The 132,880-nt window shown below is 43.8% G+C and overlaps 1 protein-coding gene across 1 annotated transcript; it reads right to left on the bottom strand.

Annotated features, from left to right (window-relative positions):
• Positions 1-21,196: 21,196 nt before the first annotated feature.
• On the bottom strand, positions 21,197-75,979 carry RXFP2 (relaxin family peptide receptor 2). Its single transcript, XM_047756359.1, has 18 exons — positions 75,814-75,979; positions 58,435-58,581; positions 55,849-55,926; positions 55,368-55,473; positions 54,489-54,560; positions 46,174-46,245; positions 44,963-45,034; positions 43,213-43,284; positions 42,077-42,148; positions 38,844-38,915; positions 37,364-37,435; positions 34,681-34,752; positions 34,503-34,574; positions 32,264-32,335; positions 29,596-29,825; positions 28,562-28,972; positions 24,967-25,185; positions 21,197-22,390 (listed from the first exon to the last, which is right to left on the bottom strand). The coding sequence occupies exons 1-18, from the start codon at positions 75,854-75,856 to the stop codon at positions 22,131-22,133; spliced, it is 2,214 nt and encodes a 737-aa protein (XP_047612315.1). The 5' UTR covers positions 75,857-75,979; the 3' UTR covers positions 21,197-22,130.
• Between the last annotated feature and the right edge of the window lie 56,901 nt (positions 75,980-132,880).

The raw sequence follows: 132,880 nt of genomic DNA, 5'->3' as shown, positions 1-132,880 counted from the left end.
CATGTGGTTTCTCAGTGATGGAGTTGAGGCAGAACTCGTTTCCTGGCTCTGGATCCCATGTTCTTGACATTAGCAGCCTTTCGAGTTGGGAAACTTCCACAGAAGTGCAAAGAACTCTTCAGCTGAGAAAGCTTTTTAAGCAGCAGCGAATGGATCTTTTTAGGCTTGGAGCTGGTCTCCTTTTTGACTGGGAAGAAGGACACTTACAGGCCCGAAGGAATCAAAGAGCTACTGGCCACCTTAGCCCCTCAGTTGGGTCTGTGAAGGAAAAGCCTGGCTTCCAGGCTGCGTTAAAAACAAAACAAGGAGTTCCCGTCGTGGCGCAGTGGTTAACGAATCCGACTAGGAACCATGACGTTGCAGGTTTGGTCCCTGCCCTTGCTCAGTGGGTTAACCATCCGGGGTTGCCCTGAGCTGTGGTGTAGGTTGCAGACGCGGTTCGGATCCCGAGTTGCTGTGGCTCTGGCGTAGGCCGGTGGCTACAGCTCCGATTCAACCCCTAGCCTGGGAACCTCCATATGCCGCGGAAGCGGCCCAAGAAATAACAAATAGACAAAAAAAAAAAAAAATACAAAAAGGCTCCACAATTTGAAAACCCGGGGCTCCGTACCTGTATTGTCAGTTACAATTGTCAGCTGACCAATAGCATTTTCCTTTCCTTCACCTTTTTTTCCACTCCTCCTGGGCTCATGGTCACCTTTTGAAAGCAGGTACTGTGCTTTGTTCAGCTCATCTCCCCTCCCCCCACCTGCATCCCCATTCATCCCCACCCTGGCCCTCCCTCCCCCGCCCCCACCCCCTCCCTCCCCCACCCTCCCTCCCCATCCACACTCGCAGCACCTGAGACCCAAGAACGCTCCATGAATATTTGTTAAATGCTCAATGTCACTTTTGCTATCAAAAAAGAGTATCATGTTTGTTCTCATTGTTTACAGTGCTGACATGCATGATGAAATCTGGGGATTACCTGGCCCATAGAGCCTGGACACGCTAGAGTTTGGGGACATAGTTGCAAGAACATTGGAGAGTTATGTTCCACACTTTAATAAGCTGTGAGTTGAGCTCTAAATCTAAATGCCTGAAATTTAAAAGTTAGCCTCAACCTAGGAAAACACACTATTAATAGTTTAACAGCAAACGAGCTAAGTACTTGGACAGCAGCATGATTTTAATATTTATTACAGAATTTTTTCTCTTTGGGGAAATAATGTACTGGTGGCTTGAGAAGTCTTTGAAATCTTTTCTAAATCTCCCTTGCTTCTTTTCCTTTCCTTTTCTAGTGCCTCCTCTTAGGCTCATTTTTGTCCTTTTCAGGATTGGGATATCTAATTAACACGGCAGCAGTACAATTCCCTCTCCCACAAATTTCTATGCAAAAATCTAGGGACTCCAAAAGAACAGGGGAGTGCTGATCTCACTGGAGTCTAAGGCCTGGGGAACACCAGTGAGCAGGCTGGAGCTATTTCTCTTGCAGGAGCAGATGCTGTCCCTCCCCGAGGAGTTATTATGCACTGGAAGGAATGAGATAATGAAAATGAACAAGCTACTTTGTGAAGGTTATCAAATATCATCAGCCTCAGCCAGATAGATCCCTAAATAAGCATTCTTTACTGATAAAAGTAAAAGCAGATGAGCACGACAGTTTTCGAAATATATTCAGAAAAAAACCATTTGCGCAAAAGGACTGACTTAATTGGACCACATATAACAGCATGTGCGAAGCAGTCCTCGGGAAGGGGAAAGTGGTGTCACCGGGTGGGTCCAGCTGGCTGTCAGCTGCCCCCCTGCCAAGGCTCGTAGGCTTCCTCTTTCCAGGTCACTTGGCAGAGAGCTCTGGGGACAATGATCAGCTCCTGCCCCTTGGGATATTCCTGGGACCTGCTTCTATGGGTGAAAAGCCAAAGATGGAGAGGAGGAGCCAAAATGTTCCCCTGCTGAGCCATCTGCCAGATCCTGGTGTTTCCCATCAAGAGCCTGGGTTTCTCTGCTGTTTGAGGAAAATCAATGTACTTTAGGACAAAATTTCAGGAAAGGAAGGATACCAGTAGACAATGACTACAAACGTTGGTAACTTGATGCAAAGGAACAATTTTGTGAGTAGCCTAAATGTGAAACTTGTGCAGGTTTTTTTTTTTTTCTAAAAAATCAAAAATAATGCTACAGTAGCATACTCTAAAAAGTTAACAGTGGGGAACCGTTCCCTGGCCGAGAAAAGAGTGCATGATCCTGTGTGGATGATCAGAGGAAACGGCATCATGATGGAGATGGATGCTGAGCTGACGGCGAAAGGTGAGTGAGGCACAGCATCTGAGAACGAAGGGGAGGGAAGAGCATTCCTGTTGAGTAAACAGCACCTGCAAAGCCCCGGCTGTGAACATGTATATGGTTTCAGAAAAAGGCAAGCTGACTTGATGTGGATGAAAGGTGGAGGGAGATACATGTTTCTGTTCTAAACAGCTCACACATTTCTGCCTTTGCATATTACAGAGTCCCCACCTCCACTGCCAGGAAAGAAGCTATGGATTCAAGAGAGAAAAGAAGTAGGCTTGAAGTAACTTAGCGGTTACTATAGAGAGTAAGAAAATAAAAATTTTCATATTATGTGAAAGGAAAGTCAAGCATGATATGTAATTATTCAGAATAAACCACTAAAAAGGCTCTTCAGTAGAATACAGAAGATTGGTTATCCCAACGGAAGCTACTGTTTTGACATTTAACTGGGAAGACATCCAAAAATTTAGGATTATAGCCCTTGCCTTGCTTTTGGGAGACCTCACAGGGATTATTCAGAGAAACTGATGTTTGCAATTCTGGTTACCTTCAAATGATAGTAATATTTTTTTAAAAAAATGGATGTGTGTGTATAAAAGAGATGGACAGAAATAATTTCTTTTTACTGACTTGAAGCATCTTTGATAGAACTGAACTTTTCTCAAAAGTGAATTCAAATTATCCCTTTTTATTCCCTAATTCTCTCCTTTTGATTATTTTTTTTTAATTACAATTGCCAGGCTGTCTTTGGCCACTTAATATGATGATAATTTCTTTACTTCTTTCAAAGGATGCCATTCTGGTTATGAAATAAAACCGGAGAAGCTCTAGCACTGATGGCGGATGCAAGATGCAGTGCTGTCCCACACCTGGTTTGGAGTTGGGGTGAAGTTTTTTTCTGGCAGATCTGAATCATCTAAGCTAGTTTTGCAGGTTTGGTTCTCATTTCCAGCCTAGCCCTTTCTTGCTTTTATCAGGTTAAAAGGCTGTATATATTCTAAGTAGCAATGGCAGTGTCTTCAGCTTTCAGTTGGTTCCCGAGGCCTTGCATGGTGCTCTCACAGCCCTCAGCATGACTCAAAAATCAGATGGATGGATACTTGTTGACTAGGCAGCCTAGGGGGCTCATGGGGCTATGGGCCGGCAGCAAGGGCCTGGAGGTGAAAATCAGGGCAGTTCCAACGCTATGTGTGAGCAGAGTGTGAAGAGATCCCGTAGCATGTGTCTCCCTTCACAATGTATGACAGTGAAATCAAGTCAAACTAAACTCAACGGCCACCGTGAAGCCAGAAGGCTAAGTGCATCTTGAGGGATGCGAGGGACGAGGGGAGGGAGATGTGCCCCTGAGCGGGGATGGGAGGGCTGGAAGACAAAGCATGTGAATCCAGGTGTTTTTCAGCACCATCTGCAGAACTGTCCTCGGCTTCTCTTTTGCACACAGCCCACACCCTCTGCCACTCAGCCAGCCAGATGTGTTTCAGGGGCGCCATCGGGTTTGCCTGTAGATGACAAACCTTGTGAATCTCTTGTGAACTGTTTATGGATTTCATCAATCTTTCCTCTAAACTGTATGGTTTTGTTTGTTTTTTTTTTTTTTGGCTTTTTGGCTTTTTGCTATTTCTTGGGCCGCCCCTGCGGCATATGGAGGTTCCCAGGCTAGGGGTCCAATCAGAGCTGTAGCCACCGGCCTACGCCAGAGCCACAGCAACGTGGGATCCGAGCCGCGCCTGCAACCTACACCACAGCTCACGGCAACGCCGGATCGTCAACCCACTGAGCAAGGGCAGGGACCGAACCCGCAACCTCATGGTTCCTAGTCGGATTCATTAACCACTGCGCCACGACGGGAACTCCTAAACTGTATGTTTTTAAGAGATGTACTTCTGTCATTGTCTTTTCAAGCCAACACCTACCAAAGTCTGTAGTAACAACCTCTAAGCAGTGTATAGCTAAAGCTTCCAACTTGAGGTTACTATTCAATGCTAACTAAAAACCACAATAAATTGCAAATGTGTAATTTTCAGGCATGTGCTGAAAATTTACCCAAAATATACATTTTGAAGAGCCAAAGAATCAGCAAAATATGTAATTTGATACACTTGAACAATTAATTATTATAAATAAAAATGAAATTCTTTTTTTTTTTTTTTTTGCTTTTTAGGGCTGAAGCTGCAGCATATGGGAGTTCCCAGGCTAGGGGTCAAATCGGAGCTACAGGTACCAGCCTACACCAGAGCCACAGCATCATGGGATCCGAGTCACATCTGCGGCCTACACCACAGCTCACCACAATGCCCGATCCCTGACCCACTGAGCAAGGCCAGGGATCGAACCTGCATCCTCGTGGATACTCGTCGGATTCGTTTCCACTGCGCCACAACAGGAACTTCCTTTAATACATTTTTGTCCAAATATCAAACTTTAAATTCAGCTGTACAGTAATGAGTGTTGTATCAACTGTTGCCTGATTTGTTACAAACCAGCTCAACAGAGTATTAGTTTGATTACAGTCTATTCATGCATTGGAGCATGAATTTTAAAATCTTGACGTAATATACAATTATAAACTTTTTTCCCAAAAATATGTGTCTTAATTTCTCTAAGACTAATCGTGGAGAGAAAAATTGCAAACCTCATCTAAAGCAAAATATATTATCTGTCTGCTTTTCAATATTCAGAAATTCCTAAGGACTTTAACAAAAAATTATATTTGTTATAAATGTTGTTGCCTTATTATTTAGTGGTTGCTCTTCACTGATGTAATTCCTACAATATTATTATCTTGTTTCTCCAAATAGACCTTAGAAAAATGCATTAAGCTATATAATTAGTGGATAATAATATCGAACTTAAAAACACCTGCTCTTTTTCCTATATTTTAAAATAAATATTAGGATAAAAACCTTAGAGTTAACATTTACTTTACTCATTTCTTTGTCAATGATTGTGGTACTTACACATTACCAACACGCAGAGTTTTAGCCATAGAAAATCTATGTCTAAGCTGTTCAGTTTTAATAATCTTGCATCATTTAGTTCACTCTCTAAGTTGGTTAAATCTAACCACTGTCCCTGAACAATCAAATCATGCAGACAGTATTGAAAATGGGGTTTTATTTTGACAGAGTATGGCTCTAAGTTTTCCAGAAAATGAGATGTGCATGCCTATCAGAGGGATAATGCCCAAGCATGCATTTAAAATACTTTAGATATTGATTTTTAAATCATATTTCAGAAACCATTATAGTTGTGCTTACAAACACAATTACAGACGGCGCTGTAGCACTCAGTAATAGCTGTTGGGTCAGAGAAATAATGTGCTTCATTTTAAAAACAATCTAATATATATATTATGTTCATTATAAATCTGGATTTAAGGTAGTTGGTTAATAGATAAATGTATGCAAATATCTCTACTTCACATGCTAAGAAATTAAACTTCTGGGCCAGTTATTAGGAGAGAAAGCCCAAGTCAACAATCTAGTTTATTTTATACTATCCACTAGGTGCACCGACACAGTTGAATTTTTCTTGAAAATATTGTTTCTTTCTTTCTTTCCTTCTTCTTTAGTATTTCCTTATGCTTCTTCTTCCCTCTCTCTCTCTCTCTCTCTCTCTCTCTCTCTCCTCTCTCTCTTTCTTTCTTTCTTTCTTTCTTTTCTTTCTTTCTCTCTTTCTCTCTTTCTCTTTTTAGGTCCGCACCCATGACATATGTAGGGTCCCAGGCTAGGGGTCGAATTGGAGCTGTGGCTGCCTGCCTGCACCACAGCCACAGCAACATGGGATCCAAGCCGCATCTGTAACCTACACCACAGCTCATGGCAATGCCAGATCCTTAACCTACTGAGCAAGGCCAGATATGGAACCTGCGTCCTCATGGATGCTAGTCAGATTCATTTCCACTGAGCCACAGCAGGAACTCCAAAAATGTTGTTTCTTAATTGGAAAAAATTACTCAGATCCTAAGAAAAAAAGATTATTAAAAAGCACACAATTTGAAGGTATAAATTAATACACTAACTGTGCAACAAAATATTATGTAGCCAAAATAAACCAATATGTAATTGCCTTGAAACATAAACTGAATAAACTCTTCAACTCCAAAAAAATATGCAATTTGCTCTCCACTTTGTAAAAACTGAATCTTTAGTCAAGACTATGAAAAAACAAATTATTTCTCTCTTGCAGTTGATGACTTTTGACAATCTGCTCTTAAACAAAAGCACTGATCTTGAAAAACCTAAGTTATTGTTTTTATTTTTCCAAGTCTTGCATTTTAATGTTGTTTTCTTTATACAGTGACAACTCAATGAACAAATCCTTCAGGAATAAAGTTTCATTATAACAAAACTGACCATAGGTGACAGAACTGACCTACAGAAAAACCTACAATGTAAGCTGCTTGGCATTGGTCTTGACAAGAATTTTTTTTCGATTTGACACCTATAGCAAAAGCACCGAAAGCAAAAATAAACAAGTGGGTCTAGATTAAACTAAAAAGTGTCTTCCCAGCAAAGGAAACCATCAAGAAAATGAAAGAAAATACAACTCCAGAATAGGAGAAAATATTTACAAATCATATATCTGCTAAGGGGTTAATATCTAAAATATATAAAGAACTCATACAATTCAATAGCAAAAAAAAAATTTTTTTTAATGGGTGGAGGAACTGAATGGACATTTTTCCAGCCAAGACATATAAATGGTCCGTAGGTACTTGGAAAGGTGCTTACATCCCGAATCATCAGGGAAATGCAACTCAAAACTGCAATGAGATATCAAAATCAAATCAAACCCACAAAATCAGGAGTTTCCGTTGCGCCACAGCGTCTTGGGAGCACTGGGACTCCGGTTGGATCCCGGGCCCAGCACAGGTGGCTGGGGATCTGATGTTGCTGCAGCGGCAGCTTAGGTCATGATTGCAGCTCTCATCTGATCCCTGACCCAGGAACTCCGTACACCAGGGGGTGGCCAAAAAAGAAAACAAAAAAAAAAAAAACAAAAAAATTACAAAATCAAATGTACAAAATCTACAGAATCAAAACTACAGTGAAATATCACCTCACACCTGTGAGAATGGCCATCGTCAAGAAGACGAGGATGTTAGGTTCGGAAGGGATGGGCAAGGCTTCCCACTGTGCAGCACAGGGAACTGTGTGTGACTGGCTCACTCTGCTGTGCAACAGGAATTGAGAAACAGGGAGTTCCCGTCGTGGCGCAGTGGTTAACGAATCCGACTAGGAACCATGAGGTTGTGGCTTCGATCCCTGGCCTCGCTCAGTGGGTTAAGGGTCCGGCGTTGCCGTGAGCTGTGGTGTAGGTCGCAGACGCGGCTCGGATCCCGCGTTGCTGTGGCTCTGGCGTAGGCCGGTGGCTACAGCTCCGATTCAACCCCTAGCCTGGGAACCTCCATATGCCGCAGGAGCGGCCCAAGAAATAGCAACAACAACAACAAAAAGACAAAAAAATAAAAAAATAAAATAAAATCCTTGTCAGTTTCAACATCTGATTCAAAAAAAAAAAAAAGAAATTGAGAAACATTGTAAATCCACTATAATTTCTTAAGAAAGTAAGAAAGAATGTAAAAAAAGAGAAGGATGGGGAAAAGAGGGAACTTTTGTGCACTGATGGTGGGAATGAAAATTGGTTAGCCTCTAAGGAAAATAGTTTGGAGATTGCTCAGAAAGTTAAAAATAGGGATTTCCTGTTGTGGCTCAGTGGGTTTCAAACCCGACTAATGTCCGTGAGGATGTGGGCTCAATCCCCAGCCTCAATCGGTGGGTTAAGGATCGGCCTTGCTGTGAGCTGTGGTGTAGGTCACAGACACGGCTCAGACGCTGTGTTGCTGTGGCTGTGGTGCAGGCCCGCATCTGTAGCTCTGATTCAACCCCCAGTCTGGGAACTTCCATGTGCCATAGGTGTGGCCCTAAAAAGCAAAAGAAAAAAGAAAAAAAATCAAAAATAGAATTACGGTATGATCCAGAAATCCCACTTCCCCAGAAATCCCACTTCTGCATATATACACAGAGTAAATGAAAACAGAATATTGGAGAGATCTCTGCATGCCCATGTTCGGAGTGGCATTAATCCCAAGAGCTGAGATATGGAAACAATCTGTGTCCTTCAGCAGATGAATGGGTAAAGAAGCTGTGGTATATATACAATCTCCAACTTACGATAGTTTGACTTAGGATTTTTTTGACTTTATGATGGTGCAAAAGTGATATGCATTCTGTAGAAACTGTACTTTGAATTTTGATCTTTTCCCGGGCTAGGATATGCAGTACTCTCTCCTGTGATGCTGAGCAGCCGCAGCGAGCCCCAGCACACAGCCAAGAATCATGAGGGCAAACAACCGATACACCCACAGCCATCCTGTACCCATAACAACCACCCTGTTTTTCACTTTCAGTACGGAATTCAATACACGACATGAGATATGCAACACTTTATTATAAAATAAGCTTTGTGTTAGATAATTTTGCCCAACTATAGGCTAATGTAAGTATTCCAAGCACATATAAGGCAGGTTAGGCTAAGCAGTGTTGTTCTGTAGGTTAGAAGTGTTAGATGCATTTTCAGCTCATGACATTTTCAACCTACAATGGGTTTATCAGGGCATAACCCTATCATAGTCGAGGAAGATCTGTATATAGGATGGAATATTATTCAGCCACAACAAAGAAGAAAATCCTATCCTTTGTGACAATGTGGATGGACCCAGAGAACCTACTTTTCTTACTTTTAAAACATACGAAAGAATGAGGACATTATGCTAAGTGAAATAAGCAAGGCAGAGAAAGACAAATGCTGCATGGGCTCACTAATATGTGGAATCTGAAATGAATGAATGAATGAATGAATTTTAAAACGTCAAACTCATAGGAACTAAGAGTAGACAAGTGGTTGCCCTGAACCAGAAAGAGAGAGGGGGACAGTTGCTAAAAGGGTACACGCTTAAAAACTAGACAGGCGAAACTGAGCAGATTTAAATCCTATGCCTGTACATTAATCATGGGAAGCACAACTACCCAAATAGCCTGACAGGAGGAAAAAAAAAAAAAAAAAAGGAATCTCTCTTTCAACCACATGCACATGGTACCTCCAAGTGGAAGGCAGCTGTAAAGACCATTTTGGAATGTGTAGAAGCTGGTGAAATCTGCCTCCCCATCCTTTGCCTCATTTTCCAGTCCATTTATTTCACCGAATGAATAAGTGACTTGTTTTGCATCATGTTGGAAAGTCAGGACCTCGGGGGAACATGAGTGATATGGGCGTTATATTTGCAAATTCATAAGGACAAAGCACAGGTTTGCCACATTGGGTTTTATGCTTCAGGCACCCTGAGATCAGGAGCTGCGTGGGGTTGTTAGCGGTGGCACCTGCCCAGCTCCTCCTCTTCGGGCTTTACTGCTTACTGTCCTGGCGTCTCCATTGGTCCCGCTGTACTTCCCAGACTGTCTGTCATCTCTCTTGCAGGGTTTCTGCTCTTCCTCCCCTCATCTAGAGGGCAGCTGTGCTTCTCCCAGGAAACTGCTGCTTTTTGTCACCACTGATCAGAAAGAAAGAAAGAAAAATGAACCAAAGTGTACTTACAAAGCTCTCTAGTCAGGCCGGGCTGAAACATTAGCACTGTACCCCCTCCCCATAAGATCTCCGCTCCCTAACTTCCATACATTCCCACAACTTGGGGCCCACGTATCTCCTTTATATCCATTCCTAAATGTCTACTTTGAACTCCCTTGTGTGTTCATTTATACCCAAGACTACAGGTTTCCTGGGTCTGTAGTTATAAAATATTTAGAAATGTTTGTTATAAATGTGCAGAATACTTTGACATTCACCCAGAGTTCTTGATTTTTTTACATCTCTCTGTGAGCCTTAAAGAGTTCGTTCCAGTGACTTGTGAGAATAGCCCAGGGGAATATTTTTCTAGAGCCATCTGAAGGGTTTAACGCTGAAAAGGATGAACTTGGGCAATGGGCCAAGAAAAGAACAACTCCAGAACCCCTGAATAATAAGTTATATCAAATAATTGTCATAACTCCATAATAAGTTATCTATTGTCTTACATTCTGGAGAGTTTTTTCCTCAGGACACATATTAAGCCCTCATGACCATAACCCCGTGAGACAGATGGAGAGGAATGATTCCTGTCTTGCAAACCCTTGGGGTTCAAGACAGAAAGAGGCTTGTTCAAGATCACACTGCCTCTCTGTGGCTGATCCTGGACTTGACCTAGGTCTTCTGATGCCCGGTGTGAGCTTTATGTTCCATTTCTACCCAAGGGTCTTGCAACCCTCTCTGTCTTTCATGGCATTTCACAGGTCACTGTATTCAGAAAGCAGACTCTGAGACAGAGTTTACGGTTCAGGAGACTTATTATTAGGGTGTCCTCTCTGGATTGGCACCTGCAGGAGAGAGAGGGAGGAAGCACATTAGGCAGAGGGCTAGCTGAGCTGGGATGCAGGACCAATGCCATGGGGAGCTCTGGATCCAAGCCCCCTTCAGTGACCCCATCTTTCTTCCCCTGAATTTGTCTAGAGCAGGGACGGCTTATGTCTCTAATGTCTAGTACAGTGGCTGGCCTGTAAAAGGCACACCATGCCTTCTGAATGAATGAACACATTTGGGAAGAACCAAAAAGTTTCACAACAGGGAAGTGGTTAAATCAATTAGGATTAACACCTCAACGGAAAATCAAGCATCTCCATACAGAAAAATTAACTGTTACGAAAACTGGGTGACCTGAAAAAATGCTACAATCTTGCAAAAGAAAAATAGCATGATATAATTGTATGCATGCTGGGTTTGTAATGATGGAAAACATACATATTAACATCATAAGGGCCAGAAAATAAATAAATGAAAATCATGTTATGTTAACATGGTGAGAGCATGGGTGCTTTTCTTTCTTTCTTTTCTTCTTTTTTTTTTTTCGGTAAGTTTCTTTCAGTGTTGCCATAATTTAGTTTGTATAATACTAATTACATTGTTGAAAAGAAAACAAACCACCAGTTTGTGGCTTTCCCAGCACCACAGCTGCCCAGAGAGTGAGCCCCTTGGGCCCCAGCAGTGGGTTCAGGTTTGTAGAGCCGGGGAAGAGATCTGGCAAATGAAGCCGGCCAGCCCCTGTGGAAGTGGAGGAAAGCTATGTTTACTTCCATGGTCCACCCGCAGGAAAGACGTGACCTCCTTGGCTAGAGGCTATTCCAAAATCTTTAACTCCTAACATGAATCTTCAATACCTGCTGATTCGAAATTGCATTGAGGGAGTTCCCATTGTGCGGCAGCAGAGGCGAATCCAGCTAGGAACCATGAGGTTGCAGGTTCGATCCCTGGCTTTGCTCAGCAGGTTAAGGAACTGGCCTTGCCATGAGCTGTGGCGTAGGCCAGTAGCTGTAGCTCCGACTGGACCCCGAGCCTGGGAACCTCCATATGCTGTGGGTGTGGCCCTAAAAAGCAAAAAGCAAAAAAATAAAAAAATTAAAAAGCAAATAAATAAATAAATAAAACTGTATTGAGTCAATGGAATTTTGTTTCGTCTGATTCATGATCACTTAAGATGTTTGACTCCTTTAGAAAGTATTTTTATTGTAGCTGATGTACAGTGTTGTGTTTGCTTCCGCTTACAGCACAGCGATTTAGTTGGACATATCCACACAGCCAGTCCCTTATACTCACAGAATACTGACTAGAGTTCCCTGGGCTCTACAGCTGGTCCCCACGGATCTTCCATTCCACATACAGAAGTGCGCCTTCGACATTCCCAACCCTCTAATCCATCCCACCACCCTTATCCTTTGGTCAGCATAAGATTGTTTTCAAAGTCTGTGAGTCTGTTTCTGTTTTGTAAATAAGTTCGTGTGTATTATTTTTTAAATTCCACATATGAGTGACATTTTATGGTTTTTGTCTTTCTCTGACTTACTTCATTTAGGATGATAGTTCGAGGTCCATCCATGTTGCTGCAAATGGCACTATTTCATGCTTTCTTATGGCTGAGTAATATTACATTTTATATATGCACCACATCTTCTTTATCCGTTCCTCTATGGAGGGATATTTAGGTTGCTTCCATGTCTTGGTTATCGTAAATAGTGCTGCAGTGAGCACTGGAGGGCATATAACTTTTCAAATTATGGTTTTCTCCAGATACAAGCACAGGAGTGGGATTGCTGGATCATATGGTGGTTGTTAATTCAGCACAATCAGACAGGTTCAGTATTTGGCAGTGTTTTATAAGCCTCTCATGGATATAGACCAGGGACCCACTCAGGGATCACTGTGGTTTGATGCAGAGACCTCTTTTCTCTCTCGAAGGTGCTTTGCAGGTGACGTAATAACATTCTGTACTCTTGCTAAATAGACATTCCTTCCATTTTGGTTAATGTTCTAAATTCTCCAGTGTGCTTCAACCTGACTGTAGGATTTGTATCAGGGGTTTAAAACCTGATCCCCACTCTTTCTCGTTGAATCCCTTCTCTCTTCTCTTACTCTCTGAAGCAAATGCTGCTGAATAAAACTCTATTTGCTCAGCCACTGGGAAGGTCTCTCCCAAGGTCTATTCTCTGATGGGTCCTGTTATCTGAGCAAATACTCCCCCTCTTGCGAATCAAAGTCTAGAGTTTTACTTCACTTCCTGTCGCCGCTGTGTTCTGCATAGCCGCATTCATTTTCAGCACTGGGAAGAAGGATGTCACACGTGCCCTCTGCTTGAAGGACGTCTGGTTTCACTGAAGATTACACAAAAGGTACCCTCTTCTGTAGGTAATGAAGTTGTGAAAAAAATCTTATCTGAATCTCAGTGCCTTCCTTTAGGTAGGGTGTTTATATTCCTGAGTACGCTTTCTTGTATACTGACAATCTAAACTTTCTAATGTGGCTTTGGGTACAATGAGTAGGGAGGAAGAGAGTAATAAAAATGGGGAATCTGGAGACATATATTCACACAAACACATCTCCCGCCATCCTGGATGGTGCCATTTCAACCATTAAAACCCTTGGGCCATTCTGGATAACTAGATAGTGATTTCAGGCAGCCAAGGACGTACACATTTCATTCATTCATTCAACAGATCATTAAGCACCCACTGTGTATTAGCCATTGTTCTACATAACCATTTATCCACCAAAGCTTAAGCTTACAAATGAATTCTTCCTGCAATCTTTTATTTTCCTTTTCATTTTATCCTTTCTATAGTACCCTTATGCTAATCTAATCTTTTCTTGCTGACATAAGATCAGATACAGCTTGGTAGAGTGGAAAGGATGAGTCAAGAAGACTCTTTAATTTCAGTTCTGCTAAAAATTACTCATGTCTCCGTATGTGTATCTTCTATATAACAGTTCCTTGTAAATGATGCAACCGACAAGGGCTTAATCTCTAAAATATACAAACAACTTATACAACCCAACAGCAAAAAAGCCAACAACCCAATTGAAAAATGGGCAAAAGACCTGAATAGACATTTCTCCAAGGAAGATTTACAGATGGCCAACAAGCACATGAAAAAATGCTCAACATCACTGATTAATAGAGAAATGCAAATCAAAACTACCATGAGATACCATCTAACACCAGTCGCAATGGCCATCATTAATACGTCCACAAATAACAAATGCTGGAGGGGTTGTGGAGAAAAGGGAACCCTCCTGCACTGTTGGTGGGAATGTAAGCTGGTACAATCACCATGGAGAACATTATAGAGGTACCTTAGAAGTCTGTACATAGAACTACCATATGACCCAGCAATCCCACTCTTGGGCATCTATCCGGACAAAACTTGCCTTGAAAAAAAACACATGTACCCGCATGTTCATTGCAGCACTATTCACAATAGCCAAGACATGGAAACAACCCAAATGTCCATCAACAGATGATTGGATTAGGAAGATGTAGTATGTATACACAATGGAATACTATTCAGCAATAAAAAAGAACAAAACCATGCCATTTGCAGCAACATGGATGGAGCTAGAGACTCTCATACTGAGTGAAATAAGTCAGAAAGAAAAAGACAAATAGCATATGATACACTTATATTTGGAAACTCATATATGGTACAAATGAACCTTTCCACCAAAAAGAAAATCATGGACTTGGAGAATAGACTTGTGGTTGCCAAGGGGTGGGGGAGCGAGTGGGATGGATGGGGTGCTTGGGCTTAATAGATGCAGATAATTGCCTTTGGAATGGATTAGCAATGAGATCCCGCTGTGTAGCACTGGGAACTCTGTCTGGTCACTTATGATGGAGAATGATAATGTGAGAAAATAGAATGTGTACATGTATGTGTAACTGGGTTGCCATGCTGCACAGCAGCAAATTGACAGAACACTGTAAACCAGCTATAATGGAAAAAATTAAAATATATATATATATATATATATATATATATATAAAGTTCCTTGTAAATGGTAGAAGGCTATACACATGTAAGCAATTATCCTAATAGATAGTCATTCTAAAACTGAATCATAATACAGACATTTCTTCAGTATCAACTAAGAATATTCTCCCATATACTATGTGAACCTAGATTTCAGGGATTTCAGCACTTGTATATACGCACAGGGGACTTCGCTGGATAAACTGTGGGTGGGGGACTGGGAAAGGGCCACCACTCCTGGAAGATTTATTCTGGACAGATGCAAAGTGAATTTTCATACTGTTTTCCTTCTGTCTTCAGAAAGACTTGTTGGGGAAAGCTATGTTTCATAAAATTTGTTCATACTAAAAGAAAGCCTATAATTTCAAAGCTTTTCCTTTTGTTTTGTGCAGCCAAAGGGAGGAGACCCTAAATAGAAGGCCCTTTGTTGAACAGTGTGGATTCTGATTTTGGATAAGCGAAGGCAGGCTTGAAACTCAGTTTAGGGCAGGGTGAAAAACCGAAACGATTTTGAAGAAGGCATTAAGAGGATTTAGGGGATAGAAGGCTGGCAGTTGGGGTGCCAGAGAGGTGTGTACACGTGTAGAGAAAAGACCCAGAGGTAGAGAAGATTGGGCCTATGGGTAGAGATGGAAATGGCTGAATGAGCTTTGAGAACAGAGTTCAGCTGTTGTTGTTTTTTTTTTTTAAACTGAACTTAAGTCTGTCTTCATTACCTTCATCTATAAGCCTGTGCACAGCACCCCCGTGTTTTTCATGATGCTCGGAGTTGAGGGATAACATGACCCTCCCTGCAGCACCCCTCTGCTCTGCAAGTGTGTGGGTGGCAGCGTCCTATCGAGGAAGGACAGAGGCCTGTGGTCCAGAGAGTCGAGGCCAGAGGAGGCCCAGGGCTGGGATCAGGGGAGAAGGAAAGTCCTCACCAGACAGGAACTGACTTGGCCAACTGTGAATCTCCTGAAAAATCAAAGAAACTTTGCAGAGACTTCTGGACATTCTAACACTGCGATACACAGGATAAGGGCTTGAGCCATTTAAATTTTAATTGGAAAATATAGTGGAACCACAGAGAAGTTTACACACCAGTATAACTGAAAAAACAATGCACACACTGGCAAAATGAAACAAATCATCACATTAGTGATATTTGCTTTAGGTCTTTTTAAAAAAAAAATGTTAAGGACAGGGTAAATTTTTTCTCTTTCCCAGAGATAAATCCTTTTTCAAAATTGCAGACTATTGTTCTCATGTATTAGATCTATAAGGGATACAGTGTGTTTTAAAATTTTGTATCAATGATATATTGTACACTATCTTTTATAACTTTGTTTCCAGTAGTATTAGGTTCTTGACATTTCTCTATTTTTTCTTCTTTTTATACCCACACTTGTGGTCTGTGGAAGTTCGCGGACCAGGGGTGGAATCGGAGCTATAGCTGCAGGCCTATACCGCAGCCTCAGCAACGCCGGATCCAAGCTATAGCTGTGACCTACATCGCGGGTCTACATCTACATTAATAAACAATTAATTCATCTCATAAGCCATAGTTTATCCATCCTCATCCTGCAGGACATTTAGACCTCCTGCTTTTGCACTAATACAGACACTGAATACACACTGTAGCACTCAACACCTTTGTCCTCCTCTCTGTGCAGCAACACGCCCCGGTACAGCCACTTCTCAAGGGGGAACATCTGCAAGTTGAATTGCCGGCTTGTAGGAAGTCTTAGCCTGTATGTCGTAGAAAAATCAGAGACTGAAGCAAGGCTTAAGAGCTAATGCTTTACTAGCAAGCCAATCCTAGAGTGATGAGGCTGGATGGGAGGAATGGAAGGATGAGGAGCCGTGCAGGGAGTGTGTGAGTGCCATGGCTCTCTCTCCAAGGCAAGCAGAGAGACAGCTGGCTTCTGAGCAGGTGGACCCACTTAGGCACGTGGCTGTCTCTGGATAGGCTACTGGGGAAAGTATTCCTAGGAACCATCCACCGGAAGAGGACAAGTGGAAATTGACCTGCTGCCCGCCTTTCTCTTCTCTCCGATGGACAAAGTCCATTCAAAGGGGAGTAAATCACCCACACTTCCAGATGACATCATCTGGCCTCTTCGGTAGCTGCCGAAGAAGCCAGATTCCACGCCCCCTCCCCCATGCTTCCCTCTCCTGTGGCCTGATGACTCTTTCTGAGCAGGAAGTGATGGAAGAGCCAGAGACTCCGTACACCTGAAACACTGTAAATCCACTCTACTTCCATGAAAACACATTAAGCAATTCATTACGTCTTTATTTTCATCGCGGTATAATTGATGTACCATTTACATCAGTTTCTCATACACACCACCTAGGGATCCGATGGGCACAAGGGCAGCTCAGGGGCGTGGTGAGGGTGGACGTCAGTTGTCGAGACGTCATAGGAGGAAAGATGCTGACGACCAAGAGTTTATCATTCTTCCAAAATGTTTAGCTCTAAAGAGAAGGTGAGAATAAGACAGATGCTACAGGAGGGTATAGGACAGTAGTAGGGCTGTCTTAGCAGTGAGAATTCTGAGTATCTGAGTTCTGAGTTGAGGAGAAAGAGCCAGCAGAGAGTGGGAGAGGCTGGCAATAAGGGGAGGGAGGCTAACAGTGCCAAGTTAGAGATGGAGATCCATCCTGGATCAAGAACCACCTGCTCTCTGCTGGTTCCACGGGGACCTTAGACACAGCATTGTCCCATTATCCTCACAACACTTTTCCCAGGACCACACCCAGTCATAGGTGCTGGATATCTGTGTCTGTTTTAGAGGATGACGCAGGTGACAATACACCTATTTGTGCACTTGGATGATGTGAAGTTAAGATGCTTGCTTGTCAATGACCCTGATCTTTGCAGTCCTGGATTTTACTAGCAATAGGCCACCGAATGTTTTACTCACTTCTGTAGAGTTGTAAGCTCCTGCGTCTTCCAAATGCTTCACTGTCTGAGGATTTGCTTCAGAATTCTTTCCAGAATAGAAGCCTCCTGGAAGGAAACCCACTGGAAGGAGTGGATTTCTGAATCCTCGTGCTCTGATTCTTCCTGGGAAAAGAGAAATGGAGATTTGAATGATCCTTAAACTTTTGAATGTAAATTTTTGGATTTTTAATCCACCCTGACCTTTAGCAATTGTCTTAAGCCACACAATAGATCTTCCCAGAAATGGGACAAGATATCAGTGTATGTGATAAAATCTTAAAAAAAAAAGTCACTCACAGAGAATGAAAGAGATTTAAAGATACGTGTCTGAGGTCTTGCAAGTCGTTGATGGCTGAGTTAGAACTACAGCGCCAGCCCCCTCACTTTTGACATTCTATTTCCTTACCTTAAATGTGTGCTTTCTTTAGCAAGAAAGTATATGCCTTCCATTACAAAACCTACATTAAACGCCCTCACACCATGAATGCAGAGACTCGCTAAACCAGGGAAAGTTTTACCAGCACCCAGGCAGTCCAGAAATAATTTCTTCCGGCATATAAAGTAGTTGTGAGTTTGCCAGGTCCTAGGGGTGGGAGGTGTCCCTCTGGCTTGGGCCAGGCTGTTCACACAGCAGCAGATTCCTACTCCAGGATGGGCAATTTTGTCCCTTGGCTTCGTTTTTTTTTTGTTCTATGTCTTCATTTGCAGTTTCTTTCGTCTGCATGTGTCCTGTGGAGAACTATTCTGAGGAAGAGGATAGTAAAACACACTGAGTACTAGGTTTCAATTAGCTTACAGGGTTTTGGGAAACATCTCTCAAGGACTTTGAGATCTTACACTGAAAAGCCTTTTAAAAAGAGAATCGTCTAATTTCCTTTCATTTTCCTCATTTAGAAATAAACATCATTATTAAATATTCCTCTTCTATCTTTCATAAACAAGGTATCTGACAACTGACATATAAACAGATACATAGATAAACAGATACATATCAAGGCAGAGCTCTGTCACCACTCTCTCTTTCTTGTTCACCAGGATAAGGAAATAGAAAAACACAAATACTTACCCACAATGTTTTGTTTCTCCAGTAAAGTTGCCTAAGGCTGTTTATTAAACAGAACCATATGTCCATTTATGTCACACTGCAAAAACTAAAAAGAAATTATGTCTGACGTGTATTGCTTGTTAATTTTGGAAGATATGTTTCCTTCAGACTCCCTTGGAGTATCGATGAAACAATAGGATGCCTATGAATGATATGAAATCGTTACCATTTCTCACTTCTAACACGTGCATTCTCTGGATCTCTGCATTGCTTATGAACTTGACGATGGTAAAGCAGAGTGCAGAGTCACCTTGAGTGAGATAAAATCTCAAAAATGTGGCATGCGTGGGTATGTAGCAAATGACCAAATATTAACTTGATCTGCCAATGGAGTCATCTTTAAGAGACAAACAGTGGGGAGATAGGTCTGCTTCTGTGGCTCCTTGATTCTACAGAGACCAGATAAACTGCAGAATTAGGGTGCAAGACGGGGTTGGGGAAAGGTGATACTGCTACTTATACAAAAGCTCAGATAGCAGTTCCCATCGTGGCTCAGAGGAAATGAGTCTGACTAGGAACTATGAGGTTGTGGGTTCAATCCCTGGCCTCACTCAGTGGGTTAAGGATATGGTGTTGCCATGAGCTGTGGTGTAGGTCGCAGATGCAGCTTGGATCCTGAGTGTCTGTGGCTGTGCTGTAGGCCAGCAGATGTAGCTCTGATTCGACCCCTGGCCTGGGAACCTCCATATGCCATGGCTGCGGCCCTGAAAAACAGAAAAACAAAGCAAAACATTACAAAAGCTCAGATATGCCTAGTTTTACTTAAACCCTGACCAATAAGAAACTATTTCAGCAACTGTGATGGACATAAACTAGGTCCACTTTAATTAGAAATAAAATGTACTAATAAAACAAAGTGAGGTAGAAAAGCTTGGCTATAATCCAGTACAGATAAGCCACAGTCTTTATCCTCTTGTCTGAGGTGCCACATAGATTTTTTAGGGTATCTTTTCTTTTCAAGACGAGCTATCCCTCTTACAAAAAGGCACAGTAGGATGTGGGTGGGGCCATGTGCCCTCACCGTCTCCTACTCAGAGACGGCCCAGTCTCCGGCCTCTTGCATTCTGCAGGGATGTTGAATTGACGCTTGTATCGTCATGGAAAATGGCTCACAGAGGTGGTATTTTTATAACCACCCAGAAATACTGGATTTAGAAAGCAAGTCCTCTGACCCAACACAAAAGACTTCACCCAGTTCAGATAAAGGCTATTATTTGCTAAAATCAAACATATTTCTGATTGTTTTCTATTTATATAGCAGTACAGAATAAGACTGAAGCTCACTAAGCTATCAGAATTCAATTTTATATTATTTGTTGGCATGCTGCGGACCAAGACACAGCTTCCAGTTTTCTGTGAAATATGCTGCCAGGTTCCCTGCTGCATCTGACCTTGTGTGTCTCCTCACGTCCAAAGCTCAGCAGTAGGAATGCAGTGCTTCACAAACTCCTAGCGTCCGGATGCTTGGTTCTTGGCCACGCCTGATGCCTATTGAGAATGGGAAACTGGAAGACACTTGTGTGTCCTAAGACTGAACTACCCTAGGCTCAGGATCTGTTCCTTATATATGCTTCTGACGTTGGGAAGTGTATTAGCAAATAAATCATATGATGATCAAGGACCAGAAAAGGACATTTAATAAAATAGACAAGTTGGGAAGCAACTAATCACGGTGAGGGGACAAGATGGGGAGAGGTGGAAATTCCAAGGACAAAAGCAGCCTAGTCAATGAGAAAGAACATCATTTCTAGACTAAGAGTGGAAAGACTTCACTGACATAAGAAACATCTCCGAGTTCCCTTCATGGCTCAGCAGTGAACGGGCCCGACTAGGATCCATGAGGATGTGGGTTCGATCCCTGGTCTTGCTCAGTGGGTTGAGGATCTGGCGCTGCTGTGGGTTGTCGTGTGGGTCGAGGATGAGGCTCAGACCCCGAGTTGTTGTGGCTGTGGTGCAGGCCGGCAGCTGTAGCTCCGTTTTGACCCCTGGCCTGGGAACTTCCCTATGCCTTGGATACGGCCCTAAAAAAGCGCAAGAAAGAAAGAAAGAGAGAAATATCTCACTTGATCAGAATAAAGGAAGTCAAGTGACAGTTTTAGTCAATATTATGTGATAACAGATAAATGACCGGAACAGCAGTGATGCATAGGCCCGGGATGCTTTCTTTCCGGGATGCAACTGGATAAAAGGGCATCTCATTTATTAAGCAACAGGAGGTGATCTGGGGTTCCCAGTCAGCTGCTTATACTTCACCTCGTTAAAAGAACTCAGAACAGAGGGAAGCGTGAAGAAATGAAGTTACTGCTTCATGCTTTGGGACAGGGGAGAAGAGAAAGGAAAATGCGATCGGGGTCTTGTTAACGGAGGTGCTGGGTTTGTTTCTAGTTCTCTGCTCTACCGGGAGAAACACGGGAGACGGTCAACAAGGCCCATCCGGGGTCTTTGCTGAACTGAAAATAATGTACAGACAAATGCAAAATATAATTTTATTTACCCGATTCTTCTTTTTCACATATAAACTTTCAGTATAAAAACATGTCCAGGCCTTCACAAGTACTTGCCATGTTCAAAAAAACGAATCCGAACTTACTGGCCTTTTTTTAAATAAAAAAACAACAGGATTTATCTTGAGTCCAGTATTCTTAAATCCCCTTTAACACTTCTCATCCGTGTTCTGTGAAGGCAGAACTTGCCAGCAATAGCAAGACCGCGCTAAAGAAATCACACTTTAAAATGTGTTAGTTTTTGGCAGGTGGCGTAGTTTTCCTTTGCAGCACAGGCAGTCTTAAGGAAGGTATCTCGAGATCTCAGCTCATCTGACATCAAGTACAAGCCTAAAAGGCGAATGGTACTGGGTGCCCGGTCAGCGTGCCTCTCGGGTCGTGTGTGAGCCTTAAAACCTTGTTCTGCTTTCAAAGCTGCTACTCCACGGGCCTCCACATGGCAGGGCTCGAGGTGAGTGGACATCTCAGAAACCCTTCCCACCAGTTCAGCAGGATGCTGATAGTTCATGAGACATTGAAGAAGCAAGGAAAGCGAGGTTAGGCTTATGCCATCATGGCCACACTAGGATTAGATGCCGTGACTGTCTTTATTCCACGGACAGTGCGCAAGTCAATTTAAAAGCAGACCATGCAGCGCCAATGTGAGGCACCTGCTGGTAGGTTGGCCGTGTTGACGAGCTGGAGATCAGCTGCCTATCAGCCTACTGTGTGCATTTCAGGCACGTCAGGGTGAAAAGAACCCTGAGTGACAGCTCTCAGCACCGCTGGTACACAGGGCGGCGGCCGTGGGAGGCAGTGCCCGACGCCGTCCCACTGTGCTCCCGGTGCAGGAAGGTTCGCTGTTGCTAAAGAAGCCTGGCAGATGCCATCTTCCAAATGCTGTGCTTGGTTTAGGCAATCCATTGGAATCCAGGGCTCCAAAACCACTGCTAGGAAAGTGGTTTCACTATATTGTCCCCGAGGGGTATTTTGTTCAACACCCCGAGTTTAAGTGAAGAGGAGTCATCGGTCCACACGATGGACGTGGACAAACTTTTTTTTTTCGTTTTGAAAATCGATTTCCTCCGCTGGTTGTGCAGCAGCTGTTTCAACGTGTCCTTGAAAAAGCTGGTTGTGAGAGTGTAGAGGATTGGGTTCAAGGCACTGTTCACCGGAAGGAAAAAAATGACCACCCAGGAAGTGAGTGAGCCTGGAGAAGGAAATGAGGCACGAAAGAAAGAAGTTGAGGTTTTAACAGACACGAGACACACGTAACATTTTTTACAGTCAATGCTATGTTTGAGAGGGCTCCCTGGTTCGTTTCAGTTTTCTCTCACCTTATGGAAAATCTCTCACTTGGAAGAATGAAGGGGCTACGAATTCAAGGTCCTACCATTACCTTTCTGAGTTTCAGTAGTTACTTTGGAGGTTGCAGTGACACCAAAGGGGAGGAAATATGTAAAAATACTTCATAAACTATAAGTTGATATATAGTGCATTTTTTTTTTCTGTTTTCATTGCTTTTCCCTACAGAAAAATAAGAACACGAGGAAAGAATTCATAATCAAGAGGACAGTGTCCAGGAGCCTCAGATCTGACCTTGGTCTGAATCTGAGTCCTGAAGTCTTGCTGTGCTGCCCTCATGGTCCTGCCAGATGGAGTCAGATTTACGAGCAACAAAGAATCTATCTCGAAACTCAATGAGTTCCTTCTGTATGAAGCCTTACAAAGGCTGACAGAATATTAAGGGGAAAATATGCCACAAAAAGTGAGGATAGCAGTGGCCTTTCTGAATTCAGTCATCCCGTGGTACCCGTGGTGGGATGGGTTTCAGGACCTCCTCAGATACCAAAGCCACAGATGAAGAAGACGATTCCTAGCCTGGAGGAATGTTCCGAATAGGGTGGCAATAGGCTGAAACAGTGAATTGAAGAGGACCCCAAAGTCTGTTTCCCTGAGAGCGTGGATAAAGCCCTGGCTGGTCCCTAGGATGGCGATAATGTCTGGTCCCAGGCTCAGCTCAGATGAGGCTGCTAAGTGAGATGCAGATGGAATGTAATAGACATTTAAGCGACCGGTTGGACGGGAGTGAGCTGGGGAGCGGTCTGGAAGAGGGAACATTTGGGTTGAACCTTGAAGGATAAGGAGTGTGGTGACTTAGAAAGTGTTGGAGGCTGGAATCCAGGTGGAAGGGACAGCTTCAGCAAAGGCAAGACATCAAAAAAGTACAGGAGGAGTTCCTGTCCTGGCTCAGCGTGTTACAACGCCATCTAGGAACCATGAGGTAGCAGGTTCAATCCCTGGCCTCGCTCGCTCAGTGGGTTAAGGATCCGGTGTTGTCGTGAGCTGTGGTGTAGGTTGCAGACGTGGCTCGGAGCTGGCGTTGCTGTGGCTGTGGTGTAGGCTGGCAGCTGCAGCTCTGATTCGACCCCTACCCTGGGAACTTCCATATGCCGCAGGTGCAGCCCTAAAAAGCGCCCCCCCCTCCAAAAAAAAAAAAGGTGCAGGGAAATCCCCCAAGTTCTATTCTATTCATCCTGGAATGTAGACTATATGAGAGTAGGATGGGAGGCAAGACATGTCTTCATGTTCATCCCAGCATTTGGACTATATTCCATGAGCGATGGAGGCCAAAGGACATTTTAGTCCTGCCGCATTGAAATGCTAGGATGTAAATACTGAGACGCTGGGAAACTGCAGTCAACTGTTATCAAGTTCTCTGTGACCACTGATACTTAAGAACCCCGTTCTTTGTGTGTAACTGGCTTCCAGGGGTGATCTCACCCCTATTCTTAGGGCTCCTGCTCTCCCCACCCAGCAGAGGCCACCGAGCAGAGCCGTCAGCGCTGACCTCCTCCGTCTTCCCCCCACACGCGTCTGACATGGCTCAGGGGCATCTCTGCCTTGTTGTGAGACTGAGCTGAGAGTTAAGCAGAGGCTGCCCACATCGTGTGTCATTTTGCAGCGAATCACTTGACAAGGCAGATGATTCGCTGCCTGTACATTCATCACTCTTTTCTCAGGGCTTCTGTGTCAACCCCAGGTCTGTCCGTGGAGGACCACGAGGAAGAAGACAATTCCTGGCCTGGAGGAACACACCAAACAGCTTGGCAAGCGGCTGAAACAGTGAGTGCAAGATGAGCCTGTGTCCCTGAGGGTGGCTGGCCCCTAGGATGGTGATAATTTCTAGGTCACAGAAAGAGCTTCCAGAAAAATCCCAACTCATGAAAGGTGATTTCCTCAGGTTGAAGCAGAGGTGGGTGGGGGCCTGGCCTCCTGGATCAGGCGCTTGCACAGAACACCCAGCACCCACAGGCCCCAGGGTGGCAGCCACAAGGCTGGGGCCATGATGTGGACCGGGGGTTCTTAACCCAGAGTGTGCACCTCAGAATCCCAGGGGAAACTTTCCCCGAACACCCATGAGCAGGCCTTAGTCCCTAGGGACGAAATCCAGAGGCCGATGGGAACCTGGGCATAGATAGTTTGTTGTGTTTTATTCTCATATGTTCTTGGTTAAGAACCACCGTCTCGCTCAGGTAGAAGCAAGGCACGACGACTTAGTTTCCCTCTGTCTCCTGCGTTTTTATCGTTCTCATCTGGATTGCACCCTTACCCAGTTTCTCTCTAGAGAGCTGATCACAAACCACGGAGGGCATCGTAACGTGTTGCATTCCAGTTGGAGGTACTGATGGAGAAGTTACTGTACGTCCGACACTGTATTCTGACCTCGTCAAACAAAGAACACATGAAGACACCATGCACTTGGGAAGAAGAGAAGGGACTGACCTGGTATTTCCACCCGCAAGAGGGAGAGAATTTTAATGACAAATACGGGAATCCAGCAGATGGCATCAGAGAACACTATAAAAAAGAAACGGTTCGCCACAGCCACCTCTCTTCCAGTGGGACTCCTCACTTCTGAAGTCTGCAAGGCAGTTTTTTGAATGGAACAGAACATAATAGTATAGGCAAACACAATGATGAGAAAAGCCAGCAGATTCACACCTGTTGGGGAAAGCACACCTCTTAACATCTCAGGAGCACACAAGAGAAATTCCACATTACTGACAAGTGCAGCGTGGTGCCTCGTCCCCGGTACGTCCAAGCAGCATTCTTTGTATAAGCCCAGTCGTAATCAGCTAAAACCCTGAACCCAAGGCTATCCACTGGAATAAGCTAAAGGAATTGGGTTTGCCAGATCCAAAAGGTATTTCAAAGACATGAACCCCGAACCAAGAATTAGAGACTTTGAAATTCAGATCTAGGTATATCACAAGGTAAATGTTAGCTCTTTTAAAGCAGGAAAAAAGGTATTTCATTTTGGCCCTCTGCAGATTCAAATCTTAAAGGATTCCTGTAATCGTATGCACACGTCAAAAAAAATCCATATGCCCCCATTCCTTTATAAATATGAAAAGATAACCTTGGACTATCAAGAGGACAGCCTCAGAACCATTATTCCCCATGTATTTTTTTGGTCCTGAATAAAAATAACACAAGATAAAAATACATGCTTATTTTTCTTTAGATTTCCCATAGTAATCGAAACTAAAATTCAGAACCTTTTAGACTTGCTTTAGAAAAAAAAAGGGGGGGGGGAATAAGAAAAAAATAAAAGTTCAGCTGTATGAATTACCCTCTTGGGTCAAGTATGTTCAGAGAATTCTTACTTATCGTTGCCCTATACCGCTGACTTTGTTGTCAGTTTGGTATATTTTTGCTGTAGTAAAAACCCTAAGAGTGATCATCTTATTCCTTCCAGTGAACATAAAATTCGCGTATAATGTCAAGGTTGTTGTTTAAAAAAAAAACGTTCATGTGACTAGATTGTGAGACTGGAGAAGTCTAGTGAAAAACACTGTAAATTCACGGCGCTCCATTGTTTTCATGCCAAACATCCATATTCTGTGGAATCTCATTATAAAGCCGTACAATAGAATCTCACGAAATTGGTTTATATTAGGCCTACCGGTAGGAAGCTCAGCTAAGAATAGAATGAAATCCCTGTTAAAGATGCTTCTCTGGTGGGCGTTCCCGTTGTGGCACAGCAGAAATGAGTCTGACTAGCATCCAGGAGGATGTGGGTTCCATCCGTGGCCTCATTCAGCGGGTTGGGGATCTGGCATTGCTGTGAGCTGTGGTGTAGGTTGCAGACGAGGCCCAGGTCCCACGTCGGGGTGGCTGTAGGGTAGGCCGGCAGCGTAGCTCCGATTTGACCCCTCGCCTGGGAACTTCCACATGCTGACAGTACGGCTCTAAAAAGACGAAAATAAGAACAGAAAAAGATGCTAGTACAGACTCTGAAATCAGACTTATCGAAAAACGCATAAGGGGATGTTCTGAGAGCACCACAGGGGTGAGAGGTGTTAACATCCGGGGTCAGGGTCTATGGAAACGCTGCTGTCACTGCGACCCCTCTCTAATTCCGAATCTATTCTAAAATTAATGTAACAACTGTATATGCTCGTATTTTTTAAGCAAAAAGAAAAGGATGTGGGATCCCACCTCTGCCAGGTGAACTGTGCACTCGTAGATGATGACAAGGGCAGGATGCATGTGTCGGGGGGCGTATTGCCCTCTATCTATCTGGAACATACCACAGGTGCTAAACGCTTTCAGCCGACCCCCACACCTTAACTGTAAGATCCAGCCAAGCCAGACGTCGTCTGCCCTTCCTTTGGGCCTGTTCCTTGGCTGGGCCTCTAACTCCTAGAACGTGACCTCTGCCTGCAGTTGGCTAACACGTCCCTGTCATTTGGGCCTCAGTTTGGATTCATTTTCCACTGGGACGCCCTCAGCTCTGGGCTTTGAAACCATCCTGTCCTCCTCCTGCATGGCATCTGTCAGCCTGTGACATGAGGACGGGCTGCCTTGTCTTCATCCCCCTTTCTGGCTGCAGGTCTGTGAGGACCAGTCTGTCTTATCTGTTTTATCATCAGTACTCCGAACAGTGCCTGGCCTATTGAAGGTGCTTAATAAATCCTTTCTGACACAATGATTACAACGTACTGTGTGTGTGTGTGTGTGTGTATGTGTGTGTGTGTGTGTGTGTGTGGGAGAGAGAGAGAGAGAGAGAGGGTTTCCATGGAGTGCGCCTATGCCAGCAAAGGCTTCCAGTATTGCAGCGGTGACAGAGCCATTGAAACACGGCTGTCAAACAGGGTTGCATGTGAAGAGTACTATTACGAGGGTGCAAATAAAGTGTTTTATGTTTCAGAGGAAGAAGAGATCCAATAGACGGCGAAGAGCTGGGACTGGGAGTTAGGGCCACTTTGCGATGGGCTTTAAGTGACTACTTTAAACTTGACCTTGTAGTGGCAAGTTCCTGAAGGTCTCTGAGCAGAGGCTACCCGGTCCTTCTGGCACTCAGACAGGGAACAGATAAAAAGAAGAGAGGAGACCACGGGGCCCAAAAGGCCAGTAAGGGCTAATGGAAGAGTTCAGGGCGGAGACTGTAGGGTTTTACACAAAGGTGATAGCAGGAGGTAGGAACAATAAGAAAGGGCAGACAGACAGAGATGTATTTTGAGGGAGAAACATTTGACAGGGGAAAAAAAAAAAAAGGCCAGTGGGTAATAGAGAAGGTAGGGTTTTCTTTTCCTTAAAAAAAAAAAAAATAGGGAAAATTAAGAGAACTGGAAAGCAAAGAATTTTATTACCCACCCTTCCGCTGCTGACTTTAGAGCTGCATTTACAAAAGGCGATAAGCCTTCCTGGTATCTCCATGCAGATTCTCTCCTGCTAGTGAGTTTCCAGAATTTTATTATTTATTTAGCTCATATCTAGATTCTAAAAAAAATGAGTTCAAATAATATGATAGGGTCACAGGATGAGGCACTGGATCTAGTTCCTACAGCTCATAGTCACTGTCTATGAACATGACATCAAAGGGTCTTGCAGATAATAAAAGGATCTTCCAGGGGGGAGTTCCCCTTGTGGCTCAGTGCTAATGAACCCCACTAGTATCCATGAGGATGTGGGTTTGATCCCTGGCCCCGCTCAGTGGGTTAAGGATCCAGTGTAGGCTGTGTAGGCGCTGTGGTGTAGGTTGCAGTCACGGCTCCTAGCACTGCTATGGCAACTGCAGCTCCAATTCGACCCCTAGCCTGCGGACCTCCATATGCTGTGGATACAGCCCTGAAAAGAGAAAAAAAAAAGTCACACAGGGATCCTGACGGTATGTTTTTGTCTTGATATTAAATCTCTATAATAAAAAGTTTAATGAAACTATAAATACACGCCAGGAACTTTTCTTTTAAAAAAGGACACGGTCTTGACTATATTCGCTTACTTTCTGAAAATGGGCAAATACGATCTGACTGAAATTTACGGTATTTCTATCAAAATGACATCTGTCCAAGAAATGAAAAATATAATTTACCTAGGAAAATCCCAAGAGAATACCCTTTGCTTCCAATGGCTTCTGTTTGGTCATAATAAAGTGGGAAACATACTCCGTTCTTCCCGTAAAAGTTTCCAAAATAATCCTCCTTCCAAAAGGGAATCGCAGCTATCAAAAATCCCACAATCCAGATGCCAATGAGGACGCCCGAGGTCTGCCATTTGCCAGGACGAATGTTACTGAAGGGGAAGACAACAGCCAGGAACTTCTCCAAAGTCAAGTACGTGAGCAGCAGGACGGAGACTTCGGTGGAGAGCATGGCCAGGAAGCCCAGCAGACGGCACTGCAAGCTCTCCATCCACAGCAAGGCGTACTTCTGATACTGCCCGCGGTATTTGAGGTCAAAAAAGCCAATGGAGAACAAGTAAACGCCCATCAGGCAGTCCGCACCTGTTGAAGAATCACAGCGTGTATTTGGTAGTTTCGGCATCTCTGTCTTCGTTTCCGGATTAGGTCTGCTTCCTTCATCCGGACACAACGAACTAACGTAAACACCTCCAATAGCACCTAGGAGCCAATGGACTTGCAAAGGGGTGCTGGTTCTAAAGTACCACACTGCGTCTCTGTTTCATCATTTGAAAAAATGGTGGTGGGGTGGAGTAACCTGCCGGGGTCGGGGGTGGGGGTGGGGCTAGTTTTTAATCAGTAAACCAATATACTTATACAGTTAAATAAAGGGGATCATTTTCTGGGCTTGAGGGGCATGGACGTTACGCAATTGAAGGTTAAACAAAGCTTAGTTTTGTCCCCTACAATCCATCTCTTGACTCGCTGGCTCCCTGTTATCCCCATTTCTGAGACAGAACCCCCAGGAGTGGGTCTTAGGTCATGGAAAACTCCTCTAATTCAGAACAGAGCAGCCAAGGAAAACAACAGCACCTCTATACTTAGACAAAAAAACTGCCCAGCATCTATATAGCTCATATGAAGTGCCATTTGCTGAAGGCCCGTATAATAGAGAGCACAGCTCTGCAAAGATTTCCTAACGCTGTTTAGGTAGGAAATATACTTACAACAAAGGGTTTTGATGGACGTCGCGTGAGTCGTGTTTTCAGCTTTAATGAAAGATCTCATGCCAATGACAAAAAGATTTCCAAAGCAGATTATGAAAGCTATAACCCAGACAAATATTCTGAGGATATTGTTAGCCAAGAGGTCCTCAAATGAAGAAATGCCGTCAGTCAAGGGCATACATATTCGGACATGGGGAGCATAGGAGCAGTATCGAAAGTTTTTGAAATAACTAAAGTCAAAGGGAAAACAAGAGTCACTTTAGAGCAATGACACAGGAAGGACAGTTGCGGTCCTACCAGGGCCTCAGCTGTGTTAGGGATGCAGCTTCCCTAGGCTTGGTTATTTTTGTTTAGTGGTGATTATGGAAATACCGAGCGCTTCTGTTACAAGGTGAACAACCTGAAGGGTGTGGGAGTCTGTGTCTGGCCTGCGGTGAGTCGGGGGTGGGGGACCGGGGATACTGGGAAATCGCCAGGACACGTCCCCAGTCACACTGGGTGATTCTTAGGGTATGACAAAAAGTAGGCTGGCATGGTTAAACTGAGGGACTTGGGTTTGGGATGGAAGGGCCCTGAGGTAGCTCCCTAAAAAATATTGCTGTCTTGAACTTGGCTTTAAGTATGTTCCCTTCAACTAGCCTTCTTTTCCCTGCTACTGGCAGGAAGCGAGGCTCTTCAGTCTCATTGGGGCCGGGAGGAGAAGCAGCTACCTTAAACGCAGATTCCTTCACAGGGTCTGGGAAGGACTCAAACCATTTCTAGAGGAAAACACAGGCTCATGTGGGATCGATGGAAACTCAGATCTAAGTGTGTCAGATCCTGAAGTGTTTAAACTGGGGGGCGGGGGGGGGGGGTCAGTTTTCATGTGATTGACTGCCATTCTCCGAACCTTGTATATTTAGGATTTTCTCCCATAAAACTCATTCTGTTTTTGTATTTGTCTGCCACCTCTCTTCCATTTTTTCCATCTAGCTTTTCTTCTCAGCTGCCCATTCACTAGCAAATTCAGCAAAGCTTTACTCTGACCGACTTCGAGGCCTCCGGGGATTGGACCCCTGGCCCCCCTGATGCCCCTGGGGGTCGTGGTTGCCCTTCCTCGCTCACTCCACCCAGACAGGTCGGCTTTCTTTGAATCCTCAAGCCAGGCTCCCCCCTTCCCACTGCGGTGCTCCTGCTTTTCCCTCTGCCTGGAAGCATCTCTCCCCACCCCACCCCCCACCCACTGCCAGGGTGTGGCTCCCTCCACCCAGGGCTGCTTGACTGTCACAGCTCTGACGTCCAAGTGAACCCTCTACGTCCCACGTCCATCTGCTGCACTTTTCTTCCCAGCCTTTCTTAACTCTTTATTTTCTGCTACTTCACCTTCTGGTTCCTGAAGCTAAGTGGAAGCCCCGTGGGGCAGACACTTCTGCCTCCCATGCATCCCCGTGTTCTCTCTGCCACATCAGAAGGACCCGCAAGCAGAAGAGCAAGTGAACGATGCATGATTTCGTGCTGGGTGTGTCTGCAGAAACTGAAGGCTAAACCTCCCCCAAGTAGCCTACAGGGGTCCAACCTCTCCTCCCACGGTGACCAGGGTGCAGGCTGGCAGGCGGAAGGGGTGGGGCTTTGCGGTGGAGGTGTTTCCATAACACCTTCCAGAAGGAAGATGAAGGAAGAATCCCCAGGCCACTCAGCAGGGGAGTGACTACTTCATTGTTCTGTTAATTTTTTTTTTTGGGGGGGGGGGAGGGGGTCCTTCTCGGCCTCAACTGGAGGTTCGTATTTAAAGCAGCAGCTTCTCCATCGAGTTCTGAGTTCTATAAGGGTGGAACGTCTCTATTCTAAGGCGACCTCACATTCTGCTTGCAACAAGGAAAGGATAGGTTGCCTCATGAAATATTTACCTAGTGGTGCCACAGAAGGCAAAATTATGAAAACCACGTGGGTGTGCAGCGAATACTTGTCTTGGGGTGAAATCACACCTACTGCACAGACACAAACAAAACGTCCTCCCAAAGAAGGACCTCACACCAACCATTTCAGCCACTCGCTGCACCCAACTTGTAATCGTACAGCGAAGCCTCCCTAGTGTTGCGGATAACAATGGTTAATTTTCGAAATCATGAACACAGAGATTACACAGTCGATAAAGAAATGATCACGTCATAAACACATACATGCGCACAACTTACACAGTGCACTTTAGCCAAATAGATTAACGTGACTTATCAAAAACTACTAGAAAGATGAATTACCTCCATTTTGCAGTGCACTTAGTAACAAACAACACCTGGAATTTATATAGCACCTTTCTTCCTAAGGGCTCAAATCTTAGAGCAGCCGACTGCTCACTCATGTGAGGTGAATTAATGTGTCCAGGTCTCCTGAGTACCATTAGCCAGGGACTTCATCTTGTGTAATATGTGGCATTCTGGTACCCTGATCTCTTAGTGGGCCTCAATTGGATAAACAGCGTGTTTCCAGAGAGAAGTGTCATTCCTGTCGGCACATCATAATATTGAACTCTATTTGAACAGGGACCAAAGGTGACAAAATTAAAAAGTTCTCAATAACACGACTTTTCTTGCATATAAACACATTGCAGCGATACATGAGACAGTTTATACACTAAAACATCTGCAACATTTCACCGTACGTTTGTCTCCGTTCGTTCATACATACATACATGTGAGAGAGATTCTTCATGGGCTGAAACATCCGTGTGCTTATACTGGCAATCTCTATCCTTTCCAGGTCTCTGGAAAATATGCACGACAGGTTTCATGCTTTTAGGGTGGAACGTCTGCATCATTGCTGTCGTTGTCACATCCTAAAAACCATGCTTCAAAATCTTAGGTTTATCGATGTAAATTAGGATGAAAAGTGGACCATAAACTGTCTTAGACAACTGCCATTCCTTGCTACACCTCCTGTCACTCAGTGCTGGCTTTGTCACTTCACAGGCAGAACTACTGTCTAATAAACCACATTCCTTCATTTCTCTGACTCGAAAGTGGCAGGGGTGATCTGTGTGATTATGAACCTGGCTCTGGAGTTTGATTTTATAAACCACACAATGTGGGTGAGGGGGTTTCAGACAGGAGCTGGAAACATCACTGAAACGAGTTTCGTGAGACCCTGGATTCGAACACCGTCATTCCTTCCCAGCCGGCCGCGGTGTCTTCGGGGTAGAACACCGTGGAAGCAACAAGAGGAGCGCTGGCTCAGCACAGCCGTTTCCTAAAACAGCAGTGGGAGCACAGCTCCTTTACTTCAGCCAGCCCCATAAAATGTCCTCAGAAGGCTCCAGTGATAACCCCTAACACTCCTCATTTATCCAGAATCGTCTTCAAATATGGATTCTTTCAAGACTCTTAAGGATGCTTGAATTCAGGGAGTCTGGCACATTCCCAGGAAACATCAATGGGAAAAGGACAATCGAAAAAGACAGAAGCCTTTGGCTTTTTGTAAAGACTTATTTTGAAAGATGTTTGAGGCTCACTCAGTTCCTTTTGGGCAAATATAAATGAGAATCTCTTGACAAGGTTCTGAGTTTTCCTCCTTTCCGCTGAGTTCTTTATAGAGGAACTGCCTTGCTTTTGGGGGATCAGAAGTGAGATTTGGGGAGCAATTATACTCCTGAATCATCACGGGGGCCATCCTTGTCCCCTCTTCCGTCTTTCACTCTCTAGCTTCCTCCTGGATTTAACCACAGTTTTTGCATGATGTGGGTTATGTGATTATTTCATTTACAGCCTGTCATTTTCAAAAGAGCAGAGACTAGTGTACCTGAGTGCTCCAGACCTGGATATGATTAAGTTAGTGGGCCAATAATGTTTGTAAAATAAATCAATCTTTAGGAAAAAAAAAGAAGACAATAGAGACAGAAATGAAGAAAGACAAGTATGGAGTAATTGCTACTTTGACTTTTCAGAAAGGCATGATGTGTAACTTGCTACTTCGGCTTTTGGAATTCAATATGTGGTGAGTAAAGGGAAGATGGTTGGGTTTCCATCCCGAGATTTATCCCGACATGTAAGAACGATGTATTATTTATATATATTTTTTATATTCTAGCTTCTTGAGAGTAGGAACCAAGTCTTTTTCATTACTGAATGATCACGGATATCTACTGAGAGAGAATCTAAGTCTTGCATCAATTTCCAACATAGAACTATCTACCAAGAATAAAAAGTGCCATTAAAGGTTGGTCTTTGGAATTAAATGAAGAAAGGTTTTTGGCTGAAATCAGGTACGGTCGTAAGGTAAGGTATTCTACAGAAAAAAAAAAAAGAAAGAAAGAAAACAGAACAACAAACTTTGACCAATAATGGCTATGTATGGGAAAGGAACGGATGAGGTTCAAGGAGTAACAAAAAGAGTTCTTGGTACCATTCGAAATCTCGTATGTTCGAAATGTTAAAATACTAAACAACATCAATTGTCTGAATGTTTATACCTGCGGGATACTTTTTTCTTCACTGGTTGGAAAGTAAAAAGTGTGCTCTGCAGACTGACATCAGGCAGGCTGCGGTAGGAAGGGAGACGGAAAATGCAGGCAAGTCTCACATGATTTGTTTTTTAACCAACTGCTTAGAAACAAAACTACTGCAAATCTAATTCTTGGTGAAAATTCTAAGATGAGATTTTTCCACATGAATCCGATTTTCAGGAAGGAGCTATACCTAGCTTCCGACACAGAAATGGTCATCGCACCCACTGAACGGGAAACGGTAAAAGATGAGATTTGCTGGCATTCAGTACCGACTTGACCTAACGAGGATATGCTCCCCCTGTCTGAGGATGCCTGCTCACACGGGAAGCCCTCCTGGGGCTAAAATACCCATTTAAAAACAACTGTAGTTCTAAGTCAGGCACATCCATCCACTCAAATGATAATCAACATAGTGTTGCATTTCACTTACAGAGACTGAAGTTGTTTAAGACTTTCAAACTGGTTCTTGTGGAGATACAAGAGTGGATTGGACGACAGATTCCTTTTGCGCCATTAGAAGGGAGGAGGAAAGAAGCATCGCGATGTTATTATTTTGGAAGCTCAGATGTTGCCACTGAAATCCCATGAAGGCTGGAAGAAGAACTTACAGTTTTTGTAGAAGCTTCAGGTCTTTGAAAATGTGAGGTGGTAGCTCCATTATCAGATTGCTAGAGAGGTCCCTGTAGGCGACAGTGAAAACCCAAAGCAGTTACGGTGGGAGTCAATGACAGTCCTTCTTCCTCACAACTGTCGCCATCCCATTGACACAACAGAACATACGACCCACTTTGACCCAAGGGAACCAACGTGGTCACTTGTTACACAACAAACCCGTGTTGAGTCTGCCAAACGGATGTGTTTTCCAGCATGTTCAGACATGGGACATTTTGCTCGTCCAGTTCCCGTCTGGAATTTCCTCTCAACCCCTGTCCAACATGTTCCAAATCTGGCTTCAATGTCTACTGTGATTAACTGCCTCTGTTTTAGGTACTCCTTGTACCTTCAACCATTTGTTGCCTCTGTGATTCCTACTTGGTTGGTGTATATGAGTTCTTGTTTATCCAACTACATTGGAGGCTTTCTGAGGTCAAGACCTCTGTCTTCTCCTTACTTTGCATGCCAACTAAGACAGTACTGGCCACACAAATATCTGCCCAGATGATCCTGAATGGAGAAGTTCACATGTTTTTAGTCTATTTTTATAGGGTCCTATTTTTTAGAAGAAATTGAGAATTTAGGTCTAAACATAATAGTGGTCTCCAAATCCAGAAGGAATTATAGGAAAATGCTTCTCCAGATCGTGAAAAGGAGGTTTGTTAGGATAAGAAAGAATCAGAAATCTTTTAAGAGTTCAAAATATCCTTCTGAACCACAGAAGATGTGGAAAGTGAAACAGATGTGAAATTGCTAGGAGTCAATCAAAAGAGTTTATCTACCTTGGATGCTTTGGTGTTCCCCGCGGGTATGTGGGAGTCAGAAATCACCATGACTCGGTTCTTTCTCTAAAGAGGCTTACAACTGTCGTAAGCAACTAGACTATCCAATAAGGAAAGAATGAGACAAATGCCATTACAGACGTCCCTGCTAGCAGGCTGGGAGGTCTGCTCTGGTGCTCCAGATGCAAGGAGCGCAGTGGTTCATGGCGCAGACAGAAAGCTACGGTTGTGCACAGGTCAGAGAGAGGGTGACAGCAGAGCAAGAAGACAATGAGCTCGTGCATCTAGAGGACGTCCCACAAAGCGCTGCGCTGGAAAGTTAAGTACAGTCTTGTGTGGAAGGGGCCTGAGGGACCTCGCCTCGCTGCGCTTAGTCCTCTTCAGGAGGACTTTGTGGTCACGAAGGCACAGCGACATCTAACATTTTTGTAAACTCAAGAAACAGAAATGCCTTGTTCATGTTCATTCCACGGAGTTCTTAACTTCTTCCATCACACCGATCCTATCTGGATTGGATGGATCACTGGTGGTCTTTAAAAAAGCAAGCGTCTCGTAGCCGGGCTCTTTTTGGGGAGGAAGGGAGTGGCTTTGCTTAAGTGTAGGGTAAGGGGAGAAGCAGGGAACTTTTCAGAATGTGGACTCCAAGCCACTGTTTCCTTAAGTTTGTATAAAAATATACTCCTGTTTTTCCCAGGCAGCTGCTCCATTCCACCCCCTGCAACCCAAATCCATACCCATCCCCCAAGGACTGAGCAGGAGTATCCCTGTGAGGAAGAAGTGAGCTCTTCCCAGTGAGATGCCTTTAAATTTTTGCCATAAAACGATAATATTCTAGTTCTAATGCACTGCTTTGAACATTGTAGGTACTTAATAAATATATATTTTTTTCTTTTTGGCTGTGGCCAAAGCATGTAGAAGTTCCCAGGCCAGGGATCAAACCCACGTCATAGCAGCAGTCCACGCTGCTGCAAGGACAACCCCACATCCTTAACACTTTGCACCGCAAGAGAACTCCTATGATACTAATTGCTTTGATTAAATTATCTTAATTATTTCAAGTTGTTTTTCAAATTACTCTTATTGAGGTACTTTTCACAGCCCTTTCTGGATTTCAAAAGAAAATATAAAGAATGGGGGAGAAGATGATGAAGAAATTAACTTCCATGTTTAGACTTCAGATCAGGAAGAAGAGAGATCTACCCTAATGACCAGTATTTGTAATGGAACAGACAATTTTAGATTCTAATGATATACCATTATGTGGGCTGCAATGAATTAATAAGAGATAAATAATTTTCAAAAGGCTTAGATCTACAAAACATATATCTGAACTGAAAAATGTACATGAGCTCTCTGAATATTTTTCAATGAGCCGCATCCTCTTTCTAGACACTTGTCTTTGCTTCATTTGCTATAGAAGCCATCATTTCTTAAGGGATAATAAGCATCTTCATTCGTTTGTTCACTTAAAATTAGTTAATATTATTTCAGTCAGTTATTCATTCAGCAAGCATCTGAGAAGGAACTGTACTCCAGCCGTTAGACATAAAGATCCCTGAGTTTAAGCAGCGATGGAAAACTCATTTATTCCCAAACAACACACATATATGTGAACTCACCCAAAGAAAAGAGGCAGGGAAATTAGAGTAGGCTAGATCCCTATCAAGCCCACTGTCTGATTTTAATTTGCTCTTAGGATAATGTTGGTTTTCTTAATTGATTTTGAATATCCAATAGTCTACAGGATTTTGACTGCTACTAGTGGATCTCACTAGTCATTTTAGTCATTTAAATTCGTGTAAATTTGTAATCTCGAAGAAGCAATCATATTTTCCTAGTAGACAATGCTACTTACAGTTCTCCTAAATTTTTTAATGAAGAAAATGTCTTCTCTGGAACAATATCAATTTGATTTCTAGGCAGAAACCTGCAAGACATGGGGAGAGTCAGCACTGTTGGTCTGTGTCTGCTGAAAACCATCAGTCCTCACCGGGAGAAGCCATCGATCCGGGTGTAATTTAAGCAACCTGCTTAGAAGTCTCGGAGGGAGCTGAGCCCTGCGGTGGAACCCAGGCCGGAGTTTCTCACCGTGGACACACGCACGTGCGCCGCCAGGACACGCTGCTGGAACGGACGTGAGGTGCTGAGTGCGCTCTACAGAGCTGTTTGGATTTTGATTATTCTAGAAAGTGTTTCTTCCCCAGCACTCACACATGTGATGCAAATCTGGACCCTTACGTTAATACTTCTCAGAGAAGGCCTCGAGAGGACCTTTGTGTAAGGCACGTTCCAGAAGGAGCCAAGCTTGAACCAACCCCCTCTGGGCAACAAACAAGTTTGAATGTTGATGGAGGGACCATGGTTTTAGATCTCCTTTGTCTAGAGGTGGACTCCTCCGAGACAAACGGCAAAAAAGAGGGCTCGGCAGCTGACTGCCTCACAGGGGTGTGAACAAATGAGATAATGAGTGTGAAAGTGACTCAAAAGCTACAGAGGGCTGCAGAAGAGAAGGCAAGGAGGCCATTTGTTATCATTTTCCAGGGTTCCCTCTCATGACCCATGAGAAAAAGAAAGAACTCTTTGCATCTCCTCTGTGGGGTAGCCTTTCCTTTTTCTTTCTTTTTTTTTCATTCAGTGTATACTAGTTTCCAGTCTGACTGATAAATTTGCAACCTGGCAAATAGCCTTTTCTCTTACCAGTCTGTCAGGAAACAAGTGGTTAAACTACAATAAATGGATATATTGTGATTTTTCGTTTCCGACCACCTGTGGAATCAATGAACATTTCTAGGTACTTGGTAACTCCGATGAAAACAAAAGCTCATCCTTGGGGTTCGAAGCTTGCCTAGGGCAAATGCGCCCGTTGACCAATCCATGTGCCTTTCTGCCCCCATGAGACACATCGTCAGCAATCAGAATCTTTGGCCCATGCGACCACATGAGAGATTCTTCTCTTTAGCATAATTTTTTTTTTCTTTAAAGGGAGACATCAAGCGGTAAGCGTCACTGCAAGCACAACCAATCGTTGTACAGCCAGCCAGTTTCACATACATTATCTCATTTGCTTGCTGAGCGTGGGGTTAGGTACCAGTTCAGCTGAGAGAGGGCACAGAAATGACAACGGTCCTCAGAAAAGAAGGAGGCTTCAATGGTTGGCAGCTAAACCTAGGGCACAGCCTCAGCATCGAGATCCACAGGTCTATGGGTGCACTTTCTAGCACTGCAGTTTCAGACCAAGGCTGTATAGAGAACATACTTTAAAATTCCCTGTCCATGTTTTGATTTCCAAAGCTCTTGGCTTTCCCTTCATGTACTGAATCCCACTGTGTACTTACAGCACCGTGAGGGAACCGCACGACAGAAAGGTTGAATTCGTAAGGTGTTTTATACCATTGCCTTCCAAATCCCTACAAGGCATGGAGGAAAAACATTTTCAATGGTTTTGCACAAATCCTACGTCCAGAGGCACGTTTTGGTGATATCATAGTTCTGAACTTTTTTTTCGTTTCATTCCAATTTTAAGGCTTTTCTCCTAATTATTGCAGGGTCAGTATAATTGATATTCTGCTTCTTTTTCCCTCCCAGTCAGGGCTGGAGCTTTATAAAACTGAGGGAAAGGTCATCCCATCATCTAGGGAATGATTCCCTGTGCTGAATACCATAATTATCCTAATATTGCCACCGTAATCGTGGTTAACTCCCAATTAGTGGGATTTTACAGTGTCGGGTACTGTTTGCTCTGAGTGCGTAACACACGCTCTGGCACAGTTGGTATTACTACCCCCCATTAACATAAAAGGAATCCGAGGATCTTGGGAATTCACTTTTCTTCTGGTCACACAGCTACTGTGTGATAGAACTGACCTTCTAACCCACATTGGTCTGAACCTAGTGCCTCGACCCTTGGCCATGACGTCATAGATTGTTATATTCTCATTACCACCCCCAAGATGCCCGAGTCAGGATATGAATCCCAAGCTGAGTAATGGAAAGGGCCCGCTCTTTCTGCCTCCCTCAGTGATGCCCAGTGCAGTGTTGCTCTGAGGGTGCCCGGCACCAGGCCTCAGCATCGCCTGGATGCTGATTAAAATGCAGATTACAGAGTTCCCACTGCGGCTCAGCAGGTTAAGAACCTGAAGTCATGTCCATGAGGATGTCAGTTCAATCCCGGGCCTCGCTCAGTGGGTTAAGAAACTGGCATTGCCACAATCTGCAGAGTAGGTCGCAGATACGGCTCAGATTCAGCATCGCTGGGGCTGTGGCGTAGGCTGGCAGCTGCAGCTCTGATTTGACCCCTAGCCTGGAAACATCCACATGCTGCGAGCGCAGTCACAAAAAGAAAAAATAATAATAGTAAAATAAAATTCAGATCCCCAGGCTCCACTCCAGAGCTACTGAATCAGAAACTCTAGGGCTGAGGTCCAGCATCTGTCTTATGGCCTTGGGTGGTATGCACCCTGAGAATCGAGAAGCACAGGTGGAGAGCGTACGTTCTCCCAGGTGAACCTAAGACAGCAGCATCCCACACCCTCAGGGGACAACCTGGGAACACATGGCGGCTTCCAGCAGCGCCAAGGAACGAGAGGGCTGACTTCGCTGCCCAGTCTCCTAACTTCTTTCCCTGGTCAGCCTCCTACAGGCTTCCCTGTGCAAGACAAGCGCTCTTTTGCTGCCTCTGAACCTTTCTTATGCGCATGCTAAAATCGCCAATTCCTTTGTCATGGCCTTTAAAATCCTATTTTAAAGCCATCGTGGAGGACTTGTAAGAACTCTTTTTTTTTTCACTCTTAAAACACAGTGATTACAAATCATCAATACTGTACCCTCTTGGAAGTCCAAATATTGCTCAGCAGAGTGGCGAAAATGTTTTCACATCGCCTAAGTATAGCACTTTGGAATTACGAGCAACCGTCCTGCCCGACAGCAAGTGAGGCAGGAGAAGCATGACCAAGGCAGGCGCTTTCTGCCCTGGAAGTGGGGTGAGTTGGGTCTGACCTCTCAGCTCTCATCTGTGATCAGTCTTGCTAATGAGTACATCTCTGCCTTGGGTGCCTATGTTTTCCCTCGAGTTTGTGGGAGCCTAGAGTGAAAACGAGTCTCCCCAGAACCCAGCGCTTGGCTGCTGGCTCCTGGTCTCCTCCTGCTGCCGATGCCCATTTTGGGGACAGGGTGGGGGCAGGCGGGGGTCCTGATCTTCTCCTGTCAGCTTTACTCTTTCCTCTTGGTTTCCCACTGTGGGGTGAACTTGCTTAGTTTCTAAGTATTTTTCACCTTGATGAGTTTTCTTCTTGTGTTTTTCAGGTCATCATGCCCATTTTTAACACTTGGCACATTTACGTGAGACCTCAATTGCCTTAAAATGCCTTTTGATAACAGAAATTATCAAAAATTAACAGAAAATAATTTTTTTTTTCCTTTTTCAGCCACCCTCCCCCCCAGTGTATGGAAGTTCCCAAGCCAGGGATCAAATCTGAGCCGGGAGCTTCAACCTACGCCCCACAGCTGCAGCAATGCTGGATCCTTAGCCCACTGCATGGCTGGGGATGGAACCAGGGCCCCCAGAGACAAGCCAGATCTTTAACCCACTGCACCACAGTGGGAACTCTCACTTTTTCAAGTGGGTAAATAGACATAAGGTCACCTAATAGTGTTGTAACAAGTAATTCTGAGGCTGGTTCAGAAAGGACCAAAAGCCGAGGTACTAAAACGTTATCACATTGTGGGTACGGAGGCCCCTGATTTGACAACAAGGAGCGTTCCGGGCGAAGGTCGAATCCGCACTTTCTCCGGGCGGAAAGTCGCCGCCTGTGCCAACCCTGCCCGTCTCGGCGGTGGGAGGGCGGGGGTGGGGGTGAAGCCGGGCCGACACTTGAATGAACGGTTTGGCTGGGGCTGGTGAAGAGCTAACAAGCAGTGGAAATGGCCCAGCATGCTCACTTCACAGAGCTCCGCGGAGCAGGGTTACGCGACGATCCCTGGGCTAATCCTGGGCCTCAAATCACAGAATTTACCAAACGGCAGCGGACTGTCAGGGAAACCGCGGGGTCTGTGTTGACCGCGCCCTGCGGGGGCGGGGGGGGGGGGCGCAGCCGGAGGCGGGGAGGCGGGTGGAGGCTGCCCCGTGGGGCGGGAGCACGGACGCGCCACGGACCTGGCGGGTGTATCTGGGACGGCTTCCTGGAGGTGCCGCTCAGACGGATGTTTGGAGGCGTTACCCCAAAGGGTAAAGAAGCAAGACCTTTCAAGGTAAAGGAACAACACGTGCTCAGGGAACTGAGTGTAGGGACATTTCGTGCATCTGGAAGGAAGGCTGGTGAGGAGAAGGGGCCAGGAAAGAGATTGGGTGGAGGAAGCGGTAGAAGCAGAGGCATCTCTGGAGCTCGACGTGGGGTGGGGGGGTCAGTTTGAACTTTACGCTCAGCCCCCTGGGGATTTGCAAACGATGTTTAAGCCAGGAAGTAACAAGATCAGATTTCGACTTTAGAAAGAAAAGCACAGAGGAGCCTTTGGTGTCTGTGTGAATTAACTTCAGGGCGAATAACAGCTTAGCTGCCACGTGCATACTCACAGCCAGTTGAGGTGAGGCATGTTGGCACACATCTGCCTGGGAAGGGCTTCTAAGTAGTTATTTACCATAGACCTTCACACAAAGAAGAGATGCATTAGAAACAAAATGACAGGCCACTTTCAGGACAGTAGTCTTCCAATTTCCACAATTTGGAAACTTGCAGGCTAATAACCTCAGTACCTTCAGATGAAGCATATAAACATTGCGACCTCTTCAAAACGGTCCCTGATGTGTGTATGCCATGGGTAAGGGAGCAGACGTCAGAGAAACTATGAAAGCCTAAGTGCGATACACAACCTCGAGATGAATGGGAAGCCGTGTAATTGTATGAAATGAAGCAAACATATGCGTGGGGTCATAGTTTTGAGGTTCACGGTCATTTTCCTTGCCACCTTCCAATGTGCAATCATTTCCAGCCTCGTATATCCAAAGTTTCATCTGAAGGGAAATGTTCACCATTTACAATATTAAAAGGCCCCACTGGGAACTTTGGCAAATCTAAGAGGTGACAGTGGGGAAGAAAACGACTCATGAGGACGTGGAGATGCATGATTAATGTATGACACTGTGGTCCCTTTTCACAAATGGAAAAATAATGATGCTGTAGGATCTACGGCGAAGGAACAGAATCATCCCCTGCGGATAAATCATCCCAGTGTGTTAAGTGTATGAACAACCAGTGAAAGTGTAATTATGTGAAAAGCTTTGTGGACAGGACAAAGGTTTCGGAATTTTCAAGGACTCTTGCTGGGCCAAGGCACACTTTCCTTTGTTAAAAAAATGTGGTTGGAGGTGAACTCCTGGGAGCGCCTAACCGATGTAAATATAGTAAGGAGATAAAAATGAATACTATCTTTGGTCAACCACTGTAAATAAAAACATGCCTTAGGACTTAAGGGAATTAAAGGAGATCAAAAGGAAACGAAGTGGTAGGCTTAAAATAATACCACGAGCCACGGGGCCAGGAAGGAGCAGCAGTCATTGTGGCTTGAAATACAGGAACAGTTTTGACTGATAGAAATTGTAGGGGGCATTGATTTTTTTCAAGCTCTTTCTGTAAGCTTTTTTTTTTTTTTTTTAGATGCCATTGCCATTTATAGACAGACAGATGGATTGGAAGGTAGAGGAATACTTACAAGAAAAACAAGGAATTTAATCCAGCAAACAACCGCTGTGAAATTCTGGTTATGGGATTGTCGTCCAGAATTCTGACAAAATACATCACAAACATGTCCAGTGTTAGAGACACTTGTGAAATAAGACCGGGAAGACATAAAAGGCCATGGCGACCCTGCCTCCCCCCGACACCTGCTGTCTTTTCTGTGTGTCCACACTGGGCTCAGGTCTCCTTCCAGAAAGCTTTTCCTCCGCCTTGTGGTTGGAAGGAGGCTTTCCTCAAGATGCCCAGACCCCACCCCAGCCCTTCTCACGTCCACTCTGATGGCCTTCTCCCCCTGCATCCACCTCCCACTGGACTTAAGTGCTTCACCTCTGGCGACCTGGGTCTAGACAAGCTGCACTTATCTACGGGCTGAATAAGGGATCCATAAACGCTTTGACCTACGGATTGACCAACTGAGGAATGAACGGAAAAAAAACTCTTAGGAAATCACAACTGCTTCATTGATCTCCTGGTGTTTAAATGATGTCCTTAGTGAGGTCTATACAAACAGACTCATTAAGAGCTTGAGGGTGAAAGAGTGAAAATATTTACAAATTCAAGTCACTGCTCTTAACTCTACATGGTATTTTCCTAGAAAACAATAGGTAAGGGGTCGAGTTCCCTGGCGGCTGAGTAGGTTAAGGACCTGGCATTATCGCTGCTGAGGCTCAGGTCACTGCTATGGCATGGGTTCAATCCTTGGTTCGGGAATTTCCAGGTGCTGTGCATGGCCAAAAAACACAATAAAACAAAACAAAAACAAGAAAACACAGATAAGGGGAAATACGCCTTCTTTTCTTCAGCTGCCTTTGAAGCCAGATGCCACTTCCTCTTACTCTCAGAGATACCTGAGGGCAGGATTTGGAGAAGGGAGCTACACTGAGCACCTGCGGTATGCCAGGCATCCTGCATGTGGTGCTTTATACACGCTGTATGACTTAATTCTCACAACATCCCTCTTAGAAAAAAGGGGTTACGATTATAGTTTAGAGGTGAGAAGGAGGCCTAGGAAGATCAAGAAAATCGCTTGGGACATTAAGCCTGGGGCCATGGCCTCCGCAGGGATCTATCTGGACGCTGCAGCCCTGGCTCTTCCCACTCGACCAGGCTGACCTACGGAAAACAGGGAAACCTTCGCAGCTTCTAACTGCCCTTTGTTGGTTTCCTGATGAAAACACGGACCTCTGACATGAGAGTCCCTGGAATGGAGCTGGTGGCTAAGCCTGCAAAGTGATGAGCGTCCATAAGCTCCTATCTTTTCAGTCTTTTCTAGGAATTCTCTGGAAATCAAAAAAGTCCTTAACTTGCTTACTTTCTGGGTCAATGGTTTTCGCCAGAGGGCATTCCCCCCACCCCAGGCCACATTTGGGACTGCTGGAGATGTTTCTGAATTTTCACGACTCTGGGAGCAAGTACTACTGGCACCTAGCAGGGCATAGGGCACAGAGGGCGCTAAACCCTCTGGGTAGAGAAACCTCGCTATGGGTGAGCGCCGGCTGGAAGGCTCAGAAGCCCACCTGGAAAAGCATGGCACTGATTGCTCTTCACACAGCCACCGCCTGGCATGCCACGACCCGAACTGCTTAACGGGCTCCAGATGATGTGACAAGCAGAAAAATAAGTATGGTAGACAAGCCACATAAATAGATGGACACTGAGCCAGCCCTGAGGAGTGTCATAGGCCTGTGGTGCTTTACGAGGGAAGGAGAAGCTGGAATACTCACAGCCACGTTAGCCGGTGTAAGTCTCTGAATACTCCAGGGCTGAGAGTCGTAATGCAGTTGTGGTTGAGATACCTACAAAGAGTGTGGGTAAGGAAACGAGGCAAACATGATACTCCACGTTAGATGCATCGAATTCGAATATGAGCCACTGAGGATGCTTACAAAGTATGCACGGCGGTTTCTGAAAGCGCTTTGCTAGATGAGCAGGAGGAGGAAAATCAGGGAACAGCCAGGGGACACGGACCACCACAAGCCTAGAGTGACACCCCCCAGGGCCGGGACCAGGAAAGTGGCCAAAAATCATGTTTGGGCTACTATGTTATATTATACTAGATTATATTATATTATCATGTCAGAATAAAATAAATATGTGAGGTGATTTTTGCTTCTGTCTTTTCGGTCACATCCTTAATAGTCTAACATCTGAAGAAAGTACATAGGTAAGTTCGCAAGAGTTAGAAAAAATAACATGCTAAATGACCTAAACTTGAGACTGCCGTGATAAAGAGAGTCTTTAGATCTGCCTTCTGGTGAAACTAGGAATTGTTTAATAACATCTAAGTATTTGTGAACACCTGTGTCTCCCCCTTCTTCCCATCCAGAGTCAAGCCTTTAAAAAGTGCCCCTCTAATAAAGAAGATCGGGACATACACACAACGGCAGACAACTCAGCCTTAAAAAAGCACAAAATAATGCCATTTGCGGCAACACGGACCCAGCTAGAGATGATCAAACTGTCAGAAAGTGAGGTCAGAAAGAGAAAGACAAATACCCTATGATAGCACTTCTATGTGGAATCTAAAATACGACACAAATGAACCCAGCTATGAAAACAGAAACAGACTCACAGACACAGAGAACGGATTTGTGTTTGGGGCGGGGGTGGGGGGGAGTTTGGGTTTAGTACATGCAGACTATTCCATATGGAAGGGCATAAACGAGGCCCTCTGTAAAGCAGAGGGAACTGTATTCAGTATCCTGAGATAAACCATAATGGAACTATATGTGTACCCGAATCCCTCTGCTGTCTGGCAGAAATTAACACGACATTGCGACTCAACCATACTTCAGTTTAAAAAGCATAGAACGAAATAAGATAAAATAAAAAGAAGCGTGCACTTTTTGGAAAATGACAAAAATAAAAAGTACCATTGTACCCTTTGAATCTTCACTTACAATTGTACTCGTAATAATAAAAAAGTCACACTCACAATATTTGCAGATTATGTAATCCAAAGAATGCTTTCCTGGATATATGTCTAATACGATTGTGCTGAAGGAATCTGGTAGGAATAAGAGAGAAGAGTCATGCGGTTATGGATCACGTGTGCTCCGTTAGCTGGTTGAACAGGCTCTCCACTCTCTTCACCTAAAGACAATTTAAGTCCCACGCCCTCGAGGCAGAAGCACGGCCAGTGAGAGCAGTGCCGGCAGGGGTCAGATCCCGGCATCTCTGACCTGTCCCACTGAGGTCCGCGGGGGCTGGTGAGGAGGGAACCAGTCCTGGTCTGCACACTGGCACCCTGGCGGCCTTCTCTCGCTGCCCGCTGTGCAGGAGCTGCTCACCACACGGGACCGGCGTTCAGAACAGACGCCTCCCTTACCGCCTCTCCCCTCTAGCCCCATGAAACAAGGAGAGGGCGAGTCTTACTCTGTTCTGGGCTGAGATGCAGAGTGAGAAGCACACCGCTGGTTAGAGAGGGACTCGAGGTGACAAATGGCATCAGCGGTTGACCTGGAGCCAGTGCCCCAACCTGAGCTCAGAGGGCCATGATTTACTTAACCTCTGAAGCGACCTGCAACATGGTGAGGATTATTCAGCAGCAGCACTGTCGGGCCTCCCGAAGGAAATGATGTCCATTTCCTGTGCTCATTATACAATGGGAGGGTAGCCCTGAAGCTGCATTTTCTAAAGGCCTTTAGGCAGGAAATATTCTCACTATTCAGGGTAGCTAAGGGCCACAGAGTCTTCCGAATGGCTTCCCTATCTCTTGATTTGATTTGCTTCCTAAAATATTTTACAACACTCTCTTACTGTTATGATACTTCCCTGCCAAACTGTCGGTAGCTTCTGTGCTCGTTCAGCATGTGGCTGTGCTCTGGATTGTGTGGTACCACGATTATTCCCTAGTAAAGCTTCCCAGCCTTGGAGTCATGCATGTGTCACAGGTGTGCCAGGATACTGACATCCTCAGCCCCCAAGGTGGCAAAGCCAAGCCAAGATTATCTTCCAGTTATTAACAAACCCATCTTGCACTGCAAGCATTGAGCAAATACTGTCATTTTCTCCGTGTATCACCATGTGGAAAAGGTGGGTACTACAGAGCTCATGGCTTCCATCCATAGTGACACACAAAGCATCAAGTTCAGCCCCACGAAGTAAACTTGAAACCCAGTAGGACCTTGTGGCATTCCCTCCCTCTCTCCCTGCTGCACCAAGCCTGTGAGGAGAGGCTTCACACTGCAGCACCAATTCTGCCTTTGCTTTAAAGACCTGCTGCCAATAGAATGCACCCATACAGATCAATATCTGTTTTAGCATTTTCAGAGCCCCTGGAGTGATGGAATGAAAGCTAATACGGCAAATTATATTATAATAGCAAATGAAAATAGAAAAATAATATAATACCATAATATAAAGATTTGAAGTTCCTCTTAAATACAAAATTGACTACCTATCTGGTGCTATTTACATTTTATTCTAGATAATTAGGTCAAAAGTGCAATGCAGGAGTTGCCGTCGTGGTGCAGTGGTTAACGAATCCGACTAGGAACCATGAGATTGCAGGTTCGATCCCTGGCCTTGCTCAGTGAGTTAACGATCCGGCGTTGCTGTGAGCTGTGGTGTAGGTCGCAGACTCAGCTCGGATCCTGTGTTGCTGTGGCTCTGGCGTAGGCCGGTAGCTACAGCTCTGATTCGACCTCTAGCCTGGGTACTTCCATAATGCCATGGGAGCTGTCCAAGAAATGGCAAAAAAAAAAAGACAAAAAAAGTGCAATGCACATTTTGGAGTTCTCTTGGGGCACAGAGGGTCAGGGATCTGGTGTTGTCTCTGCAGCAGCCCTGGAGCTTCCGCATGCCATGGGCATGGCCAAGAAAGGGGCATGCACATCTCACATACATGGGATCAATCTTGAAGAAAGGGGTGCAGTCATAAACTGTGAGTTTGGCCTCGTGATTTTTATCTGCACGGCTCACCAGATGTGTACAGTTTAACTGCCTTCACTGGCATGAGTTAAGACTCTAACTTCTTAAAAAATAGTCTCTAGTCTTCCATTTAGCCAGCTTTGCTGGCACCGCATAGAGAGTTAGAATCCCAGGGCCCTTGTCTCAGACTGAGGCTGCTGAATTCTAACTTGATCCTCTAGTGTCTGCTTTCGTCTTTGCAGAACAGTAGCTTCGTGAATATGAGGGGAAATTTGGAAACATGACAATTTGGCATGTGAGGTCCTCTTTTTATTCAGAGCTGAGACATGAGCCCGTTTGATATACTTTACACTGAGTGGCTTTTCTAAGAATAACTTACTGGTTCATGAATTCCTGCTGTTTCAGCTGTCAGGACTTTTCAAGCAGAAACGCCAGGAATTTATGTACCTGAAACTAAAGCAAATAAATGCCTTAAGGACATGCATGTTTATAGGCTATTTTTTAATGCAACGTTTTGTATTCATGAGCCAGGCAGACTCCTTGAATTACACTGTGTGGCCAATGATTGTGTTGAATGAGAACCCAGTTTAAGAAGGAATACCTAATTTATACAAGATTTATGTCACGGTAAGAAGAACTGCTGCGGGTTTCTGTGGTAGCAGTGATAAAGTATTACGGCCAATCTCATAAATTCTATTTTACTTCTCTGAAAGGTCATCTTAAATTGCTTCTTAGGCTCCAGTGTTACAAAGTTTGAAAGATTATTAAAATGAATAAAGTGATCACTAGTAAAGGCATTCAGATAAGCTGAATGACGTTTATTCACCTAGCAATTAAAATTTTATTTTCACTTAAGAATAATTTTTTTTTTTTTGGATGCCTCAATGACCTCAATTTCACTGCGAACATTTCAAGCGTGCAAGACCAAAGACTCACGTGGCATTAAATTGGGTGACCTCTTAGGATATATCCCAACACAACTTAAAAATGCATATCAACTTTATTAGCTCAATACAATCTAAATCACATATTCATGCATGTCCTGGTTGAAGAGAATAAAGCCCAGATTCTTAGCCTAGCCTTCAAAGGCCCTATAATCAGGGCTCAAAGTCCCCTCCAGCACATGCTCCATCATTTCCTGTGGGAGCTCTTTTCCTTTAGACAAACTTTTCTGGTCACTATCTTCCCAATATCCTTTGAGGGTTTCTGTGTATGTTCCTTGGTTCTCCTTGCTGGAGATGCTCCCACTTCTCTTTGGCCCTGTGTGTTGGTCCTACACATCATTCCTTCAACAAATACTCATCGACCCGCATGTGTGTTTCAGCATGTGTGACAGTGAGGGGTGGTGGCAGTACATGGCACTGAGAGGACCAGGAGGACCAGCCAATTCAGGAAGAGGGAATGATGCTTAGTGAGAGGTGTCTTCAAAATTCAAAGATGAATGTGAGGGGTTCACAAAGCTGGAATCATAATTGAAAGCCACGACTTAAGGCGTGTTCGAAACTCAGACAGTGAAGAACGCTATGGGCGACAGAAATGAATTTCTGGTTAAGACAATGTTAAGGAACAAGCCCAAGCCTGCTGTACGGGACCTGTTTGAGAAGATTATGAAATAATAAAAAATATAAATTTTAAACTCCTACATTGTCCTTATCTTCTCCATCCAAACAGATGATCTCAGAAGGGAATAAACAGGATTTGGGGGTGCAGCAGTGAAAGCCCAAGATGGCAGAATATGCTAATCGAAATGGGCCAAAGCCCTCTGGTTTGGACAATTTCTCCTAGACACTGAGAAAGACGGAAAAGGCGAACACTCGGTCCACAATCAATTACCGAGGAATCTGGAGAAAGGCGGAGCAGCTGGGAAATTAAAGGTGGCAGATGAGTTTTGATTTTTCAACAAGGGAAGAAGACGCTTTCGCAAGCTCCGGCTGCACGAGCTGCCAGCTGGTGCTGGCCAAGATCACAGGACAGGATATTGCGATGCGGCCGTGCGAGCACCTCAGCAAGATCTCCAACAGGGCGGTTCACGAGAACAGAGCACGTCAGACCAATCTGGTTTTCTTCTTGGAAAGACCGCCTGGATAAAAATGTGTGGTCGACTCTACTGATGCGTCTCTCAGGCATCTAAGTGGTTTTGTGATGTCTTTATGGACAAAATAAAGACCATTACACATTATCTGAAGGATGATGCTGAAGGGATATGGAAAGAAGATCCGGCACGGGCCGCCCCATATTCACTCCCTGACCTGGGCAAAGACAGTTCAACTTATTTTCAGATGACGAATGCTGGGAGGCATGGGGACTTTGCCGGATGATCCAAAAAGACCTTTACAATCTGGTAAGAAAAGCTGAATCTAACAGGATAAAACTGAAAAGGGATACAGGAAAAGTCCCACAACTAGCGCTCAGCTCTAAGTGCACAAGGACCAGCTGGAGATGCTGTCATGTGTCAGTCACGCCTCTGGCACAGGATCAGAATTTTAGAGACACAGTCACTTCATAGGAGTTAGGAGTATGACGTGGCCACAAAAAGAGCAAAGGCAACCTTCGGGTATATGGAGTTTAGAAAGGAGGGGTTGCTGGTTTCCCCCAGTTCTGCCTCTGCATGTGTCATCCAAGTGAAAATATCCCGTTTATTCTAGATACTGCACATAAGGAAAATGTAGGGGACCATAGCCGGGGAAGTGTGACCAGAATGATGAAAGGATTTGGGGGTTGAAAGCAGGCCCTCTGGGGAAGAATTTAAGGATTTGATGTTGCTTGAGGAAGAGGCTCGGGGGTGGGGGTGCGGGGTAATAACAGCCAGCTTTAAGAATCAGAGGAGGTGCACAGAAGACTTACTGGGTGTGTTCTGACCAGTCTCATGGGGTAACTCTCAGAGCTGTGGGGAGTTTAGAGATGCCTTGGACAAGAGCAACGCTGGCAGAACAATTTACCAGCATATTGTTTGAAATTCCTTCCCTCAGCACATCCCGATGCCCTTCCTGGTTTATTTTTTTCTGTAATAACTAACACACGAAAGGGTTTTTTTGTTTTGGGTTCTTTTTTGCTTTTTTTAGGGCCACACCCAAGGCATTTGGAAGTTCCCAGGCTAGGGGTCGAATCAGAGCTGCAGCTGCCAGTCTACACCACAGTCACAGCAACGCTGGATCTGACCTACGCCACAGCTCATGGATCAGTTACCCACAGCTCATGGATCCTTAACGCCGGATCCTTAACCCACTGAGCGAGGCCAGTGATTGGACCTCATCCTCATGGATACTAGTCGGGTTGGAACCTGCTGAGCCACAGTGGGAACTCTGTCCTTAATTTTTATTTTTACCTCCATTGGAAGGTGAGTTCCTGGAGGAGAGGGCTTTTCATGGGTGTTGTTTACCGCCATATCCTTGATACTTCATAGGTATCGATAAATATTAGCTGAAAAAAGGAACACCATGTGGTGTGGCAGCTCTTACCCTCCTGCCGTCTCTCCCAAGGGTTCTGGGGCTGCCCGTCTAGTTTCTTCCCTCCCCGACACCTTCTCCTGGGGATGGCTTGTGTCTTGCTCTGTCTGTTGTTATAACGCAGCATCTTGAGGAAAAGGTAGGAGGGAGGGCCAGGAGGGACAAGGGCTTGCCCGACACTGGAGGAGATTTTTCTGGGCGTGTGGGAAAGAGCTGCAGGAGGAGCTAAGTCGGGGTGCGGGGTGGGGGGAGATTCAAAGAGGGGTTGCTGAGCTTCTGAGCTGCTTTAGGATATCTGGATAACGCTTACAAAGAACTTAGTTCATTTTGAAACCGAAGCTCATGCTGGACGTTTTTGTCAATGATAACAATATTCTGAGACTGGCTCACGAGGGTGAACCTCAGGCTACCAGCGTCAGAGCTCTAAAACTTGTCAGCAGGCTGACTTTGGACAAACAGCCTTTTTCCCCCAAGGGTGGTTTCCTCATCCCTGAAAGGAATCTACTGATGACTCCCCGACGGGGTGGACGTGGAAGACCAAAGTTCAAATGAGAAGTCTAAACGTCAGAAGTCTTCGTCAACTTTAAGAAGAGAGATATAAATGTAAGAAATTGCGTTTTCATCCCCTGTAATAACCTCGCATATATAAGAGACACTGGATGAATGTTTATTGATTAAGAGTCTTATAATCGTTTTTCTCTGAGTCTCTGGGAAAATCAAATGGCCCAGGAAGCATCACATAGCAAGCTTGCACTGAGAGAACCCCTGCTGGGTGGTATTCAGGGTCTGATGTGGTAACTAAGTTTTTCTCAAAGCAGAATGCAACATTTAATTGGATAAATGTCCAGCTGATTGGGACAATCTGGGGGGGGGGTGATAGGAAAGTTGGGCCTAACTAAAGTTGCACTAACTAATCCACGTTAGTGCATCCACATTCTTCCCTTCAGTGGCTACCAGACACAGAGAGAGAAGGACTGACACAGATCAAAGCTATGAGCCAGTAGTCCGGGGAAGGACTTGGCCTGAGAAGTCAGTATCCTCGCCTGATCTTCTAATGATTCCTCTGCTAACACAGAAGACAGCTTTTCCCCCATGAGGGGGCAAAAAGGTATAGGAGGGGGTTCTGCTTGGGACAGAAGAGTATGCGTTGGTAAAAGATTCAATGAGATGCTAAATTTCTCTCCATCTCTAGGTCTCCGGTTATTGTAAAATAAACAGTGTGCTGGGCATGAGAGGATACCGACTCTAATTCTGGCTTTTCCACTAATTTGTTGTGAATCTTACGTAAGTCATTTAACGGTTGCATTATTTCTAAATAAGGAGAAGATTTAATTAGAAATTCGTACAGCTTCTATGACTCTAGGTAACAGAATTTAAACAGCTGCTCTTATAAACGTGACTATTTTCCCTTCCTTTCTGTTCATGGTATTTTATTTTTCTTCCCTTGAGCATTATTCAAGGAGCACAAGGACAATGTTGATTCAGAGAATGAACGTGTTCTGATTCTAAGAATTTCCTGTAAGACCAGAAGCAGTAACAGCTAAGCCTTCTTCTCTAGAGGAACCGGGAACCCCAGAGCCTATCAATGCACAGCCTCCAGTGGGGCAGTGACAACATGGCCACCTGGCCCAGGACAGAGCAGAAGGAGGTCACTGCGGATGGAAACCGCGGGGGCTGTGGTCAAATCCAGGCTCGATTCTCCGTGTTCACACGGGACTCGCCCTCACCAACGGGCTCCTTCACGGACTCCCTCTCCTTGGGAGGGAATCTTTCCCTGATTCGTGAGCAGAACAGAACTGCTGAAGGCAGTTCATACCAAGTGGGTTTGGCCAATATCAACAAAGAAATAGATTTATTTTTATTCCTGGGATTTTAACATATGTCACAATTCCAGAGGCCTTCTCTTCTGTCCTGAATGTCAAAGGGCCACGTGGTTAAGATGAAGGTTACGACCAAGGGCCTTACAGTCTTGTCGTGCTAATTTTCTAATTTAGTCTAATGATCATCTTGATGAGCGCAGCAACTTGACCTCTGTGTCATCCCAGAGTGAGTGGGCTCAGAGGGGCCGACACACAGCCACCAAATTCTCAAGAAGCGGAATATTTAATTTCTTTATTTAAATAGGATGTACTCCATTCCACGAATCGGAACGTTTTTATTCCCTATCCAGGGCAACTTCCCAAATACTTTAGTATTTAAATGAGTCACTTGGGAAGTTAATGCAGTCATCAGAAGGTTGCTCCGTGAGCAGGGAGTCAAAGCAAAGAGACTCTCCATCCTGATAGGGAGAGTCTCATCAAACTAAAGTCCGCGTGAGGTTTGGCGCAGATGGACAACCATCGCTGCTCCCAAGAGACTATCTCTATCGACTGTATCTCCCCGCCTCTGGTTTTCTTTCTTTGATGATGCTGGAAGCATCCTGGCACCCTGCTTCTCATAGCTGACTGTGTCTTGTTTATCATTTCTTTCCTCAGATATGCTAATATCACTTATTTCACAAAGCTGGTGCTTTTGCTCTTATCCTGGGAGACAGTCCATATTCTAACAACATGTGTTTAAATGATGCGATGGTTTTTGTCTGTGCTAATAACTCTTCTTCTGAGTTAAAAGGTGCATCTGGTGCCACTGAAGCTGCAGATGATCTGGAGTAAAAGCATGGGGACTGCATATTTTCTTACTGCGATGCTGGATCTCAACTCAAATTTAACTCTCCGAAAAAAAAGTTTAAATAAAACCGGTTCAGATATTTTAAATTATGAAATGGAAAGTATACGTTTCAATGTTTTATTGTCGAATCTAAATTATATTTAGAAAAATAAATTTAATGATAAAGGTAATCCACTTCATATTTCATTTTACTTTTAGATGAAAAATATCTTAAACAAAACATCCCATAGGTTTTCCCATAAAAACACTATTAATAGCTACTTACATCTTTTTAAGTTCTGTGTATTTGATGAAAACTTTATCTGAAAGACTGTGAATATTGTTTTTCTTAAGAGACCTAAAACAACATGTAAAGAAGACTTTATTATGGATTTTACGACCAACCAAACTCTTTCCCAGAAGCTATATGCTTGAGAAATAGGCTCCATACTACTTAACACACATTGAAAATGCCTGTAATAAACGAAAACTTTCATGGGAGAATGAAAAGTCTACAAAGCAAAATTAAAGCTGTTTGCACATATCTGACAAGGTTAACCAGTTAGTATAACAGACAGAACATCTAAATGTGATTTAATTTTTTCATTTATTCTCTAGATAAACAAACCCCAAAAAACAACAAAAATCCTAACCAACTCACGCATGCCCAAATTATGGTAGGTCTGCAAGCAAATTCCTCAGGCTCTCAAAACTTCTATGAGAGTTCAGAGAAACCTGCATGATTGTGCCCCAGCTAGCCACACGGGTCTTTCCGACCTTTGCAGTCTTGAACAAATTACCACTATTTAAAATGAGATAGAGTAAGTGAATGCACTTCCTTTTCTCCCCCAAATTTTATTTTTACTTATATAGTAACGGTGTATTAATAATACATAAATCCAAAAATAACTGAAAGTAATAACACCAAACCCCAGAATGTTTATGAGCTAAAGGATAACCTGGCTAATTTAACATACATTGTTTAAAAGATTCTTTTTCCTGGAGAAGAAGCATGCAGAACTCTGATGGCTGGAGATTTTAAAGGAAGTTTCTATTATCTTGCTAATATGTGAGCAGCATAAAACAGAACAAAGACAGATTAGGTTAGACTATACGGTTCTCAAACGACTTTAGGAGCCAAGACCAAGGTTTGAATTCTACTCACAGTAAAGTCACATTGCTGGAAACAGTTGGCACAGACGTCAAACCAGCATTTATACAATCCAACTCCGTTTCTTTGCAGTAACAGCGTTGTGGATACTGATTTAAAACTAGGGGGCAAAAGTCACAATTCAATAGGAAAAAAAAATACTTCCTTTAATTATGACTTTATCTCTAGTAACTGATATTGTTCTTTTTTCCATTGAATGTATAACAGTTACGTCTTGTTAAACGAAATGATTCAGGCCCACAATAAAAGCAAACAAGAATTCTCTCCTGGTTAAATACAGACTCATGGTATTCATCTCAGGTCTGGCTTCCAGGGGGTCATTTCAGAGGCATTTAACAAGGGATCAGAAAGATACCACGCAAAGGTTTAAACAGCATCAAAGCACACAGTGAAGCAAGATTAAGGTCTCCTCAGTGAAAACGCGAGTATGCTGTTCACAAAGCTGATACTGAGTCTTGGAACCAATACCACTTACAGCACTCCTGTGTTAATGCCACATTATTAGCATTTCCATGGACTGTGCCAAATATAGTCGCCCATCCACTAGTGTCTCCTGTGAAACACACGGTGATGAATATGTGTCAGTTATTCCATAAATCAAATATAAATTACAAAACAAAAGTATAAAAATTTGATCACGAAATCAATTCAAAAATTTAAGTAATAGAAAGATAACAACGATGGCGAGGACGAAAAAGGGAGGCAAACATCTGGAGTTTGGTCTGCTGCAATTACAACCAGTCAAAATGCATGTGTCATACAATACGTAATGGAAATAGACGACTATTTCTACACACGTTTCCGTCTTAAAAAATGTCACCTATTGCTACTGCTGACATTTTAAATGTTTGGTAATCTTGCGGTCCTCAGCAGAAAATGTATGCTGAATTTTATTTTGTCACAGGTACATGTGTACGTAAGTACATACTTGATAGATGCAATGAGTTCTAATAAAACTTATGGCACTTGACCTTCTCAATCAAGCAAAAACAAAGGTCCTTTTAATAACGTCTGTCTAATACAAAGGAGAGAAATGTATCTTCTCAATTTGTCAGATGGCACGATCTGCTTGATACCAAGTTTCTCCCTTTCTTTTTGCAATAAAAGTATATTCTTTTATGTATGTATGTATGTATGTATTGACTGTGCCTGCAGCGTGCAGAAGTTCTTGGGTCAGGGACCGAACCTGAGACACGGCAGTGACCATACCGAATCCCTAACTGCTAGGCCACCAGGGAACTCCAAAAACTCTATTTGTTCAAAAAAGAAGGCCTGATTTTGAAGTATCATTACTATAGTATAAGCTATTAAAATGGTACAACAGGCACTATAATGTATGATACTGAAGTTCTTACAAATGGAAACGTAAATTTAAGTTGTTGTCCAGGGGTCCCTTTGATCCCTGCAAATCTCAATTTATTTTTACTTTTGATTAACAACTTCAACGGTTTTTGAACTTCTTCTACTTGATGCCTTTCCATGAAGTATTTAATGCGTGTTGAGAACACCCTCATGAGATATATTATAATATTATAACCATGCATGGACTCTGATTCCCACGCAGCCAAGAGGAAAGGCCAAGAATTTAAGGGACTTGCTGTTGGCTTCCAAGAGCTGCCCCATCGCTGAGCACTGGCTGTGCTCTACTGTTCTGCTCTGGAGGCACCAAAACAGATACGAACTCTCCTCAAGGAGTTTCTGTCCAGTGACAGAAGCACAGTGAAAAGACGAGGCAGTCCTCAGTACCACCATCCGGGTACACCCTGGGGGCTACGGCCACGGAGGGAAAGGGTGCCTGTCCTAGGGCAGCGGCAGAGCTTCCGGGTGGGGAAGCCTGGCCAGGGAAGCCAAGCATCTCAGGGACCGAGGGGCCGGCTGGCTACACTGCATCCTAAAGGCTGTGAGGGACCCACAGCTGGTGAAGGCAGAGGGTGCCCGTGAGAGGGGAGCAAGCAAGAGTTTCCAGGAGCAGGAGAGCAGATTCTAGAGACAAACACCACTTATTCCTGGCTTCTGCTGTCCCCTCTGGGCAGTGCCAAGGAGTGGCAGTTCTGTGTGGCAGGAAACACACAGGATCTGCTCCGATTCAGGAGATCTGGGTTCTAGGGTCTAGTCTGTGACTAACAAGACATGTCGACCTCCCTCGGCATCAGATTCTCCGAGAGGCAAATACACAGGCTGGGTGAGCCGTCTATACAGGCACAGACCTACATGGCCTCTAAGCCCTTCATGGTCCGGCCTCGGCCGACCTCCTTACCGCCTCTACCCGGCTCTCTGTGCCCACATCACTCTGGCTTTTCTGTCCCACAGACACAGTGTTTTGCCTCGCTCAGCCTCTGGGCCTTTGTAGGTTCCTCTGCCTGGAACCCTGTACCTCCAGAATATTTCACAGTTTCTTTCCTCTTTTCCTTCCATTCTCAATTCAAATGTCAGCATCTCAGAGAGGGTGTTTCTGGCGATGTCTTTAAAGCAGCCTTTCCTCCAAGTCCCTTGCTACCCCATTATCCTGTTCTATTTACTGCCTGGTACTGATCACTCCCTGACATCATTCATGTGTGTCCAAGCTGGTGGTCCTCCTTGCTCGCGTGGTCGCTGTGACCTCCGCAAGGACAAGACACTTGTCCCCCTTGAGCCTGCCCTGTCCTGGCGACGAGGAGAGCACACCGCAGGCTCTGGATGCAGGTCTGTTGAATCACTCCCCTCCCCAGGCGGCCCCATGAAGCGCTGTCTGGATATTCCTGCAGCTGAACCGACTGCCCGAGCCATGAGGAAGTGGGTGTAGAAAACCATTTAACGTTAAAATATGGCTATCCAAGTAGACTTTAAAATAATTTCATTTTTTGATCAAACACAACATTTTATAATACTGTATTTCCAATGTAAGCAAACCCTAACTATGAAAATTCAGGTAGTGTCACCGATAAGTTGGGGAGAATTATTGGTGTTACAACAGGAGTCCCTTCGAGGCACCTCTCCCAGTTTGTCACTCTGAGCGTTCCACCCACCCACAGTGGGGGGAGTTCACGGGGCGCTGGAGGATGGAGCTGAGCCCACAACTCACCACAGTTCTCCTCGTCGGCTCCGTTCCCGCAGTCGTCTACACCGTCACAGTGAAAAGCACGGGGTAAGCACTGGGTCACATTCCCACAGGGAAAATATCCTTTGGGGCACAAAGACGTGATTGAACTGCCTTCAGTCCATGCAAAATCTATGTGAAAGAGGAGACAGAAATTTTAAGGGTTGGGAAGAAACCGTTAATATGGCCCAACTCTTTCCCGGTTATCCCACTGAATTTTCACCAAACTCTATGAGTTGAGTTTGGTGTTATTCTTAGGGCCCCATTTCTCCGAACAATATTTTTAATTATAACGCTGAATATCATGACAATCCTACTAAAGACCAGCCATACCAAGAATGGAAGCAAGGCTCATCTTGCACTCGCTTCAGGAAGGCAACAGTAAAAAATCCAAAGCCCCAACTGTCCTACTTTTGAGTGAAATCAAAGACTTGTTCACGCCTGGGAACAGGTAAAGCCTTGAGCTCACAGGATCAAATAGATGCATCTATGTACTTATGAATCCTTCATAAGAAGGAGCTGAGGTCACATTATGAAAATATACATGCAAAAGGAGCGTTTAAGTGTGAAAGAAAGAAATCCAGACCAGTTTTGGAACAAGGAGAGACAACGCTAAGTAGTAACAGCTAACACTCGTTGAGCTTCCTGTGCGCCACGTCGCCTGCACAGTGGTTGATCTCCGTGATTCCTTCAACCAGTCTCTACGTAGGCGATGGTCTCATTTCCAGTTTCAGGGTTAAGGAAGCTAAATGCAGTCTTCGATCTGCAAAATCACACACGTCGATCTGAATCATCCCTCTGACCCCAGAGGCCCATGCTAGGGGCGAGTCAGGAACGCGTATTTCAAGGAGCATAAATCCTCTATGAGGATGAATTAAGTCTTCTTGGGCAGGGAACATAAAAGAAGATGAATGAGAGTTGAATAACAGCTGGGGTGAATGAGAAAGTGCAGAAAGGAAGAGTAATTACCATTTGCACAGTTACTTTATCCCTGGATAGGATGTTCAAAGAAATTTCAGACATTTAGATGTGAAGAGAGATTCTTGTAATTTCGAATGAGCATGTTCCAGAAAATAAAGAGATGTGTTTTTCTGGCAAATACTCCAGCGAAAATTTAGAAGTCATGTATTTTTTAAAGGGGATGGGGGGAGGAGAGGAGTAGGTGTGGGGGATGAAGACGTACAAAATTCCAGCCGCAAAATCAATGAGTCATGAGGATAAAATGTACAGCACTGGGGGAGAAAGGAGTACAACCTGAAACTTCACAGAAACTGATTTAAGGAGAGTGTAGACCCTGGCAGAGCTACAGTTCATTACGACTAATTGAAGGGAACGAGGAATGCTGGCAAAGTTTTCCTACCCACAGCACGGAAGGCTGGCACCACAGCCATCATGGCCAGGAATTTCCTTGGGCTGGGGGTATGGGCCTGATTAATAGAGCAGAGGAACAGAGAACCGGCCTTCGCTAGCATCATCTACTGTGTGTTGGGTGTTTCCTGGTCATTTCCTTTAAGCTCAAAGGCAGCTTTGTGTTGTTGGTATTATTATCTCCAGGTAAAGATGAGCAATCAAGGCTGAGGCTACGAAGGCACTGCTGCTCTGGTTCTTGGGAAAACGCCCTTGTGAGGTCTGGGCCCCCCACGCAAATGCCGCCTTGCTGTGAGAGGCTCTCCCGTCAGACGGTCACCAGGCTCTCTTAGAGTCGATGAGGTCTGCTGACCTGCATTGTTTAAGGAATCATACCACTCGTAACAGGGCAGGAGTTTGATCCAGGCCCTAAAGCTACGACTGAGTTATGGCGCATGATACACGTTTAGTGAGCTCGTTAGAGAGGACGAGGAGATCATTTGATCTTTTGAGCTTTAGCCCTTTCATTATGATGACCCTCAAGATCCAGCAAACACGTAAAAGAGCAGCATCTGTCCTTTTCCTGGGGACAGCAGGTGTAACGGTGCCCACTCTCCCTCGGAAGCTGCTGCCAGCTGCATCTGCTAGGCCTTCCCTGAGAGGGAGGGTGGCCCTTGAATCCTTTTCTACCCACAGGACTTTTGTTTTTACAAAAGCAAAAAATAGTTTCTCTGTTATTGCTGCAGAGGTCGATGAATGATTTACGATGAGCAAGTAGGCATAAGACCAGTGAGGTCTGACTATTTTAGGAAAACTCTCTGCTGTGTGGCTCTAGGGGTTGGCTTGTTAAGCCTATTCACACAGGAAAGGCGTGCTGAGTCATCGATCTTTAAATCTCTTCTTTCTTGCAAAGATTTCTACAGAGAGCAGATTTATCAAAACCAGTTGTCCTCCCAAGTCTGGAACATGAATGAGTTAGGGTCAGTATTTCTTAGTGCAGCTGCTTTAAAATTGTGTAAGAGAGACACTCACAGTTAGACACACATTTTGTGCCACATTACAATTCCACGTACAAACACACGCGGAGGAAAAACAAAATTCCTGAAAAAAATTTCAGTAGTGGATGAACTTTGGTCATCGCTCTTCTATCTTGGTCACTTGAAAAGGCATTGCAAGTCCCTAGGTTGATCTCAGGAGCCACTAAAGGGATGTGGCCCCCCCTCTGAAAATATTCACTAGTAACAAAGTGCTCTGGAGACCAGGAAACCCAAGTTAAAACTTCCAACTCCACTTCCTAGCTGTGTGACTTCAAGCTAGATGCTTAACCTCTTTAACCTTGAGTTGTTTCATACTGAAATAGGGTTAGTGACAATATCCATGGAACTAGACAGACTAGTGCCTGTGAAGTACTGGAGAGCACCGAACCCACGGTAAACCCCTGGTTAATGTTGGCCTGCGGGCAATTTCAACGCTAGGTGAGAAAGCTTGTGTAGAAGCTTGCTATGCCTTAGCATTGCATGATTTTTTTTTTCTTACCATGATTTCTATGAAAGAAATAATAGGACTATAATAAAGCTTCTCTCCTTCTTCATGTCACTCTGTTTTAAAAGCCATGTGATAAGGATAACCTGACCCCCTTGCTGTACAGTGGGAAAATAAAAAAAATTATATAAATAAAAATAAATAAATAAAAGCCATGTGACATATAAGGTTTCTATGGTGGGGCGGTACGGGGGCGGGGGGCACGGGGGGGGGGGGGCCTGCCCAGGGCATGCAGAAGTTCCTGGGCCAGGGCTCAGACCTGAGTCACAGCAGGAACAAAGCCAGATCCTTAACCCACTGAGCCACCGGGGAACTCCTACGGCTTTTCCTTTAAACAGCTCAAATCGCTTTTGAAAGCTGAAAGGAGATTGTAAATAATTAAGCAACACAAATGTCTTTAGAACTTCCTAATAATATCTTCTTATTGATATAGGAAAGGTGATTAAGTATTAAAGACAATTTTGAAATAGAAAGCTCAGGCTGGAGTTCCCATCGGGGCTCAGTGGTTAACGAATCCGACTAGGAACCATGAGGTTGTGGCTTCGATCCCTGGCCTCGCTCAGTGGGTTAAGGATCCGGTGTTGCCGTGAGCTGTGGTGTAGGTTGCAGACGCAGCTCAGATCCCACGTTGCTGTGGCTCTGGCGTAGGCTGGCGGCTACAGCTCCAATTAAATCCCTAGTCTGGGAACTTCCATATGCCATGGGAGCGGCCCTAGAAAAGGCAAAAAGACAAAAAAAAAAAAAAAAAAAGCTCAGGCTGTGTGAGCCATTTTGAAGGCAGAATATTGCCTTCCCTATGGGGTTTCTCTTGACTATAAGTCTGAGTTCTCTGAAGGCTGGACCCAAACGAAACATCCATCTGACAGATGCAGACTCATGTAGAGCGAGACAGACAATCAGACAGCACAGACAAGAAGGAACCAGGCTATTTCCCTTTCCCTGGCAAGTGTGGGCGAAGGAAGGGGCGGGGGAAGCCTCACTATGCGCAAACAGAACCGACCAACGGTATTTCTCAAAATTCCCCATTTTTTAAAAATTAGAATATAGCTAATTTATAATATCACCCCAACTTCTGCTGTACAGCAAAAGAAGCCAATCATAGATATCTATGCATTCCCTTTCTTATATGATCTGCCCTCATGGACTGTCCCAAGAGGTTGGACAGAGTTCCCTGCGCTGTGCGGCAGGACTTCTTGTTTATCCACTCTAAATGGAAGAGTTTGCATCTACCACCCCCAGACTCCACCTCCATCCCAGGTCACCCATCCCCTGCCCCGGCAACCACAAGTCTGCTCTCCACATCCATGGTCTGTTTCTGTTCTCTCAAAATCCCCCATTTTTCACTCCGGAATGGAGTCTTCCCGAACTGAAGGCATAAATTTTATCTGGAAGGAATATAAATAAATTAACTCTATTTCCTACCTACCCCTTGCTCTCTGTATCCTAAATCCCTGTTGTCTAACCCAGTGCCCCGTACTTGGTGCTCAATAATTTTTTAATGAACAAATCAATCAATGGATCCCTTAGGAATAAAAGAGGAACTGAAGAACGACCCCATTTAAAAGGTAAAATTCCCAAAGTTGCAGGCTCATGTTTTAATTATGATGACAAAATATTGTTTGGTCTTCAAAGTACTTATCATTTATCATTCTGTCATTATACGATTAAAAATGATTAAGAACCCATGCTGTATTTGGCACATACTGAAAACGAATCGATACCCTGTCTGTAGACAGCATATTATGCTGTCTCTTCCTCCTGCCATCTGTGGAAGTGGAGAGTTTTTATTGAAACTTGGGGATTATAAAAGTGGAGGATTCCTACATAAAAGCTGTGTCAATAGCTTCTGCAGCAATTTCTATGGGAGCCCTGCCAAACACCCAGCTAAGGGGAGGTTTGAACATGCAAAAGAAAAATTTCTCAGTAACAGTCCTTCTCGTCTCTCTTCTGGTTAATATTCTGGAGACGTCTATGCAAAATGATTTTAAAATGACTCCTGGATAACTTTCCGAAGCCAACTGGACTGCTGCCTAAGGACACACTCTGTTGCCTGCCCACCAACACCCTCCTTGTGGAGAAACAGCAGGTGCTCAGTTTGAGAATCGATGGAGAAGTCCCTGTGGGCCTTCTCGGATTCTCCGCTAATGCTTGTCCTGCATGAAGCTGAAGAAGCCTTTTCCTCTCGGCCTGGTGTTCTGGCTGAGACGCTCTCCACACCCACGCCAGGATGTTGGCCCCACCGTCCGTGGGGAGACCAGAGGATCCCGGCCAACGAGGCCATTTCCCAGAGTGCACTGCTCCGAGTGGAATTCAATCCAGTTCAGATGCAGATGAAACCTCTGCCATGTACTCTAAAGAGCCGGTTCCTGCTGCACTGAAAGAAACCTTTACTTGACATCCTGGAAATGTTAGCTGAGTGCCTACTACGTACTATGTCAACAGGCAGATGACATCCGTTCCCTCCTGGAGCTCAGGTGCCAGGGTCTCCGAGGCGCACAGCAACACCACTCAGTGAAGCAAAGGAGAATCGAGCTCGCTGGCTCAGTCCACCTGCCTTCTAGCAAGAGCCTCAGCTCCACTGAACCCCCATCTTTTCTGGGTATACGATTCACGGTCCGCTTAAAGGAAACTAGGCAAGTCTTCCTGAAAAGACTTTTACGATAAGGTGAGTGGAGAGAAATTGGCCCCTTGGTTGGTCGGTGACCTTAGAAGTCTCGTCCTTCTATGCTATACGCTACTGTTTGGTCCTCCCGGCCCTGACGATATTGTGTGGATATATCGGTCAGTGTGTGTCGAATGCAGATCCAGTTTCATACACACACTGACCCCACCATCTTGCCATTTCAAAGAGTCCTGCCTTAACTGAGTTTCGAAGCCTCTATTTTCTGCTGTGCTCTTTCGGGACAAAACAGACCACCTCCAGCTGGTGAATGAATGTTCTTCAGGATGCTCCTCAGAGCTTTTCTGCAGAAACTATCACCCATCACCCCCTTCATATTATTGCCCAATGTTTGGGCAGATTTGGGGAAAACATGCCTGACTATGTGAAACAGAGTATAGGTTTAATATAGGTTGATTTAAGTGGGGGGAAAAAAGAATTTCTGCCAACCTCATCCTCACCAGGGATGGATTTCCGTCCCATGTGCCCCTGGGCTGGATGCTTTTACATGGGTCACAAACTGAACACCACGGTCCTTGATGGGCTCTAAGGTGTACAGCGGCACAAGAAACATCTCTTCCACTTCACCTGGAGGGATGCATTCTTTTAGGTTAATATCTTGCTTTTTAGTATTTAAGGTCCTACCTTGTTCTGCATGAATTAGCAGAACAAGGCTAATTCTGGCTTCTTCCTAAAACCTGCCTGTGTGAAGTGACCTCGAGAAGGGACCCTGAGGTGGGTGGAGGGAAGAAGAATGTGGAAAAGTTGACTGTGACGGAGACAAGGTGAATCCTGATGGAAACTGGGCGCGGGAAAGGTGGAGAGAGGGTGATCCACTCCTCCTTTCGTCGCTCTCCTGATTCCCGCCGATGTGTTGACTGCTCTGACTCCAGGGCCTTTCGCTGGCTACTCCCCCCAGTGGTGATGTTCCCAAATTGCAGCCACGTCAACGTGCACGTGCGCTCGCACAAGGACGGCGCGCCATCCGCGTAGGCTGCTGGTGCTGAGCTGTGCAGAAGCCACGCGGCCCCAGGCTGAGGGCCTGGAGACGTCTTTGTCTTTTTATTTATTTATTCATTCACCTATTTATTTATTTTCTAGGGCCGCACCCTGGCATATGGAGGTTCCCGGGCTAGGGGTCGAATCAGAACTGTAGCCACCGGCCTACGCCAGAGCCACAGCAACGCGGGATCCGAGCCGCATCTACCTACACCACAGCTCAGGGCAACGCCGGATCCTTAACCCACTGAGCGAGGCCAGGGATCGAACCCGCGACCTCGTGGTTCCTAGTCGGATTTGTTAACCACTGAGCAACGACGGGAACTCCGAGGCTTCTTTTATGATGCACAGAAGGCGACAGTTTCCCTTCCTGCCCGTGGGAAGTGTTCTATATTCCACCTCATCGCCTCTGCTCAGACTCTCTCTCCATTACCTCCTTTCTTTCCAGTATCCCTGTCTCTCCACTGGTTTTTCTGTTAGTATTAATCTTGTTCCATCAGCTCCCATTTTCAAAACAAACACATTAATCAACCCACTAACCAACGGAGCAATCAACCAACCAACTAACCAACCCAAATTAATTCTATGGTACTCACACAGGAACAGAGACATGCTTCTCCCTTCAAAGTTAAATTTCTCACAAAAAAATCATACTAGCCAATGTTTCCACTCCTGGCCACCCATTTTTTTCAGCTCACAGCCTTCCGTCCTGGCCTGGCTGCTCCAATGAAATGCCTCCCTGTGGAATCACGAATGCCGTCTTGGTGGCTCATCACCACGGATATTTGATGGTCCTCCTTTTACTTGATTCTCTGCAGTGTTTGGCAGAGCCAACCACAGTGACCAGGGTGAAATCCTTTGTCCCTTAGCTTTGTGACATCTCCCAGCCCTCGGTCACTTCCTTCATTTCCAGGTTCCCTAACAGCCTCCTCGACGCCCCCGCCCCCGTTTCCTTAATGCATTAGCTCCTTTTGCTCTGTCAAAACTGTGAATGTCGCTGATATGCATTAGATCAGAATGAAATCAATCAAAAATTAATTATAGGGACCTGCAAAGAGTTACTAATATTTTAGTTTGTCACACAAGAGCATCACAACCCCTAAATTACCATTATTATCATTATTAGGAAAACAGTATTTTGTCATTAAAAATTTGAGAGAATATCTTCATGGAAGAAAAGACAAGCCTTTGAAAGGAAGATATTTAACTTTATGAAAAACTAACTTATTTATGCTCGTGGACGGGTGAGACTTTCATTCCTGACAGCAGTGGCCTGGAACACAGTGTTTGGAACCATGTGTGAGAAAACTGAATCTGGCAGTGTTACTAAAATTCTTTAGGGAGGTTAGCCCGCCGGTCTGTAACTCACAAATATTTTCTCCCCGTTTGTCACTTGTCTTTAACTTTGTTTAGATCAGAGGCTCCAGAGAGGAAATGATCGGATCTTGACTTTAAAATAACTACGCAAAGTAAAAGTAGAAGGCAAGTTAATTGATTTAATGAAGGATATCCATAAAAAGTCATAGCATATAACATCTTTATTAAATACGTTTTAAATGTTTGAGGACTTTCACTTTGAGGTTGGGATGAAGCAGTGATGTCCACTCTTACTACATCTTTTCAAGACTGCACTGGAGGACTTGGCAAACTAGTGAGGCCAGGCAAGCAAGTCAATGGCCTTCACCTTGGGAGAAAGAAAACTGTCCTTATTCATGAATGATATGAGTGTGAACATAAAAAAACTCCAAATAATAAATGATTAGTATTAGAGAGTTTATCAAGGTTTCTGTAAAATCAATTTAATTTCTATATCAGCTGTAAACAATTACAAAATGAAATTTAAAAAAAAAATACCTTTTCCGGAACCCTCCTGCACTGTTGGTGGGAATGTAAACTGGTACAGCCACTATGGAGAACAGTTTGGAGATACCTTAGAAATCTATATATAGAACTTCCATATGACCCCGCAATCCCACTCTTGGGCATCTATCCGGACAAAACTCTACTTAAAAGAGACACATGCACCCGCATGTTCATTGCAGCACTATTCACAATAGCCAGGACATGGAAACAACCCAAATGTCCATCGACAGATGATTGGATTCGGAAGAAGTGGTATATATACACAATGGAATACTACTCAGCCATAAAAAAGAATGACATCATGCCATTTGCAGCAACATGGATGGAACTAGAGAATCTCATACTGAGTGAAATGAGCCAGAAAGACAAAGACAAATGCCATATGATATCACTTATAACTGGAATCTAATATCCAGCACAAATGAACATCTCCTCAGAAAAGAAAATCATGGACTTGGAGAAGAGACTTGTGGCTGCCTGATGGGAGGGGGAGGGAGTGGGAGGGATCAGGAGCTTGGGCTTATCAGACACAACTTAGAATAGATTTACAAGGAGATCCTGCTGAATAGCATTGAGAACTTTGTCTAGATACTCATCTTGCAACAGAAGAAAGGGTGGGGGAAAAAATATAATTGTAATGTATACACGTAAGGATAACCTGACCCCCTTGCTGTACAGTGGGAAAAAAAAAATACCTTTTCCTATAGCATCACCAGTGTCATATTTAGGAATTAATCTAATAAAAACTTGTAAAACATTTACACAAAGTATGTAAAAGTATTGATAGACATTAAAGACCTAAAAAATGCAGTTCATTCTTCTCCCACATTGATCTATGGTTCAAAACAAGTCCAATAAAAATTCGGGAGTGTATGTGTATGTGTGTGCAAAAGGAGAGGCCGCTTCTCTAAGATACGTGGGAAGAAGAAAGTCCAGACGAGCCAGCTCTGTCTTGAAGAAAGAAAACAAGGTAAGAGAACTTGTTACCTGAATGTCAGGACTTATTACAATGATATACTCATTCAGAAAGTTCAGAAAAAGACAGACACACAGACGGCTGATTTAGGAAACAAGTGGTACTGCTGAGCAGGGAGGGGGGACAGTCACCTCGAGGTATATTATACACCTAAATATTAAGGTAAAACAATAGAGTTTCTGGAAGATAATATTGGAGAAAATCTTTATGACTTTAGGGTAGGATCTAGGGGAATAAATAAAACAAATAAAACTGAGAGCATTAATCATAAAGGAAAAGATAGCTAAGTTAGACGACATTAAAATTCAGAACTCCTATTAACCACAAAAGAAGAAGTTACCATGAAGACAGTGTAAAGGCAAGCTTCAGAGCTGATGTTTGTAGAACATTTGTAACTAGGAGCGAGAGAGAGGAAGAGAGAGAGAGAGAGCTCTGTCCTATAAATCAATAAAGAAAAGATGAAAGTAAAGAGGAAAATGGGCAAGAAACTTGAACAGACATTAAACAAAAGAGAATATCCAAATGGCCAACAAACAAAAAGGCATTAAATCTAATGAGTAACTAAGGAAATGAACATTAAAACTACAGTGAGCTATCACTACAGATTACCAGTATGGCTACACATAATTTGAAAAACAACCCATAATACACTGGTGAGAATGGTGAGCCATACAAACTCTCCAGACAGGTAGAAGTGTTAACTGGAACACCTACTTTGGAAAAGTTTGTCATTCCCTACTAAACTTGATACTTTGAAAACCTTATGAGTTGGCAGTTTTAGATCTAGGTACACACCCACAGACATGCATGCACGTGTGCACCAAGAGACTCAGATAAAAATATTCGCAGAAGCATTGCTTTGAATAGCCCCAAACTGGAAACAGTACATATGTCCCTGAAAAAGAGTAACTGGATAAAAATTGTGGTATATTCATCAATGGAATACTATACAGTACTGAAAATGAACAATCTCAGTCATTCGAAATGATTTTAGATCCAGCATAGCCAGTGAGCAGACGTCCTTTGGCTTTTTATAATTACTGTGTACTCAGTTAGCAAAACATTGCTGGCAGCCCCGACTTTTAGGGTAATAAGATCTTGAGACTTTAGTTTGTGCTTTCCTCCTTATCGAAAATGCATTCTTCCCCCTTTTCCACTTCACCTTTCTTTGACAGTCATCTCAGAAGTCATTTCTGTGAAAACCTCACTGATCCTCTCCAAGACGTGAGTACAAACTTTCTTTTTTAAGTTCCCAAAGCAGCTGGCCATACTTCAATTGTAATATCGATGGTATTTTATTATAATTACAGATACTTTCACTTTCCCATAGTTTACTGTGCCCAACCTATGGAAGGGAACTTATTTTTTATTAATTTTAATTTTCCTAGTAGCTAGGAAAGCTCTGTTTTCAGCACACACCATTTGTCTCAAAATTGTTATCTACATTAACATTTCCCTTTTTTTTTTTTGTCTTTTCACCTTTTCTAGGGCCACTCTTGCAGCATATGGAGGTTCCCAGGCTAGGGGTCGAATCGGAGCTGTAGCCGCCGGCCTACGCCAGAGCCACAGCAACATGGGATCCGAGCCACGTCTGCAACCTACACCACAGCTCACAGCAACGCTGGATCCTTAACCCACTGAGCAAGGGCAGGGACCGAACCCTCAACCTCATGGTTCCTAGTCGGATTCGTTAACCACTGCGCCACGACGGGAACTCCAGATTATCCATCTTTTTACTATGGTTTCCTTGAATATTTTTCTTGTCTTTGGAATCCTGAATTTTCAATAAGATTTGTCTGAAGGTGGAATTATTTTTGTTTTTCTTCAGAAATCACTGTGCTTCTTGAAAGTGTGGATTCTTATCCTTCACCAATTCTTGGAGCTTCAAAGTTATTAGTTCTTCTAATATCACTCATCAGTTTTTTGTTTGTTTTAGGGCCATACCTGCAGCATATGGAAGTTTCCAGGCTAGGGGTCAAATCAGAGCTACAGCTGCCAGCCTACACCACAGCCACAGCAATGTGGGATCCGAGCCGCATCTGGGACCCACACCACAGCTCACGGCAACACCAGATCCTGGACCCACTGAGCGAGGCCAGGGATGGAACCTGCAACCTCATGGTTCCTAGTCGGATTTGTTAACCACTGCGCCACGACGGGAACTCCTACATTAACATTTTCAGGGATAGCAATATAGTTTCCATCGTTGAGTTACACATACCTACACCCCTGTATGGGGAAGCGGGGAGCACACAGGTGCTTCAGTGATGACGCACGTCAGAAGCCTAGGCCAACGCCACACGTACACGTGTTGGGAAGACACCTGCGTGCGTTTGGTGCATGCAAGAGGCTCCACACTCAGTTCCTTTTCCCCATTTATCTCGTATCAGTGTCTCAGTTTTTTTATGTTGACATTTTTGCTTGAAGCTATCACAGCAGATGAGTGGTGGTTAGGCCCCTCCTAATTTCCAGGAGGACTATGTCAAGATAAACCTTGAATTATCTGGAAATTAGGCTTATTACATCATATAACTCTACATCTGGGATTTAGGCTGCAGTAACCACTAATTTCCTCATGCTTTACTCTTTGCAAAACCCTTGCCATTCACACATAACAATGGATGAAAATAATAGTATTTGCAAAACCCTGTGCCCTGAGGGAAGGCAACTTATTTTTCCAAGCAGATCATTCTGGTTTTACATAGTTACTATAATAAGATCAGCATTTTTAAGTGGGAAATAGGAAAGGACCACAAAGGAATGCCTTCGGAATAGGGGAAGAGGGTTTTTCAGTAACATGCAGCAAGGGCTGCTACCCTTCATTCTGCCCGCAAGGAAGTTTACATTAGGGACTCCCTCAGCTCATCCTCAGATAGAATTTGAGGCTTTTGAGAGGTTGATTTTTCAATGGCCCTCAAAGGCAGAGTGGAAGAGATCAAGATCCTTTGAACTGCTTACAGCTCTAACATTTACAGAAAAGGAAATTAAGAATAGAAACATCTGCAATAGACATCTGACTTTTAGCCCATGTGGTGGAGACAGAAAGTCTCAGACTTGCTGATTATCACTCTTGTCTTGCCACAGGCAAATGACTGGCCCCGTGTCCTGGCTAGACCATAACTGCACAGAAAAACAGATAACCAACAGCAGGGGATGAATGAGAAAGGGTCTTGCTCCAAACCAGCAGAGACCCTTCCCTAGCTACTCGTGTCATTGGTTTACTCATTTCCTCTTAATTCTTTTTTTTTTTTGGCTGCACCCACAACATGCAGAAATTCCCAGACCAGGGATCAAACCGGCACCACAGTAGTGACCCAAGCCACTGCAGTGACACCACCAGGTCCCGGACCCACTGTGCCAAAGAGCTCCTCATTTCCTCTTGTTTCTTAAGGAGGAGGTAGTAGTTAGCATCAACATGACTATATAGCTCAACTTGCACAGTAATTACACTTTTTTGAATTTTACTCTCCAGTAAGCGTCTCTATGTTGATCATTAGATCAGGTATCACCTTGCCAAAGACTTAATTTGTCCTTATAACCCACCCCACTCCCCCCCCCCCAAAAAAAAAAAACCTGCTACGGATCAGGGCTGAACTTGAACGCAGGTCTGCTAACGCCTGCTAACATCCTTGCCACCCTGCTCCCTCTCCCATCCTGCTCCCTTCCATGTGTGTAGCACTTTATGACATGATCCCACTCCTCTGATGCATATGCCCTTGCGTGTCTAATCCCTGATTAAGCAAAACCTGAAGAATTAAAAACGACCTTCTCTTCCGAGCTTTGGGTCAAGATGGTCTATTGTGAGCAAATCTTGAATATCCTTCCCAAAACATTCTCTTTCACGGTGGAAGACTGATATTACATTGTTTCACTGAAACATGGAGCTAATGAAAGGGCGAATCCCCACAGAACATGAACGGAGAAAAGGCTGCCCTTGTGAGAGGGACCCGGCCCAAGGGGTTGACAGGCGCCAAGGATGGATGAGCAGTCGGATCTGGCTTCCAGGCCTATTTGACAAAAGGGCTGAATGCAGGGTGGCCAGCAGAGGCAGGGGCCTTCATGAAGCCACTTGCTGGGACAGAGCCCCTCACAGTGAATGGGGGGTGAAATACGTCTGCCTGGCCACCCAAGGCTGTGATTTGAATACTGCCCCTTGCCCGCAGCCAGCAGGGAAAGCAGGGGGAGTACTTCTGCAAATTGAGCATGAGATTTGGGACTGGATCACCCACAAGATAAAAGTCCCTGAGATACTCATATAAACTACAGCTCAGATCTGAAGGCCCCCAGGAGCTATGCTGAGGCAATTCTGAGACCACTCAGAGAGAAACATGTGCAGGAGAAAAATCCCTCCAACTTCATGAAAACATCCAGGGCTCCAAAGAAAAAAAAAAAAAAAAGAAAAAGAAAGAAAGAATTCATACCTAGGTAATTGGGTGATAAAATTATCTTCCCCTTATCAAATACTTATTCTATTAACACAGAACTATCCTGGACCAAAAAGAAAAAAAGTAATATAACACTGATGAGAACAATATTTGTTGCAAGCTTATTTTTTTTCTGTACATGCTAAATATAATTAGAATTCTAAATGTAATGTAGAATTCTAAATATCTAGAATTACAGGGGTGAGGAACTGATGCACGTAACAAGGCATTTAAAAATTCTCCTTCTAATTCCCTTATTAGGAGTTCCCGTCCTGGCGTAGTGGAAACGAATCTGACTAGGAACCATGAGGTTGCGGGTTCGATCCCTGGCCTCCCTCAGTGGGTTAAGGAACTGGCGTTGCCCTGAGCTGTGGTGCAGTTTGCAGACGCCGCTCAGATCCCACATTGCTGTGGCTGTGGCGTAGGCCGGCAGCTATAGTTCCGATTCAGCCCTTAGCCTGGGAACCTCCATATGCGAGTGCCGCCCTGAAAACAAACAAACAAACAAACAAAAAAGACTAATTCCACTATTATTTCTCATGTGAAACAAGCACATTCATTTTGCCTGGTAAAAGCCAAGTTACATATTTACCAAACAAGTAAACAAAGCTGTTTTGGGTTCTGAGTTCTCAAGTATACATATATGTTCAATAGTATATACATACTACTAAAAACTCTGCACTTATCATTATATAACCATGTACACAAACTGTCCTTAGTTAACTGAATTTTATTCAAGCCACAATTTCCTAGGACATAAACGTACTATCTTTCAATATCAACTTATTTGAAAGCAACATCCTCACTTTTGTCTTTAAAATTCAGGTGACAGCCAGTTTTGTCACTTCAAATAAGAGTCCTTAAAACTCTTTTATTAAGTCTGATCATATTCATTCACAATAAGATGAACAACTGAATAGTCATCTGTTGGGGGATGTATTCAGTTAGTGCCTTTAGAGATAACTTATCTCAGACAGCTTTAACTTGTGGGTTTCTGATTTTTTTCCCCTCCTCTCACAGCAGGCTCCATTCAGCCCTGAAACAGGTGAGTTTCTTTTTCATTAGCGGTGCTGCTTTAGCCTCTCAGTACGACTGGCCTGTAATATAATTGATTTTCACAGCTATTGACAGCACAGATGTAATTGTGTGAAGTTAAAACTTAGTTCAAAAACCTTTCCTCACGTCACAGAGACCAAGCTGAACTGACATTGCTTAGAAAGGGCCAACTTGAGATTTGAACGGGTCCATTAGGGGGCAGCCAAATACTGCTCACGTCAAAATGCTGCTCTGGCCCTGCATTTGAGGACTGCAGTTTTCAAGGTTAACAAATAATTGGAATAAGCAGCAATTGGTCGTTATCAAGCAGCATTCTCAATACTTGATGCATTTCATTTCCCGCATAAGTGCACATTTTTGGTTTGCAATACTGTTCATAATCCCTATCAAAACTTTTTTTTTTTTTTTTTTGGAGAGAGTTTGAAGCTAGTTAAGGAGCATCAGTGAATAAATGGATGAGAAAATACATGCAGAAAGTGATATGACGTGTGATCTTCTCAGTGAATGGCCACAGTTAAAGATCGTCACTATCATTCATTCCTTAGGCACGCGAAGGTGATCGCGGCCAGAAGCGAAAAGCCAGTCACGACTTCTAACTTTTCCTTTCGTTTCGAACTGGCCAAAGAATCTATCATAAATATTTATCAAAATTTTAAAAACAGTGTTTACTCTTACATCATTTTAAATGATTTTTCTGTTTATGGTAAAGAGCCTTACTGCTTTAAGGGTACAATTGTAACTGCTTTAAGTAATTTAACTGTAATTTTATTGTGAAAAAGAAAAAAGTTTTGCTTATACATAGAACAAATTATTATTTTTATAGGTGGGAGTAAGATATAAAGGCCTCAATTAACATATCTAACTGTGACAATAATGTTAACCGTAAGGTTTAAATTAGGAATCGAGAGTAATATAAAATTAGAAAAGAGAAATCTCCAGGAAATTATAATCAGTAAGTATTTACCAGGTTGGTACTCTGGATTTTTTAAATGTCATTTACTTAGAAAATTTTTAAGAATTATCTGTTTAAAAGTTCTTTCCTTTTTTTAGCTTAAAGAACATGTTACATTGTGGTAAATTTTAAAATATTGTTTTAGTAATGGATGTTTTTCTTCTCATGGGACTTTCGTTTCTCGAGGCAAATCAATTAGAAGCATTATCAGAAGTAATAGCAGTAATTTCGTACAATTGGTTTACTATAGCTACATTCCTTACATTAAAGATTTTTTAAGTGACTAAATGATCTCTATGAAGTATGCTGAATCCAAGAACCTACTTTCTATTCTTAAAAATCATAAAAAAATTGAATAGTACAGATGTGCAAAGGGCACGAACTTCTGAGGGAAGACCTTAAATCAAGAAATAGACTGCTTTCTACAATTGTATTTCATGCAAAATGATTTTATATATTTTTCTCCTTAGATAAAACTTAAGTTTTCATGTAAGAAAGATTAAAATACAAAACAAAACTGTTCTAAGTGTTTTAAAATAATCTGAAACAAAGTTTTAGCATTCCAAATTCAAACTAAAATTTAAATATTTAAAAAGTCTTTGATTTGTTAGTTCTTAAATAACTGCTCATACTGTATTTTATTTCCATATTTAAAATATTTAGTTGAATTCACTTAATAAAATTCAACGCTATAAAAACCTAAAACAAATTTCTCAGAAAATAAAGATAACTTTAAAGTCTAACTTTTATTCTCAGAGGTTCATCAAAAGTCTTTAAGAAAGACTATGAACTTAAATAGCTATGTTATTTAATACTAATAATAAACCCAACATGCCTTGGATATGATGAATAGATTATTTTTTTACAAGTGTACAAGCTCATAAGGAAACAAGTCTACAGTTTTCTTTAAAACCATGTAAAGAAGTAAATTTTATTTTTTTCTCAGCTTTACAATAAAAATGTCACTAACTTGAAAATGAGCAGTTTGGCTAACGTGTAAATATTTAAAAATTAAAAACAAGAACTATCTAAACAGGTAGCTTTTGTACATTTTCAATTATTTTATTCTTAACACACAGATTTGCTCTTGTGGAGAGATGCTGATTTTTAGATTTGTCTGTGGCTTTGCAGTTCCCAGTTCAACTATGTTAATAACGAAACACAGCCACTGACAATTATCTAAAATTTATGAGCAGATTTCAACATATTGAAATTTCATGAGGTAAAATTTTAATTGATTAATTTGACATCCTTTTTTCAAATACTAAAAAAATTTTCTCCATTATAACTGATTTCTTCAACCTTGTTATTTTAAAGCCATCTTATCTGTAATCTTAACCACATTTAAAGGCAGGTTTCCATGAAAAACTTATCGTGTCTAGAAATTGCTGGGATGGGATCATAAGCAGTTAGTGAGAATGACAATGCAAACTGGATGTCTGCTTATCAAACACTGCAAGGAGTCTATTCTAAGGATGACAGAACCTCGAGGAAGTATTCTCCTCGTGGAATTGCACTCATTTAAGCGAGAAAGCAGCAGCCTTACCTTTGACATCCATCAGGACGATGAAATGAAGTAGAAAGAACATTGCAGTCAATCTGCAGCTGGAGAGATGCTTAGTACCAGAAACATAACAATGGGTTCACGGCAATTGAGTTATTAGAGGTATGCTCCTTATACCTCGGAAGGAGTTCTGATATAGTAACTTCGGTGCCTCCCCTGTCTCTGAGCATGCTCACAGCTAGAACTTTACTGGCATGAGAGGAGACGGGCTTTGTCACTCTGCAGCCTATCTTTTTCATTCTCTCTTTTTTGGTTTCATTTTATTTTAAACCTACCGTTGTATTCGTGGTCATTAATTCGTGATAGTATGTACTGAGAGGCATAAATAAGGCTTTGGTGACATTCGCGAAGAAACATTTTTCTAATTACTTTAAAAAATGTTCCCCTTAAAGCATGTAGTACCATTTGCTCTTATTTAAATCCAAACATATACAGAAGTTCTCAAAAGGGAAGGCATATAGATTTACACTGAATAGGTAATGAAACCCTTGGCAAGCATGTTTTTTATGAAATAAGCAAGTGACAGAAAGCTTCTCACTGGCAAATACATGAAGAACACCTACTCCTACTCACATGCACTTAAATGTTTTCAAATGACTTACTAAAAGATTGTAATGACTAAAATATATGGCCCCGTATTTAACAGTTACTTAATGTTAAACATTTTCACAAGATTTTAAACTTCATTTACTTCCTCTATAATCATATTCCCTTTAAAAAAAAAAATGGGCAACTTCATTCCTGCTTTCAATCGTGTTGCACACCTATTAGAAAATATTCATTATAATTCAGTTCCTACATCCTGCAAGCAGCTTTTAAAGCAGCATAGTTAGTGCAAGTTAAAAGTACAGAAAGAGACGTTGGTTATAGTATTCAGTTGATGCTAGTATAATGATAAAGAGTTCTACGAAAGGACACTATAGAATTTTGTTGTCTCTGAAATTCTCACAAATGTCTATGTAGATATGAAACATTTTGTAGTCCTGATTTGGACAGAGGATTCTGTAAGCAAACGATACAGATTTTCTCATTTGTTGCTATCAATCATGTCGTAACAACACTGGAAAACCATCCTGTGACGACTGGCTGTCGTCATCACAATTCATAAGAGATGGGGTTTTCGTTGTTCTTTCTTTAATTCCAGGCTTTGATAGAATAAAGATTCAAAGGGATTTTCAAATAGAAAATATTTTATGTATCCCATAATGCAGTTAGCTCTTTTCTCTTTTAGGAAGTAAGCTAAATTCCCCAAGACTCTTTCCAGATACATTTAGATGTGCTCTCATCTTATTTTTCAAACCAAAAGAGAGAGCAACAAAGAGAATAAAGGAAAAGATGAAAAGAAATAATTCCAGGTTTTTTTCTTACATTCCAAGTACCTTTATTTTTTTCTTAATTAACCTCCAGCTCTTTCTGGATAAAAATTGCTTTAGTTCATGTAAAAAAATTCAGGATGATCAGTTTTTCTCACATTTTGAGTTCTGCTGGCGAGATGATGGATGCTAGTTTCTGGTACTGAAACTTGGAGCATGAATTTTTTAAGTATAATCAAATACCATGAATTGCCCATCACAAATCTATTTGAAGTTTAAATATGCACTCCACGAAAGCACAATTTTTGGAGAAAGAAGAAATGTCAAGATTTCAAAGAACTTAGTTTTGACTTTTTCATGAATATTAAGCCTTAGAAATAGACTTAAATTGCTAAAACGTTGAATCATCATCCCTTTGTGTTAAACTTTTTAAAGTTTATCTTTGAATATTAAGATAAAAAATTCAGAACCCGATAATTATAAATAATAGTTAAGAACATTTTTAGGCTCATTATTGGTTTCTAAAGGCAAAAAGTGCACGTATTAAACTCTGTTTCACTTCATATGTTTTAACTTTGATGTACCTAGTGCGAGCATCCAGCCTTTTGAACTGAAACTCAAATGGTTGAAATGCACCCAAGGATATAATGCATGTGTCTAAGTAAGGGTGAACAAATTCAGTCTTTCCTTGGATATGTGGCTGGTAAGGAAGTTCCAGAGCAAGCTTCATGCAGAGCTGAGGAAGACTGTACAAACTGATTCACCCCTGAATATTAATTTCAAATTTATTCAAGTGTATTTTATTGATCCTTGCCTGAGTCAACTCATTCCTGCATTCCAGTCTCCTATGGGTGGTACTCATACTTTTAGCAATAACAGTATAAAAGCGCATACAAATATAGTATTTACTAAATAGCATAATTTTTATGTATTTATTTATTTATTTATCTTTTTGGGGCCACACTCATGGCATATGGAAGTTCCCAGGCTAGGGGTTGAATCAGAGCTACAGCTACGAGCCTATGCCACAGCCACAGCAATGTGGGATCTGAGCTGCATCTGCAACCAACACCATAGCTCACGGCCGTGCTGGATCCTCAAGCCACTGAGCAAGGCCAGGGATCGAACCCATATCCTCATGGATTCTAGATGGGTTCATTACCACTGAGCCACAATGGGAACACCTAAATAGCATAATTGAATATAATTCTGGTGAATTCAAGGGATTTTACTTACTGAAAGGACTAATTACCTTGTTCCATAGTGGGGGGCGGGGTTCGGGGAGCAGAAGGGGAGGTAGATCTTCTTAGCCTCTACTGTAACTTTCATTTACATCTTAGAACCCACTGCTAATATATAAAGTTCTGAAATCCAAAACATAATTTATTTAAATACAGTCAGAAAAACCTGATATTAACTCACTTCAGAATTATGTGATTATTTTTCATACAGGCTATAATTCACTATCTAGGTAAACAATGTCTGCAATCAAGATACTTACTAAACATCTACACTAGTTCATGACTGTTTAGGCTTGTAAACACCTCTCATTTCCAGTCTGCTAGTCTTTTAGTGATAAAACCTGATTCATTAGCTATTTAGTATCACTTTCTGTTTTGAGGGAAGAGAACAGAGGATTGGCAATGAAGGAATTAGATTAATAGATAAATTTTTCCTCAAAGAGATAAATTATAGAATAATAAATCTAAGAATCCCAAGCTCATGATAAGCAGGCCAGCAATGGCAGCTCTCACCTGAATAGCCTCCTTAGCATAAAGGAAGTTATAGCACAACCTTAAATATTCAGCTATACCAGCTAAGTATTTTTTATTATACTTATATGTTTGTCTTTCTTCAGGAGGTTATACCATTAACTCATTGGTCAATAACATTGATATTTTGAGCAAGCTTTTCAGCAGTGGAAATAGATTTATTTGCACTCTGCAGGCCAAGTGCAAATAAATCACATGATCTCATTAGCACAGAGCGTCAGTCAGTTGAGTCAGCCAGTCCTGATAGAGGGTCCACTTTGAGAAGGGAAGTCTCAGTGAAGTGGTCTAACTGTGATGTTTTACATTTAAAATAATTTAAGTCATGCTCCATTTATCTGGGGGTTTCAACTCTTGGCAAGCTCAGTGATTAGCAGTATAGCTATAAACTCAGAGTAAAAAATACCACCGAGACATCCACTCCTGGCAGGACAAGAGACTAGAAACTCCGAAAAGCCTTCTTTCTTGAAAATAACAGCTCCTGCGTAAAGCAATTTTCATTGCATTTCTGGAGTGCTCAAAAATAGGAAGGATTATGTCTAAAGGAAAAACAAAAGACAAAAATGCTGAAATGCAATGCAGAACAGGAAACAAACATAACAGGCAAGATGCCCCTGCAAGCAAATGCGGATATCGACTTTTAGACCAACTTTTGGATCAGGCCTTGGGTCAGCGGCAAAGCCTCATCAATCATTCCCCAGAGGATTAAGCTGAGCACTGACCAAGAAGGCAGCCTCCGGCACCATGCAAGGGAAACGTGAACGCTGCAAGAAAACAGCCTCAGTTTAGATCCTTCGGGTTTACCTAGATTAACATTAATCAAATACTGGCTTATAATCAAAGATCAACCAAGCACACTTAGGTGACACTTAGCAGAAATAAAAACAATGGATTTAGAGCCCCCAAGAACTTCGAATATTGAAATGATCAGTTACGGAATATAAAATGTTTAAAGAAAGAAACACATGGAATCACAAGAGTAAGAAATAAGAAACCTTTGAAAAGAACTAAAGAGAATTTTTTGAAAACGAACAACATATTTGTGAAACTTAAGAACTCAATGGATGGGTAAATGTCCTTAAGATATTATTGAGAAAAGAGTTGTAAATTGTAATGAAGAGGTAAAGAAACTATCCAGAATGGAGATAAACGGGGAACGAACAAAATCAAAGAAGTTAAGAGATTTGGAGGAAAACATGAAAAGATTCAACATACAGCTAATTAGAGTCTCAGAAGGAAAGAACAGTGAGAATGGAGAAGGGAGAATATTTGGGGAGATAGTGACTGAGAATTTTCTAGAAATGGTAAAATTTAAAACTTACAGATAGAGGAAGAACAATTTCTAGCAGGCAGTGCAAATAAAAATAAACCCACATCTGGACATTTGGTGTTGACATTGGGTAATGTTAAATATACAGAAAAGGCTTTAAAAGAAACCAGAGAGAAAAAAAAAAAAAAAAAAACAGATGAACTAAAAAGGGAAAACTAGAATGCTGAATGCTGCTTGACTTTTCAACAACAACGATGGAAGCCAGAATAAATGCAACAGCACTTCAATTCTGAGAGAAAATGACTGGCAACTGAGAACTGTGTACCCAGGGAAATTATTTTTTAAAAAGAGCATAAAATAAAGATAAGATATATTAAAAAGTTAATTAAGAACCCAAATGAGGGAGTTCCCGTTGTGGCTCAGTGGAAACAAACCTGATTAGTTTCCATGAGGATGCACCTTTGACCCCTGGCCTCGCTCAGTGGGCTAAGGATCCAGTGTTGCTGTGAGCTGGGTGTAGGTTGCTGGCACGGCTTTCTGATTCAACCCCTAGCCTGGGAACTTCCATGTGCTGCACTTGTTGCCCTAAGGAAAAAAAAAAAAAAAAAGAACCCAAATGAAAGATGCAAATCAGAAGTTCAGCGGCCTTCAGGAAAGGGAACCATCTGCCTGAGTTTCAAAGACCATTAGATGAAATCTGTGCTTTGTCGGTCTTGAATATAACGGATTGAGAGGATAAGAATTCTCATGCCAGCGTGAGATGGATGAGGAGTTGGGGGTTAATAGATGCAAACTATTACATTTAGAATGGAGCACAGGGAGCTATATCCAATCTCCTGGGATAGACTACCATGAAAAATAATACATATAAAAAAAAAAGAATGTATGCATATGTATGACTGACTCACCCTGCTATACAACAGAAATTGGCACATTGTAAATCAACTATACTTTAATTTAAAAAAAATTTAAATCATGATCTTATACCTGAGTGAAACTGAGAGACTCCTGCCCACACATACCTGACCAGACCAAAAAGGAGACAGGCACTCAAAAAGCGAATGAGAAATATTAGGGTACATGAGATTAGCATTCCCAGTTATTCCACTTCCTGCAAAAGGATCATGCACTCCCACTTTTTTCCATGTGACTTGACAGTACTTCTTAGAGGCAGCGTATATTTCTCTGCCACACTGACTTCAGCTTTGGTTGTGAGACTGATTTCAACCAATGAAGTGTCACCCGAGGTAGCACATGCCACATTCCAACAGAGGCTTTAAATGTGCTTGTGTGGTGAGGCTTGGCGCCCCCATTCCTCAGCCAGAATGAGAGTCATGTGTAGCACACCTGAATATGACTCGGGAAGAGTCATAAATGACCCACAGACCCATGAGCAAGGCATATATGTTTACTGTCATAAGCTACTGAAATTTTTATTTTATTGTTACTGTTTGGTTGCCACAGCAAAAACCTGACTCAGACAGATAGATCTGGAAATCATCGGTCCTATCCTTAGTTTTTCAGGGCTAGAGGCACGTGCTACATATACTGAATAAATTAGTGGAAAAATTCCATTTTCTTTTTTTGGAATGTCTTCTATATTATATACCATTCCCAAGTTCCTTCGAGTATTACTTCCAGAGATGATGTTCCCTTCGTTAGTCACAAAGTGATTCCTAAATGTTCACTAAGTTCTTTTGTTTTTCTGAAATTCAGTGTAATGTGACTGAGCTTAAACAAATAAAGAGGTGCTATTTTCTAGTGCGTATACTGTGGTTTCTAAGTGCCTTCATTTTAAAGCTTCAGGTAACATAAAATAAATTAGAACACTCTTTGGATTTTAATTTTCACATCTGTGTATTGTTTACCCTGAATGAATGTAACTTTACAAAGTACAATCATGTATATTGCTGGGTGATGATCTCTGACATAAAAAGCCACAAATCTTCTCGAATTCATTATGTCAGCCCTTTGTTTTATAGAATCATAAAAAGACAAGCCTGGCAGAGCCCACCAAAGCCCTCGAAGCAGCCCAAATGCTTATAAGAGCTATTATTCTCATCCTGTTCCCTCACTTCACCTTTTGCTTGACTATGAAAACACTGATCTGTGCACTGTTTCTTCCCTCTGTATCGTGACATTCTGATAGCTGGATGCAGTATCCAGAGAAGAGTCCAAGCTGTGGATCTGATGGGAGAGGGAGCAGAAGCAAGACCCCAAACAAGTAAGACATCAGTTACTCTCTGGACAGCAGCGTTGACCCTGCTCCCCTCTGGGCAACTCTCTGATGAGTCGTGATGGATATTTTCCATTTCATGTTTGGGCTCCACACACCTTTGAGTTTATGTCAAAGTTGAAGAGTGGGGGTTGGTGGTATTACAGAGGCTCCAGTGAGCGGGGCTGTGCAAGGACGCAAGTGCTTTCGTGAAACAGGGACATGTTTAGGAAGTGCTTTGTAAGCAATGTAGATTTTGTGTGGCAGGAAAGGGAGAGCTGTTGAGAAGCTTTAATCAAATAAAAGGGGGAGTGGCTGGCCACCGTGTGGACAGTGCATTGAAGAGGACACAGCCTGAAAGCAGGAGGATTTATTAGATCTACTGCATCACGCAGGGAGGCATGGACCAAGGCAGAGGACCAAATCTAAGACATACTTAGGAGGCAGAATGGAAGGGATATGAAGAGCACTGGAAGGGAGGGAGAGAGAGAGAGATGCCTCAGATGATTCTCATCTCCAGATTGGGCCACTGAGTAACAGACCCAGGAGGAGGAGCATATTATCAGGGACAATGTTGAGCGATTATTTCCATGTGCTCAACTTGAGGGGCCTGAGAAACATCCAGAGAGCAATGTCTAGCCAGCAGGTAGAAATAGAAGTTAGAATTCAGGGAGTTCCCGTCGTGGCTCAGTTGTTAAAGAACCTGACTAGTATCCATGAGGACGCAGGTTCGATCCCTGACCTCGCTCAGCAGGTTAAGGATCCCCTGTTGCTATGAACTGTGGGGTAGGTTTCAGACGTGGCTCAGATCTGGTGTTGCTGTGGTTTGGGTGTAGGCCGGCCGCTACAGCTCCAATTCTACCCCTAGCCTGGGAACCTCTGTATGCCATGGGTGAGGCCCTAAAAAGATAAAAAGAATATATATATATATATATAGATGTATATAGTAAAATAAAATAAAAAAGAAGTTAGAATTCAGGAAAGAGCTCCGATTCCACCCCTAGCCTGGGAATCTCCATATGCCACAGGTGTGGCCCTAAAAAGACAAAGAAATAATGAAATAAAATAAAGATGTTAGAACTCAGGAAAGAGGTATGGTGTGAAAAATAAGGAGTCTCATTTGTAGAATAATTACCTAAAATACTTTGAAGAGATTGAAAAGCTACAATTAAAATTTTTAATCATTCAGTTGCTATACATATATAAAAAGATATTCATTAGAAGCTTTATTTCAAAGTCATTAAACTTCTAAGGTGCTCGGGCCACATACAACTCATTTCATATGACTATCTAATGAACATTCATTACAGGACCAGCATACATGGTCTCCACTTGTGTGAACTGAAGTAAAAGAGCTTAGAAAAGAAAAATGACAGCGCCACACATCGTAGGTAAAGCTAGATAAGTAATTATATGCACATGTGCATATTCCAGGCACATATGCAGAAAGTTAGCTAGATCCTGTCAATATGAGGGTACTGGATTTCAAAATGCATACTTCAAGGCACAGAAAGCTAACAAATGAACGGGAGTAAACACTAAACTCTGTGAAAATACTGAAAGGTTGTGTTTTTGTGGAATTTGGTAGAGCAGCTAACTTCAGAATCAAGTTGATGCGTCAAGCACGTAGGGCCAAGAATCAAATGGATGACTCTGAGCAAAGAGGTCCAAGCACAGGGCTAGAAAAAGGGTAAATCCCTCTATGAAATCACAGAGCTGTCACTGAGGCAACTCCATATAAGGATGTCTTCTTTAGGTCTTTATTTTAGGAGCTTCCTGAGATCCAGGAGAGCTCCAAGAGACTCAGGAAGGCAGCTGGGTAGCAGCTGAGGTACCAGAAGGAGAGAGAGCGCAATGATTTCACTGGCTAGTGCCAGCAGGTGCCTGCAGTTCTGACATGCACCATGCAACACAGCTTGCTGCCTGGAATCAGTGCTTTCTTCCCATCCACATGCCTCTGTAGGCTTCAGGTATCTCATAACATATACACTACAATATATATCATATACATATATATCTCATCCTCTCATCGTGTATATACATATATAATATGACATGAGAATGGGAGAGAGAAGGGGCACATCTTCACAGTGTTTGAAAAGTGAATACAAGAGAAAACGATATGTGTGGTAGAACCATCGATAATAAAAACTCATGAAGTGAACATGTACACTTTGGAGGACAGTGAAGAAAAACAGGCTGAAAGAAGGAGATGTTTCCGAATGTCATAGCCTACTGCGAGTAAGCCCATGGAAGAAAGGGGAAGTTACATAATTGCATACATATGTACTTTTCTTCTTTTCTGCTCCAGAAAGCTCAGAGAGTGAAAAACCTTCTCTTCCAAAAAATATGCTAATAATAATTACAGTTTTTGTTTATTGCCCATCTGGCAGAGGTATTTTTCTATTCGAGACAGCTAATAACCAATAACTCAGGAAATCACACAACCATGTCAGGCAGGATCATATACAGATTTTGTCAACAGAACAACAATCCACAGCTCAGTAATAAACAGCAGTTTTCCCAGGAGTGGCCTGGCTGCTGGTTTTTGAGGAAGGCCAAAGATTACATCATCATAGGTTTCTGTGACTTTGACACGAGCTGGTGCTCAAGAAATACTTAGTGAGGGACCATTCTGACCTTTCAATGGCAGAGTTCTTCTGTCACTTCCTCATCTTTAGGTCATTCAACTTTTACCTCTAAGTTTTTTGCTGTTGAAGTGTTTCAGAAACAAATGTGAAACGCTTCAAGGCAACTATGTTAAGGATTATTTAAAATTATAACTATGTAATTATTGCCAAATGTCGCAACGAAGTCTCTAGTGGATATAACAGATACATATAGGGAATCTCTAAAAAAAATTAAAACACAATATGCAACCCTGTTTCCTACAAAATGGAGAATTTGATTTATGTGATTTTTTCGGGTTAGATCCTCTGGATCCTAGATGAGGTCATGGTTTGAACAGAGTCCTTTGTAAAATACCATCTTTCTAGGAGAAAAGCACTTTTAACTCATTCATTCTTTTATTACATTTATTACAAAAATTGTCATTACAATAATGGGTATATAGCTATGTATTTTTAAAACTATGATTATAGATTATATACAATAAACATATATATCGCTTACATACCAATTTTGTGTACCTATCTACATAAATTTTAGCTCTTAAATATTTAAGTCTAAACGAATGGATGGACTGAACATGGTAGATGGTACATATTATGGAGGACTTTGACTTTTTGGGCATGAAAACTTTGGACTCGATGCAGCAGGTGACAAGAAGCTTTTTGTGGCCACTGAGTAGGAGAAGCCTGTGAGGGAAGCTGTTTTGGGAAGACGGGTCAGGCAGTGGTGTGAAAAGCAGAACAGTCAGAAGGAAGAGATCAGAAATTGGAGAGCAATTTAGAAAAAGAGGTAAAATTAAATCTGTATCTCACACTGGACATAAGAGTAAACTCCGAGTAGATGAGAGATGTCAAGGAGAAGGAGGAAACCGTACAAGCCCTGGAAGACACCATGGATGAATTCCTCTTTAAGATGCAAGGAAGGACTTTCTACCTATGAATCAAAATGCAAAGGCACTAAGGAAAATCGTCATGTTTTAAACTGGAAGTGACGGTTCCCTTGAACAGGTATGTCATCTACACCTGTGTAACAGATTATCACGAGTTCAGCAGCTGAAGAGAAGACCACACATAGGCTACCTCACAGTTTCTCTGGGTCAGGCGTCTGAGCACAGCAGGCTGCTTCCTCCGCTCAAGGTCTCCTAAGGCTACAATCAAGGTGTCCTTGCATTATTTTATCCGGAAGCTCCCCTGGGGGAAGAGCAACTTCTAAGCTCACTCTTGGGGTTGGCGGAAGTTATTTCCTTGCGGTTGTAGCTCCTCTTGCTGGCTGTTGCTGGGGACTGTGCCCAGTCCCCAGAGACCTCCTGCAGGTCCTTCCCATCGAAGTGTCCCTAGTGTGGCCTCTTCCTCCAGCCAGCAAGGAAAGTCTCTAGAGCTGGTTTGCTGGCAAGACAGAGTCTTAGCTAAAACAGCATCATCACTGAGTGATGGTTCCTCAGCTTTTCATATTTTATTGGTTGGAAAAAAGCCCCACCTCCCACTCAAAAGGAGAGGACTGTAGGAGGGTATGCTCACAGGAGGTAGAGAACACAGGTTGGGGGCAGGGGGCTCACCCGAGGGGCTTGTTTGCCATCAGCTGAAGTGGGAACCTGTGGACAAGGAGAAGTTTATTCTGAAGAAAGCAAATGTGAGATTGTTTTCTTCTCTCCTGGTCGTTACGACTATACATGTATGCCTACCGCTGCACCTTCTCATGGGAACCCGCGCTGTCGTGTCATTTCCTCCTGGGACGCCGGTCGACGTGCCGCTCTTTGTGTCAAGTTTATTGGGCCCGGGGTTTCATTTCTCTCCTGCGGTGGTAGAATGAGGAGCCGCTGAAGAGGAAGGAGCACTTTCTTCCTCTTCTCCTCCATCTGACTAGCTCTTGTATGATATCTGGGTTTACCTACTGCCTCCCCCTCGCCCCCCGCATGATGGTGTAAAAGAAAAATTCACTCTTTCTCACATAAAATAACATTCTGGAAAGTTTACTGTCTAGGCTGGACTGGTAGATCTGCTGTGTCAACAAGGACCCAGAACTCATGCCATGTAGAGAATGGGAGATGTCGGTTTTCATTCCAGGTGGAAACACGTGCTAGAAAGCAGGGCTAAGTTCCTAAGAAGGCAGGAGAGAGGGGATGCTGCAAGGGTCAGTCTGCAGTCTCTAAAGCAGCCTGCCTTAGCTTTTGGGCCTTCAGAAAGCCCTTTAGGATACTTTTTATGTTATCATTTATGTGTTCATTTTACCACTATATTCAATAGCGAAGACAGTGACTTGGTCATCACTTTATTCCAAATCCTTAACATAGTCCTTGTCATATGCATATAAGATGTTGGGTTACACTGCTTGAACAACGCCTGCCACTTCTACTCGTGGGTCAAGTATGGTATCACTGGAAATTACAGTCCCTACATTAAGTAGAAAGCACTTTTCTAAGGAGGAAAGGATTTACTGTATTTGTTAAAGAGCTGGTTTACCTGATTAAGAGATTCTGTGTGCTAGGAGCCTGACAGTCCAGGCCTGCCCCGCAAAGTCCCGTAACTGTGAAGTGGGGACACGTGAGCTGCCATGGTGTCCTACCTCACTCACTCCCACTCTCCTACCTGAGGGCCCATCTGCACTTCAGACAGGTGAACTCTTCCTGTGGATGCTGACCCATGTTTCTAGCTTCTAATGGTGCAGCAACTTTGTACCTTATTCTGGTTTTCATGACTTTGTTTGTCTTTTTAGGGCCACGTGTGCAGCCTATGGAAGTTCCCAGGCTAGGGGTCGAATCAGAGCTGTAGCTGCTGGCCTGCACCACAGCCACAGCAATGCCAGATCTGAACCGCATCTGCAACCTCTCCCATAGCTCATGGCAACACCGGATCCTTAACCCACTGAGCAAAGCCAGGGATCGAACCTGCACCCTCATGGATACTAGTTGGTTTCATCACCGCTGAGCCACAACAGGAACTCCTTCATGACTATTTTAAAGACAGGTTGGCCGAAGGCAAATCAGGAGCCACTGGGTTCTGTTTTATTACAGAGATCTCACATTATAGAATTTCCATGGGAACTATCTTGTTCAAAAATCTTGCCAAAATTTCAAATTCTAATATATGGCAGAATCTTGAAATCACTGCATTACCAACAACAGTAGCTATAAAATACATCCCTTTCCACTGGGTCAATAAGAGCCTCTGATTTTCATTATAAAATCAACAAGATCTTTCTCTAGAAACACATCTGGTCCTAAAATATCAGGAAAACCATTTTTTTAAATATAGCATATCCTTTAAAATTTCTGATACAAAGAATGTGCAGTTCCAGTAAAATAAATGCAAATAAACTCTAAGAAAATGTTTGTTTGTTTGTTTGTTTGTTGTCTTTTTGCTATTTCTTTGGGCCGCTTCCGCGGCATATGGAGGTTCCCAGGCTAGGGGTCCAATCGGAGCTGTAGCCACCGGCCTACGCCAGAGCCACAGCAACGCGGGATCCGAGCCGCGTCTGCAACCTACACCACAGCTCACGGCAACGCTGGATCCTTAACCCACTGAGCAAGGGCAGGGACCGAACCCGCAACCTCATGGTTCCTAGTCGGATTCGTTAACCACTGAGCCACGACGGGAACTCCTAAGAAAATGTATTTTAAAAATCTGTGTGATTGTTTTAAAGGTCTAAACGATAAACAAGGGGAAGTATACTAAACACAATTGCTAAGTTGGAAAGCTGCAGCTCTATAAAACTCTTTCTCCAATATTTTAAAGCAGATATTTCACCCTTTTTGGTTTGCATTCTCAGACATGTTTTCTGTCCCCTTTGGAAGCCACTGCTCAGAGAAAACTAAAGAAATAGAAGAGGGTGTGTTTGTGTCTGTCTGTATGTGTATATATAGAGAAAAAGAGGAGGAGGAGGAGGAAGAGGGAGAGGGAAGGAGGAGGAAGCAGCAGCAGTAGTAATACTAATGGTGGTAGTAGTAGCAGTAGTAGCGGTAGTACTAGCAGTAGCGGTAGTAGAAGTAGTGGTAGTAGTAATAGTAGTAGTGGTGGTAGCAGTAGTACTAGCAGTAGTGGTGGTAGTGGTGGTATTAGTAGTAATGGTAGTAGTAGCAGCGGTAGTAGTAATAGTAATAGTGGTGGTAGTAATGGTAGTAGTAACAGTAGTGGTGGTAGTAGTAATAGCAATAGTAGTGGTGGTGGTAGTAATAGTAGTAGTGGTAGTAGAAGTAGTGGTAGTAGTAATAGTAGTAGTGGTGGTAGTAGAAGTAGTGGTAGTAGTAATAGTAATAGTGGTGGTAGTAATGGTAGTAGTGGTGGTAGTAGTAACAGTAGTGGTGGTAGTAGTAATAGCAATAGTAGTGGTGGTGGTAGTAATAGTAGTAGTGGTAGTAGTAATAGTAGTAGTGGTGGTAGCGGTAGTACTAGCAGTAGTGGTAGTAGAAGTAGTGGTAGTAGTAATAGTAGTGGTGGTAGCGGTAGTACTAGCAGTAGTGGTGGTAGTAGTGGTGGTAGTAGTGGTATTAGTAGTCATGGTAGTAGTAGCAGTGGTAGTAGTAATAGTAATAGTGGTGGTAGTAATGGTAGTAGTAACAGTGGTGGTAGCAGTAATAGCAATAGTAGTGGTAGTGGTAGTAGTAACAGTGGTGGTGGTAGTAATAGTAGTAGTGGTGGTAGTAATGGTAGTAGTAACAGTGGTGGTAGTAGTAATAGCAATAGTAGTGGTAGTGGTAGTAGTAACAGTAGTGGTGGTAGTAGTAATAGTAGTAGTGGTGGTAGTAATGGTAGTAGTAACAGTGGTGGTGGTAGTAGTAATGGTAGTAGTGGTGGTGGTGGTGGTAGTAGTAATGGTAGTAGTGGTGGTGGTGGTGGTAGTAGTAATGGTAGTAGTGGTGGTAGTAGTGAGGGAGAAAGGGGTAGGAGGGAGGGAGGAGGGGGGAGAGAGAAGTCCTCTGGGTCTAAAGAAATTGAAGAAGCAAAATAGTGTTAATAATCCAGAAAGCATGACCACTGAATAAACCATAAAACCTCATTTGCTGAAACAAACACTGAGAATCTTTTAAGTCTTCAGAGTATGTGTTTAGCATATGTTGAACTACTTCTATAGTCAGGACATTTTTTTTTTTTTTTTTTTTTTTAGGGCCACACCCATGGCATATGGAAGTTCCCAGGCTAGGGATCAAATGGGACCTGTAGCTGCCAGCCACGGCCGCAGCCACAGCCACATGGGATCTGAGCCTCGTCTGTGACCTACACCATAGCTCATCCCCAATCCATCGAGTGAGGCCAGGGATGGAACCTGCAACCTCATGGACACTAGTCGGATTCGTTTCCACTGCACCACAACAGGTACTCCTACTTCTATGGTTTAAAAATCATTGAATTACTAATTTTAGTAAATTGAGTCTGTTGGATTTTATCAGGCACCAATTACATATTTTAATAATTATATATTCAATTATATTGACTAATTGAACACTTTTCATTTACTGTATCTTTTAGGAATATAATAGGTTGACATTCCATAAGTATGTAACATTTGAAGATGATCATTTTTCACCACGTGAAACTCTGAACTCAGAACATAATCACATGTGCATAAAATTTGTTGGAAAAACATAAAGGATTACCTTAATCTGGCAAATCGCCAGCCCGTGCACCAAATCTGGCCCCAGGTCTAGATATCTGAATCTTCTTAAGTATCTGCCATGTGAGTGTGGGCCTGACAAGAGTGCCTGCAGCCCGCAGGGCAGTTTTATTGCTGGGATTATTCCATTTTGGGAAGAGTCTGTGAAGGTTTAATGATGCTTTGGGAGAACGATGAAGTACAGATCTTAACAAAATATTGACGAACAGAAGGTTCAAGCTTCCAGGTCACACCACCTCAGAGGGCACAGCCTTAGAGGAGAGCAGTTCACTCTGGACACTCTCTGGTTCAGAAACCACAGGGCTTCCGGCTTGGTCTGTTTCTTTTATTCCTTCCTTCTTCCTCTTTTTTGAGCACTGGTCCAGGCACAGAAGAGACTCTCAATAAACATGCGCTGGTTGTGTACATGGGGGTATTTCCTTCATTAATCTTTGTTTACTTGGTGTGTTTCTCTCTACCTCTCATAGCCTTGTTCTTTTTTATTTCCTTTCTCTTTCACTGTTTCCCTTATGTAAATAGAACACAGAGCCTAAATACATTTAGATTCCAATGGTTATAGGTCAATAAAAGAACTTAAATGTATTGGCTAAAAAGAATTTTAGGGTTTGTATAATCCACCAGTAAACTTATAAATTGACTGTTTTATAGTTCTCAGAAAAGATTATTTTTAAACCTTGGTTGATTTCTCTCACATCATAAATCCTTGATAGAAAAAAAAAAAGTTGTTCTATTGTTCATAATTACTTGATGAACGAACTAAACATCACTATTACAAAAGTGCCAAAAAGAATTTTAAGAAAACATCAATGAAGTAAGCAAAACTCTTGCTGTGTTTCTTCTCCCAGTGTTAATGGGCTCTAGGAGCTTTACTTTAAATACTAAATGTAGTTGTTTTAATTTTTTTTTTTTTCCTTTTAGGCCCACACCCATGACATATATGGAGTTTCCAGGATAGGGGTCGAATCGGAGCTGGAGCTGGAGCTGATCCCAGCAGTGCGGGATCCATGCTGAGTCTGCGACCTACACCACAGCTCACGGCAATGCCAGATCCTTAACCCGCTGAGCAAGGCCAGGGACTGAACCTGTGTCCTCATGGATACTAGTCAGGTTCTTTTCCTCTGAGCCATGATGGGAACTCATAAATGTAGTTATTTTTAATCTTTGAAGAGAGAGGGAATCCTAAGAAAATAGCATCCTGATTCTAAGCATATATATCTAAGCATATTACAGAAATCAAGAACAGGTACGTCCCAACTAAAAGATACTTCATTATAATTACAAAAAGTGCTTTGACGCAAGTATTTTCTTAGAATATCCCTCCTCTGAGGTGTCTTCCCTAGAGGTTATTGCCTAAGCTGAGGTGGTAGATGAGCCACACAGGGGACTGGGGCTCCTTTGCTATGTCATTGCGAGTGGGGTGAGAGTGAGGACTGGGCCGGGGCTGAAGGTGGGCGGGGAGGATCCCAGGAGGGAATTCTTGACGAGACAAAGCAGAGCTGGGAAGGCCTGCAACCCTGTGCCCCTCATGCCACTTCATGCTTCCTGGACTCCAGCCGTTCAGTCTACCTTAATGTTTTTCAAATGTATCCACAATTTTTCACGCATAACCTTTGCTGACATACTGTTTCCCCGCCTGCAAGGGAGCCTAGGAGTCTCTGTACCGCCAAATGCAAAGGATGTGTCCTTCGAGATCTGATCAAAGTTCTACTGCCTTCTCATCAAAACTGTGACAAATTTTGGAGGTCCTGCGGTGGCTTGGCAGTTTAAGAACTCGACATAGTGTCCGTGAGGATGCAGGTTTGATCTCTGGCCTTGATCAGTGGGTTAAGGATCCCACGTTGCTGTAAGCTACACTGCAGGTTACAGATGCAGCTCAGATCCCTCACTGTCATGGATGTGGCGTAGGCAGGCAGCTGCAGCTCCAATCGGACCCCTAGCCTGGGAACTTTCATTTGCCATAGGTGTGGCCGTAAAAAGAAAAAGAAAAAAATCTTTTCCAAATTTCCCAGCTCGCAAAGATTTTTCCCTCAATATCTGAGGCAGCTTTTGTTCACAATATAAAATTTACTGCTGCCTATATGGTGTTGTGACATTATCTGTTCTTTTAGGTGTATGTTCTCATTCCTCTAAGTTCCAAGCTGTTCAATGGCAGAGACCCTAGTGTCCATGGTGCATTAAAGTGACTTCACTATACTAATTCCTCCATAAATATGTGCTCATTGTAATTAATATTCAAGATATGTCTGAGCTCAGGTTTGAAGAATAAAAGTGGGAGACATTTCCCTAATCTTGGGGACTCTGTTCTTATAAGCAGTAAATGAGATCATACATTTAAACCATGGTTTATTAGCATTGTTGTTATTTTAGAACCTCCACAATATTGGCTTTTATCAAACAAGAAACACCTGACTTTTTGGTTAGGTCTTAACTTCATCCCTTTTCTAATGAGTAATTTGGTTATGCAACAATAAATATAATAACTGATAACATTTCACTTCCACAGACCACTTTATAGTTTGCAAAGTGTCTTTACAGACCTCATTTAATCTTCATGACAACTCTAGGCAAGATTAAAAACATTTACCTCATTTTCTTTCCTTTGTACAGCTGCACCCATGGCATATGGAAGTTCCTGGGCTAGTTGCTGAATTGGAGCCACAGCTGCAGGCCTACACCACAGCCATGGCAACACCGGGGATCCGAGCCACAGCTGCAACCTATGACCTATGCCACTGCTTGCAGCAATGCCAGATCTATAACCCACCGATCAAGGCCAGGGATCGAACCTGCATCCTCACAGGCACTATGTCGGGTTCTTAACCTGCTGAGACACAGCAGGAACTCCATACCAGATTTTTTTCATAAGTGACAAATTTAGGCTCTTAGAGTTCAAATGGCTTCCTCAACGTCACTTCAGCACTGATCATATCATATACCTCAGCTCCTTGTCTGATGCACTTGCTCCATTTTAAAGATTCACATGTATGATTATTTCCCATCCATGATGGGAGAGGATGCACGACTTCCATGTGGGCTCTCAGCTTGGCAGAAATGAAACCCAAAACTTCCTTTGTGGCTGAGTTAACCTAGAGCAATAATACCTTGGAGAAACAGGGCCACGCTGTCCAAAGCCATAGCCTTTTCAGTTGAAGCAGAAAGCTGAAAGCTAACGTAACTGCTCTTTGTTTGTTTTGTTTTTTTTGTCTTTTTCCCTTTTCTAGGGCCACTCCCTTGGCATATGGAGGTTCCTAGGCTAGGGGTCGAATCGGAGCTGTAGCTGCCGACCTTCGCCAGAGTGACGGCAACATCAGATCTGAGCCTCGTCTGTGACCCACACCAGAGCTCACGGCAATGCCGATTCCCTAACCCACTGAGCAAAGCTAGGGATTGAACCCGCAACCTCATGGTTTCTAATCGGATTCGTTAACCACTGCGCCATGACGGGAATTCCGTCAACCACTCTTAATGAGGAACATGACTACCAGGATTATGTTGACAAAGAATGTCAACCTGTTTTCCTTCCTGGTAGTGAAGCCTGTTTTGGACACCAAGTGCCGATTCATTCCATCAGAATAGAAGTTTTGATAGTGAACAAATCACTTTTAACTACATATTCACAGTCAATCCGCTCATTATCCTTCTGTGTCAAGCAGCAGGAAAGGGGGTTGCTGGCGGGCTCCCTGGGGAAAGATCATACAGATCTTCCGGAAAACGCCCAAGAGTGGGGTTTGAGAGCGGGAACATTAAGGGTATTGTGGAGGTTCTTGTAATTAATAATTATTGTTCCTCCCCAAACTCTCCACATGCCCTCGCGATTAGCTGTAAAATAGGTGTGAAACAAAGAGGGGTTCTTTGAAAAAGAGGGTGAATGGGTAAGGCAAGCACTGCTGAAATTGAGGTCAGGACAAACTTTTTGCGAAATAATAGGAAATAAATCTCTCTTGGCTTCTGCCCCTGTTTCCCGATGATATCTGTTCTTTGACCCTGATTCCTGACACAGAGCCCCTAAATCCCTTGTCATTTCCTTGGGACAGGACTGACTTTTGTTCTGGTGAAGTGACTTTTGATGGATTCCGGGTAATGGAGCTGGTCACCAGAAAGGTCAAGCCATGATCAGAAGCTGGAACTTTCAGGCTTACCTCCCATTCTCAGGAGAGGAGAGAGGGGCTGGCAATTGAGTGAGTAAATAATCAAACCTTCATGAAAATTAAAAAAAAATCCCTAAAAGTGCAGAGTTCAAAGAAACTTCCAGGTTGGTGAACACATCCACACACTGGGAGAGTGATGCACTCCAGCTCTCTAGGCACAGAAGCTCCCCCTCCCTGCACACACAGAGAACAGCCCGAAGTATCTCTTCTATCTTACTGTTAATTTGTATCCATTTAAATATCCTTTGTAATAAATCAACAATAGTAACCTGTTTTCCTGAATTCTGTGAGCTGCTTTAGCAAATACAGAACCTGAGGAGAGGTCATGGGAACCTCTCGTTTTAACCAGGGAGGGCATGAGTGGTGGGCAACCCCCCTGGGAACTTACTACTTGTGCTTGGCATCTGAAATAGGGGGCTATTTTGTGGGGTCTGTGTTAACTCTAGTTAGTGTCAGAATTGAGTTGAATCGTAGGACACCCAGCTGGCGGGGGGATTTGGGGGGTGTGGGAACAAATCTACACACCTCATGTCAGGAGTACTGTGAGTTTAGGAGTCAAGGAACACTGTGTTTGTCATAGATACCTTTGTTTCTCAGACATCAAACAGCTCATTTAGAAGCAAGGTATCAACCTTGGCTCCAGGCTTTCCAATTGGCTGACTTGTTTACAAACCACCTGGGAGTCGGAATGGGGGCTAGGACCAAGGAAACATGCTAAGTGGCAATCAAGCTCAGAGAAAAATTTTGCTAAATGCAGGATATATTTGTTTGCAACTTATTTTTAATATAAAAATGTATAAATATTTTAGCTCAAATATTCTCATAGGTAATTGGTCTCCACTGAGAGTATTTTTCTTTAGACACACACACACACACATTTTTTCATTGAGGTATAACTGACATGTAACATTATGTTAGTTTCAGGTATACAACATAGTGAGTTGATATTTCTACTTACTGCAAAACTATCACCACAATGTCTAGTTATCCCTCACCATGCATAATTACAATTTTTTTTTCTTGTAATAAGAAGTGTAAAGATTTACTCTCAGGAACTTTCACATATGCAATACAGTATTATTATTCATAGCCGTCATGCTGTGCATTACATCCCCATGGCTTATTTATTTTATAACTGAAGATTTGTACCTTTTGACCCCTTTGCCCATTTCAACCCTTATGCCTTCCCTGCCTCTGGCAAATACCAATCTGTATTCTTGTATTTATGAGCTCCATTTGTTTTTGCTTTAAATTCCACATATGAGTGAGATTATATGGGATTTGTCTCTCTGGGTCTGATTTATGTCATTTAGCATAATTCCTTCTTTTTTTTTTTTTTCTGCACCCATGGTATGTGGAAGTTTCCAGGCCAGGGATCAAACCTGTGCCACAGCAGCGACCCAAGCCACTGTGGTGACACCACCAAATCCTTAACTCCCTGCGCCACGATGGAACTTCAGCATAATACCTTTAAGGTCCATCCATATTGTTAAAAATGCCATGATTTCATTCTTTTTTAATGAATGAATTATACTCCATTGTAAATAATACACCATATAATTTTTATTAATTCATTCACCGGTGGTCACTTAGGCTGTTTCCACATGTTGGCGATTACAAGTAACAGTGCAATGAACACAGGGGTGCATGCTTTGAATTAGCATATTTGTTTTCTTTGGATAAATGCCCAGATATGAACTGCTGGATTACACAGTAGTTCAGTTTTTAATTTTTGGAAGAAACTCCATGTTATTTCCCATAGTGGTTGTACCAATGTACATGCCCACCAACGGTGTACAAGAGTGCCCTCTTCTTCACGTTCTCACTAATACTTGTTATTTCTTACCTTTTGTATAACAGGTATGAGGTGGTACCTGTTCTTTTTTAATTTGGAAAAGCAATTTATTTTTTTATGTTTTATTAAAGTATAGTTTTACAATGCTGTGCTGATTTCTGTTGTTTAGCAAAGTGGCCCAGGCACACACACATACACTTCCTTTGCTTATATTGTCGTGGTCCATCCCAAGAGACTGGATATGGTTGCCTGTGCTATGGAGTAGGACTCATTGCTTATCCATTCTAAATGCAAGAGTTTGCATCTACTAACCCCAAGCCCCTAGTCCCTCCCACTCCCTCCCCTCCCCCTTGTCAACCACACGTCTGTTCTCCATGTCTGTGAGTCTGTTTCTGTTTTGTAGATAGGTTCATTTGTGCCAGATTTTTAGACTCCATATATGTGTTACCATATGGTATTTGTCTTTCCCTTTCGGACTCACTTCACTTAGTATGAGAATCTCTAGTTCCATCCGTGTTGCTGCAAATGACAGTTTCATTTTTTTATGGCTGAAAAGTAATCCATTGTATACGTGTATCACATCTTCTTAATCTGCTGATGGGCATTTAGGTTGTTTCCATGTCTTGGCTATTGTGACTATGGGGATGCATGTGCAGTATGGTGTTTGATTTCTATTTCCTTGATGATTAACAGTGTTGAGCATCTTTTTATGTGTAAGTTGGCCGTTTGAATGTCTTCTTTAGAAAAAATTTTCAATTTAGATCCTCCACACATTTTTAATTGAATGCGTTTCCTGTCGAGTTGGAGAAGTTCTTCGCCCCTTATCAGATATATGAGCTGCAAATATTTTCTCCCATGCAGTAGACTGCCTTTTCATTTTGTTATTTGGTTTTTATCACATATTCTTACAAGGCAAAACTCATTACATAAGTCGTTTCTATAATTCTGATTGTTCCACCAAATTTACAGGCAAAATATTGTAGGCCTCCTCAATTTCTTTTAATCCTGCTACAGTATATAGATGTATCCAATTAAATACAAAGGAACTCAATCAAAAGGCTCTTCCCACAAGTTGCTCCAAAGCTCACTTGTAAGTTTTCAAAATTAAATCCAGTACATGACTGAGCTCTCTAATTTATTCACTTCCTTTTTGGCTTTAACATGGGAAAAGCCAGAAAATGTATTGTTTTCAAAAAATGGATTTCACTAAAATCTTCAGAAGCTGAAATTGTTGGCACTTTATTTGTTTCACCCTCTGATTAAAGATTTTTCAGCTGATCTTGGGGAAAAGAAGTGTAGCCAAGATGTAGCAGACTGATTTATAAATAAATTTCCCGATCAGTGTTGGCTGGTAAGATTGTTTTACAAGGTAGTTCTGCAGTGGCTTCAACCATTTCCCCCAAATGTAAACAAAAATGGGCAGCTGGGTTATTTTGCGAGGCTGTAGTAAGGAAACACCACAGACCGGGTGGCTTAAACAGAGTTATTTTCTCACAGTTTTGGAGGGTAGGAATCCAAGATCAGGTGTTAATGGGGTTGGTTTCTTCTGAGGCTTCTTTCCGTGGCTCAGAGGTGACCTTTCTCACTGGGTCCTCACGCTGTCTTCTCTCTGCGCTTGTCTGTGTCCACGTTTCCTCTTCTTACGGGAACATCAGTCATACTGGGTTCAGACCCATCCAATAACCTTGTTTAATCTTTTTTTTTTTTTTTCTTTTTTCAGCCACATGGAAGTTCCTGGGCTGCCATAGCTACAACAATGCCTGATCCTTAACCCACTGTGCCAGGGTGGGGAGTGAACTGGCACCTCCCTAGAGACAAGGTGGATCCTGAACCCACTGTGCCACAGTAGGAACTCCCTAACCTCATTTAATCTTTTTATTTATTATTTATTTTGTTTTTTTAGGGCCGCACCCACAGCATATGGAAGTTCCCAGGCGAGGGGTCAAACTGGAGCTGCAGCTGCTGGCCTATGCCACAGTCATAGCAACAGGGGATCTGAGCTGCATCTGTGACCCACACCACAGCTCAGAGCAATGCCGGATCCTTAACCCACTGAGCGAGGGCAGGGATCAAACCCGCATCCTCATGGTGACTAGTCGGATTCGTTTCTGCTGGGCCGAAATAGGAACTCCCCGTTTAATCTTAATCACCTCTTTAAAGAGCCTGTCTCCAAATACAGTCACACTCTGCGGGGCTGGGGGTTAAGACCTCGATGTATGAACTGGGGCGGGGGGGTGTCACACAATCCAGCCCATGAGAGCAGTGAAGAGAGGAGGCACCCACCGCCATGCTGGGTTTTGTATCTAACACCAGGAGCATCACTGAGCTCTCCTCTATTCCATTGTCTAGAATGTCTTCTCCTTGCAGCGCTACCTAGTCCCTGATGTGGTCTCCAGGGTTTAAGGAGAAGCCACGGAAAAAAGAGGAGAAGCAGGAAAGGTCTTACTTGGTTTGTACCCAGTTTAGCCAGACTTTGGCTTTTCTTAGGCAGATGCTTAAGGCAGATTCTCTGGGCTTGGTGGTGAAGCTGATTCTTTTTCTTCAGGAGCATCTCGGTGGCGTTTGAAGTCCTGGCCGGGGTCGCGGTTGCTGTGCAATCCCCTGGCCACTTGCGTTCCTTACCGGCTGCTGAGGACAGAGCATCCATTCCTCCCGGCTGTCCTCTGGAGCAGTATTTAAAATCACTCCAGACTGGCCTTCTCTCCCGAGCAGCCCACGTTGGTTCCAGAAGAAATACATTCTTGCTTTCTTTTTCTCTGGTTCCCTTGATTTTTAACTTTGGTTACTTGGGTGGTCACTTGGGATTCTGAAGCAGCTGCTGTGTGGACCCCCGGGGTTTGCGGGGAGGCTGCTCGCCGTGGTTTCGAAAGGCAGGGAGCCTCAGGGAGCCCAAGCAGGGCTGGGATCCACAGAGCGGCCAGGCGTCGGAAACGCCTAGAACAAGGCACCAATGTGGACCCGCAGTCTCAGAGTGACTGTACCTGTGCTCAGAGGCTCTGAGAGTGGAAACAATCCGATCAGCCTGCGATTTCACGCCACCGGGAACCTCAGGCCGTGTCTCATGGAAATGGGGAGGTGAGCCCCTGGCTCTCCTCCTAACTGCAGAGCCTGCAGCTCGGTTCCCGGGGCTGTGCCGCCAGAGCCGCCTGCCCACTGCTCCCCCTGGGGTGAGGAGGACAGCGGCGAGGAGATGCGGGAAGGAAGCGCTCTCCTTCCCCTCAGGCCCCTGCCCCCTCCGCCCAGCCACACAACCAGAACCATATGCACAAACAGACACAGAGTAATGAAGGACATCTGTCCTGCTCAGCCAGAAAACGTCTGCTTCTAACTGGAAATATATCACACTGCCCCTCATGCGGTTCAGCATCAGGCACTATTATTTTTGGCTAATGTCTGCAAGCTCTTTCTATACAAAAATGCTGTTCTAACTACTTCTTTCTACTGCTTCTTAATTGCATCATTAATGCTCACAATGATCCCATGAAGGAAATACTACAAATATGTAGGAAAGCCTATTATACAACTATTAGAAAGCCAGGTTAAAAAAATACTTAAGGGAATTCCCACCGTATTGGCTCAGCGGTAATGACCCAACTAGCATCCATGAGGACTTGGGTTCGATCCCCAGCCTCGCTCAATGGGTTAAGGATCCGGTGTGGCCATAAGCTGTGGTCGCAGTCGCAGCTCAGATCCTGCATTGCTGTGACTGTGGTGTAGGCTGGCAGCTGCAGTTCCAATTCAACCCCTAACCTGGAAACTTCCATATGCCACGAGTATGGCCCAAAAAAGACCAACCCCCCACCCCAAACTTAAGGTTATAGAAAATGTTCACAGTGCATGTTAAGTACAAAAGTTCAACATATGTAGATAGTATGATCCTGATTTATTAAAAAGAACTATGTATGCATAGGAGAAAAACTGGAAAAAAAATACCTGAAATTATAATCCCAGTGGAGGGTGGAATTATGAATTATTTTACTTTCCTTCTACTCTATGTTTCTATAGTTTTCAATTTTTATTTTTTTACCATGGGCACATATGACTTTTATCATGAGAAAACTGTCCCTGTAGAAAGATGGGCCTGTCAGCCGCGTGGACGATGGTTAGGACAGGAAAGATGACTGGAACAAGAACTAAAACTCAGGAAGCTTTTGTCACGTGCCATGCATGGTGTTACGCATTTATATTCATGACAGTGATTTCCATAATAACCCTACGAGGGGACGACTGCTATTGGCCCCGTCGTCATAGAGGAAGAAACTAAGGCACAGAGAGGTCACGTTGCTCGAGGTAGGCAGAGCCAGCCTCCAAAGTCAGGCTCAGGCCTGTGTTCGGTCCTGTGACATATTCCTGGCTCGTGGGCACAGCCTAATGCTACAATCCAGAAGGCGCTTGTTATTCTTGGTGGCTCTTCAAAGAATGGATTTACACAGCCCCACGAGCTGAGTGTTACAGCCTGCCACCAGAGGAAGGCCCGGGGGGCACCCAGATAGGGATCTTGGCTGAACCTTCCCAGCCGTACACCTCAGATGACTTGGTGCCAGAGATCGTCAGAAGAAAACTCCATTTGAGGGAGCAAACTGCCAAGACGAGGCTAAAGGACATGTAACTAGATATTTCAGAGGGTAAAACTTGGAACCAGTTGAGGTAGCTGACTGGCTGGACACCAATCGGAAAATCTGAACGTGCCAAACTCACTCCTCCCTCAGATTTTTCCACAAGCTCTTCCCCCCAGTTGATGGAGCTAAAGCTTGCTTCACTCAGGTCCGTGCTCAGAAAGGCTCTTCTCACCAGGTTACCCCAAATAGCAGACTCCTTCCTGCTATCTCCCTGCCCTCTATCTCTTGCTAGCCCCATCTCCACCTGCCGTCATTTTATATATTTATCTCTTAGTTGGCAGTCACCTCTCTTGAGAAGGTAAGCCCCACAAAGCCAAGGTCTGTGACCTTGTGACTGTCTTTGTCATTAGCTACCCCACTGCCTACAACATATCTGGCTCTAGTAGATGCTCAATAAAGGACGTGTGGAAGGACTGAGTGAGGGAATTCCTGAGTGAGTGAAGACCTCTATCCAATAGTAAAAGAAGAGTTGGCATGCTGCTACTGGGGAGCAGTTTATCCAGCCTAAAAGCTCTGGCACTGTTAGTGGCTTTGGTGCGCAGAGCGGCCAACACGGTGAGTGATGACAACAGGGACCATGTGTTCTTGATAAACCATGCATCTCCTCCAGGTTGAGAACGTTACGATCTGGAGGAACCCCCAGGGTCTGCTAAGGTCATCGGAGGTCACCTCATCTAAAGAAAAGATTTGAAGCAAGGATTCTGGAAAGTGGAAGTCAGTCCAGAAAACAGGGCCAAGATGATGCTGCCACTCCAAAGGGATTTTCTGACAGCAAATGCATTTCCTTTCTGGGTACGAAATTCTCCAACCACCTTGCAGGGGCTAGTCCTGTAATTTTTGCTTGAAATCAAATCCATTATGATTATGTATGTAGAAAATAGTACAGCTTTTAAACCGAAGTAGGGAAAAACATCTGGATTACTTGGCAATTTCGAAGCTTGGCCGAATGATGAAACCCCAGCACTGTAAGTTAGATTTTCTGAGGTGTATGATTGCTTACACTCTCACTCCTTAGAGGCAGAATTGAATCTGTTTACCCACGAGGAAGTCTAAAAACAGAGAAGCAGCTGCAGATCTTCCTGGATTCAACACTCATTATCTCAGGTCTAAGGTACCCTTTAGAGCTTTTCTCTCCTCATTAATATATTAAGTAAAAAGCCGGTTTCAGTCATTTGGACCCGAGCGCTTGAGGATCTTTGACTGATTCAGAGCTTGGAAGGAGGAGACAGCTGTTCAACTCCTCCAGACCTTAGTAATCAGGAAGTGAGGGCTTCCAACTATGTTTGTTGCAGTGGCGAAGAAGGCAAGACAAGTTCTCCTCGAGTTGGTTTTATCTTAACTTACTTTATTTTTGTAAACATTATTGAAGTAGAACATGCAAAAAAAAATGTGCAAATCTTACACGGAATATATTTTCATATAGTGACTGCACCGTGTGATCTGCAGGCGCAGGTTATGACACAGAGCAGCGCACCGCGGACACCGCCTGCCTGCCTCCCTCCCGTCACCCCCATCCTGGCTTCCAAAAGCATACACCTTTTTTTTTTTCTGCCTGCTCTTTCACTCCATACAAATGGAAACACACAACACTGCCCTGTGAGAATGACCTTCCTCACGCGACACCACATCTGCAAAATTCATCCACGCTGAGGCACGCGGCTGAACCTCATCCCCCTGTTTTCCACCCCTCCATCACCCCCCACAGAGGAACCTCTGCACTGCTCCAGTCTGGGACCACTGCAAACAGCAGTTCCATGAGCATCTGTGCTGTGTCTTTGGGGAGCAAATGTGTGCAATTAGTTGGGTGTATACCTAGGAATGGGACTGCTGGGCCACAGGCTCCTTACAAGAGACAGGTTTAGGTCCAAACTCTGCAGCACAGACCTCAGTGCCCTTCATGCCACGAACGTGTCATTATTTCAGGCCCATTTCTCACGTCGCACCCTGCAACGCCTGAAGACTAATCATCACGATATCCCAGCCCCTGTGCCAAAGGCGTTTATTCCCTCGCCTGGAAGGCCTTTTCCCTAACAAACTTGAGTCTTCTAAGAAGAAGAATTTCCCTAACAAATTCTGATTCTTCAAAGAGATTTTTGAGAGAAATACTAAGAGTGAGAAGGAGTTTATAAGGCAAACGGGGACAGGCACGCCTGATAAAGAGTTACCATGTCTAACAGATACTAATTACTAAGGGATCCTCCTGTGTCCTACTAGGACAAGATGAGATGCTTGGTGGGTGGAGAATAAGGTGCAAGAGAAAGTAAGAAGAGCCAGCAGTGGTTAGTTTGAGGCCAAACTATCAGGAAGTTTATATGTACTGATAAGGAATTTAAACATATCATCTGATTTTTGGAATGAGTCAACATTCCAAAACAAGATACTCTCATCGCCCTTATTTTGCAGATAAAATTGGCGGTGTAGGAGTTCCCATCATGGCACAGTGGTTAACGAATTCAACTAGGAACCATGAGGTTGCAGGTTCAATCCCTGGCCTTACTCAGTGGGTTAAGGATCCAGCATTGCCGTGAGCTGTGGTGTAGGTTGCAGACGCGGATTGGATCCTGTGTTGCTGTGGCTCTGGCGTAGGCTGGCGGCTACAGCTCCTGTTAGACCCCTAGCCTGGGAACCTCCATATGCCGCAGGAAGCAGCCCTAGAAAGGAAAAAAAAAAAGAATTGGTGGTGTAGAGAGGTTAGGTGATTTTCTAGGTCATGCTCTTAGGAAGTGAAAGAATTTGAGCCCATCTCATCTGACTCCTGAAACAGGGTTTTCTGCACAACGCTGTAATTCTTCCTGTTACACCACTCATGCCCACCACACCCACAAGAAGTACACTCCAGAACTGTGCTCGGTCTAAAGATAGCAGGAGACGAAGCTGTTCTGTTCTCTTTGCCCCATCACACCCCCGCATCCGACACCCCCACACCCCACATCACAGTCAACAGAAGATCTACCTGGCAAAGGATAGGATGTGGGAGGTGGTGCAGTGGGTGCTGCATCTCAATATTCCTTAAGTTCAGAACCAAAGAATATATAGTCCCTGACCATAAATAAGAACACGAACCACACTTCCATTCATCTTCCCACAAGCTAGTGTGGCCTCAGACAGCAAGGGTTACGAAAGTGGTTTTAAAAATGTACACTCACAGTGATTAAAGAGAAATCTTAATCAAATAATTATCCTTTGCAAATTTAAGTAAAAAAGAAAAAACTGCCTTTCTCCCTGGTCTTTAGGAGAATCATGCTGTCTCTTAGTAAAGACCCATGGTTTGGGAAGTTTCAGCCCTAATCTAGAAAAACAAATCCCATTCTCTGACACCTCCATGAAAGCCAGTTTTCACTTCTTCAATGTTACAGATTTTTTTTTTTTTTTTTTTGCTTTTTAGGGCCACACTCATGGCATCTGGAGGTTTCCAGGCTAGGGGTCAAATTGGAGCTACAGCTGCCGGCCTATACCACAGCTGCCCCAATGCCAGATCCGAGCCTCGACTGCAACCTCCACCACAGCTCATAGCAACACCGGATCCTTAACCCACTCGCAAGGCCAGGGCTCAAACCCTCATCCTCATGGACACTAGTCAGGTTCATTACCACTGAGTCACAACGGGAACTCCCTATATCTTCAATTTACTCCCAAGGATGTGGCCCCCAAAGTTAAAGAAAACCTGAAAATGCCATCTGTGCTCTTAACCTATCATTTCCTTCCCAGCACTCCACAGTTATTGGAGATAATCAGGTAGGCTTGTTCACTTTCTATGAATTATTCCCCTATGAATCAGCTGAAGTAAGGAGCTAAAAAGTGTGATAAGTAAGAAGCCTGCTATATTTTGGCAGGTTCTCTGCTAGACAGATGCTCATAAGGCACAAAGTCCCCGGTGAACCTTCTGCCTAGCCGTGCTGGGACAGTGCGAGGGATGTCTCCAGAAAAGGCTGGAATTCATTCCCCACCATTCGGAGATGAGGCTATGGTTCCACCTGTGATCTAAGGCACATGAAACCTTCTTTTTCTGCGGTTTGCTTATTACTCAGCAGGTTCACGTCAACCCTCTGACAGACGCCCAATGCCAGTCACAGAGATTTAGTGACAGAGAGTTACTTTTATCTTCAAGTTCTTGACATGACAATATCTCTATTCAGATCTGATGTTATGTTTATAAAATATATTTGAGTATTTTTATTTTGTTTATATTCTATTTATTTTTGATTCTCCATATTCTTTTTTTCTTTCCTTTTTTTTTTTTTTTTTTTTTTTTTGCTTTTTAGGGCCTTAAGTTCCTAGGCTAGAGGTTAAATCAGAGCTGCAGTCACATCACAGCAATGCTGGATACTTAACCCACCGAGCGAGGCCAGGGATCGAACCTGCATCCTTATGGATGCTATTTGGGTTCATTACTGCTGAGCCACAACAGGAACTCTTCCATTGATTCTTTACAGTCTGTCTTTGCGCATCATTCTTGAATCACTTTTTTTTTTCCTGTAAAGAGCACTTCCCCTTTCCTCAAAGGTCACTACATGTATACTGGGGAGGAGTTGAGAAATGCTGGCAAAAGGTCTGGGCTTTTATTATTAATTTGCACTAGTTAAGATTTTTAAAGACCATATAAAATAGATACCTATGAACTGCATGTTCTAAAAATACACCTCTTTTCATCTGAGATAGAATAAACAGCAAGATAAAGGAACTTCCTCAAAGACACATCCAAGAATTTGAGTTTGGTAGAATACATTTCTAGAACTAGACAATTCTCAAACTACTCAGAATAAGATTCAAAATAAATGAGCACATGTCTAATATCCAAGGGGAAGATATTTGTTTTGTCTAGTAAAGGTCAGATGTTGACAATTCATTGTATTTTATATGGGTAACAGTGTGATATTGTTTACCAAGGTAAGCCAAAGATAAATAAACACAATTATGGGAAATTTCTTCTGATATAAATATATAGATATATACACAATGAGATTTGAGTTTCTGCTTTGTGGCTTGAAGCGATGTATGTAATAATATTTCAAAAGATTTATTGATTCTTCAAGGAGAAAGTAATTTTCTTCAGAAACTAAGAAACAGTACTTTCTGTTAACTGTGGAGAGAATTATGATTTTTTTCTTAATTCAGGAATCTTTAAGTGAACAAAAAGAGTGCATTAACGTATAAGAGAAACATTAAAAAACATCAGTAGGTAAATGAGCCAAGAGCCTGACCAGAAAACATACAAAAGAGGAAAAGTGGCGCGAGGAAAGGAGGGGTCAATAGCTAAAAGTGGCTGGCATAATTACTCAGGAAGAACACTGCATTTTTCTTAGCAACACATTGATGCCCATTTCAGACTGTGAAAAGACAGCCCTAGGACAGGGCCAAGTGGAGGGGAGGTGGGGACCAGAGGCCTTCGGAGAAGCACAGGGAAGAGCCCAGGACGCAGAGGAGAGAGGGGAGCCTGACGAGGTGTGGTCAGGAAGAGGCAGGCCAGCCAGGCAGGTGCAGGGGACGGGGCTCCAAGAAGGAAAGGGATCAAGGAGAAGCTCCCAGGAGCAGTTTCCAGTTGTTCACGAGGCAAAGGGGTTTTGTTTACTTGCAAGTTCCACATCTCCTTCTGCCACCCCTGCTGTGAAGAGTGTTTGAAGAAATGGGGACAGAATGATGAGTCACATGATAAGAGAGTCTGAGAATTCTGTTGATTCAAAAAATTGGGGGAGTTCCCGTTGTGGCTCAGTGGAAACGAATCCAACTGGCATCCATGAGGACACAGGTTCCATCCCTGGCCTTGCTCAGTGGGTTAAGAATTTGGTGTTGCTGTGAGCTGTGGTGTAGGTCGCAGCTGTAGCTCAGATCTGATGTTGCTGTGGCTGTGGCGTAAGCTGGCAGCTACAGCTGCGATTTGACCCCTAGCCTGGGAACCTCCACATGCCGCAGGGGTGACCCTAAAAAAGCAAAAAAAAAAAAAATAGTAGTAAGAATTGACTAGATGAAAAATATTCTCTCCAGACCTATCAGAGTGGACACTGGGTTTTCATCACCCAAGGGAACGGAAGCTATTTTAATTTAAGGATAAGGGAACAGGATGAAACCAGCAAGCAGGAGAGCTTACTAACATTCCTGCATCTAATGTGAAGGTACCAGATTCTTCCTGAAAAGAACAAAAGAGGTACAAATTAAAATAAGAAGCAGGCACTACTTTACTACCAAATTAGGCAAGAAAAATGTTCATGATGAGCTAGAGTCTTACCATTTCATACTTTCCTATACCACTGAAGGCATTGAAAGAGGAATCAAACTTTTTAGAAAAGCAATTTAGCAATCATAATCAAGTCATAAATACATCAATATGCATAGACTAGTGATCCTACTGCGGGACTAGATACTAAGAAAATCATCCAACTATGAAGATGACATCACTGCTATTTACACAAGTAAAAATGAGAAATGACGGCGACGGACAACTACTGGATTCCACTGACTTGCCTTGGTTTTCTCCCCAATTCCACTGAAATTGCCAAGGAGTAGTTAGTTTTTTCGCTTTTTCATTTTTAGAGGAAATTCTGTAACAGCTCAAAAATTAGGGACATTGCTATAAACAGGGGGAAATACTGAATTATTTTTAGACTGTACAGCAATAAGCAGAGCAAACTGCTCGCATTTCAGTATGAGCAGAAGAGAGACCTCACTAGGAGATGAGTGTGCAGGATTCCCCACAAGGATCCCCAAAGGAGCCCAGGAAATCCTCAGACACCTGGAGAGAGGGCTGGCCAGCCGTCAGCCTAGGGGGAGCAGGGTGATACCTGTTTAACTGCACCAGAAATCTCCCCCACTTCTGTCCCAATCTTCACTGACAGAGGTGGGCAGTGGGCTCGTGGTGACAGGGGTTACACTGCACAGGGCACAAAGGAACAGCAGCAAAACCCAATGGCTGGGGCCTGGCCAGGGAAGGATCCTCCTCTGCAGCGTCTCTCCATCCCACCCCAGCAGGTGACTGGGTCCAAGTGAGACCCGTCCTCCTGGACTGGAAGAGGCTGAGGCCGGGAAGGCTCTGTCCCAGACGGGAACTGGTGCCCGGATCTGACCCAACCATGGCGAACAACCCTTCAGCCAGCATGTTATGCTTCTGATCCCTCCACCCCCACAGCGCACATCCCAGGGGGATTCAACTGTGGTAAAACAAAACTTCAGAAAACATCAATTTTCCTCTTTTGCTATTTGGCAACAGCTGGAAAGTTTTAACACGCAATCTCAACAACAAACAAAACAAGAAAAGCCTCTTCAAATCCTGATACTGAGCAAAAACACACATCTTCTCCTTCCTTAAGTTTGAATAAATGAAAATCGCTAGATAACAATATTCTGTCAAAGGATGAATAACAATAATGTCTTAAAGGATAAATAACAATATTCCGATAAAGGATAACTTTTTTCAAAAAAGTGAATCATGATGGCCAAATAAAGGATGAACATGTGTCAAGGGTTTTGTTCAGCTCCTTTTCCAGTAAAATGTAAAGAAGGCGGGAGGAGCAAGTACAAACCCAAAGAACAGACCAGATATAAACAATCAGGAATGCGGAAATGCATTCTTTTTAGGGCCACACCTGTGGCAGAAGGACGTTCCTGGGCTAGGGGTCAAATTGGAGCTGCAGCGTGGGCAAGGCCACAACAACAGCCACATCCAATCCGAGCCACTTCTGCAACCTACACCTCAGCTTGCAGCAACACCACATCCTTAGAGGCCAAGGGGTTGAACCAGCATCCTCACAGAGATGACAGTGGGTCTTTAACTCGCTGAGCCACAGTGAGAACTCTGGTGCATTTGTGATGAGGCGCAAAGTTGGCCTCTTGCCAGGAGCTGCAGCCAATCACAACTTCACCTTGGGGAGGGTATGGTTCGCGTGATCATTGGCCCTCCAAGCATTAACTTCTATCTCCACAGAGTTGCCAAACTGTCAAGCCAATGAAAAGCCCAGACCACCCCCCCCCCCCGCCCAAATCCAAAAGCCTAGTAGAATCCTCTAGCCCAGGGGTCTGTGAATGTTTTTGGAAGACTTTTCTATAGCCATTTTAGGGATCTGAAGGTCCCTCTCGACCACTCAGCTCTTCTCAGGGCCTGGGTACTCAGAAGAGCACGATGCTTGGGGTTTACTGACTGTGACTGCAGCCTCCAAATTCTTAATAATTTCATCTCTGAATCTGTGTTCTGCAAGTGAAGTGCAGTGGGACAATGGAGCCTGGCTGGGGGCTTGGAGGTCCCCTCCTGCCATCTCCCACCTCCCCACAATGGGTTCTCTGCCATATGCGCCCTACCCCATGAAGCCCCAGGCTCTCCATTTCCTACAAACCCTGCCACCCTTCCCCTGGGCATCAACTAGGTGGGGGCAGGTCTTGGACTTGAGTGTGAAGAAGATCACCGCTAGGCACACACCCCTGGGCTGTCCAAATCCTGCTGGCACTGCCATGGCCTGTTCAGTGGGCAACCTGGGTGACCGCTCACCCAACCCTCAATGCGGTAACAATTGTGTCCCCAATATGAGGATGTCAGCCCTTTGGGGGTTGCTCATCTGCCCTGGGCTGGGGCTGTGGATGCCTAGAAGGGGAGGTAATTTGATGGGTAAGAAATGAGTGGTTTACACTCCAATATGACTTCTCACACACCGTCGGCTTTTACCCTGATGCCTTCAGCCAAACAAACCAAACTGGCAGCTGATACCAAGCTAGAAATTCACCGCACGGGTTTCCAGGCTTCCTTTCACCCTCGACTCCCTTCTGCTTGCCCTTGTCTTCCTCTCCCAGCTGCAGACTGTAGTTCTGACCTTAACCCCATTCCAACTCTTTGATATATTTTTGCCCATTTTGGGTTTTTTAGTCTTCATCTGTGTTGTAACAACACAGGCTTACTTTCCTAGACATTTCCTGGCATCTTATGTCATCACTTTGAATGAAGAAAATTACCCTGAGCATTCAGCTCTAGTCTATTGCTCCATCTGCCTATTCTTTTTTTTTTTTTTTTGGTCTTTTTGCTATTTCTTGGGCCGCTCCCATGACATATGGAGGCTCCCAGGCTAGGGGTCAAATCGGAGCTGTAGCCACCAGCCTATGCCAGAGCCACAGCAACGCGGGATCCAAGCCGCGTCTGCAACCTACACCACAGCTCACGGCAACGCCGGATCCTTAACCCACTGAGCAAGGGCAGGGACCGAACCCGCAACCTCATGGTTCCTAGTGGGATTCGTTAACCACTGCGCCACGACGGGAACTCCTGCCTATTCTTTCATCAGCAGCACGTGGGATCCATGTCAGGGGGTGGGGGGGGTCGTGAAAAGATAAACCCAAAAATCTGGCAGACCCTGGTTCACAGGTGATTAGCTGTTTGATCTCGAACAAGTTACTGATCCTGAACAACCACTTTAACACTGTCACTTCTTCTGTAAGATACAGATAACAATCACGCCTATTTCATAGCATTCTTGTGGATTAGAAAAAAATAATGTGCAGAGAGTTGTTAGCATAATGCCCAACCCATCACAAGTATTCCAAAAAGGCTCGTTTATTAAAATCAACATCAAAATGGATTTTGAAACCCAGTAATTCACTTCATAATCCATCTTTTTCGAGCAATTTTTGCCTATTTATTTTTCAATAATTTGCAATCAGTTTATAAAGTTCCAAAAATCTGTTGGGATTTTAAAATTGCAATTATGTTAAACTTCTAAAATAACAGGGTCATTATATTTATTTCTTTTGCTTTTAAGGGCCACACCTGTGGCACATGGAGGTCTCCAGGCTAGGGGTCAAATCGGAGCTGTAGCTGCCAGCCTACCCCACAGCCACAGCAATGTGGATCTGAGCCTTGGCTGTGACCTATACCACAGGTCACTGCAACACCAGATCCTTAATCCACTGAGCAAGGCAAGGGATCAAACCCACATCTTCATGGATACGAGTCCTATTTCTTTCCACTGAGCCACAGAGGGAACTTCCAGGATCATTATCTTTAAAAGATCCAGTATTCCCACCTGAGAACACAACAGAAATCTGCATTTATCCAACTCTCACATCAGGGAAGTTTTGTCATTTCCTTCACTTGGGCACCGAGAAACGATGCAGGGGGGACATCTGTCAAGGAGATGCCCATTGCCTGCTGGAGGGGCAAGATTTAGTTAGCATCACGCCAGGGTCAGAGGAAAGATGTAAGCATGAGGACCTCTGGGCAGGTCAGGGCAGGCAGCCTCTACATGGTCAGAGCTACGGAATGAGTGCTCGTGTGCCTCTGCCATGTGCGGAGAGAAGACGACGGCCATCGGCCACCAGGCAGTGGGCTCTCACCGGACTCCCTGATCTGGGAGTTCCCAGACTCCAGGACTGGGGGACATTCGAAGCCACCTGTCTGCGAGGAAAGACTCCTGCAGGAGCCGGTGGAAAGAGGGAGGCAGTGCTTCCATTCGGCATTATGCAGGTTAACTGGAGAAAACAGTGAGAACCCCCCATACCAGCACTCAGCTGACTTTTTACTAAACTTTTTATTTTTTAAGACATGACCATGTTGCTATGGTGCAGATCTGGTGGACTCTGGCTGCTCTGGGGATAAGAACCCTGGTGTGGCTGAGCCCTCCCCTCAAGCCAGGTTCACATATTTATACCCGCAAAGCCTCTTCCCCTTCTCTGCCTTCCCAAATCGACTCTTTGCAATCTGGGATTTTATCCAATTATCAAAAACACTCATGAAAACACTTTTAAGAGGAAGCCAGGTCTATACCACCCACTTGCCTCAGACCTGGGATCAAATGGAAGTTATGGCTCACATATTTTTTTTTCCCACCACCCCTGCAGCCAGCTCATACAACTGAGTGAAAAATGCTCCTCCTGGGATTGTTGCCACGCACACTGTGAAATTCGTCTACCGTTAACCCTTAAACAACGTGGCTTTCAACTGCAAGGACCCGCATATACGTGTTTGTTTGTTTTCAACATATACGTACTCTAATACTAGTGGGCCCGGGTTGGTTGAATCCATGGATGCAGAACCATGGACACAGAGGGCTGGCGGTAACGTTACACTTGAATTTTCCACCGCCTAGAGGGTCAGTGCCCCGGACCCCTGCATTGTTCATGGGTCAGCTGTACAACCACTCCCTGCTTCTACCTTCCTGCCCTCACAGAGGAGCCACAGCCTTGGGAAGAGAATCCCACCCAGCCCCGAGAATCTCCAACCAGCCCCGATCCCAAGCCCAGCTGCCTTTCCCCGCCACTGTGTCTCTTCATGGACAAGCAGATCACCCTCTGCAGTGGGTGTAAGTAAGTCACTGGCCGTGGCTGCAAGGTGCCCACTCCCACCGCCCACTCACTCAGGGGACTTCCCGGGCTGGCACCTACTGGTTCTCTCCCCCATTCCTCCCAAGCTTGAGTTGTACATAAACTCAGAGTGTGTAGCTGATCTTAGGAGGGTCAGGGAAACTCAAGCATCCATGAGCAGGGGATGTTATCGGGGAAAGGGAGCGAGAGCCCTCTGCCTTCGGGTTGTTAAAACTGAAGCCCAGTTGCTAGGGGCTGAGTTTCTGATACAGAACTGCCTTCAAACCAAATCCCCACATCCATGCTGCATCTTCTTCCACATCCTTTAGGGCCTCCTGGCACCACAGTGGCCTCATGGCTCTGTTCTGAGTGGCTGTGTGTCCTTTGCACCGCTGGTTAGTGGTACCCGGCCTGCCACAATTCTCCAGGAATGGGAAATCTAAGGTCAGACACAGGCTGCTGGCCAGGCCAATGCCTCAGAGGCTGCCTGAGGAGCCTGGGGAGGTAAGAGGGCACGTCCACCTTAACTACTATCCTCTCCAAAGGAAGCCCCTTCTGGATGCTTCCCAAGACAGAAAACTCCCCTTGGTGAAAGTGAACTCGCTCCTGTGAGGGAGGGGGAGCAGACTAAGTGTTCACCGAACCAGGCCCCATGCCTGTATTGTAAGGTGACCCTGGAAGGCACTGGGGGAAAGAGGGCAGTTTGCAGAAACGATGCCAAGTCCCAAGTCAAATGATTATTCTATAAGAAAATAAGTGAGTCTTCACCTCTGCCTCACCACACTCAAAAATCAATTCCAAGTTGATCGTATATCTAAATGTAAAAGCTCTTAAGAAAACACAGGAATGTGTCATAATGAGGTTTTTTGTTTGTTTGTTTTGTTTTGTTTTGTTTTGCTTTTTTAGGGCTGCACCTGCAGCATATGAAATTCCCAGGCTAGGGGTCCAATTGGAGCTGCAGCTGCCAGCCTACGCGACACACACAGCAACTTGGGATCTAAGCCACATCTGTGACCTACACCACGGCTCACGGCAACACCGGATCCTTAACCCACTGAGCAAGGCCAGGGATTGAATTTGCATCCTCATCAATACTAGTCAGGCTCATTACCACTCAGCCACAACAGGAACTTCCTGTCTTCATGACCTCTGAGTAGGCATACAGTTCTGCAAAAACTTCTAAGCATAAAAGAGAAAAACGATAAACTAGACTACCTTGAAATTAAGCACTCACTCCAATTCAACTAAGAATATTATTGTGGAAGGAAGTGGGTTTGGCTGCAGACTGCCGGAGGATGATGCAGTGCTTCTCTTTAGAAAGGAGAATATTCTGAGACTACTAAGAATTCCTACACAAAAACGAGAATTTTCTTATTGCCACCACAACAAACCATCACGCTCAGTGGGTTAAAACACATCGGTATGTTATCTTACAGTTCTGGAGATCAAAAGTCCTAAATCAGTTTCACTGGGGTAATATCAAGGTTTGGGCAGACCCCTGTTCCTTCTGGACGATCTGAGGGGGAAATCTACTTCACTGCTTTTTCAGCTTCCGAAGCCACCTGCATTCGTTGGCTCATGGGCCCATCATGCCTCCTGAGAGCCAGCATCACAGCATCTTTTTCTCTTCTAACTTTGATCCTCCTGCCTCCCTCTGATCAGAGCACCTGTTATGACACTGAGTGCACCTGGATAACACAGGATACTCTTCCCAAGAGCCTTAACTTAATCACATCTGCAAGGTCTCGTTTACCAGGTAAGGATGCATGCTCACCGCTTCTGGATATTAGAGCTTGGAAGTCTTTAGGGGCACTTATTCAGTTTTCCAGGGGGGTGGGGGGGGGGAGGAGACTTGGCAGCAGACATGGGGGATGGTTGCAGGGGAGGGGGTCCAAAGGGTTAATGAGCAGGTGAAAACGTTATCAAAGAGGTGCAGGTTGAAGGCCACCAGCCAGTGAGACTGCCAGGAATAGCTAAAATCAAACCTGTGGATGGCAAGAGACGCTGGTGGCAATGTGGAGCAGCTAGAGCTCTGGAAAGGTTGGGAGTGTGGATTGGAAGAGTCAGTACGGAGAAGCCTTTGTCAGTATCTACTGGAGTTGGATATGTAACTACGAAAGCAAGGAGAGAATGAGTAAAATATTAAAGGAAAAGAATCAGTGACCTAGAACGCTGTACTCATTGAATTACCCAAATGATGGAGAAGATAATTTGAGGGCAGAATGGAGTTGAAGAGGCTTTAATGGCTGCTTGGTTATGGAGTGAAGCGGTGGGTAAGTGAGAGGATTTTATGGGTTTTTTCCTCTCTGCCACAGAGATGGAGCAGATTAAACAGGAGTGAGCACAGTTTGGCGAGGGATGCTTTGGATGTACTGAGTGCCAGCGCACTTTCAGACATCTTTGTGCAACAGGGAAGGTGTAAGGTAGAGCTATATATTTGCACATCAGCCTATTAGTGTAAGTTTGGTTCCATTATCCAGGGAGAGTATATCAAGTGACAAAGAAGAAACTGAGACTAGAACTCTGAGAAATAAGAGGATTTGTGGGTGTATGAGTTAGGATTGCATTTGGCTGCAACTAAAAATCTGAATTATTGTGGTTTAAACAAAGAAGTTTTTCTTCTCACATAACAAGAAGTTTTGAGTTGGGTATGTACTTGGGGTAGACGTCCCTCTAACGTTTTCCTTTAGCTCCTTCCTGGGGACAATTCCAAGCAGAGGGTCTGCACTGCAGCAGAAAGCAGGGAGGAGGGTGTCAGTAACAGGGAAGGGGAGCTTTGCTGGGAAGCTCACAGCTGATGACTGTTTTTCTCATTAATTAGAACTTTCTCCATGGCTCAGCCTGCTTGGAAGATGGGTAAGGAGAGAGAGGTTGGGAATGGGAATTGATCAGCTAATCAAGACTATCTGCTACAGGTGTTAAATAGAAAAAAAAAAAAAAATAGGATGGGGGAAGAGATTGAGAAAAGAGGCCAACTACGAAGGAGACAACTTGTCCAGAAAACCAGAAAGGAAAAGGCTCCAAGAATCACCGAGTCTTAATTCCATCAAACGCCTCAGGGAATTCCAGTGAGATGAGCACAGACACATCAGATGGTGACCTGAGCAGAGAAGTTTCAGGCGAGTGCTGGGGGGAGGGGGCCAGGTTCAGGGGGCTTAGGAATGACCAGGCAATGAGGCCTGAGGAATTCATGGGGCTGCTCTTTTTTCCTCTGGCTTTGATATTTTCAAAAGCACACATGTAATATATGGGTAAGTGAGAAACACAGTGATGAAACGCCTCCCACCCCCACCCCCCCGAAGGGCAGCACACAGCCCTGGCTGTCACATCTACCCAGCCCCAAGGACCACGCTTTCAAGATGTTTGCTTCTAAGGGACAGAATAAAGTGAGTGAGGTCAGGTAGGCTAGAAGGGAAGACGGCAGTAAGGGCATTCTCTTAAAATTAGGACAGTGGGAGGTTGAAGGTACAGGGGAAGAGGGGAGACGCGCGTCGCAGCCCCGCAGGGCCCTTCCCAGGAGGTCCAGGGGACAAGAAACGGGTCTGGCTAGGGTTGCAGGCTGTGTCCTCCCTGATGGATGGATGAGCGCTTCTCCGGCTCCTGCCGAGCAAGTCTAGGAAGAGCGTGATTAACACCAGCCAGAGGGAGGCAGGTCAAAGTGTCACCGGCAAAGCCCACGAACACGTCCCAAGAAATAAAAATAGAACAGGGGTAACAAAATAACGTCTGACCTTTGTGGTTTTCTTTTCCTTTGTGCTTATTCCCGTTCCACTGGCTCACGGGGTGCCGTGTGCCGAGGCTTCATGCCTGACCCTTCCCACCAGAGTTCCCGGTGCAGAAACGGAGGCAGCCACCACTTGGGCTCAGGGATGTGTGAAGACAAGCGGCCCGCGCCACACTCACGCCAAGATGACGGCGGATGTGGGACCCCTCAGCTCGGGACCCGGCGGGGGCCTCGGCGCAGGATGCGGGGGCGGGCGGGGGTGGGCAGGGGAGCTGCGCCTGCGCCCATCCCACCCCGTGCCCTGGAGAGCAGCCCCCTCCCGCGCAGGAGATGCTTAGGAAACAGGCCCGCCCTCTGCTCCAGAGCGAGCTCCTGCCTCTCCGTTCCATCATCAAAGGAGAAAGCTTTCCTTGGCTTTGAACCCCACTGGGTCTTGGTCCACTGGCCCCGTGAGGCTGGGCACGAGGACCCTGCTGAGGCCCAGCTCGGAAGGGTGGATGCCAAAAGCTCCGTGTTGGCTGGAGCAGTAAGGCCCTGAGACGTAAAGGAACGGCTCCCAGCTCCCGGCCTGGGCTGCGCTGCACCGTGGTGGAGGCTCAAGTCAAATGGCCACTTTGAGCTTCTCCTGCAGGATGTCCCTTTCTGTCCCCAAGCTCCGTATCCAGTCTCCTTGATGGAGCAGGTAAGGAAACGTTGCCCTCATAGAAATGAACTCTTATCTTAAGAGAGAAGCAAACGTGACAAAAAGAGAGGAGGGGACAGAAGCCAAGCAGTTCCCAACAGGGTTCTCCGTGTTTGTCACCCCTTCATGGTTCTCGTCACCATGATAGGTGATGTCTTCAGACACCCCTCCCTCTGCTCTCTGGCCCACAGGAGGGGAAAAATATCCAGTTCTTTTCAACTTCCCCCTAGCCAGGCTGAAACTCAACTGTATTTAAAAACAAATAGCAACCAAAAAAAAAAGAAAAGAAAAGAAAAAGAAAGAAAAAGAAATCTCCCAAATTAACTGAGTAAAATAGAGCAATATTTTCTAAAAATAAAAAGTACCGAACTTTGAAAGCCCAACTTTGGGCTCTATCGTAACAATCTGTTCTCTGACACCTCTGCCAGCTCTGCCTGTGCCCTGTAAGGAATGTTTCCTTAATGGGTATTGTGTTCCAGGAATGGGCTAATTGCTTCATTATCTCATTTGGTTTTCATACCATCTTCTCAAAGCAGCTCTTCCTCAGATTATCTGAACACTTTTTTGGTAGATGAAGCTAGTGAGGCTTGGAGATGAGGGTAACTTGTCTAAATTTACAAGGCACATCACAGGCAGAGCTGGGATTCGAACTTGTGTAGGAAAGACACCAGACTCAACTGCCAGACGACCTTGGCTTTGTCTTTCCGTCACTGCAGCATCGCCCCATAGACTCTCAGAGGAGTGTCTCGCAGGGTCTTCATGCTTCGCAGACCCTGTCTCCTCTTCATTTGACCCGCTGGAGGTGTTACAACTCTTGCAACCAAGTCCCCAGAATTAAATCTAATTAATTACATCTAATTAATTTAATCAGATTCTTCACCTGAGGTCTGACCTGTGCCTAGGATGATTGGTCTGCTGCTTTCTTGGTGATGAACATAAATGTCTTGGGGATGAAAGTATTGCTTTGTTGATGAAAGATTCCTCTGCACGTGTTCCTGTTCATTCAGTGTTGTCCACCCTGTACTATAGCACAAATTTGCTTTTATTTTTATTTTTTTATTATTTATTTATTTCGCCTTTTCTAGGGCCACACCCATGGCATATGGAGGTTCCCAGGCTAGGGGTGTAATCGGAGCTGTTGCCACCGGCCTACGCCAGAGCCACAGCAACACGGGATCCGAGCTACGTCTGCAACCTACACTGCAGCTCCTCTGGCAGCACCGGATCCTTAACCCACTGAGCAAGGGCAGGGATTGAACCTGCAACCTCATGGTTCCCAGTCGGATTCGTTAACCACTGCGCCACAATGGGTACTCCACAAATTTGCTTTTAAAGCTAAAAGAAGGATTTTCTATTTATCCGTATTAAGTTTTATCTGTTTCAGCTCATTGTTTTAGCAAATGAAATCTTTTCAACATGTTTTAATCCAACATACTAGTTTCTTCTCCCCTGTCTAAAATTTGTGTTCCTTCATCTATAAAATATCAAAGAGATTGATCCAAGAACAGAGCTCTGTGGCCTACAAACCATCTTTCATTGCCCTTGATCCTTTGGATAATGCTGAATTTCCTTTTATTCAGCCAGATAGGAGCACAGCTAATTATATTATCATGTAACAATATTTTAAAGATTTTTTAATGATTTTTATTTTTTCCATTATAGTTGGTTTACAGTGTTCTGTCACTTTTCTACTGTACAACAAAGTGACCCAGTCACACGTACATATATACATTCTTTTCCTCGAATTAGCCTCTATCACACTCCATCATAAGTAACCAGATGTAGTTCTCAGTGCTATACAGCTGGATAAAAATATTTTTTAATGAAGATTTAAGAGATACAGTCAAGTATCTTGCTTTTACTGAAGATCTAATGTCCATTCAAAAACTCAGGTAAACAAGAAAATGTAATATATTTTTATCAAATGTATTCTCTGTCTTGATTTCATCATTGTACCTAAGAGCAAAGTTTTTAATCTAGGTTGATCCAGGTAAAGCGAATCAATACTGTGCCTCTCTGATTGTCTGTTTCTTTTAGTATCGTATGAAACAGGGCCACTGGTAAAAGCAAAGATTGCAGAGAGGAGAAAACAGTTGGGGGTGTGTGTGTGTGTGAGTGATGAGTAGAATGGAGCAGAAGGGGGAAGCCTGGAAATTGTCTTTTTTGCAGAGTGGACAAGCATCCATATTAGAAAACGTGCTCATTTGATATCGTCGCTGTAAACTTACAAAGAAGCGAGTCTTCTTGATTGTATGTGTGATGCAGCGTGGGCGAGCTGCTTGGGTGCTGGTGGGAAGCAGATGGATAGTAGGTCTTCGGCAGGGTTTCAGCTTTGCAAGGCCGGTGAAGTCAGGGTGGGAGGAGTGAGGGAATTAAGTTTCTAGTCATGATCTGTGGATTCTGTGCTGAGTAAGAAGGGTTACAAGCCCACGGGGAAGGGTAATAGCAGGAAAGGGTCAGGCCAACGCCTTAGTAGGTCTGAGACTTTCTGGCGTGGACCCTCGGGGTAGGAGAACTGGACGGAAAAGATGTGGTTCTCCAGAGGGGGGCCTTTTGAAGGTTCTAAACGAATCTCTGAGATGGAAAGACATGACTGGAAACAAAAAGCCCAAGGATTTGAGAGACCAAGATGCTGCACCAGTTGACTTACATGGATGTTAAAGTTGGTAAGAGTGACGGCAGGAGTAAGAAGGTGCTCCGTGGACAAAATCATCAGTGGATGAGAGGGCGTGGGGAGGAGTCTCCAAATGACAACAATGAAGAGGAGGGACAGGAGGTCAGGTGTGGTGGCGTGGATGTCAGGTGATAAGGCGGTGATCACCTGGCACATTGGGAACAATTGCATGACCTGGACACCAGCATCGAGAGGTCAGATGTTCAGCTGGCTGCCTGGGACTCTCCATTTTCGTCTGGATATTGCAGCATAATGTGGGAAGGGCTACAAACATAGGGTTAAAAAGAGAAAAAAAAAAACCAAAAACTCCTTATTTTCTGAAGAACCTTCAATCGTAATTGCATTATGATATGCCTGATGCACCCCCACTGGCAATAGCAGATATTTGCACAAAGAAATCAAGGTGCTGGAAGCAAATGATAAGCGAAAAACATCCTAATAACTATGTCCGATGTTTGAAGGAGTTTCACTCGAGGCAGATTAAACACAGGAGCTTTGCCTGAAGACTACTAAAAAACTTCCCAGGCTCCTAAGGGAAACAGCTGTAATTGGACTCATTTAACAAAAACAAAATTCAGATAAAATGAAAAATTCTCTGTGAAATTATTGTGGGTCATTTCTTATAATGCAGCTGAACAGTATCCCTAAGGCTGTTTGGTGTGATTTTTTTTTCCCCCATGTCTTATAATGATGAAAAACTCAGTTTGATTTCTTATTATGTTAACTGGAATTACAGCAAGCACACAAAGATTTAAGTGTTAAGATAAAGCTACCTTTTTAAAAATGTAGTTTAAACAGGTTTTGCATCAATTAACTAGAAATGGAGGAAGTGAAATCATATAATGTCTAATTTGTTAGATCTGAGAGAAAATGTACAATATGTAATCTAGGAGTATATGTTTAATATATAATCTCTCTTCTGTCACCTACAAAAATACTAAAGTGGTTGTTTTTTTTTTCTTTTTTAGGGCCGCACCTATGGCAAATGGACGTTCCCAGGCTAGGGGTCAAATCAGAGCTTCAGCTGCCACAGCAATGCCAGATCCGAGCCATGTCCACTGCAGCTCACGGCAATGCCAGATCCTTAACCCACTGAGTGAGGCCAGGGATTGAACCTGTGTCCTCATGGATACTGGTCAGGTTTGAAACCTGCTTAGCTATGACAGGAACTCCTTAAAGTGTTTTTATCATATATTTAAATTGTAGCCATCTGTGAAACCAACCCAGGCCCTTAAAACCTTCTAGACCTTCCCAGGCCTGATGATCGCCTCTTCTGAAATCCTATAGCATTTTCATTCAAATATATATATTCTATATATATATAAAATCTTTTTAGGACCACACCTGCAGCATAAGGAGGTTCCCAGGCTAAGGGTTGAATCGGAGCTGTAGCCGCTGGCCTACACCACAGCCACAGCAACGTGGGATCCGAGCTGCGTCTTTGACCTACACCACAGCTCATGGCAATGCCGGATCCGTAACCCAGTGCGCGAGGCCAGGGATCGAACGTGCATCCTCATGGATGCCAGTCAGATTGGTTTCTGCTGAGCCACAACGGGAACTCCACCAAAATATAATTGATCACGCTTTATGTATCAAGTACTTTGCCAAGAATTGGGGCAATAGGAAAAGAATATAACTAATCAGGGGAGACATAGAAAAAGCAACAATTACAATGATTAGTTCCTACCTGCCGGAGATTATAAGTGCTTTACGTGTAGTAACTCTTTTCTCACCACAAAGTTATGAGATAAATACTACTGGTATTCCCATCTTAGAGAAGAGGAAATAAAGGCACAGAGAGACTTAGTTACTTGCTAAAGGTCAAGGCTAATGCCTGGTATACTCGGATTCAACAGGCGTTTTCCCTGATTCTAAAACTCCTAACTACCGAGTCAGCCACTTACTTTGTACCTCAATTTTCCCATCTCAGGAAAAAGAGGTATAATATTCTACATCTGCCCTACCTAATTTATAGGGTTGTAAAATGAGATTCAAGTAAGATAACAGGTTTGGAAATACTTAAACAATTAAATCTGTTGTAGTAATGCTGAGTATTACTCATTATAATAACGTGTGAATTGTTTTACCCGAAATAATTCCTTCATCTCTCAGAACAACACTCTGTAGCTCTCAAGATCATGTCCATTTTTTTCTTTATTTTTAGGGCCCACACCTGCCACACATGGAAGGTCCTAGACTAGGGGTCGAATTAGAGCTTCGGCTGCTGGCCTACACCATGGCAACACTGGATCCTTAACTCACTGGGCAAGGCCAGGGATTGAACCAGCATCGTCAAGGATGCTACTTCTGGTTCTTAACCCGCTGAGCCACAAGGGGCGCTCCAAGATCATGTCCATTTGATCATGGGGACACGAAGATACAGAAAGGTCACACCTGTTCAAGAGTCCAACCCAGGCAGACTGACTCCAAAGGCCATCTTGTAACCTCTAAATTCTGCTGCCTATTTCCAAACTTGGTCCTGTGGACAGTACATGGGGCCAGCCTGGGCCCAGTATCCACAGTGGGAGAGGGGACAGGGCAGAATTAGGAGCAGGCCTCAGGGAAGATGCTGCTCCTTTCTCTGGCCCGTGTTTAGCCTGCGCCTGAGGCTGTCCTGGTCCGCTCTGTCCCCCACCATGTGGGTATCAGCCCACGCCCCCAGCAAAATGGCTGGACAGGAAAGCCCTGCCGCAGGCCTGTCCCTGCAAAGCTCCTGCCCTTCACAAGGTACTGCAGCAAAAATCAGGTCCCAAACCAAAATCACATCCTACCTTTCCCATGGCAAATGCTCAGAGTACCTGGTTCCTGTAATTTCTGATTGCCTCAAACTCCTAAAACCCACTGCCTCCAGAAAAAGGCCTTTCCGTTTTCACCTAGCTCTGCTTTGTAAAGAGTCCCTCTTGAAATAGAACTGTAAATGGCTTAAATTGAACTATGAATAGAATATTTGGGGACTGGTTCAAGGTCTGTCCTACTTCTCACACCAACCTGGTTTGGCTTAGTAGCTATATAACTGGTACAGAAAGAATTGCTCTGGCCAAAACGCTGATTGCTGCACTGTGAGGGATTTATGTGTGTGGGTGGGGGGGTTACCTACTGACAGGGCAGCAAGCACCTCCGTTTACAGCAAACTCCACTCCTTACAGGAGAATGAAAATGAAATTAGTAAGTTTAGTGACCTGCGTATGGTAAGGAGACTGGTCTAACTTTGGCAACCCATCATTTCTCCAAATTATTCACCAACAAGGGTCTATTTTATTTTATTTTATTTTTTGTCTTTTGTCTTTTTGGGGGCCACACCTGCGGCATATGGAAGTTCCCAGGCCAGGGGTCTAATCAGAGCTGCAGCTGCCGGCCTATGCCAGAGCCACAGCAATGCGGGATCCGAGCCGCGTCTGCAACCTACACCACAGCTCACGGCAACGCCGGATCCTTAACCCACTGAGCTAGGCCAGGGATCGAACCTGCAACCTCATGGTTCCTAGTCAGATTCGTTTCCACTGCGCCGCAACGGGAACTCCAAGACTCTATTTTAAAAAGCAGAATACTGTATTTCCTCCTGTGGTGCAGTAGGATTGGTGGCATCTCTGCAGCACCAGCACAGAAGTTCCAATCCCCAGCCTAGCCCAGTGGGTTACATGATCCGGCATTGCCATCGCTGCAGGATAGGTCCCAGCTGTGGCTCAGATCTGATCCCTGGCCTGGGGAGTCCATATGCTGTGGGACAGCCAAAAAAAGAAAGGAAAAAAGCAGAACATCTGTTAACTCACTCTAAAGCTAAAAGTAGAATAAAGTAAAAGAAACAAATTCGAAAAATGGAAATTACCACTGCCTGTCAGGTGTGACGTTTGAAGCCTTTCTAAGTATCAGGTGATTGTTTTCATTGACAAAAGTGAAATAATATTTAAGCCACTAACTTCTTCATAAAGATAATTTGAAAACACATTCTTGGGAATGTTGGCAAGAAGATATATAACTGAAATGACAATCAAGTGGTAATCTAACAGACACTTCAGGTTCTAATCTCAAAGGCAGATATGAGTAACACTGCTTGTCAATAGATTCAGTAAATGTACTTTTTTGTAAAATTTGGCACAGGGTCAAAAACATTGCAGAGAGCAGTCCATGCAAATTTTGAATTATTAAAATGTAAAATCATTTGGCAGTTCAAGAGAGAAAAATATTCTATTGATGTGAAGTATAATTTTTGCATGACAATGCGTTTCATCACGTTTCAGGCTCTATGAGAATGAAGAGATCTTGGAAATGATCTAGTTCAACTCATTTCACAATAAGAAACCTGAGGCCCAGAAGAAGAGATTCTGTTTATAATCACACAGCTAGTTAGCAAGAAATGGCAAAAATACAAGACGCCCATTCCATTCTTGAGTTTAGTTCCAACCAAAATTTGAGCCTGAGGAATATAATATTATAAATCAAATGTATGTGGGTCATTCAGGTTCAACATTTCAGCAGGTATAACGGAAAGGCTGTATTTACTCCACCCTCTGGATCTTCCTGAAATCAGTTATCTTGGGCCTTGCACAACATCAGAGGTGTTTTTTCAGGTATCACAAAATATCTTTAATTGCAACAAGAAAGGAAATTCCAACATTAATGGCAAAAGTACCATTCCCATATGAACTAGTTTGTCTTCTGTGAAGATATTTACAGAGGCCACTCAAGATATTTACAAAGCCCACTAGGTCTCTGTTTCATTATAAATACGAAAAACACTCTATACATTTCTTTGAGGAGGAGATGCACAGGTTTGACCCATGCAATGAGAAAAAATTTCCATCTGCTGTTAGCGCTGTTAGTTGTTAAAAATACTGGATGGTGGTGTAAAAATACTGGATGCATTGTCTCCAAACATTTTCTATAAGATCTAAAATAAAACTTTATATCATAATTTATTGCACAATTTTTTTACTTTACTTTGATACAAGCGAGACAACAAACATTTCTCTTGTTTATTCAACACTAAATTAAGATATTATTTCCTTAGATCACCACTGACACTAAAAAATCTTTTTGTACCAGTATTTGATAGGTAATAAATCACAAGAAACCAGTTTCAACAAATGGAAATCATTAGTATCAAGCTGTTGGGAGCCTTTCTAAGCATCTGGCTGGGAAAAGTGAAATATCCGAGCCACCAAATTCTTCATAAAAACAATTTAGGAGTCCCTATTTGGGTTAATATATCAAAACAGAGGGATCTCCTCAACTTGGGTAAATGTAAAGGAATCAGGTTGAATTTTGTGTTTACAATGCAGTGAAAAATCCTTTCAAATAGGAATTTTTTAAAGTGAAATAATTGCCCTAGATATTTAAGAACTTTCGTGCACAGATGCAGGAATTTAGGGTTAATGCTAAAAGTATTTCCTCTCCATTGCCAAAGTAGCATTTTTGTTGGAAAATAGTTTTCTTCTCAAGAAATTTCAGAATGAAATGCCCCCACCCCCACCCCATAGGCTTTTTCCGAACCCCGTCACCAATTCTTCAGCTCAAAGACGCATGGGCAGGTCTGAATGGGATAAACATTAGACGGAGGGAAGAGGCTGTCAATGATGCACTGAGGAGTGGGATTTATTCAGTGCCTCTGTGGAGTCTGGTTCTAACAGCCGTGGGGGATGGGACTCTGTGTGATCCGTTGAATGAAAATCTCCCATGACCGGTTTCCTCTGAGCATTACTACCAACTATGCTCTTTGCAGTCATGCCTCGTGGTCCCTTCATATCCCTTCAGCAGATTTTAGATCTTTCTGATCCCTTTCAGGTATTATAACCCACTCTGGTTCAAAATCTCAAGCTTAACCTGGACTTGAATTTCATCCTGATGGTCTCTCCTACCCCCCATGTGGTCATCGTCAGGACTGTTTAAGAATCCTCTAGTCCTCCTTCGAAGGACACAGCCAGAAAGCATCCCCACAGGCTTTGAAGCCAGGGTGGCCATATGACTTGGGTCTGACCAATAAAATGTGAGCAGAAATGACATGTATTGTATCTGGGCAGAAGTTTTAAGAGCTAGCACATGATTTACTGCCTTTTCTTTCTTCCTATGATGGTGAAGGGAGCCCGTGTCCAGGTGAAGCTTCTTTCAGCCCAGGACTGTGAGTGACCACCGTGAGCACAGCCCCCTGCCAATGTGCTTTGGGAACAGCCTGAGCAAGAAGTAACTTGCTAGGTTGAGCCTTTGAGACGTGGGACTCTTCTGAGACGCTGCAGCAAAACCTAGCCTCTTCCGACTCTGATCTCCCAGTGTAGGCTTGAGCTACAAGCTCATCTGCTTGGAGCTGACGCTGGTGATGGAGTGCATAGTCTGATTCTGCAAGAAGGCTTCTCTCAATTAGGTCTAGCCCCTCCCGGCTTGGAAGGATGGCATCACAGAGAAGACAGGACACGTCATTTCACTGGTTGCATGCTGGTGGCAGGGGTGTCCCTGTTCTTACTCAGGTTATACCTGCTTCTGCATGTCCTCTGCCAATACCCTGGTCTCTGGAGGCGGACACAGGGTGTTGAGTGTCTCTCTGACTCTCCCTGTTGATGAGGATCCCTTTAGGCAGAGACACTTACCACGCGCTGCAGGGTCTCCCCTCCTGGCCTGGGGGCCATCGTGGCCACTCCGTAGCTCCTGCAGCTGGTCCTCTACTCCAGGCTCCTTCCTGGGACCAACGGACATGAGGAATTAGAGTGGGGCTGTCTATCCTGCCTTTCTTCCCAGGCACACTGTACTACTATACTGAAGCCCTGTTCGCTTACTCATATAAGCTCCACCCTGAAGCCTCCTGCCTTTGAGAATCTCCAGCTGAGAAGCAGACCCCAGTTCCCAGATTTTTACATCCCTATTCCTGAAACCCCAGACTTCGCCAGGAATGGAACTTCTTAGCCAGCACCCAGCTGGGGGACAGGAACGGGGCTTCCCTTCCTGCTGGCACTCCTCATGGATGCCCATGGATGTCTTGGACTCTCCCTCTTCGCCTGATGTTGGAGGCAGGGGGACGAACGCCACAGGAACCCCACAGTCTCCATGAGGCTAATGATGGCCATTTTCTATCCTTTCCCAGAGGAGCCTCGGGAGGCCTGAAAGTAGGTGGTGGCTCGTTGGAAGAGGGCCTGGGAATGGAATGGATGTCTGGCTTTTCTTCTTGTGGGCTCTCTTTCAGATTTTTCCCACCTTCTTTGTCAATGGCTCTGTGGTTTAACAGTCACAGGAGAGTCCCATGAAACGTCAGGTCACATTTATATTTGGAACAAAGTTGATCGGCTGGACCTGCCAGGGGACAGAGGGGCAGGGCATCGATTCAACCACTCATGCCTCCTTTTATTCAAATATTTATCCAGAGTAACTGTCTTTCTGGCTCTCTTCCAGTTTCTAGAGATACAGGGCTAGCAGACCCTCTAGGAGTTAGTAGTTTGACGGAGGAGTAATTATCAAACTGTATTATATATCACATTATGGATCATGGGGAATTCTCTAGGGGAATGAGGGCGGGGCCTCTAACCCAAGCTCGAGGCTGGGGAAGGACACAGGATAAGCCGGAGAAACACAGGTAAGGAGGGGTGAGGAAGAGTATTGTGGCCCTGGGAGCGCCGAGTCAGGGCCCAGGTGTCTAGCACTCAGGCTCAGTCCGGCTGGGCATGCAGTGTGGATAGAAGTGGTTGGTTCTCCCTGTGAGGGGAGCGGGCTGAGTCCTGGGGCCTTGTATGTCCCTTAAGGAAGGTGAACTTTCTGTTGAGGGCCAAGTGAAAGGCATAAAGGATTAAAGACCAGAACAACCCCATCACATGTGTTTCAGAAAGTGGACTAGCAGCACGATAGGGTCCAGGCTCCAGACGGCCAAGTCAGTTGCAGTGGTTCTGGAAACAAAGATTGGAAACATTTCCGTGTCCGTGGGGACCATGATCTTGCAATCAAATGACAAACCAATCCGGAGACACCATGAGATTGGAACCTGAGAATCAAGCTATTTGCGTACAGATCATTTGCACACAACTTAGGAATCACACTTGCATAAAATCATGCATTTATTTATCTGATATTTTCTCTACCTAGTTGTCAGATAGAAATCTCAAAAACACTGGCCTAGATGTTTCACAACAGGTAAGTGGAAACCTAATTTCAAAGCTCTGGCTTTAGGCTTATAAACCAAAGGCCAGTGCTGTGAAACTCAGTGTGGGTGAGGCTGGAGAGTTTTCGCCTCACCACAGATCCCTGAGGTCAGCTATTAACCCTGTTCAGCCCCCTCCGCAATCAAAAGAGCAGGCTGCTCTCTGAAGGGACAGGCTCTGAAGCTAACTGTGCATTTACCAGGATCTGCCTGGTTCTGGAACCTGTCCCCCAAGACCACTAGGGGACACTGTGGAACGTGGGCATCGCATGCAGCTCTTTTCTCGGGCTGGAAAACGAAGGCAGCTTTATATTTCTCTCCCTCCCCCCCCATAATATTTTAGAAAAGCCACTTGTTTGGCAACAGTGTGTCCCAATTCAGTTATTTTCCACTTGCTGAAATAGCTGGGTTCAAAGAAAGAAAAATTACTAGAAAATTTGCTATTTAAAGGATGAATTTCTTTGTCATACTCTTAGCATATGGCTGCCTCCAAATTCGTTGGTTCTGTAAGAACGGATGTTTGTTTAGGAGGCTTCCTTAACCAGAGCAATACCAGCAGTAATAAACCTCATCCGCTGCCCCCAGCAAAAAAAAAAAAAAAAAAAAAAATTAACAAGACAAAAATATGAAACTGTCTTGTGGCTTTGTGCTTTGGGTTTGCTGCATTTTGGTTTGCTTTTACCTGATCCTCTGATATATGGTTTTCTGGTAGCAGAGGATTTGTTTTTTTCTCCAGTTACTGTATCAGCACGCTATGCACTTACAGCTATTGTCTTATTTTTTTTAACTTCTTGCTCTGCTCTATTGAATAGCTCTGTATATACCCACTTCTTTATTTATTCATTTATGCATATGCTAAAGATTTGTGATTGCATTGTTATTCTTATGGAAAAGACACTGTGTAGCTGGAAACAGACATTTCCAGGCATTCTCCCTTGCGGGATATACTACTGATTTCATCCTTATAAGGTTTTTCAGATTATTTCATCTTTCTGGATACTTGATGAAACATACATTTCTTTATTTCTCTCTTTCTCCTTTTTCTTTCTCTCCTTTTTCTTTCTTTCACTCTTCATTTCTTTTCTTTCTTTCCTTCTCTCTTCATTTCTTTCTTTCTTTCTCTTTCTTTCTTTCTTCCCTCCTTCCTTCCTTTCTTTCCTCCTTTCTTTCTTTCACTCTTCATTTCTTTTCTTTCTTTCTTCCTTTCTTTTAGTTTGCCTCAGTGACTTCAGCAGCTTGAACTTCTTATTTTCATCATTTTAGTTTTATATCCTTCGCTTGACTTAGCATCAGATCAGTTTGGCATTCCTGGCCTATCTGTCCCTCCAATTTCTCCCTTAGCGAAGATTTTATTCCTTGCTCTGCCATATTGACTGTTAGAGGTTTCTGATGTATAGAATGGACAACAGACAGTGTGAATCCATCTTCGCCAGGACCAAGCTCCAGCTGAGCTGTGAACAACAAACACAGTTCTGGTTGCTTGAAGGTTGATGCTCAACTCCACTGGCCCCAGAGGATTCTGCATGGGCCACCCATGGGTGTATTAGCAGCTGTCAGTGGGCTGTGGAGTTGGCTAGGAACCCTCAGCTGCTAGACTCCAGAGTAGCTTTCCTCATGTCACTAACAATTACAGCAGCGTCTGTCCAAGCTGCCTCCCCGAGGGACTCTAGCCGCAAATTGGTTCACCTCACAATGGGTCTCTAGGATTTCCAGAATTTTGCTTTTCCTTCAAGGCTCCAGCCCCCATGACAGTCCCGTGCTTTGAACACTGGCTTTTCTGCATTTCTTGAAAGATGTGAAAACTTCATGACAAGATTTTCAAAACAGATCTCTGGAAATAGTCAAAGTACAAACAAGTTTTAGGAAATTCTTCACACACACACACACAAAGGAGTTCCAGTCATAGCTCAGTGGTTAACGGATCCAACTGGGAACCATAAGGTTGTAGGTTCAATCCCTGGCCTCACTCAGTGGGTTAAGGATCCGGCATTGCCGTGAGCTGTGGTGTAGGACGCAGATGTGGCTCAGATCCTATGTTGCTGTGGCTCTGGCATGGGCCGGGGGCTGTAGCTCTAATTGGACCCCTAGCCTGGGAGCCTCCATCTGCCATGAGTGCGGCCCTAGAAAAGACTAAAAAAAAAAAATCTTCTAGTAGTGGTGTGGAAGATGGCTTCCAGAAGAACAGATCTCTGAAAAGACTCAAACATAAGCATGTTGCATTGTTATGTCGTAGTTTTATCATTTTTTTATTTTTAGCAAAACTATAGAAGGTCATGTAATTCCCTATGGTTTATAATGAAAATAGCTTCTATTGCTTATTTACTTATTTAATTTGGTGTGGAACATTATCTATTGACTTCCAACTTCAATAGAAGAGAGAAGTCAGGTCTCACCTGTGTAGTTAGGTCATAATTTTTGGTTCCATCAGTATCAGGAGTTCCTGTCGTGGGTGCAGCAGAAATGAATCTGACTAGGAACCATGAGGTTGCAGGTTTGATCCCTGGCCTCGCTCAGTGGGTTAAAGATGTGGCATTGCTGTGAGCTGTGGTGTAGGTTGCAGACACAAATCAGATCTGATTTTGCTGCGGCTGTGATGTAGGCGGGCAGCTGTAGCTCCAACTGGACCCTTAGCCTGGGAGCTTCCATATGCCTCGGGTGCAGCCCTAAAAAAAAGGCAAAAAGAAAAAAAAATCAATGTAGTTAGTTGAGTTGGTCCTGTCATCAGCAACGAAAAGCAGCTTTGTTCTGCATAGGCAGTGAAAACCACCTCATGTCTGCCCCGCCAATGGTGATTGTACGTTTACTATTCTAAAATGCACATTAAAAAGTTGTTCAAGTTCTTAAAATGGAAAAAAATGAGCTGCAGACCTGACAAATGCCTATCTCTTGATGAGCTTCTCAGTGAGGTAATCTAATGGGACATTTTTTTTTGTTTTTTCTTTTCATGGCCACGCCCACAGCATACGGAAGTTCTCAGGCCAAGGATCCAATCCAAGCTGCAGCTTCGGCAATGCCAGCTCCTCTAACCCACACCTAGTACTTCCCAAATGGGATTCCTCATCTTCCCCACAAAATTGCTCTTCCTTCAGTTTTCTCATTTAAGTTAGTGACAAATAGAGAGTTTCTTAGTCTGAAAATGCTGGTGTCACTCTCGATACTTTTCTCTCTCCCGCCCCCCGTAACTAAATGAACGGGAGATGCTATTGGTTCTACATTCAATACAGACCACACATCTCAGCACTTCCACGCCCCTCTACGGCCTTATGCTCCAAGCCACCAGGGTCTCCCCTCCGTTACTGCAGGAGCCCCTCACTGTGCTCTGTACTTCTTCCCTTACTCCTAGAGGGCTTGCCGGCACCCTCACCGCAGCGAGCCTGCTCTCAGCCCAGCTCTGAGTGATGCTTCTAAGTTAGAAGTCAGAGCATGTTGGCCCCTACTTAAAATCTTGCAGTCGGTCTCATCTCACTGGAAGTGAAAGCCTGAATTCTTACAAAGCTCACATGATCAGAGCCTTTCTGGCTTTTAGCTCCTGTCTCTTTCCCCCTCATTCCCTGCACTCAGCTGTACTGCCTTCCCTGTTGTTTCTCAAACACGTCAAGAATAACCCTACCTGGGGGTCTTTGCTCCAGCTGACTCCCCCCCCCCACCTTTTGTCTTTTTTTTTTTTTTGCCTTTTCTAGGGCTGCTCCTGTGGCACATGGAGGTTCCCAGGCTAGGGATCTAATTGGAGCAACTGCCTGCCTACACCACATCCACAGCAACTCCAGATCCGAGCCTCATCTACGACCTACACCACAGCTCACGGCAACGCTGGATCCTTAAGCCACTGAGCAAGGCCAGGGATCGAACCTGCAACCTCATGGTTCCTAGTCGGATTCATTAACAATGACGGGAACTCCTGACTCCCCTCTTGGCATGCTTGTCCTTCAGAAATCTGCAAGGTCGACTCCTTCATCTCCTTTTCATCTTTGCCCAAATGTTTTCCCCTCAATTCACCTGACCACTTTGTTTAAAATCATGCCACGTCTTCTTCATACCTAATTCCCCTTACTTTGCTTGGTTTTATTTTTCCTAGAGCACTCACTGCCTTCCAATGTCCTGCAACATGTTTTATTTCTTTATATTCTGTCTTCCTTTACTTTCTAGGTATAATTTTTTTGTTCACTGATGTGTAACGATTGAGTAGTTGCTCAATAAATACATGCTGCAGAATTGATTCACAGGACTGGAGTTCCCATTGTAGCTCAGTGGTAACAAACCTGACTAGTATCCATGAGAATGAGGGTTCAATCCCTGGCCCTGCTCAGTAGGTTAAGGATCCCCTGTTGCCATGAGCTACATTGCTCTGGCTGTGGCACAGGCCAGCAGTTGCTGCTCTGATTCGACCCCTTGCCTGGGAACTTCCATGTGCCAAGAGTGTGCTCCCCCCGCCCAAAAAAAATTCACAGGATATATTCCTTTTATTCCCATTGAGGATTCAAGATAAGATTTAATAAATACCCACAGTGTAGCCAAAGATTTATGCACATTATCTCATTTAATCTTATTTGTAATCCCATGAAGTAACATTATTTGACAATCATGAAAACATTTAAGGCAGTTTTTCTAGAGGTTCTTAATTAATTGTGGAATCAGGAATTCGAATATTGTTAACTACGCATTTTTCTCTATATCATGTTGGCTCCACCTTTTAAACCATCCAAGCCCAGCTCCCTCCTCTTAATCACCACTGTGTATGGAAATGCACAATCCGAGATGGCAGCCACTAGACATACACGGTTATCGAGCACTTGAAGTGCGGCTGGTCCAAATCAAGAAGCGCCATAAGTGTAAAACACACATGATTTCAAAGACAGCATAAAAAAAAATCTGGATGAGAATTAAGTATTTATTACATGTTGAATGATAATATTTGAGATATATTGAAGTGTGTTATTAAAATTAATTTCATCTCTTTTATTTTCTATTTTTTATGTTACTTCTAGAAAATTTTAAACTTTATACACAGCTTATATTTATATTGGATGGTGCTGATCAGGACCAGTTGTCTCTGGCTCTGTAATCACAAGAATTGATGTTTTCATCTTTCTGCTGGAGGCAATAAAATCTCCATAGGAAAGAAAGATAATTATAACTATAACTATAACTATATATATCTATATATTTTTTCAAATTGGTCAAACCTAAATCTAAATAAGACAGGATGGAATATTTG

This window comes from Phacochoerus africanus, chromosome 13 (genome assembly GCF_016906955.1).
Source record: "Phacochoerus africanus isolate WHEZ1 chromosome 13, ROS_Pafr_v1, whole genome shotgun sequence".
Lineage (NCBI taxonomy): Eukaryota > Metazoa > Chordata > Mammalia > Artiodactyla > Suidae > Phacochoerus > Phacochoerus africanus.
The sequence above is the reverse complement of the archived record's forward strand: the minus strand, read 5'-3'. Positions and strand labels throughout refer to the sequence as shown.

Bases quoted from the DNA above. Each gene is read 5' to 3' on its own strand.
- RXFP2 (XM_047756359.1), bottom strand. From the start codon at position 75,856: ATGTTCTTTCTACTTCATTTCATCGTCCTGATGGATGTCAAAG. The intron at 32,336-34,502 runs GTAAGTGAAATG...CATATTTTCCAG, and splicing joins CTTAAACAACTTCAGTCTCT to AGACCTGGAAAGGATAGAGA. The intron at 22,391-24,966 runs GTCAGTCCCTTC...TTCCTTCTCCAG, and splicing joins CTTGCGGGTGGAAATACCAG to GCTCACTCACTTCCTGGGTG.